This window comes from Vitis riparia, chromosome 13 (assembly GCF_004353265.1).
Source record: "Vitis riparia cultivar Riparia Gloire de Montpellier isolate 1030 chromosome 13, EGFV_Vit.rip_1.0, whole genome shotgun sequence".
Taxonomy (NCBI): Eukaryota; Viridiplantae; Streptophyta; class Magnoliopsida; order Vitales; family Vitaceae; genus Vitis; species Vitis riparia.
The window spans coordinates 13,207,864-13,331,525 of NC_048443.1; the positions used below are offsets into that span (position 1 = coordinate 13,207,864).

Here is a 123,662-nt window from a genome sequence, read left to right on the forward strand (position 1 = left end):
GGCACCATTTTGCAAGCACTTTTAATATATTCTCCTAATTTACCTATAAAAAAAAAATAAAAACTATAATGTTTTGGGGCCAAGTGATGGCCCCTTGGGATTGATCGACCTGCATTGGAGCACCCTTTCCTTGATCTTACCTCTTTGGCATTCTTGAGACATGAAAATGAGTACACTCCTTGGATACACAGTGGACTGTTGACTTCCTGTTTCTCTTTATTATACAAAGAGTTAAATGTGATAGAGTGAAAAAGCAGTGAGTGCATGTATGAGTATGTGAGTGAGTGAAAAAGCAGCGAGTGTCTATGAGTATGCATGAGAGAGAGAGTGAGTGGCATTCTTGAAACATAAAAATGAGTACACTCCTTGGATGCACATTGGACTTTTGACACTGTGTCTGCCTATTATACAAAGAGTTAAATATAAGAGTGAAAAAGCAGTGAGTGTGTGTGTATGAGTATGTGAGGGAGAGAGAGCGTGAATTCTTCCTTTGTGAAATTTGGCAAGGCAAATAAAACAAATTTGTTGTTCCCTTCTTAGAGAGAGAGTTCTGCAAAAAAAGCTTTGATGCTCTTTTTTTTTTTGGATAGGCAAAAGGAGAAAAAAATATATATTAAAGGTACCTAAGCAAATGTCACAACAAAGTAAATGCTATGAATACATTTGATGCCACTTGCAATGCTAATGTATTTGTAGAAGAACAAAAAGATAAAACTATTCACACAAATGTAGATAGGGTTTTTACGTAGTTTGGGTAACCATATCTTCATTCATAGATAAGAGAAAATCATTTTACTTTACCATAAAGAGTATTACAGAGTACCAAAAAAAGGAAAAAAAAAAACACATACAACTATTGAATCATGAAACATTATGTATTTCCTTGCTTTTTGTATCAACATCGGAATCACAAGCTCTTGTTCACTAAGTGTCTCCCACTCTTCTTCACATCTCTACCTACTTGATATAAGCTTTACTTGCCCATTTCCATATAATAACTTTTGCCCCCATGACCTATAATATTAATAGAATCTATCTAACAATTTTGTAATTCTATAAGAAAACTAATTTAAAAGGAAATGCAAATATATAAAATGCTCTATTTCACATCTCTACATACTATTGATGCCTAAAACATCCTTAAGTTTTCCTACTCCTTGTATCTAGACCCTAAACCACGAGCCTTTGCTCCATTGAGTGTTTTTCACTTTTCTTTGCATCTTTGTCTACTCAGTATAGGCTTTACATGCTCTTCTCTATCTCACAATTTTTTTTCCCTCATGATTTATAATATTTATAACGTATTCCAAACAATTTTCCTTATTGTATAAGAAACTTATTTCCATATTGAATTGTAAATATATAAAATATTTTATTCAATATTCTTTTACCAAAAAGAATGTATATTGAATAAAAATTTTGAGATATTTTCTAATAATTTCCACCTTGGATCAAATTCCATCTTTATGTAATATTTGTGCAATGCGCACTTGCCTTTATAGATGCACACAACTAAACTAATATACCACATTGGGGAACTTATTTGAATTAAATTCTTACTCCATACCATGACTTTTTGGTGCACCACAATCTCTTTTGTGCGCGCCTAGACACTCCTTATTCAATGGATTCAAATTGTTCAACCACTTAACTATTCTGCCTTTCAAAATCTAATAAGTGTATGGGAAATACTACGCTTGTTCCAGATAATAAAGTACATACTCTATGTATCACTTTTCATTGGAAGAACAATTGACTCCACCATCAACCAAAATTCCTTTTGCAATCCTCTTGTGTATTCCACTCTCCTTGATTTTTCTAAAGTCTCAATCTTATATTCTTTTAGAAATTTGGACTTGGGCTTTGATACCACTTGTTTTTTTATTGATTTTTTTCCTTTATTTAGGATGTATTCAAGTGTCCATGTATGTTATTGATGTCCTTTTTAAGAGTCCCCGTATTTTTTTTTATAGGTAAATTTTTGTCCTCATTGGGACTTGAACCTAGAACCTCCCGCAAACTCTTCCCATCCCTCTTCCACTTGAGCCAAGCCTCAAGCAGCAGAGTCCTATATTCTAGGACTTGTGAGTGTGAATGATGAACCTAGCTGAGACCCACACCAAATCCATGCAAGAAAGCTCTCTATTATACAAAGAGTTCAAGATGGTCTCTCTCTCTCTCTCTCTCTCTCTCTCATACACACATACTCACTGCTCTCTCTCTCTCGGTCATACACACACATAATGCTCTCTCTCTCTATCATACACACACATAATGCTATCTCTCTTGGTCATACACACTATGCTCTCTCTCTCTCTCTCATACACACACATAATGGTCTTTCTCTTTGTCATACACACATATGGTCTCTCTCTCATACACACATACTCATTGCAATTCTTTAAGAATTTATTCTATTAGTTTGTCTATTAGTTCCTTATTTGTGTGCATGTAATAGATTCCCTCCTAAACAAATTTGAGTATTCTTTAATATCGAATCTTCTGTATCATTGAAATTGGAGGTAATTTTTTTTATTTTAATATATGTAATTCAAGATTTATTAAGAAAGAAACTTCTTTATTTTATTTTTTTCAACGAGGACATGCAACAAAATAAATAGGAGAGAATGGCTACAAGATTGCTATCAAATCTCCTTGATACAAGGAATAAAATGCCATCCCTATAAAGTAGGGATATACATGGAAAAAATGAGATTTGGAATATTTATTCCTTATCTCTTTATTAACTAATCAACTAATCCCTACAAAATAAGGATTTTTATTTTGAAATCCTGGAGGATTTTATTTTGAAATCCTATACTCCCTCTTAAGCTAGGAAATAGATATCAATCATTCCCAGCTTGGATATCAAGTCTTCAAATTTGACATGAGGAAGAGCCTTTGTGACAATATCAGCAACTTGGAGCCTTGTTGGAGTGTGAGTCAACTCAAGTATCCCTTCTTCGACCTTTTCTTTGATGAAGTGATGATCAAGTTCCACGTGTTTGGTTCTATCATGATGAACCAGATTTTTTGTAATACTAATTGCTGCTTGATTATCATGGAAAATACGCATTAACCCTTTAGTTTCAATTTGTAATTCTCCAAGCAACCTTTTTAACCACATTCCTTCACAAATGCCTTGAGCTAGAGCTTTGAACTCTACCTTAGCATTGCTTCTTGCTACTACTAATTGTTTTTTACTTCTCCAAGTTACTAAATTTCCCCAAATATAGGTATAATACCCAGTTGTAGATCTTTAGTCATCTACAGATCTTGCCCAATCTGCATCAGAATAAACTTCAATCCCCCTATTGGATCATTTCTGGAAAAATAAACCTTTTCTTGGTGTCATCTTTAAATACCGAAGAATTTTGTATACAACTATAAAATGCTCTTCATTTGGATTATTCATGTATTGACTTACAACACTCACTGAAAAACCTATGTCAGGTTGTGTATGTGATAGGTAAATACCCACAAGGAGTTAATATCTCCCTTTGTCAACAGGCGGACTATTTGTCATTAGTCCAACTTTAGAGGTTGATTCCATGGGTGTGTCTAAAGGCTTGCACCTTATCATCCTTGTTTCCTTTAGTAAGTCTAGTATGTACTTTCATTGAGACACAACAATATCCCTTTTTGAGCGAGCTACCTCCATATCTAGGAAATATTTGAGATTTCATAGGTCCTTAACCTTAATTTCAAACTCTCTGGCCAACACTTCCTTCAATCTTCGTACTTCATCTATATTGATTCCCAGTCATAATAATATCATCGACATAGACAATGAGAATGGCTATCTTTCCATCATTTGAATGTTTGATGAATAAGGTATGATCAGCCTACCCTTGTGTGTACCCTTCACAACCCTTGTGAACCTGTCAAACCATGCTTTAGGAGACTATTTAAGTCCATATAGAGACTTTTGAAGCTTGCAGACTTTTCCAATATTGGCACTATTTTCAAATCTCTGAGGGATTTCCATGTAGATTTCATCTTCTAGGTCTCCATTGAGAAAGACGTTTTTGACATCCAATTGTTGAAGAGGCCAATCCAGATTGGTTGTAAGTGTGACAACAGTACTTTTACGGTATCAATTTTGGCTACGGGAGCAAATGTCTCCTAATAGTCTATATCATATGTTTGAGTAAATCCCTCAGCAACAAGTTTGGCTTTATACTGTTATATGCTTTCATCTGGTTTGTACTTAACAGTGAAAATCCATTTACAACCAACTGGATGCTTTCCTTTGTGCAAATCTAACAGTTTCCAAGTTCCATTCTTTTTTATAGCCTTGATTTTATCACCAATTGTTTGTTTCCACTCAGGTTTTTGTAGGGCTTCATGGATACTCTTTGGGATCTCTACATTTGACAAATTAGTAACAAAAGCATAATACTGTGGGGATAATCTGTCATAAGAAATGAAAGTTAGGGATTGGGTGCTAAGTACATGACTTCACACCTTTCCCAAGAGCAATGGGTATATCAAGATCATCAGGAGCATCACTACTGTGGGGATAATTTGTCATAAGAAATGAAGTTAGAGATTGGGTGCTGAGTACACAACCTCACACCTTTCCTAAGAGCAATGGGTATATCAAGATCATCAAGAGCATCACTAACTTGAGTATTATGAATTTTACCTAGACTTTCGGATTTAGATCGGATTCTTGGTTTTGCTCAGGTTGAGTGTGGTACTCTAATTCCTCTTGAGGTCATTTCCTCCTTGAGTAAACATGTAACTTAATTTCTCTTGCATGTTGTGTATGAGTGGGTGTGGATGGAGTGCGTAAAGGCTCAGAAGACTCGAGTGGCTCAGATGGCTCAGGTAGAGGTTGATTGATAGGAATACTTGGTTCAAACCTAGGAGATAATTCTTCTTGAACCCAAAAATTCCATTCTTGTAAATTTTCCTCCCCCAAAATGGGATTTTTAGTGTAAAAGGGTTGTTTTTCAAAGAAGGTGACATCCAAGTTAACATTAAATTTCCTAGTGATAGGTGAACAGCACTTATACCCTTTTTGTGTAGGAGGGTAGCCAAGGAATAGACATTTGGTGGCCTTTGGATCGAGCTTACTATGGTGATGATCATATATGTGAACAAAGGCCATACATCCAAAAAATTTGGGTGGTAAGGTGGACATAAAGTGTGCATCGGGATAGTTTTGAAGAAGTTTCTAGAGTGTGTTTGGAGTTGAAGAGTTTTAAAGGGCATTCTATTGATAAGGTATGCAGATGTGAGATTGACTTCACCCCAAAAAATTTTAGGCACATTCATGGTAAACATGATTGATCTCGCAACATCAAGAACGTGTCTATTTTTCTGCTTGGCCACACCATTTTGTTGAGGGGTATCAATACAAGAACTTTGATGAATTATTCCTTGGTTCACAAAGTATCCTCCTAGATTTGAATTAAAATATTCTCAGGCATTATCAAATCTAAAAATTTTGACTTTTGCCTGAAACTCATTTTGGATCATATTATGAAATCTTTAAAAAATGGGACCAACTTCAGATTTTTCTTTCATTAAGCAAACCCATGTAACCCTAGTATGATCATCAATAAAAGATACAAACTATCTAGATCCTGTGACATTATTGATTCCAAAGGGATCCCAAATGTCACTATGGAAAACTGGTTCTTGCATGTTTTGACAGTTGACAAATTTGACATTGAAAAGACTTAGCATTGGAAGTTTTAAATAACTTTGGAAACAAGTTTTTCAGGTACAAAAAATTTGGATGTCCTAATCTATAGTGCCACAACTTGATGACACTATCATTATTTGGAGAATTAAAGGGAATAGAAAAGGACGCACTACATGTAATTTGAGTTTGTTTCTTAGGACTATTAAGAACCTCAAGAAGATAGTCCTGCACATTCCTTAGCATTGCCAATCATCCTCCCCGATTCCAAGCCTTGAAATTCACAATGTGTTGAATAAAAGTTAGTGACAATTTAAGTCTTTGGAAAGCTTGCCAATTGATAGTAGATTGCAGATAATATTTGGAACCAATAAGACTGATTTTAGAATTAAGTCTTTAGTGAGACATATTGATCCTATTCCCACCACCTTGGACATAGAACCATCAGCAATACGAACTATGAAGTTCTCAGAACACAAGTTGTAATTGTGAAGTAAATCAACATTACCAGTCATATGGTTGGAAGCCTCCGAGTCTATTATCCATTGGTTATTCTTCTCCTTTTGAGAGCTCAAGGCAATTGAAAAACTACCTTTTTGAGCAACCGAAGCTGCTGCTGTTGAGTTTGTTTGGGAAGCGTCAATCTGAGAGATTAATTTCTGAATAATCTTTACTTGTTCTTTTCTGAAAAGTGTGGACTTCTCGGTTGTCTGCTACAGTAAGTACTTAATTCTGAAATCCTACAGTAATTAAACTTGGAATCTTGCACCAAACTCTTGCAACCTGAAGACTAGTAAGTACTTAATTCTGCTTATGTAAAAATTGTTTGATTTTCCAGGCCATTTTTTGTTGCCATTAAATTGTTGTTTATCTATTTATTGAGCATGCATTGTTGAATTTATATCTTACAAGATCTTTATATCTAAATTTATTTTGTGCATTTTCATTCTAAATAGCTCTCTGTGAGCAGGCATTACTTAATCGTGTGGGCTACACCCCAGAGATCAGCCATGGGGTGTTGGTTGAAATGGCTGAGCACCGGAAGGATTTGGAGAAGAAAACAAAGCCCATCCTTGATACTTTGAGAAGCTACCAGGACTTGCCTCCTGTAATCAATTCATTACTATGATCAACAAAGCTTCACTTTTACACATCTCTTGCATATTTTTTACAGGAAAATAGTCAGATTAAATTCTTGCCTTTTCTGCAGGATAAAGCCTTGGCTGCTCTAGCCATTGAGGACAAGAAAAGGCAGTATGCTGCTGCAGAGAAGCGCCTTGAAGATGTGTTGCAATCAGCTCTTGCCACTTCTGAGTAACATGCCAGAGCTTGTTCCTCCTGTATCACATGAGTCCCTAACACATACACTCAGGTTGCTGTCTTGGCTTCGTCTGTCTAGCCAAGCTAATGCAGGTAGGTGTTCACTCTTGATCCCCAACTATCTTCTTTGTGGAAGATTTTGTTTCTTTCTTCATCATTTGTTGAAATCTATCATGTAAAAATCCCAACTTCTGGTATAGAAGTTCAAACACAAACACAATGGTTCATCAGTACCAGTTTCTACTTAAATTAGGAACCATGTGATTGGGATGGCATGAAACATAACGATATCGTTGTTTTCCCTTTTTCTGGAAGATTAGCCAATTCTGTCCAATTGAGAATAGTAAAGAATTCTAATTGCATGGCACCCACTTAGAAAGTTGCCTTATGGCGGTTTATATGTGGCAGAGAAGTTCCACACTGTAGAGAAACGGTCAAGAATATTTTTTCCTTAATTAGAGTTTTTGGTTATAATTGTATATTAGATGGTTGATTTGATTTATGTAATGTATTAGTCAAGATATTATAGGAAATTAGGCGTATTACTTGTAAAGATACGTTAGTCTTCATAGCCTAGCTGATAGTCTCTATTTCCTTTTTTATTCTTAGCAATATTGTGTATATATTCAGCCCTACATACCAATTATGAAATCAATGAAAAATTTGGAAATCTTTTCCTAAGAAAACCAAGGATGAAAATTTCGGATAATTTTGATAAAAATTCTCATATCGGGGACCGACAACCGGTGAAACAAAACAAGCGGGCGAAAAATTGACGGGGTGATTTTTAGGAAAAAAATAGGCCGAAATTTTGGCATTTACCAATTAATTGGCGAAGCAAGGAAAATATCTCCAGATTTCGCCAAAAAAAATGCTGCCAGCTCTAACGCAGGCCACCTTCAACATGGGTCGAGCTGCAAATCAAAGCTCAAAATGCCCTTATTTTCTACTTGTAGTTGAGGGAACTCAAACCCCAAACAAAAGATTCAACCCACACCTGGCCCACCACTGGGAAGCTCGACCCTTTTAAACATATTACACCATAATATATATATATATATTAAAAGTTATCATATAAAAAAATATTTTAAATAACAAATTAATTATAATTATTTTATAATTAAATGAAATTTTTTTATTTAATTAATTACCAAAAATATAAAAATTATCATGATAACTTTCTTTATAGTGTGTTTAGTATTATTAATATATTAATTAAATATTAAAAAATTATGCATATATCATCGTTTATTTTATATCATTTAATACAATTGAATTAAATGTATCATTATTTTAATATTAAATATATTTTAAAATTAGACATATATAATCAAATATCATAATATTTTTATCGGATAATATTGGATGTAATTTAATAATGAATATACACTTATAAAATTTATATTTTTTTATCAACGCATACAATATTATTATTAAATATGATAAATTATATCATAAATATATTAAATTATTCAACAAAACAACTTGAAAATGTCTATTATACTTTTAATTACATTTCTATAAGATTTTTCTTACATTGTCACGAGTTTTGATGTTAGGCTTATCAAATTTTTTTTCAAAATATCCGCCAATGTATCTCCGATATATCTGATATATTTGTAAAATTGAAGTACTGATATATTCGTAATTACCTATATTTTCATCCTTGAAGAAAACAACCTGGTGTCAGAGCCGAATATTCGGCCAGAGAGTGAGTGATATCGTCATCTTCCTGATAGAGAGATGGTGGAGAAAGGAGTTGAGACAGGAAAGAAGCTGGCGACCAGTTTAAATCCCTCTCCAACTGAAAACCCAGCGATTCAGAAAACAACCCATAAGTTGAACGGAGAAAATTTTCTCCAATGGGCACAATCAATACGATCCTTCATAAGTGGTGGAGGCAAGATGGGGTATTTGGATGGCACACACAAGCCTGTTTTGCCCAGAGAAGTTGGATATCAAACCTGATTTGTTGAAAACTCAATGGTGATGGCTTACTTTACAAATTTGGGATGCAACTAATCTAATGTACTCAAATTTGGGAAACGACTCTAAACTCTATGAGTTGAGTGAGAAGGCAAGGGCAATTCAGCAAGGAGACTTGTCAGTACAGGCCTATTTCAATTCTTTAAATATTTTGTATCAAGAAATTGATTTGTACCAGGATATTGTGTGGAAAAACCCAGAGGATCATGCCACTTACCGAAAGTTGATTGAAAAGGAAAGAGTCTTTAAATTCCTTTCTGGTTTGCGGTCTGAGTTTGATCAAGAAAGGGGTAGGATTTTGAGTAGCTCGCCCATTCCATCTCTTTGGGAGGTCTTCAACTCGACAAGGGGAGAAGAGAGTCGCATAGGCTTTATGATGAGTGGATCGAAGTCAACCACAGCTAAAACATCTACATTATCAACAGCAAATCAGCCGACTACAGGAAACAAAAATATTAGAGCAAATTCGGTCTATGTTGCAGGGAAAAAGGATGACAAAGATAGTCTATGGTGTGATCATTGCCAGAAACCACAACACACAAGAGATAGCTGCTGGAAAATTCATGGGAGATCAGCGAATTTACCCCAGAATTTTGGAAAAGGTTGTGGTTGGAATAATGGTGGTAGAGGATGAGGTTGGAACCCAGGATCAGATGGGGGCTGAGGCTTCCAAGCAGTAGCAGATTTTTCAAAACTGTCCAAGCAAGGAAATACTGGAGTTCCAAACCCTACCAAGGAGCAACTTGAGCAATTCTATAAGTTTATATTCCAAAATTCCCAAAATATTACGTCTGCAAATTTGGCCTAGTCAGGTAATTTTAGTACAACCCTTTCTACTAAATACTTGAAATCTGACTCCTAGATCATAGATTCAGGAGCAACCGATCATATGACAGGGAATTCAAGTCTGCTTTGTTCTTATACTCCTTGTAATGGGACTCAAACAGTAAAAATTGTTGATGGTTCCTTAACTAAAGTAAAAGGAATAGGCATTGTTCAAATTTCTAAGAACCTGAGTCTTAAATCTATATTACATGTGCCTAACTTGTCTTGCAATCTTGTATCCATTAGCAAATTTGCCAAGACTTGAACTGCATTGCTAATATTCACCCAAAACATTGTCTTTTTCAGGATCTGTGTATGGGGAAGAAGATTGGTAGTGCTAGGGAGGTTGATGGACTATTTCTCTTAGAAGAAAAAATGCAAGGTGGTGAAATGAAAGGGGTGTATCAATCTGAAAGTAGTATAGCAGAGAATAAAGAAATCTGGTTGTGGCATTGTAGACTAGGACACCTTAGTTTCTCTTATCTAAAACCGTTGTTTCCTAGTTTATTCAAGAATAAAGATATTTCTCAATTTAAATGTGAGAATTGTGAGTATGCCAAACACCATAGGGCTTCTTTTCCCATTCAAATTTATGAAAAATCTTGTCTTTTCATGTTAATTCATAGTTATATTAGGGGACCCTCTCGTGTTAAAACTAATACTGGAGTTCGTTGGTTTATAACATTCATTGATGATCACACTAGAGTGTGTTAGGTGTATTTGTTGAACGAAAAGTCTAAAGCTGCTAGTGTGTTTAAACAATTTCACAAGATGATCTTAAATCAATTTGAAACCAGCATTAAGATCCTTCACACAGATAATGGGAGAGAGTATTACTCAAATATTCTAGGAGAGCATCTACAAAAAGAAGGAATCATTCATCATTCATCATGTATTGACACTCCACAACAAAATGGAGTGTTGGAAAGAAAAAATCGTCGCCTTCTTGCAGTTGACCATGCCATGATGTTCCAAATGAACATTCCAAAGTTGTTCCAGGGAGAAGCTATTTTGACAACATCCTATTTGATCAATAGAATGCCAACCCATGTCCTAAGATATGAAACTCCCATAAATACCCTAAAACAATGTTTTCCTGCCTCTCATCATTTGTTTTCATCCCTAACTCCTAAGTTTTTTGGTTGCACAGGTTGTCTCCATATTAATGGCCACGATCGTAGCAAGTTTGATCCTAGGACACATAAATGCATTTTCCTTGGATATCACCCAACTTAGAAAGGCTATAAGTGTTATCACCCACGATCACAAAAGTATTTTACATCTATGGATGTATCTTTCTTTGAGAACCAACCTTACAGCACCCATAATTCTCTTCAAGGGGAGATTAGAGGAGAAGAGAATTTTTGGGAATGTCCCAAGGAAAGGAGTCATGGGGGAGAGATAGGAGAAATTGGAGGAATTCTTGAAAATATTTTAGTTGAAGAAAAAAAGGAAGGAAGAGAACCAAAATGAAGAAGAAAAAAAGAAAGGAAGAGAGCTAGAAAAAAAAAATTGACAAGGAGAAGAAGTGGATTACAAATTCCAGGAGAAGAGGAAGAAATCCATCTCCTCTTGTAGAGGGTCAATCTTCAACTCCGGAAACAAAGCTGAGCACTCAGGTAAATCCATTTCCTAAACCCTTGTTTGATGATCTTGATTTACCTTATTGCTCTCAGAAAATCTAGCCGATCCTACACACAACATCCTCTCGCTCAATTTGTTTCCTATGGTGCTCTAAATGGCTCATTTAGAGCATTTACCACTAATTTGTCTTGTGTTAGTATTCCTCCTGATGTTCATGAAGCACTGCAGCTTCCAGAATGGCTAGAAGCAATTCATGAAGAGATGAAAGCTCTCTTTAAAAATCATACTTGGGAAGTTATTGATCTTCCAATAAGAAAGAAACTAGTGAGGTTCAAGTGGGTGTTCACAGTCAAGTTCAAAGCAGATGGAAGCATAGAAAGATATAAAGCAAAACCGGTGGCTAAAGGCTACACCCAGACATTTGGTAATGATTACCAAGAGACCTTTGCCCTAGTAGCAAAGTTACATACAGTGAGAGTTCTACTGTCTATTGCAGCAAAGATGGATTGGGCTCTACAACAAATTGATGTAAAAAATGCCTTCTTACTTGGTGACTTGGAAGAAGAGGTGTTCATGGAGTTGCTGCTAGGGTTTGAAGATCAATTAGGTAGAGGAAAAGTGTGTAGGCTGAATAAATCTTTGTATGGCTTGAAGCAGTTGCTAAGGGCTTGGTTTGAAAGTACATTCAATCGGTGAAAAGCATGGGATATACTCGACTGGTAGACCGACCACACAATGTTTTACAAACATTCTTGTAATGGTAAAATAACTATTTTGATAGTTTATGTTGATGGCATTATCCTCATAGGAAGTGATGGAGAGATGCTGAGATTGAAGAAAGCTTTGGCAGAGTCATTTGAAATCAAAGACCTGGGAAACTTGCAATTTTTTTCTTAGGTATTAAGGTAGCTCAATCAAGAAAGGGAATTGTCTTGTCTCAAAGGAAGTATGTTCTAAATCTTCTTAAAGAGACAAGCATGTTAGGATGCAAACCTATTGACACCCTAATAGATGTGAACATCAAGATGAGTACTCATACAGGTGGTAAGGAGGTTGATAGAGAAGGTTATCAAAGACTAGTGGGGAAATTAATTTACCTCTCACACACTCGTCCAGACATTGCCTTTGCTGTCAGTTTAGTAAGCCAGTTTATGCACAATCCCAAGGAAGATCATCTACAAGCAGTATTTAGAATCTTTAGATAACTCAAAGGGTCTCCTGGAAGAGGACTGTTATTCTCTAAACAAGACAAGAGTTTAGATGTGGAAGCTTTTACTGATGTTGATTGGGCAAGTTGTATGGATGATAGAAGGTCTACCTCAGGTTATTACATTCTTAGGAGAGAATCTAATAAAGTGGAGAAGTAAGAAGCAAGCGGTTGTTGCAAGGTCTACACGGAAGCTGAATTTAGAACATTGGCTCTTGGAATCTGTGAGCTTATCTAGATAAAGTCATTGATGAGTGAATTGAGAATGCCCCTGATGATACCAATGAGGCTTTATTGTGACAATAAAGTTGTCATTAGTATTGCACATAACCCAATTCAACATGATAGAACCAAGCACGTGGAGATTGATTGACACTTCATGAAAGAGAAGATAGAAGTTGGGCTTATAAACTTGTCTCACGTTTCTTCAAGTAACCAGGTAGCAGTTATATTAACAAAAGGGCTTACTAGACATCAATTCAAGGAGTTCGAAAGCAAGCTGGGAATGGAAGATATCTACCATCCAGCTCCAGGGGAGTGTAGAGAATCAGTCAAGAATCTTTTTTTCCTTAATTAGAGTTTTTGGTTATAATTGTATATTAGCTGGCTGATTTGATTTCTGTAATTTATTAGTCAAGATATTATAGGAAATTAGGTGTATTAGCTGTAGGGATACGTTAGTCTTAATAGCCTAGTTGGTAGTCTCTATTTCCTTTTTTATTCTTAGCTACACTGTGTATATATTCAGCCCTGTATTCCCATTTTGAAATCAATGAAACATCTGGAAATCTTTTCTTAAGAAAACCACACACACCATTGTTGTAGGCCTCTGAAATAAGACATTGATAAGGCTAAAAGCTTTGCCCACTAAGCTCCAACATTTGGAATTACAAATGTCAGAAGTGATTTTAAGTTCTCGGGATATGAAAACACTCAGAAAACTAGTACCTTTTGATGCCCATTTGGAACCTGGTAAATACCTTGAATGGGAAACTCATTCTGCCACACCTCAGGCTTCAACATGCCGTTGGTTTTCCACCTTCAACACTTGCAGATCCTCCAGTCTGTCTCTGTTCCCTTCATTTGGAACTTTTGCAGCCCATTTGGGAGAAGATTGGAATTCTGCTTGTGTTTGGTAAACCACCATAATTTTATTTATTTTTTAGTTATTTGTCACCCATCTTTGTATTCTTGTCAAGTCCCAAGCACAATGACTAGTACCCAATGAGTATTTAGGTGTCAAACCCAAGAGAGTGACTGAAAATTGAGTTTTAGGAGATAGAAAGACCAGTTTTGGTATTTCTGTTCTTAATATAGAAGAGATAAAGCTAGAAAGTAAGAAAATCTAATATTTATGTCTAATCTAAGAGCCTTAGGGGACATATTTTTCTTTTCTTTTCTTTTTGTGAAAGTATGGGTGAGATCTAGCAGTTCACCGATTTTTTTAGACAGACTGATAGCTGATGAGTTATGGTGAAAACCAGTGGCCTACAAGCTTTTGGAAGAAAGCCATAACTAGAAATTCCACAAGTAAACCCAAAAATCTGATATGAATTAATCTTAAGTCTCTGTATGAACACCCGTAAGCCAACAGTGATCCATTTAAACCACTAATAACCAGATTCAACGGCAAGTGGTAATCAACACCAAGAAATAAATAACCTAAATCGAAATAAAGAACTCAACAAGCCCAAGCTGCAAAAGAGCTCCACGAATGAGAGGAATAAACTGAAATTTAATTTGAATATACCTGTATGAATAAATTGTCACCAAACAAAATCCCATTCTTCCCACTTGCTTCAGAGTGGCTTCAGCACTTTCTATGGTAACTATATCATCAGTTGCATCGCGGTTCAGTATTCCTAAATCATAATACTTTCTACATGCGGTACTTTGGTTATTCTGATATCCTTAACTTCCTCTTAAACTAGAGTTCAGATAATCAGCCAATTATATACAGGCAATGATATAGTTCTTTTTTATAACCTCCTTTTGAAGTAAACGACTTTACTTGCACTTTAGATCTTATAATAGCAAGATCAGAGAATGATGAATATAATTTGGTTATATTTGATTGGTCAAAGAATCCATTCACTTGCTGCAGGGGGTGATTCCAAAACTTCGATCTTTGCACAAATCAGTCCTTCAGAACAGGACTTGGGGTGAAACTCCTAAGTTCATTGAACTTTGCAACTGGAGTTCGAGGGGTGGAGTTAGGTCCTGCCAAGAGGCAGATTGATATGGGTGAGCTTCAAAAGATGAAAATGATGGTAAGCTCAAAACTGTTTAATAGGAATGTTCTTTTGGTCAACTATGTCCTACACACATTAGCATGTCCATATGTTGAATTCTTTTAAACTGTAATCTGAATGAATTAATACTTAGCTTCTGATTTTCTGAAGCTTGATAAAGTAAAGCAAGAATCCAACTCAAAAGATGAGGCTTTGGGGAAATTAGAATAGAACTTTCAGAATTTGGAAGGCCAAAAGCAAGGATCGGATTTGCAGGAATCAAAAGGAAAAGGTTTATGAACTAGAACTCCAGCTTGAGTCAAAGACAGAGTTATGTAGACAGCTGTAGAAGCAGTTGTTGCAACTCTCAGAGGGAGTGAAGGAGGAGGAAATTGGCTTGACACTCCAGCAAAAGGTTGCTTCTTAGGTGAGTTATTTTGATTTCAATTTCTTACTTTGTCACGGTTAACCAACAATTGGCCCATCTAACCCTACTATTCTTGCACAAGGTCAAGGAACTAGAGAAAAAAGTGAAAGAGCATGAGCTTGAGGAGTTCAAGACATGATGACGACTCCCTCCATACCATATGCCATTGGTGACTGCAATGGTATTAGAGGTTAATTGAAAAGACATGTTTAACCTCGTGTACAATTGAATATTATGGATGATTGATATGACCTAAGAAGTATAAATGATATAGTAATTTCTCTACATGTATTAAGCAGGTCGAGCAGCTTGAAAACCAGTTGAAAGAGAGGACACAAGATTTTGAACTTAGTACTAGTACAAAAGGTTGCTACAAGCCTACAACTAATGAAATGTTACAAAATTTTCTCCCTTATCATTATGAATCTTTTCAATTTTCAAAATTTCTCCTGAGACTACTCAATCAAAACCCAGAAAATTCCTGCTAATGGGATATTGGTGATACTGTTTTTGTATAGGGTGCTTCTGTATAAGAGGTCAGCCATGTGGGACGATGAGGTGTCAATAGTTTAAGGTGAGAATGGAGCAGAGTGTGAAGCAAGATTGAGTTGGAGAGAGTGATATTGGAATCAAGGAGAGAACCACGAAAGCAGAAAATTTTCCTCTTCATTGGCTCAAAATAGAGCCTTTTGATAGCGTCCCCCGAAATAGTAACTCACATATTAATGCATCAATGATGATGTGGAAGCTTTGAAAAGTGACACGTGTGACAAAGACACTATGGTCTTTCCTCCCTCTCGTTCTAGCCAAGAGAGGTTGATGCATTTTAATAGTACATACTTCAACCCCAACGAGTCTCCAATTTTATCCATTAAACCAAGGCCCTCAATCTCAAAATGCTCAATGGTGGGAAGACCAACTTCACCATGGAGATGCACCAAGTCCATTTTGAACCTTCCAAGTGCTACTTCTAACTTGGGCAGGTATATAAGCATAAGGGTGTCGTGTTAAGAGTCCGTTTAATAGTCATTTTAAGAAGTGATTCTAATATTTCTAATATTTAAATTTTTTTATTTTTCAAGTGTTAGAAGAGGGATAGAAACACTTCTTAAAATCATTGTCAAACATGTTCGACATCTTTAGAAGGGATGAAAAAGATCATCTCATCATACGGAGAAATCATTTTTTTTGTAATAGGAGGGAAACAATCAACCCTCTCAAGTGCACGTAGTGTCACCTTCTCTAAGAGGTATGTCCACTTGAAAAATTAATTTTAAAATACCAATTTTTAATGTTTTAAATTTTTGAAAAATAAATTATTTCAATCAAATAAAATGATAGCATTATTTTTTAAATAGAACAAAAGAAAATAAAAAATAATTATTTTTTATATGATAAAAAATGGTTATAAATTTCACTTATTATTAATTGCCTTATATTATTGTTATTCATAAATGATTTTTATTTTTCAAAATATTACTGAACGCAATTTTTATAAAAATGTCTTGATTTTTTTTAGAGATCAAAATAATAATTAATAATTAAATATATTTATTAATATGGTTAGAGATTTGTAATACAATTAAATTCAGAATTATTATATTTTAAAATATATTAAATAAAATTAAATGTTTTAAATTTTGGTGAATAGGATGTAATTGACCTGTCCTAGGCGAATCTGGTAATTACAAAAATACCCAACCTAAGCACTACATATATCAGGCCCCAGAACGCAGTAACCCTAAGTGATAATGTGATATGCTGGCTGGCGGCCGCCATCAGTCATCGGCGTTGTGGGTTTATCACGTTGCCGCCTGTCGTCATTGTGGGTCGACCTCCTCCTTCCACTAACGGTAATTCATGGCCCCATTTGGTTGCTAAGAAAGTGAAGGATTTTCTTCTTCTTTTTTTTTTTTTTTTTGAATAATTCCTTTCTAAGCTTCCTCGGCAAGGAAATGGATTGGGAATATGCCCTTCATTATACCGAGGATTCTTTATTCTCTAGATGTCCATCGTTTAATTCAGCAGGTTCTTGTATTTCTTACAAAATGTTGTTTCTAGAAATTACATGAAACTTCCTTTAGACCTGAAAAAGGTTTTGGTGGTCATGGCTGTGCATATTGATTTTGTTTTCTAGTCAAGAGGGTATATCATCTTTGCCCTTGATGACTTAATTTCACAGAAAATTTTAATTTTATTGGCTTAGAGTTTGAGCAAGTGTTTGAAATTTAAATGCCAGATGATGTTGGGACATAGCGCAAGGGCTTTGAGTACCATTTTACTATAGTGTTTTAATGGGACAATGAAATCTAATGAATATGGTCTATCCCATCTGATGGCAACTGCATTGATTTATGACCAAGTGTAAAGGGCATACTGTTTTGCTTTTCTTCCTTCATTCATGTCTTCCTACAGGTTATGTAACTGAATCAATTTAATTGCGTTTAGAAAATGCCTGTTCTTTTGTGTCATTACCTACAAATTTCATCATCCATAACTAGACAATGGTGGTGATGGTTGTTATGGGTACAATCTAATCATCTGCTCTGTTATTTTGATTGGCATTACCTATGTGAAACTCTTGTTTCTCAAGGTGACTGGCCACATTCTTTCTCTTTGTGAGTGTGATCATTTTTTGGTGATGGATAACAGTTTTTTCCTCTTGAGAATCAAACTTGGAACCTCCCACATCCTCACTCCAACCCCTTCCCTCTTGACTGAAGCCTCAAGTGCCTATTTTCCCTTTCTATGACATATGACATGCTCCTGAGCAACCTAGTCAACTCCCAAATTTACCTTGTTCACTTTGCTTATGATTTTAGACAACGTTAATTGGTAGGGATCAGAATTAGTTGACTTGAGCTTTATATTTATGACCTTTTTGTTTGCACAATCCATGGAGGAAATGTTTGCAAAGATGATCTTTATTTGATAAGCAACTTGGAAGGCTGGTTTCAAGGTTCCCCGGTTGAAAAATGGAGGATGAAGAAAATATAGCTATTAAACACAAGAAGTTTAAGCACAAAGTCATAACCCAGTAGCCAAAGATGAAGTCAGAATGGGAAATAATTCAACCCTAGAAACAGTCCTCCCATGAATGCTTCAGGAAATTAGTCTCAGAAAATGTCAATCCATGAATCAACTTAAAACCATCTAACCAAAATAAATAAGTAAATAAAAATAAAAAATGGAAAAACTGATGTACCACTTGCATAAGATTACCATCACTCATAGGCCCAATGGTCCATAGGTGAGTGACCCTTTCAGGCTTTGAAGGCGATCTACCATATTGTTTCAGTAGTGTTTGTGGATTTGCTTAACTTCTAGTCTAGTACATAATATGAATATCCAGAAAAACATGGATTATTTTTTCTCATTTTATTCCTAGGGTATGGTTACATGATTTAGAGGAAAGGAAGTTTCTAATGGTCATTGGAGTACATCGTATAGTATGCTGTTTGATTGGTTGCCAAGGTAACTTAGCTTTATATATAGGTTCTTCTCAATGCAAACTGGAGAATGCCTTGAGACTTTATACAACATGCACTAGTTTTATTATGCTTAGACATTCAAGGTTTAGCTGGGGATGCATCTTTTCGTGCCTCAATTTTTCTTGTGTACAAGCCATACATTATATTTCTATAATGATGTTTATCATATTTTTATGTATATCTTACCAAAATTTTTAGATATATGCATGTGCATGCACTAAGTATGCATTTATGCTGACATTACCATGTGTCTTTATGGAATCATGTTCTATTGGTTTTCTATTTCTATGGATCTTATTTTCATATTTTCATCTTTGACTGATTGTTCTCTGTGCAAGAGTGTTTGACTTTGCTAGTGCCCTTCTAATAAGATGTTTAAAAATTGTTTCTAGTCAAGAGGGGATATTTGCTCTTGATGACTTAATTTCACAAGAAAATTTGTTGCCAGATGATGTTGGGACATAGCGCAAGGGCTTTGAGTGCCATTTTACTATAATGTTTCTATGGGACAATGAAATCGAATGAATATGGTATATCCCATCTGATGGCAGCTGCATTGATGTATGACCAAGTGTAAAGAGCTTACTGTTTTACTTTTCTTCCTTCATTCATGTCTTCCTACAGATTATGTAACTGAATCGATTCAATTGTGTTTAGAAAATGCCTTTTCTTTGGTGCCATTACCTACAAACTTCATCCATAACTAGACAATGGCGGTGGTGATTGTTATGGATACAATCTAATCATCTGCTCTGTTATTTTGATTGGCATTACCTATTCTGAAACTCTTGTTTTCTCAAGGTGATAGGCAACATTCTTTCTCTTTGTGAGTGTGATCTTTTTTTGGTGATAGATAACATTTTTTTCCTCTTGAGAATCAAACTTGGGACGTCCCACATCCTCACTCCAACCCCTTCCCTCTTGACCGAAGCCTCAAGGGCCTATTTTCCCTTTCTATGACATATGACATGCTCCTGTGCAACCAAGTCAACTCCCAAATTTACCTTGTTCACTTTGCTTATGATTTTAGACAGTAGGGATTAGAAGTAGTTGAGTTGTGCTTTTATATTTATGACCTTTTTGGTTGCATTATCCAAGGAGGAAATGTTTGCAAAGATGATCTTTATTTGATAAGTAACCTGGAAGGTTGGTTTCAAAGTTCCCCAAATGAAGAATGGAGGAGGAAAAAAAATATAACTATTAAACACAAGAAGTTTAAGCACAAAGTCATAACCCAGCAGCCAAAGATGAAGTCAGAATGGGAAATAATTCAACCTCAGAAACAGTCCTCCATTAATGCTTCAGGAAATCAGTCTCAGAATTTGTTAATCCATGAATGAACTTAAAACCATCTAACCAAAATACACAAGTAAGTAAAAATAAAAAAATGGAAAAACTGATGTACCACTTGCATAAGATTAGCATCATTCATAGGCCCAATGGTCCATAGGTGAGTGACCCTTTCAGGTTTTCAAGGTGATCTACCATAGTGTTTCAGTATTGCTCAAGGTCACCACTAGGAGGGAAATAATATTTGTGTGTCTGCTTAACTTGTATCTAGTACATAATATGAATATCCAGAAAAGCATGGATTATTTTTTCTCATTTTATTCCTAGGGCATAGTTACAATGAATAGAGGAAAGGAAGTTTCTAATAGTCACTGGAGTACACTGTATGGTATGCTGTTTGATTGGTTGCCAAGGTAACTTAGCTTTATACTGAGGTTCTTCTCAATGCAAATTGGAGAATGTTTTGGGACTTTATAAACTATGCACTAGTTTTATTATTCTTAGGCATTCAAGGTTTAGTTGGGGATGCATCTTTTTGTGCCTCAATTTGTCTTGTGTACAAACCATATATAACATTTCTATAATGATGTTTATTATATTTATATATATATCTTACCAAAATTTTTAGATATATGCATGTGCATGCACAAAGTATGCATTTATGCTGACATTACCATGTGTCTTTATGAAAAATCATGTTCTATTGGTTTTCTATTTCTATGGATATTATTTTCATTTTTCATCTTTGACTGATTGTTCTCTGTGTAAGAGTGTTTGACTTTGCTAGTGCCCTTCTAATAAGATGTTTAAAAATTGTTTCAGAATATTTATGTTGTGTTTTTCTTATTTTGTTTCCCTCTTGTTTACTTAATTTTCTCATTATTTAGATTTTTTTTTTTTTTAATACTGAGCAAATTGAAAAGCATATCTAATAGGTCTTTCAATTCTCTTGCAATTCGGCAAGGGTAAAACACATCACCATGCTCCACATGAGCCAGGAAACAAACCATGTTTTCTCTGCTCCCTCCAAGTCATGTCTATCTTCTCAAAGGAATAATTGTAGAGATCTACACCTGATTTGTAATGATCGGGGTATTTTATGACACGTTAGCATTTTTAGTTTGAAAAGTCTTATTTTGTATGATGGTTGAAAAGTAAAAAAGAAAAGTGTTTGGAGAACACGTGTCAATTTCAGATTGGTGAATTTCATTTTATTGTATCGGTCAATTAGACGAGTTGAAATTTTATACCATGTCAGCCTTAGGGTAGAAAATTTCTTAAGATTTTAGAAATTGAAAACTTTCGGAAACGAAAAACGAAAACGAAAAAAAAAAATAATTAAAAACTAATTAGAATTAATTAAGAAAAATTAAATTAAATTGATGAATAATAAAATTGAGAAAATTAGTTTTGGATTGGTGTTAATAAATAAATTTGTGTGTTAAAAAAAATGAATTGGAAATCAAATAAAACAAATAGAATAAATAAAAGAAAAGTAAAATATAAGAAAAGAAATGAAAATATTCAATGGGCTATTAAACTTGGGTCATGTAAAGGTAGTATGGATTGTTAAAATGAAATAAAATGGAATTGGGCCTTTGTTTTGGGCTTAAGTGGCTGGTGAAATTTTAGAAAAAAAAAAGGGGGGGGGGGGAGAAGGGGGAGAATTAGAAACTGGCAGCACGCGGGGAGAGAGAGAGAAGGGCAGTGTGCAGAAATTTGGTCACTCGTCGGATCTTTGACCGGCCATTTGGACGGTCAAATGACCTCCGCTTCAGCCCAAATTCGGAGGAAGTGCTCTATTCGACTAGAGAAACAAGTCTATGGTGGCTGATTTCATTTTTAACGGTCAACTTCTCAGATTTGTGGTAGGGAAAAACTAATCCTAAAACTCAAATTTAATGTATTTTTCATTGGAAAAAAATTCATAAATCACTAGATTTGAATTCTTGCCCTAATTTCGGAATTTTTCTATATTTCTAATAATTTTTAACAACCTAAAACGATTAATTATCAATTACAAAGAATTCCGGAAATTACAAAAAAATCCCAAATCATTCCAAAAAATTCACACAACATCAAAATTATCTATTTAACTCATAATTATCAGATTTATAAATTTATTTCCAATGAAAAATACATTAAATTTGAGTTTTAGGGTTAGTTTTCCCCTACCACAAATCTGAGAAGTTGACCGTTAAAAATGAAATCAGCCACCGTAGACTTGTTCCTCTAGTTGAATAGAGCACTTCCTCCGAATTTGGGCTGAAGCGGAGGTCGTTTGGCCGTCCAAACGGCCAGTCAAAGATCCGGCGAGTGACTAAATTTCTGCACAGTGTCCTCTCTCTCTCCCCGCGTGCTGCCAGTTTCTAATTCTCCCCCTTTTCCTCTTTTTTTTTTTTTTTTTCTAAAATTTCACCAGCCACTTAAGTCTAAAACCAAAGGTCCAATTTCATTTCATTTTAACAATCCATACTACCTTTACATGGTCCAAGTTTAATAGCCCATTGAATATTTTCTTTTATTTTACTTTTCTTTTGTTTATTCTATTTGATTTTCAATTCATTTTTTTTTTTTAACAACCAAATTTATTTATTAACACCAATCCAAAACTAATTTTCTCAATTTTATTATTCATCAATTTAATTTAATTTTTTCTTAATTAATTCTAATTAGTTTTTAATTAATTCTTTTTTTTTTTTCGTTTTCGTTTTTCGTTTCCAGAAGTTTTCAATTTCTAAAATCTTAAGAAATGTTCTACCCTAAGGCTGACATGGCATAAAATTTCAACTCGTCTAATTGACCGACACAATAAAATGAAATTCATCAATTTGAAATTGACACGTGTTCTCCAAACACTTTTCTTTTTTACTTTTCAACCATCACACAAAATAAGACTTTTCAAACTAAAAATGCTAACGTGTCATAAAATACCCGGTCATTACATCTTACCCCCCTAAAAGAAATTTCGTCCCGAAATTTAAACTAGCTTACCTTAAAATTCGTAGAAGAGTTGCGGATAGTGTCGTCTCATTTCTTCCTCAGGTTTCCAAGTGGCTTCTTCTATCCCATGGTGTTGCCACCACACTTTGACTGTAGGAATCACCTTGTTCCTGAATCTATGCTCTCCAACTTCCAGAATTCGTAAAGGTTCCTCCACGTAAGAAGTATTTTCACTAATCTGAACATCTTGCAAGTCCATTACCCAAGTTGGATCTAGAGTACACTTCCTTAGCATCGACACATGGAAAACATCATGCACAAGGGACAGCTGCTGAGGCAAAATTAACTTGTATGCCACTGGGTCAACCCTCTTATCAATCTGAAATGGGCCCACAAACCTAGGGGCTAACTTCCCCTTCTTCCCAAATCGAAATATGCCTCTTCGAGGGGACACTTTTACAAACACTCAATCCCCTTCCTCAAACTCCAAGGGCCTTCTCCTTTTGTCTGCATAACTTTTCTGTCTATCTTGGGCAGTCTTAAGTTTTTCCTTGATGAGTTATATCTTCTCTATAGTCTCTTGGACAATCTCAGGTCCCAACAAACGACTCTCACCCATCTTTATCCAACATAAGGGCGATTTACAAGGTCTCCCATAGAGTGCTTCATAAGGTGCCATGCCAATGCTAGATTGGTAACTGTTGTTATAAGCAAACTCTGCCAAAGGTAAGTAATATGCCCAATTTCCTCCAAAATCCAAAACACAAGCCTTAACATGTCTTCTAAGATCTGGATCACTCTCTCTTATTGACCATCTGTCTGAGGGTGAAAAGCGGTGTTAAAATTCAATTGGGTGCCCAAAGCCCTTTGTAAACTACCTGCCAAAACTAAGAAGTAAACTTAGGGTCCCTATCAGACACTATAGATACAGGTATCCCATGCAATCTCACAATCTCCTGTATATACAACTTAGCCAAAGAGTTCATGGAATCAGTAGTTTTCATGGTTAGAAAATGAGCAGAAAATGAGCTGACTTAGTAAGACGATCCACAATCACCCAAACTCCATTTTTCTTGCTTCTAGTTCTTGGCAACCCTATCACAAAGTCCATAGTGATATTATCTCACTTCCACTCAGGTATAAGTAAAGGTTGTAACAACCCTGCATGCCTCTGGTGTTCAGCCTTCACTTGCTGACAAATCTGGCAGTTGGCTACAAACTGAGCAATATCTCTCTTCATCCCACTCCACCAAAACTGTCTCTTTAAGTCTTGATACATCTTGGTATTCCCAGGGTGGATGGTATACTTCGCCCTATGAGCATCTGCTAGAAGTTCATTTCTCAACTTCACATCTTTTGGCACACACAATCTCCCTTTGAACCTCACACTCCCATCTTCATACATAGACCAATTTTCATCTATTTCACCTGCTACCAATTGGGCTTTAACCTTTTCTAAAAACTCATCATGAACTTGGGCCTCCACTATTCTCTGGATAACCATTGGTCTAGCTGATATACTGTATAAGCATGGACCATGCCCTTCCAAACCAAGACATAATTCAAAATCCTCAATAACTGCATGCATCTCAAACTCTCTCAACTCCAAGCTAGACAATTGGCCAAAACTCTTCCTACTCAAGGCATCTGCTACAACATTCGCCTTTCCTGGATGATAATGAAGAGCAAAATCGTAATGTTCCAATGTCTCCATCCATCTCCTTTGCTTAGAGTTCAGATCATTTTGAGTGAAAATGTATTTCAAACTCTTGTGATCAGAGTACACCTCAAACTTCTCTCCATACAAATAGTGTCTCCAAGTCTTAAGGGCAAACACCACTGCTGCAAGCTCCAAATCATGCGTTGGATAAGTCCGCTCATGCTGCTTTAACTGTCTTGAGGCATAAGCTACCACCTTGCCTTGCTGCATTAGCACACACCCTAGCCCCACTGTGGAAGCATCACAATAAATTGTAAACAACTCTCCACTAATAGGAGCAGTTAACACTGGAGCAGTGGTCAATTTCCGCTTCAACTCCTGGAAAGCATTCTCACACTCCTCATTCCAATCAAACTTCACCCCTTTTCTAGTCAATTGAGTCATTGGTGCTGCAATTCTAGAGAAGTCTTCTACAAACCTCCTATAATATCCAACCAACCTCAAGAAACTTCTAACCTCAAATACATTAGTAGGCCTTTGCCACTCCTGTACAGCTTCCACCTTGGAATGGTCTACTGCTCTTCCTGCCTCAGAAACCACATGACCTAAGAAATTCACTTCAGTAAGCCAAAACTTACTTTTGACCAACTTCCCATACAACTGATGCCTTCTCAAAGTTTTAAGGGTGGTCACCAAATGCTGCTTATGCTCCTCCAAACCCCTAGAGTAGATCAAGATGTCATCCACAAACACAATCACAAACTGATCCAAGTAAGCACGAAATACTCTGTTCATTAAATCCATGAAAGCAGCGGGGGCATTAGTTAACTCAAAAGGCATGACTAAGAACTCATAATGTCCATATCTCGTTCTAAAAGCGGTTTTAGGAACATCTTCTTCCCTAACCCTCAATTGATGATACCTAGTTCTCAAGTCAATCTTACTAAAATACTTTGCACCCTTCAACTGATCAAACAAGTCATCTATCCTTGGAAGAGGATACTTGTTCTTCACAGTAACTCTATTCAACTTCCTATAGTCAATACATAACCTTAGTGTGTCATCCTTCTTCTTCACAAACAACACTGGGGCTCCCCATGGCGACGTACTTGGACGAATAAAACCCTTACCCAACAATTCATCTAACTGAGTTTTCAATTCCTTCAACTCAAGAGGGGCCATCCTATAAGGGGATACTGAAATAGGATCAGTTCCTGGGTATACTTCAATAGAGAAATCAAACTCTCTATGCGGTGGTAAACCTGGTAACTCATCTGGGAATACATCCTGAAACTTCCTCACTACTGGAATTTCTGTAATGTCCTTCTGGGCTTTCTCCTTACCACGAAAGCAAGCTAGGAAATTTATTGATCCTTTCCTCAACACATACTGATAACACGGATCAGACTGCAAAAAAGGCAAACTAACACACTTCCCTCCAACAAAGCAAACCTCAAATCCCTCTGGCAGACAAAATATTATCCTGCGGCGATGACAATCAATAATCGCTCTATACACTGTCAACCAATCCATTCCCAAGATAACATCATATCCAGTCATATCCAAAATCCTCAAATCCACATTTAGTGCTCTATCTGCCAAGGTAATAACACACCCCTTGCATATTCTATCAACTCTAGAATTCGTACCCATAAGGGACTCAATAAGTAACAAATTTTCTACCCTTTCTGTTTTCAACCCCAATGCATTAGCACAAGATGCAAAAATGAAAGAATGAGTTGCACCAGTATCAAACAAAACACGCACCCAAGTTCTATATACCAAAATCATACCTTCCACCAAAAGGGCGTCCTCCTCTGGCTCTGTTGGGGTCAAGGCAAAAACTCTTCCCACTGCCTGCCTTCCCCTACTTTTAGCATTCGACCCTTGAGAAGAACGGGTCTGACTACTCATAGTAGTTGTCCTGGTTCCCTACGCTGCTGGGGGTAATTGTGGCATCTGGTAGTAAGGCAATTGAAACTGAGGGGGCTGGAAAGACACTACTAGTTATTGCTAAGAACTTCCCTAAGACTGAGGTCGAGCCTACTGTACACCTCGCAATGGGCAAGCCCTCCATAAGTGGTCTCCCGCTCCAGAACCATAACATACTCTATTAGCAGTCACCCTCTAAGCACTCTGCTCACCTCCTACATAGAATGAGGAATGCCTCTCAGACTGCTGAGTCCTCTGTCTCTACTGCGGGCCCTGAGATCTCCCTTGGGAACTTTCCCCCATTCTTTGTTTCCCTTTTCTGTCCCCCCCCCCCCCCCCTTTGCTCCCGAATTTGGTTGGTCTCCTCAATATCCTGCTCCACCAACAAAGCCCTCTTAACCAACTCAAAATAATCCCTTATTGCCAGTGGGACTAATCTGTTCTTAATAGCGGGCCTCAACCCCTGCTGGAACCTCCTAGCCTTTTCTCCCTCCTCACTTATCATCCCCAAAGCAAAACGAGAAAACTCTGAGAAACGTGACTCATACTCCAGCACCGACATGGTTCCTTGGATGAGGTGCTCAAACTCCATCCTCTTGGCATGCTTAGCCACCTCCCCAAAATACTTGCCTAGGAAGTTTCTCTCAAATTCCTCCCAGGTCATAACCTCAGTGTCATACACCCTTTTCATTTATTCCCACCAGAAATCAGCTTTATCAACAAGCATATATGCTGCCAGACCTACCCTTCTTTCCTCAAGTATGTCCAGTCCCACCAGAATTCTTCTCATCCTCCTCAACCAATGCTCAGCTGCTTCAGCACTGGGCTCTCCATTAAAAGATGGAGGTTGCATCACCATGAACCTCTTCATTGCTTCCATTTGGCTCATTGTTGGCCTTTCAGTGCAGCTCCTCCTATGTGAGTGGCCCGAATCCTCATGGCCCTGGGTACCTCCTGATCTCCTAGAGTCCTGACCTCTCATCGACTGAACAGTCTCTCTCAACTCCCTTCTTACTTCTCGAAGTAGTTCTTCTCTTAGTTCTTCTCTTACCGACTCCAACTCCTCATTCTCTCAGATCTTCCTCTTCTGGTCCTTCCCGCCATTTCAAATTTAACAATCCCTAATTCAACCACATTACCAAGGTGAGCAAAATAAATTCACATGTACCCATTTAACAACCTCAACAACTATCAAAACTTTCACTTTCCTACAATCACAATACGTAACTCAACATAATTAACATCATCATGTTCTTATTATCATCTACTAGAACCATCACAAGGCTTTTCAAACATCAAGAATCAACAATTAACTAATTTATTTAATAATAAACTCATTAACTAACACATACAGAAAATCATAACATTACATAACATTACAATACACACAACACCCACAAACATTGACCCCAAAGTATTATTGCAACCTTGGCTCTGATACCATGCTGTCACGACCCAAATTTCGGGCGACCCAAAATTTGGCCCGTGACCCCAGGTCAAAGGTTTGACCCTAAGGGTTTCTCTTATTCCACGTTAGCAGTCAACTAAAACACTCTGAAATTTTTTATTTTTATTTTTATTTTTATTTTTTTAGAGATCTACACCTGATTCTTGGCTGAACAAGGAATTTAACCTCCTCAAGGATCTCCATTTATGCTCAGTTTTACCATTCTGTGTCATTACAAGTGCAAGTTTTCCTTTGTTCTTTCTTGGTTGTTTTATCATATTTTTATCATCTATACTACTTTATAATTTTTTTATAGGTAATTTTCTTTTGTCCTTATTGGGACTTGAACTTTGAACCTCCCATAAACCTACCCATTTTACCATTTGAGTCAAACTTCATGGGCTCTATACTATTATATATAAGCATGGACACAAATTTCAAACCTATTTCACCTCAATCTAAAAGTAGCAAAAATAAGTGGAAAAAATGGTTACAATATAAAGTCCGTGAAAAAAACACGGAAGGTTGAAAAACTTGCTTAGGAAGAATTGTGATGGAGTATCTCTATTGTAGAAGAAGATTTGAAGGAGATGGTGCAATAGTGTACCAGAGTAGGGTGAATCATAGCAAAGTGGTGGTGGACACCAAGACTTTTGGGTTTTGGGTTGATGAGGTGGATTGAGATTTGAATAACAGAAAGAGGGAAAGGGTATTCTCGTTGGATTAAATTAAACAAGAGTATCTTAGCTTGATTGTTGGACTTTGTTGTCAATTGCTGCAAGTGGAAAGAGGACTTGTTCTCTAGAGAACTAAGGGACAATGGAAGATGGTTAAGGGAAGAAATGAGACAAGCAAGTGTGAAGGTATCTATTGTGCTTTGTTTTTTCAAAGAATACTAGGAGATTCTTTTTGTTATTCCTCGAGGGCTTTGATCTCTTGCTTTGAAAATCAGGGATTGGGATGTTCTTTCTCTAGCACCTCTCATTACCTTTTCTAAGCGCATGGTCAGGACACCTATCTTGAAGGTCTAAAAGTAGCTTTTAGAGGTTTTGGAATATGTTAGTACTGTAGCAACAGTGAAGTAAGCATATGGGTATGGGAAGGCTTAAGGAATTAGTGCAGGTAGAAATGGAGGAAGTGGATTTTACTGAGAAGGTGAGCGAGTTGAGGTTCTACGTGGTTGGGGATGGGTGAAGATGGATGGTGCAAAAGTTTCATGCATAGGCAGCTAACTTTTTTGTTTTCAAGTCTCATTCCTGAGAGGTTGCATATCTCATCTTAAAAGAAGGAAGCTGTCTCAGGGGAAGACTTTCATCTTTAGACAAGTGGGTGCCAACAGTAGGCTGTTTTCAAGCTATAAATTTGGCAGTGGGTCAGGTGGAAATTTTGAGCTCAGCAAATCATAAAATTGATTTCTAAATGAGAATGATGATCTCGGGAATACTGCGAAATTGAAAAACTGAATTCAAGTGTTTTCTAAACCGAGATGAAATCAACTTCAATGGGACCAAATCAGCAAATTAGCAGTGGGTGAAATTGGAATTCCGATTTCTCACGGCACATAAACTGATTTCAGAAGCCATTATTAACTAGAAGCAAGAGTTATTCAATTCGGTCCCAAATAATCATAGCCATTCGTGACCCTTAGACACATGGGTAACTCACTCTATGGCCGGGATGCATAAGACCCTGAATCGTAGGGGAGTCCCCTGAACCTCTAGTCCTTTAAAGTGTGTTTGACAGTAATTCTTGAAAGTATTTTTAACAAGATAAAATTTTAAAAAGTTAAAAAAGTTATGCATACTTTCTAAAATATTTTAAATTGAATTTATATAATATTAATTAAATTAATACAAGCCTTATTAAAAATGAAAATAGTTTTATAATTATAATTAATTAAAAAAATAAAGAGATTTTAGTAAAAACATGAATAATGATATTATAATGAATCATAAATTATATTTTTGTTTATAAAAAATGTTATTTTAATATATGTTAGAAAAATATGGATATTAATAATAATTTAAAATAATAATTTTTAGTAATATTTTATGCAAAATGAATAATGAATAAAGTTTAAATTTTTTAATATGTAAATGAGTCAAATTTTTATTTTTTTTTATTACATGTGCATATTTACTATTCAATTTGGAACATAGTATTTTGGAATATTTTGACTTAAGATGCAATTAATTGAATTGGTTTTTTGAATTTTAAATTATTTTAAAAAATAAAAATATTTATTAAAGAATTGTGCATATAGAATAAATAGTAAAGCCATGATTTATGATTTATAATATCTCAATTTTGATCTATTATTTTTTGTAGTGGTTGGATATGTTTTTTTAATTTTAAATTATTTTTAAGAAATTTTAAATTCATTAATAAATTTGATACAAAATGTCATTCATCCATAATAAGAAAATTTATAAAAATATAATTATATGCATAAAAAAAAAAATAACAGTTAGTATGAACCAATTGTTATCTATAAATTTCTAGTAATAATCGTTTCACTATTTGAGTTGCAAATTATTTGAAAAAGTATTAAACTTGTTAATGAATTTAAGGAATTAAGTCTTATTCAATTTAGAGTTTATTTGTCTAATGATAAAAAATCAATAAAATATGATTCTACATAGAAGAGAAACAATAGATTCGTTTCAAACCATTTTTTGTTCATAAATTTCTAGTATTATTACATCACTATATGAATTTTATTTTATTTTTAAAATTTCCTGTACTTGTTAATGAATATGACACTTTAAGTCTTATTTGATTTGAAATTTATTTGCTTAGTGAAAAAATTTGTAAAAATATAATATATGTAAATAAGAAATTAATCAAATCATTTAAAGTAAATTTTGGTATGTAACTTTTTAATATTATTGAATTTCATGACTTTATAATATTAATTAAATCAATTTTTGAGTTTCAAATTATTTTTGAAAAATAAAAAATTTTATGTACCAAATATAGTTTGGTTTGTAATTTTGTTGTTTAATAAAAAATTTTAAAGAAGTTCAAAGAAATTTTGATAAATAAGATCATATTTGAAGATTTTTTATATCAATAATGGATCGTGGAGAGGGAAGAGGAGTGATATCATTTTAATTTTACTTGTTTTTACCATTTTTTTTTTTAAAAAAAAAATGGTAAAAACAAGTTACTTGTTCTTTAAAAACCGTTTTATATTTCACTTTGTTTTTAAAATTTTGAAACAAAGAATAACAGTTAGACATTGTAATAACGGTTAGACAGTGTTAGTAATTTTTAAAAGTAGTAGAAAATCGTAATAACGGTTAGACAGTGATATTAATTTTTAAAAGTAGTAGAAAACCGTTTTTTAATCACACAGCCGTACATGCTCCTATAGTTTTTCCTAGAAAAGTTTTTTGTCAAAAACAATTATGCATTAAGATGTTTAGAAAGCATTTTTCATCTTTTATAAGAAAAATCATACGCCCAATATTGAGATGTACCAAATTAATCAAGATTATAATTTTGTCCATATTTTTTTGGAAATTTGTGTATGCACTTTATTTTGTGAATAGTAAAATATGAAACTAAAATAAAAAGATAAAAAAATTGAACCAGAATAATAGAAAAATATTGGTTTATTATTCTTCTCAATAATAAAATATGAAAATAAAATAATATTAGGATTTCATCTATAACAAAATAAGGTAATCATCCAAGAGGGGGAAGGGGAAAGGGGGAAGGGGGAAGGAGGGGGTGAATAGGTTGATGGTCACTTTTTAAAAATTTAAAAATTATATGAATGCAAGTAATAATTTATGCAATTATGTAAATACAATGAAAAACAATTGCATACAAAATAAAGAGAACAAGGAAGAGGAATTGTAAACACTAGTTATTATAGTGATTTTGGTGCAACTCGGCGCACCGGACACCACGCGACGTGCGGTGCTCTTCCAGCCGCTGGACCCTACCTCCGGCTGAGCCGTTTCCAGGGTGGGCGGGCTGTTAAACAGAAAAGATAACTCATCCCGACCTTCATCCAGTCTCCTCAAGTTTTAACCGTATTGAGGATTTCATTATTTTGAAACTTCCAACCAAATCCTTCAAGCTTAAGATTGGATTACAGTCCCAATCAACTCTTTTGGACTTATGGTTCCAAAAATTCCATTGGATTATGGTTTCAAACACCCTTTTTAATAAGACTTTTCAAGACAAAGTCTTTAAAATCTTTTCATTTGATTATGGTTCCAAAACACCCTCAAAAGATATAAAAAGAAGAAAAGATTCCTAGTTTATCAAATTTGCTCAAGTGGAATTCAAAGAAACTACGGTTGAATGATGCCTAAGATGAAATGCAAGTTTGAAAACAATTGGACCCTAAAAAATCCCCTTTAAAACTCAAATAATATTTAAAAAATGATGTGAAACTCTTCCCTCATCAATAAAAAAGTTTGAAGCATTTAGATAAGGGTTTGGAGCCCAAAAACTAATTGTTAGACATAATTTAGGTTCAATCGATTGACGGTCAAATCGGGTACTAAAATATTAGAAAAATCTTGAAGTTAAGAAGGCCTTGCTAGTAAAGAAAATTAACAAACAAAATGTTATTATTGGAATTGTAGAAGCCAAAATTTAAAAGAAAAAATCTAAAAATAATATAAAATTAAATTAAACAATAAAAATTCTTTAAGAGTGAGGATCAAGATTAAAATAATGATTTTATGAAAAGTTGAAAAAAAAAATGGAAATATGAGAAACTAAAAACAACCTTAATAGCCTGATTTAGTTAAAAGAATGCAATTTTGGAAAAGAAAAGAAAAAATTATATTTTACTTTTGTGGAAATAAGCAACAAATCAAAAGAAAAAAATTATGAGATTCTCTATTTTTTATTTCACTCGGATTTTTTTTTTTTTTTTTTGGTGTTTTGTTTTCACAAATTAACTGTAGTCTTTTATATTTATTCATTGTTCCTACGTTTTAGTCTTTAATTTGCCAAAATCTCTTTATCAAAAGCATTTATTCCTTTGTTGTATCAAAGAGTTGTCTCATTTTGTTTTTATTTTTGATGGACGATTGGATTTGATTGGATTTTAGGGTTTATTTATTTATTTTTTGCGTTTTGTTTGGAGAAAATTATACTTATATCTACCAGAACTCTTTTAACATCCATCATATTTGCACATCCACCTAAAAATTAAAAACTTATTAATACATCCACCTTACAATTTAAAAATTCCCAAAACACCCTTTTCATTTATCCCTCCCTAAATCTATCTTCTTCTTCCTTTTTCTCGCAATCTATTTCTTCTCAACCACAAATCCTAACTTCAAATTATCTTGTTTGAAGATTATTCTATACCATAAAACTATTGTAAATATATTCATAACTAATTAGAATTTTTTTTAAATACATTTTGTTTAAATCCATATAACTTATAACATGGATATCTTTTAAGGCTTATTTATATATAATTTTTCTATTAAAAAAAAAAAAACTTTCTTGTTAAAATGGTTGAAAAGCAATTAAGAAGAATTTAGAAGATCCAACATCATAGCTATGTTTGGTAGATGTAAATATAATTTTCCTTATTAATATATCCACCTTACAAATTAAAAAATATCCAAAACACCCTTCCGATTGTCACTCCCTAAACCCATCTTCTTCTTCCTTTGTCTCTCAATCTATTTCCTTTCAACCATAAATCCTAACTTCATATTACCTTGTTTGAAGCTAATATGATATCAAAAAGCTATTGTAAGTATATTCATAGCTAATTTTAAATTTTTTTTTTTTTTTATATTTTGTTTGAGCCCATATAAGATACAACACAAATATCTTTTAAGGCTTATTCATATATAACTTTTGACAAAAAGAAAAAAAATTATTAAAATGATTGAAAAGCGATTAGGAAGAATTTAGAAGCGATTTAGAAGTGAGAAATCATGAAAAGATACAGTGTAAATAGAGAAACAAAAAAATATACAACCTATGGTGTCTAGACCTGAAAGGCCGAACATCGTTGCTATGTTTGATCCTTGAAGGCTGACATGCCTACAACGTTGAGTTCTTGATGTCCAAACAAATCTAAAACTTCGGATCAAGGATAAATGTCCGATATTAGAAGACTGAACATTTTTGTGTTTAAGGGTGCTTTCAAGATTTCAACAAGGGGTATTTATATTTTTTTTAAAAAAATCATTAAAAGGGCCAATGGAAAAAGGGTTTTGATGGATGCAAATATAATTTTCCTTTATTTGAATTTTTTTGGTTTGAGAAATAGGAAACCACTTTTGTAACCCTAATTCACTGTTTAATGGTGGACTTGATTTTTCTCTTCCTTCCCTGGAGAACCACTTCATTATTGTGATACCTTTTCATGGGAAATATCTGCAGTCTCCAGGAATATTTCTTCAATCCTGTGGGAGGTTGATGCCCAAAGCTTTTTGGGAACTGGGAAACAAATAGTTGGAAAACATTGGATTAAGCTAAAGATAAGACGCAGTATTGGCAAAGTCAAATTAAAATGAATGATTTGCTACTTTTCAGGATATTATTCTCATTGTTTATACACAGAAAATGAATGCATTATTTGGTACTCTTAATATATCCGAGCATCTCTTCAATGTTTGAGGCCTGTTGCCGTCACTGATTGGTAGCATTCCAACCTAGACCGGATGCCCATGAAGTCCCAGTTAGAGTGGAGACATCTTTTTGAGAATGAGGCCTATATAAAGAGGGATTGCAACCTGATAACCATCTTTCTGCTTTTAAGGCCAGAAATTTGACAAAGACAACAATCCAACCACTTACTATCTACCAAGACTCAACCATCAGATGAAAATCTTGTGCATTTTATAAGGTGCAACATGCAAGAGGGACAGGCCTATTTTTCTGGACAACGAGATTTATTCATCCACCATTTGTTGATAAAAGTTTGTATCTTAAAGATTCAAGGAAGATTATCAATGATAGGGCTACTTTCACCCAAAGAGATAATCTCTTTCTTGGACTTGGAATTAAAATTAATTATCAATAAGATATGTGTTGCCACTAGAACCCCTGCAGATGTAGATTGGCCAGGAAAACAAAAACACCATGTAATGAATGCCTTTGGTAGAAAGCATGTATGGCATAGCAGATGGCTTAATCACCTTCAGTCGAACATAGCTGAGAGACGAGCTTAACTACACCCCACATGGGTCCATCATTCTGCAAGAAACGATAACCAGAAGCTGTGAATCATCAGGCTAAGAAAAATGAGCTCTCCCTCATAACAGTGTGTACAAGCATTCTCGGGACATGCTCAAACAATTGAGATGATGAACCAGGTATTTTTGCACATTTAGTTGCAATGAACCTAAATGAGGAAATAGGTAAACCACAAGAAAAATTTTAAGGGCATTTAACTAACCAAGTAAACAAGATCAAAGGCTTTGCGGTAGCTATCAAGAGACTTCTCTACGTTGTCATTCCTGAAAAAGCATTATATCATATAGTTCAGTCACTAAATCAATTTATCAAGTACCCTGCTTAGCATTTTCTGAGCATGAGAGGTGGAATCAAAACCAAATGAGAGAAGCATACCCACTAGGAAGGAATCCAACGAACTATAATGATCAAGTAACAATGTAATGATTATAAATACTAGGATAGTAAGCAAAGGAGTGACCCGGAGTCTCTACCTCCTACATATATCTATAGAAGAGACATCTTTTGATGGAATTCTACAACTTCTACCATTCTATAACTTTTTATGCTTATATGAGAGATTTTTCCCTATATTATTTCTATTTTATCTGATTTATACTTCTATCATTGTTGGGATATTTTTTTAGCTCCTACAATTTGGTGTCATCTGTGGGAACAAAAGTCATCTTCATCATAGCGCACAACCAGGGTCTTCTTCCATATTGAAAGTTGAACAAAGTAAAATACACCATCAGTGCTAGAACTCAAAACCTAGCTTAGAATTCAAAACTCTTATTAGAGAATGATACTTACAGGGAAGAATTTTCCTTGTTTTTAATCTTCATTTATATAGGTAATATTTGGTTCCTAAAAGTACCAAAGAAAAAAAAATGCCAAGGAAAATGATTTTCTCACATTTGGTTGTCCTATGGAAACTACCAAAGAAAATCAAATATAATTAAAATTAGTTAAAAACTTATGCATTTTCAAATTATTTAATCTTTATATCATTAAATTAAAATAAGTTAAATGAGTTTGAACTAACAAATAAAAATAATTTATTACTTCAAATTGATTTTGTTTTTCTTTTTCTTTTTCTTCCTTTTAGTTTCTTTTCCTTACATTTTCCCTCAAATTTTCCGAGAGCCAAACAAAGCAAATTACAATTATTATTTAAATGTTTCATTTGTGGGTAAGGTTAGAATCTATAGCAAGTACAAGTTGTAGGCCTAGGGAAAAAGTGATGAAATAAAGGTCCCATTGGTTATGCCACTTGCGAGAAGTCAAGGCAACCACTCTCCATGTGGCTATTTTTCAGGAATGAAATTAGGAAATTGCACCATTAAACAACTTGTGACTGTGGATGGCAATTTCTGAAATTAGGAATGATCAATGTATCTAGATTAATTACAAAGATTATTCTAATTCAGAATATTTATTGCATAAAAAAATTTATTCGTGATAATTTATTATCGTCATTAAAGCCTTATGTATAGAGGCCACTGAACACATTTCAAGACAGAAAGAAATACTGAAAAATAAAAATAATATAGTGAGAACTCTTGAAATTCATTACAAGTTCATTGTGCAAGTCTTTCTTTTTATTTTATTAAGTCGTTCAAGAAGAGGTTGAAAGTACTTAGTTTCTATCATTTAGTGCATGAGCATTGAGGTTTTGGTCTAAGCTAGGTTCAATCATAAAGACAGAATTGTCATATCCCATATAAGAGTGGGAGGTTTAAACTATCTTCAAGTCATATCACCCCTTGTAACTAAATTGGAAATTTACATTTGTGCAAGTGCTTGTGCAAGGTAACTAATTGATTGTTATTTCTAACACCTACTTCCTAGCTTGTATGTGAGCCTTGTTCATGACTACCATGCCTTCATATAGGACATTTTTCGTGCTAATTTTTATTCTCAACTGTGACCACAACAATAAGTTTTAAATTTACAAGATTTTCCACTGCAGGCTGCAGCTGACCTTAATTAAACATTAGGATTTTCAACATGCAGCATGGCAAAAACACAACTATTATAAAGCTCAGGGAGACAAGCCCAGCAAGGATTGTACAAAAGATTTACTGTGCAGTGCTGGTTGGATATACCAGGTTTGAACATGCCAAACTGTTCATTGCTTCTAACAAGGATCTAGGAAGGGGCCAAAGAATAGGACTTTTTACTTTCAGCAATGATTTGAGATTGAAAAGGGCGATCTAGGGATTTCCTTTTGGATGAATTAAGAGTGAAAAAGGCTGGTAAATGAAGGTTACGTAAGAAGTTCCAATGTTTCTTATAGAAATTTTACATCTGCATGTGCACGCTTGTGTTTGTGCATGTGTGTGTGTGTGTGTGAGAGAGAGAGAGAGAGAGGGAGGAGAGAGAGATATTCCATATACAGGGACTGAAAAGGGTCTGAACTAGTCCTGGTTATGACAGCCTTTTCTATGAATTCAAGTTGTTATAACATAAGGATATATTTTAGGAGGAGAAATATTAAAATCAGCAATAATAAGATTAGATATGGAGATCGAGCAAAGTCTAACTAACTTACAGGAATCCCACAGATATTCGAGTTTCATAGTCCAAACCATCTGACATTCCCAAGTCTCCAATGTGATCACCAAGAAGCAGCACATTGGTTCTCTTCTTCACCGAGGCACTGTCTTCATTAGGCCCATCACTGTCACCCAATTCGTCATGAAGAGGTCCAGCCATATCAAGGGCATGCTCATTTTTGTTCAACACATGGATGGTCTTCCCTGGGGTCAAAATAACCCATGAAGCAACAAGAGAATAGAACTAAGATATAGAAAACTGTAGAATGTCATCTTCATGATGTCAATATCATTTTCTGGTGCCACCAAGAAGGGTCTTGGCAAGTTGAGTAGGGCCTAATCCTAACCTTGGGCATGTTTGGATGGGGCCACTCTCAAAACTTGAACCTGAGCATTCACACTTGACAGTTTGAGACTTTTACCATCACTTTAGACAATGGTCTCTAGATGAATTTCATATTAAGGATGCCATCCTGATCAACTTTCAAATAAGGAGCATTTAAAGCATCTATGTAGGAGGAAGCATATGATAAAAGTTCTAGCATCAATTTGATATGATGGAGTCTAGCTCTCCTGCCTCAAGTCTTGACCTGGACTCAGATCCAACCACTCAAACGATCCCACGAAAGAATTTGGATACATAAATACTTAGTATGGATGGTTGAAGTAGAATAATTCTTTCCCCCTCCCTCCCATGTGCAAACACAAACGCACAAGAAACATTGCAATCAGAAGGATACCTTTAAAAGAAACTAGGTGACCATCCCCATCAAATATCATCCTGTTTGATACAATCTTAATGTTCTTAAAAGATCTATGAAGTTTCTGCCTCAGTACCTGGTAAAGAAAGAAAGAGGAACTAAGGGCACAGTGGATTGCAAATTCAAGCATACAATTACTGAGTAGTAGCTATACATTTAGAAAATAAGAATTAAACGAACCTCCTCTATGACATCTGCAAGCCCTGCTGAGAAAATAAGAACTGGAATGTCTCTTGCCTGTCATATACAGAGTAAATTCAAGAAAGAACTCCATCAGAGAGTTCCTTAGTCATCAAATTGCTTCATGATTCATCACAAATTATACTACTAGTTTAAGAAATTTTCTAATCCCATTGCCATAATTTGGTTAAGTCACCACCAAGTAAATCAGCAAAGCCAGCAGAAAGGTGTGGTACAAGTGAGAAAAGTATTGAAACTAGTCTTGGCAAATGCCATGTTCCAGGTAAAAGAGATTTTAACTTATGAAGAGCCTAGTAAGAATATCAGAGGTAGTACCAAGAAGAATGTATTGAATTTGTCTCACAAAACACTTTCTCTGGAATAAGCAATATCAAGGGCCCACTAAAAGCATTGAATCCTGGATGGTGTCCAGGTACAAGGACTTCTCATGAGTAACAGACATATAGAATTTGTCTGATTCTGTTACATGGCTAAAACTCTAATTGCAAACGTAAATTGGAAATGTTAAATCAACTCAATATCGTGACATGCATAATATTAAAAGAAAAAATCATGAAGGAGGTGTATTTGCCTCTGAAATTATTAGTTATGTCAACTTGCTCTTGATGATCTACATGGGAACATAAAAAAAGTAGTCCCATTGAATTTGCTCAGCTTGTGAATTAAGAGTCTGCCAAGTTAATTCTTAAAAAAATGCTGAAGAAAGAAGAGGTCTACCTCCAGAAACTCAAAAAGTTCCACAACTCCCTCTCTGAAGGTAATCATGGAATTAGCCACGGACTTCGTTATCGCATCATATGTAAGGCCTCCCTCAATAAGAAGAGCATGGGTTTTCCCCCACCTGATAATTGATGAAACTAGCAGCTTCAATAATATCTTAAAACCCAATCTTGGAGAAACTTAGGAGGGGAAAAACTCTCAGATTGCATACAAAATAAACAAGTCATTCCAGTGAACATGAAAGTTATAGTAGCCGATGATCAAAGATTGCATCATATACCACTCTTCCATGAGCTTTGCTTTCTCTTCAATTGGAATACTTGGGGAGATTTCTAATGGATGATAATAGTCATATAGTTCCCGCCTCTTGACATCATATTCAGGATTCCCCTGTTGCAAAAGGCCATGACTGCCTACACATGTTGTTAGATGAAACTGAAAGCCAACCCCAAAGGGCAAACTTGAAGGAAAACCATTAATTCTAATGATAATAATGATAATAGGATAAACACCAAACACTTACTTTGCCCTCGACAGCCATTGACCCAGTACTTTGTTAGTGTGGCATCAAAATCTGCAATTATCTGACAATGAAAACATGGGAATACATTATAAAGCAGGGCCACTTGTTACTTGGGATTGAAGGGTATACAAAACCCATTAATTATAGAATTATGAGATATTAATTTTTCACTTTGGCATGCAGTAACACAAAAAGGGGGATATTGCATACATCATTCCATATTAATGTGTAATTTTAGGCATAAAAGGCTCCAGCATTGTACTGAATTGTAGAAGCTTGACCTTGCTACTTGTTCCTGAATCTACCTTGCAACTCCAAATGCAAATATAAACAGAGAGCAACAGCTAGCACTCGAAATTGGAGCGCATGAAGCATAAGAAGGAAAAAGAAAGAAGACAATAAAACAAGCTGAAGAGATTGCAGGCACTTCAAAAAGCCCCAAAACCACCCCTCGTCCAACCCATATGCAATTATTTTGCCTTTTAAATGGCAAAAAAAAAAAAAAAACCCACAAAAATCACATAAATGAATGAGTGAAGAATTGGGGGGCGTAATGACATGAAGGGAACAAAACCCAAAAAAAAAAAAAAAAGGAAAAGAAAAACCTGGAGTTTAGAGTGACCAGCCATGCGAATTGAAGAGATTTTGGCATGAAGAAGGTGGGGATGAGGCACCACAACTTGAGAGGACTTTGATGGGTCAAGTTGCTCCATTGCAGTTTGCGTTTGGTTTATGGGAGTGTGAGTGCAGCACCAAACCCTAGACAAGGGAAAAATACTAAGGGCGTAGGAGTGAGAATGAGATTCATATAGATTTGTATGTGTAACACAGTTAGAGTGAAGACCTTGGAAAGCGAACAGGCTTGATGATGCTGCTGATGACGACGCTGCTGCCGCTGCTGCTCCTTGGTAGATAACTCATCAGGTTATGTAATGTTAAAAAGGTTAAAACTATTTATTTGAACGTGCCACGCTACTTTTTTCTGTTATCAATGGTGCCATCCCAAAACCCCCATTTTTAGTTAAATGGTATTATTTTTAAAAACCAACAAATTATAAAGGCCCGTTTGGGTTTGTTTTTTAAAACTTATTTTTAATATCGAAAAAAAAAAAGTGTTTTTTATTATTTTTTGAAAACAAAAATGTTTGATTTCACATATAAATAAGTATAAAATTCTCTTAATCTTATAAACACGTTTTAAAAGTCATGAAAAAGCTCATTAACTTAGAGCGGACGATACTTACACAATTGGGTATGGGTCATTACAAATAATATCATTGACCCTCTATGTGAGGGTTTATTGGATTTCATAAGGGATGTTTATTTGTCTGGTCTAGTAATAAATGTGTTTTAAAATCCATGAGGGCCCCTTGACTCGAAACAAATAATATATAATATCATAACATATCCTCGACCCTCTGTGTAAGGGTTTGTTGGATTTCATAAGAGATGTTTATATGTCTCGTCTAGTAATAAATGTGTTTTAAAATTCGTGAGGGCCCTTGACCCAACATATTCTCAACCCTACGTATGAGGGTTTGTTGGATTTCATAAGGGATGTTTATTTGTCTGGTCTAATAATAAATGTGTTTTAAAATCCGTGAGGGCGGCCCCTTGACCCATAACAAATAATATCTACACGATTGGGTATGAATCGTTACATATGACCAATTGTTTTAAAAAAACAAAAAAATTGTTTGAATAAAATAATTGACTCTATTTTAAAAAAAAAAAATCTATTTTCATGTTATAAAATTTTTTAAATTTAGTTTATATTAATATAAAATCACATTCAAGTTTACTATTACGGGTTGTTGACAATGAGAAGCCAATATAGAGATAATATGAAAAATCAAATCATTTGCAAATTTATATATTGTCCTTAGGAGTTTGGTGCACTGAAATGAAGAATGTGAATGAATAATTTGTTTCCACTATTATTCCCTTTGAATATGAATAAATTTAGTAATTTTATTATTGTATTTGGATGCATATAGGAATATAAGATTGGAATTATAATTTGTTACCATTTTAATATTAAATAAAAATGGGAATAAATAAATTGTCAATAATATATGTAGTTTAAAATAATTTTTTATTTTCATTTAAAAAAATCTTTGTTATTTTTTTTATGGTAAATAATAAAAACCTATTTGGACGCTTGATTTAAAAACAAAATTGTCTTTAGAAATGTATACTATTATTTGGTTCTTATAGTTTAGAAAAAAAAAATTAAAAACAAAGTAAAATAGAAAACCGTTCTTTCAAAAAAAAAATTTCATTAGAGAAAATGAATTTCAAATCAAGTAAAACTTTGTATTAAATTTATTAATAAATTTAATAATTTAAAAAAATTAAACTCAAATATATATAATAGACATAATTAATGCTTTAAATTCTTCAACAAATCATATAAGTTTTAAGAATAATTTGAAATTCAATAAAATGATTAGTTACTTATATATTAAATAAAATAATTAAGAATGACATCTTCATAATTGAGTCATACATATAATAAAAAAAAAATTGACTTATTTATATCTTAAAAAATTAAATTTTATTTGTTTTTATATTCATTTAGAATAGAATAGTATTAGCAATTATTAATTTTGAACAATTATTCTTTGTTTTTAACAATATAAATTAATTATGCTTTTATAAGATGTTAAAGCCCGTATTTTTATAATAAGAAATTATTAATTTTGAATCATTATTATTTATTTTAAACAAAATAAATCAATTAATATTAATATCTATGTTTTTATAATATTTATAAAAAATATATATAATTTATGATTTATAATATTATTAATATTCATATTTTATTAAAAACTATTTATATTTAATTTACTTGTAAAAATTGTTTTTATTTTTAATAAGACATGAATTATATTTAGTTCGCATTATATAAATTGAATTTATAATTTGTGTTTCTTACAAAATCAAAATAAAAAATTATTTTTTAAAAACAACTTATCCAAAAAAGTCTTTAATTTTAAAATTTTTAAAAATAACTTGCACTGGAATCAAAATACCTTCCAATTGGGATGAATTGAAATCCCACTTATATTGGATTTCATTTCAATTTGAATCACTTTTAATTCTATTCTATTCATTATTTAAATTAATCTAAACATAGGAATGAAGGAGAAAATGAATGAGATATTCATTCTCGTTCTTCATTCTAGTCTACCAAACACGCCCTCAAAGTTAAAATGAAATGTCTATCCACAATCTTAAAGAAGTATCGAGAATGATAAGTTATAACTCTCATTCTCACATTATGACAAACAATTATATGAAATATAGCAAGTGTTTCTTCAATAATGACTTTTCTAATTTCTTTTAAGTATCGGTTTTCTTTTATAGAAGTATAGAGGAGAAAAAATGTGGTTAATACTTTTGAAGTAGCAACAAAAGTCATTTGGCTTAAAAAGTTTCATATGGAATTAGGTAGTTTCCTTAATTGTACCACCCATGATCATATTTTGTGATAATAGTAAGACAATGGCATAGTCTAAGAAACAAAGAAACCATTGGAAGGATAAATACATAAAAAGGAAGTACCTCCTTATTAGTAAGACTGTATAAAGAGGTAATGTTGTTATAGAGAAGATACATTCTTTTAATCCTTTCACCAATACTTTATTGAAAAACTGAAGTCCAATAGGGTAACACCCAAAGGGGGTGAATGGGTGTAATTAAAAATTTTAAATAAATAATTATATATCGTAACTAAATTTTCCCTACGAGTAGTTAGGGATCATCAAATCTTTCCATAGTAAGCAATGCAAACAAGATAATCAAAATATGTAAAGAGGTACAAGGATTTTTAAGTGAAAAACCCCCACATTAATTATGGAGATAAAAAACCAAAAAGTCTAAGATTACTAATCTAAATCCATTGTATAAGATCAAGTTACACATATTTACTTAACCGTTTTACCCTGACTTGCTCTCCAGTACCTATAACTTGATATACGTTCACCATGCAACAACCTCCAATTGCTCCAACAAATATGCTTCAACGTCGATGTAGGGATGAAGGTCTTCAACCCAAAATTCAAAACTTGAATCCTTCAAATGAAAGATTAAAAACGGTGTGGCACATTAAGCTTTCTCTTAATGAGACTCCTTTTAAATCTCTTCAATCTCTAACTCTATAAGGATTATAATTAGGCATTTATGGGCAAATGTCCCAAAATTTGGTATCATAATGTGTCTAAATAAGATTTGCATGAAATTCCCAAAAATATCTTCCAAATCTCAATAGAAAAGGCGTTAGCGCTCAAGTGCACTTAACCACCGCTTGAGCATCTTGTGCGCTTAAGCAGTCCCAATGCTTGAATTATGTTACCCGCTCAAGTGTCCTCTATTTTTTTTTTTAATAATTATAAAAAGATCAATTTAGACATACCTGTGATTTCTTGATTGAACAAATAATAACCATTGATTTTCAATGGATAGTAAGTCACTATCTAAAAAGACTTTTGCGGCCAAACATTAATTTTAATAAAATTGTCAACATACAAACAAGACTCAATGTCTTAATAATCTCTCCATTTGGCAATTTTGTAACAAAATATCATTACATAAACCCACTTGAACTCTCATAAAGGAGTTTACATAACACATTAAAGCTAAATTAAAAATAACTTAAGGGAATGCATTACATCATCTTGTAGTACTTATCTTCAAATCTTATAACCTACGCATATAAAGAAAACTCTACCTGAAGTAAAGCAATGCGTGGAATAAAATAATGTTAAGACAACAAAATAGGATAGTTGGAGATTTTGTTTGATGCATTGTGAAAATATGAAAAAGCAATAGATTCTTGTAGCGACAAAAATGCACAAAACAAAACTCGAGAGGAATATAGATGCATGAAAATCAACTAAACATAATAAAAACTTGGTAAGACACAATAGATCAATAGTAAAGCTCAAAGATCTTTCACCAAACATGATATATGCAATGAAGAACATGAAAAAAAGCTTCTATGACTTAACATGGTTTTAAAGAGAGAGACAATTAAAAAATATATATTTTTCAAGAAACATTCTAGTCGATTATCACTTTTAAACTTCTAAGGTAAATATGTTGTTATTAGTTGATTTGGTTTCCTTCAATGTATCAAGACTAGTTTCCTCCAATATTTCAAATTATTTCCCTTAAGAATTAAGTCTATATTAATCTATATAAAGAATGAATTAAAAATTAAAAAATAAATAAAATCTCACCCTAAAGAATATCTTATCTCTCTTTAAAGAATATTTCTTCTTTCTTTTTGTTAAGAAATATCTCAATTATCTCTTACTAATTAGCTTAATATTCTCTCATTTTTTAAGTTAATCAAGTGTCAATGATCTCCTAATTTTTGTCACAAATGGGCAAAGTGTGAACATGATTGCACACGAGATGGATAAAACATCATATATATATATATACATCAAAAAATATGATTCTAGATACAAGAAATATACAATAATATAACAATCCAAATTTAAAATATAAAAAAACTAAAACTAAGTATTAGGAGGAGGCGGAAGAGGAGTAGAACTCAAGATGCCGAGAGAGTGGATCGTAATACTTTTATGATAATTATGAAAGTTGTATGAATATCTAAAAAGTTTGTTACGATAAATGGTAACATCACAAAATTTTGCACCTATTTGTTTGTTTATGTAATATTTTATTTATATTAAATATTAAAAAAGTAAAAAAAACCAATATATTATTTTTTTTTAATTTAGAAAAAATAAAATATTTGGACATTTTCGATTCAATTAAAAGTTTATAAGTTATAAAAAAAAATAGAAAAACAAATAATTTAAAGTTTGAAAATAAATTAATTTTAATAAAAAGTTAAAAAAATAAATGCACATTTGATTATTATTTGAGTGCATCTTTATTGAGGAAAAAAAATAAAATGATAATAAATTTGTTTGATTCATATGATTTTTAAAATTTATTATAATGTGGGATGGATGGTGCTTAGTGCATTGCATCCTTCTGTCACGCCTCTAAAAAGAGTTTGCGCAATTTATTATTGTTATGGGCGTGAGGTGCACAATAAAACCCTACTTCATTTCCCACAACTTTCTCTCTCTCCAAACACCTTTCCTCTCCGCGCAGAATTGGTGCCCTAGCTTTGATGGCGACGGCGGGCGAAGGCTCTTATGAAGTAGGAGGAGGAGGCAAGTTTCGAAAGAGGCCCTTTCGAAGGCCTCAAACAACGCCGTACGATCGACCTCCCAACTCTCTGAGGAACACTAGAAATGGATGGCTCTCCAAGGTCGTCGATCCAGCCTCCAGACTCATTACTGCCAGCGCTCATAGATTCTTCGATTCTGTTTTCCGGAGGCGCCTCCCTCCGCCTCCCCTTCCCCGTCCCCTTCCCCCTCCGCCAGGTTCGATTCACTTTACAAATTATTATTGTTGTTATTCTTATTTATGTTTTCTTTGGTTATTTTTTGTTTGCTTGTTTGTTTCCTTTTTTTCCCTGAAAAATGGAATTGGTTTGGTTTCTGAGCCCCACCTTGAATGGAGGACTTTAGGGTTTCTTAGCTCTAAGTTTTCTTGTTCTGTTTCTAGGGTTTGGAAATTCGGATGTCCTTATGGATTGGGATTGTTCGGATACACAATTGTACTTTTAAAGGAGTTGAATATGTGAACCTTGATTTCTTCTTTTCTCGTTGGGGCGTGTGTATGGAGATCTGCTTTATTGTAATAAAGTTTTTCAGTGCATTGTTCTGGTGCAAACTTGTGATTATAAATAAAAGGTCGCATATTTCAAGCATTTATATCTCCCAATATATTTTTTTTTAATTTGGATTAACATCCAAACCCTATGTATCTGTGTAGGTGAAATTTGATCGTGCTTAATAATGAACATTTAAATTACGAGTGACATGATGCAGGATTGTGATGCTGATTACGCTACTGTAGCTTGAACTCTTAACCAACATAAAGACCAAAATTTTAAACAAGGTCTAGCAATGATAAGCTTTAATGTTAATCACCTAATATATTACATTTAGATCTTCTAAATCATCCAAGTGGTTAGTGAACTTCCCATTTCCTACACTATCTTGGAGCATTGTAACATGTGTATGATTTATTGTCCTTATTAGTTTCTAGAGAGTTAGGAAACCACATTGAGATCTAGCATCCTTCCAAACAGTAGCATTATCACCTATATTAGGAAAAAATATGCATTTATTCAAGCATGAATGGAACCAAATATGATAGTCATTAATGCATGTGTTAAAATTTAAAATTGAAGTCATAATAAAATGTCTTAACAAAATTTCAGATGTTAATGTACAGCCCCATTATAAAATTCAGAACTGAGTTATTGATAATACTTCAAGCATTTAAAAATTCATTCCCTAAATCTGAACTTTTGAACTCAAATCTGAGGAAGATCCAAATGGAAAAGGCTAAATTCGGATCAGTGTCTCAAATTTCAAACACAATTTTAAACTCCAAATTCGGAATTTATATTAAGATTGAAGAGAATCAAATAAATGTGAAATCTTATTTTTTAAAACAAAAAGAAAATGAGTGTTTAAGAAAAAAAGATGATGGTATATACTAGGATATCATCATTTTAAGGAGGAGAATCAAAGTCTCCAAAAGTGTCTTTCTGAGGAAATTAGATATTGTAGTCTTGATCTCCTCTTGAGGTCAGACGGCTATTTTGGGTAGGAGGGTCTGGTGGAGGAAGATGTGATCCATTGGTGGGCAAGCTCTGGGGATCAACTGCCTTTGGTTTGAGGATGAGGGGCTGAGATGAGGGTGTTCGTCCACTGTCCAAGGATGGTTCCTTGCAGGTGTGTCCACAGAACATTGCGAAAGGCTCCTTTTTTTAAACATGTGGATTTGAGGATTTGGAATCGTCCAAGTGAAGTCAGGCAGCTGCTCCAAGGGGGAGGTGAGTCCTTTGGATGGTTTCTTTAATAAGTTGACTAGTTTCAGTAACTATGTGGGGATGCCAGTGGTGGTTTTGAAAAGGAGATTATCATGGATGCGAGGGAAGGACTTTGTGTCAAACACGTTGGGGGAGAAGAGGAAGCCAAACACGTCTTCCTGTTTTGACAGGGAGACCCAAAAGTTGGAGTGCTCCGTTAACTACAACAGGTCTCCCAATCTAGCGAGGGGCTATTGTTCAGTGAGGATTTCAAGACGAGTCATCTTGTGGGGTGGTAAGCAGGGGGGCTTGAGAGATGACTGGGTAAATCCGTGTTGCTAGGAAGTTAAGGGGTGGGTGGGGATGGTTTTCCTTGCTGTTCTCTCTGCTTTTCTACAATGGCGCATTTTGTATCTACGTGTGTGCGCAGTTGCACCCTTTCTTAGGGCTTTTAATACATTCTTGCAATTTACCTATAAGGAAAAAACAAAACTGCCTTTGGTTTGTGAATTCACTGAGATCAAGTGAATTGTTAGTTCTTGGATAACATGTAACATGCATGTCTCTTACTGATGTGTTTCAACGTGTAAGTCTGAAATGATCTTAATGTTCACTTCTTAAAAACAATGTAAGACCTAATTATTGTTCCAGCTTGCTCTCTGTTATGTCAACATGGGTCTCTTGTAATGTGTTTGTGATTTATATCATCAATTGATTTTACTCTTTTATCTTCTACTAAGTTGGTATTTGAAGAAGTTTTTATTGTAGCTTGTAATTGTCATTTGTGTGCTTCATTTAGGGTTTATCCTGTGAGTCATATAAACTCTTTTGATTCAAATGCAAAGTCTGATGTGCATGATCTTAATTATATCTCATATCAAACTTTTATTTGTCCAGAGGTAAACCAGGAACCAAGAGACAAGCTCCAGGCAGCAGTTTTCACTGTAAGTTTGAACTCTTAGTTGATTTTTCAATTATTGTGCATTTGAAGAAACCATTTTATTGGCGTCCTGTGCTTCTGGTTCAATCCTTGTTGTTGATTAGTTTCATTGATTAGCTAAATTAGTTTTTTTTTTCTTTTCATTCTTCTATTATTTATTACATATAATTTCTCAGTTCTTTGATGAGTTTTGAATTTAGATTTACACAACTGCATAGACATCTTATATTCACTTTATGTTTCAAAATCATAAGCAAGGTTGTTTCTCACTGTTCATTGGATATAATGCATAGTTATTTTGGAAAAATGAAATTTAGGAAAGAGGGTTTTGAGTAAGAAGAGATTTGAAATAAAAATTTAGAGAACAGGAATTCCTAAATTCTAGGCTTTTCTATATTCAACACCAATCTTGTATAGGAGTTCTACTCCTTATGGGGCCAGTGGAAAGGAGTTTCCAGGAGTAAGAGTAACCATTGTTCCCTGGCTTATGGTATTTAATGAGTCTCTTTAGACTGTCAAATGATATGAATATATCCTTGTCTATAGTAGGGGGCCTATATCTCTTCTTTACATGGGTGTGGTAGTTAAAGGGATGTGAAATTTTGTGATTTCTGGCATTTTGTTTCACTTGATTAGTATTTTGAGGCTAATAAAGCCCCTTTTTGTATTATCATCAAGCCGTTTGAAGTAGTTAGCAGCTAAAGATAATTTTGACACAAGGAATTTTCTAATTTTCCCCTTGAGTCTTACCTTTGTGAAGTAATATAGAAATGTGGGCAACTCCTGTACATGATTATTGCTTATGTTCATAAAGTGGAAAGAGGCATCTAAAAAATTTGATTTTTTCATATTTGTGATTGCTTCAATGACAAATTTTAATTGTTTTTTAGATAAAGAATGTAAATAAAAAAATGCCTAGGGGGCTGTAACTCATATGAATAGGGGGAGTTTACTAGGACTATGGCCAAATAAAACTCGACCTAAAAAAGAAAGAAAAAACGATTCATTATTCATTATCTGGTAATTGCTTCAACAACTATTGTTATCCATGTGTATGTGTGCGTGTCTATCTCAGAAAATTAAAGCGAATGATGTGTAAAGTAAGGAGGAAGAAATTTGTGCACGCAGAACTGTGTTATGAAGTGAAGCCACAGATGTGTGTTAGATGCCTATGTGTATCTTGTTGAAGAACTTGCTTTTTGATGCATGATTATTTCTTGATCAAAGTATAAGTAGAATATGATGGTAACTTCTAACTTTATAAGGTTCCAAGTTGAGCTGATTTGCAGTGGGATGTGGAAGAAATATTTGAATTTAGTGGGGAGAATGGTTTAATATATTTTGGTAGATAAATATATTTCATGGACAAATAATGATGCCTTGTTGTGAATAAGTTTTCTTGGTTGACTATTTCTGTTGCAAGATCCAAAATAAGGACCGATTTTTCTGAACTTCAGAACATGGAATCAACCATAACTGTGCTGAAGAATTCTTGAAATTTGTGTTAATAAAAGTTAGAATTAATAATTTCATGTCAATAATTTCATAACTGTGCTGAAGAATTCTTAAAAAAAATTATTATTATTATTTTCCAGAATGAAGAAAAATTGATTTAATCTTGGAAACATTGCATGTGCACATGAGCATTGTGGTTCTTATATAATTCACCAGTTTCCTGTTTAGGGGGTGGGTCCACATGACGACCAGGGGCCCATCATTTCCCCATCGCTCATATGCAACAATAATGATAAAAAGGAAGTTTTTACATGGCTCTCAAAATGGGACTTTTGAGGTTGACAAAGCCTTGGCAGTAGACAGGTTTAACTTCAATGAAAGGTTTTAGAGCATTGATGGCAGGTTAAATTGTCTACTTGCAATGGTTAAAAATTGTTTTCTAGGGTTAAAAATTCTTAAAAGATTCCCATTAGCTGACATTTGACCTTGTCTTGTCTTCTGCAACATTGTGTGTGAAAATTCTTAAAAAAATTTCTTAATTAGCTGACTTTTGGCATTTTCTTTTGCAACATTTGTCTGTATGTGTGCATTTCATGATCTGTTCAAAAAATGTTACTACTGGAGGCTATTATAAGTGGTTAAATTGTCTGCTAAAAGCAGAAAAATTATGTCAAATCCTTCAAAAGTCAAAATTCTTAAAAGCTTCCCAATAATTTGACATTTGGCCTTCTATCATGCAACAGGGGTGTGTGTGTGTTCTGTTCTAAATTATGTCACAACTACCAGTTTGGACCTGCAAGTGAAAGTTCCTGCATCATGTTATATGTGGGAAAGTTTTGTAGTCATTTTATTTCTTTATCATGAAGTTTTGTTCTTCTTTGTTACGATGTTATTGTACTGTGGCCATTAGCTAATAAGTTTTGTTGTGTGCAAATTTGACCATAAAGAATTCTGCTGAAGCACAAGAACACGACATTTTTGATGGAAGCAATCCAAGAAATAGTTCTGATGGTAGCAGTTTTACCCAGCTTGAGCAAATTTTAAAGCAGAAGACTTTTACCAGGCAAGTTTTTGCAAGAAGAATTTATCATTGATTTGATGTATAAGGTACTTCAATGGTTGTGAATGGTGCAGCATATGCAATGAGAACTTATTCTAATCATGTCTTCTTCTTCTTTTTATTCTCTCTCTCTCTCTCTTTTTCCTGGCCTTAACCCATGTCTGAAAACTTAAAAAGATTGTCATAAAGCAGTAAATTAGTTGAACTCTAAGTAAGGCGAGGGTGTTGTTTTTGTGTTTCCTTTTTCCAGGTTTGGCTTTTGGTGTCTTGTATACACCATGTATACTTTTGCATGCCCTTTTAGATGGCGCTTCTAATCCAATTGAACTTTACCTATCAAAAGAAAAAAAAAAATCAAAAAGTAGTAAATTGATGCCATATAGGCCCACAAATGATCAAGAGTGGATAGCATAATTCTTTTTAACAAATTCATTATTCATATGAAACTAGACGATACTCTTGGTGGTTGTCACAAGTTTCCTGTGTATGATTTGAAATTTTTTCTTCATGGCAAGGCCAAAAGTTTGATAGCTAACCTGCCTATCATAAAAATTAAAAAAAAAATAAAGTTTGATAGCTAACCTGTACATTGTATGGACAAAACAATAGAAGAAACTCTTTGCCTACAGATTGCTTAAAAATATTCCCTACAGAAACTCTACACCAAGTCTTTAGCATGATTCCAAGATCATTTTGGCCTAAGCAAACCCTGGAACTTCTTACATGATTTAATGTGACCCAACTATGTGTATATATGAATGATCTGTTGTTTCGCTGTGCAGGTAGCCTGTGTCACTTTTTATTCAGCTCTCCATGATTCTAATTTCCATTATAATTTATGTTGTGACCATTTAGCCTTTAGTAACCACCTTTTTTAGAAATTGAATTATTAAGACACTGAATACCAGCTATATCTATATGAACAACAACATCTCATTTTTCTGAGCAGGTAGCCTGCGTGACTTTTTATTGAGCTCTCCATAGTTCTAATTTCCATTATAATTTTATGTTGTATTGATATAGCCTTTAATATCCACCTTTTGTGGACTTGAATTATTACAACACTGAACATAATGATTTTTAATGACTCTTCAGGTATGAAATTGATCATTTGACAGCCCTATTGCACTCAAGAACTGTTGATCTTCCAGTTGAAGATGAAGAGAAAAGAAGTGAAGCGAAATTTTCAAAACCACCAGATAGTTGTGACACACGGGGAGAAATTTCTAATAATCCAGTGCAAGAAAATGAGACGGAGAGCCATAGGTTTCTGGAAGCTGTCTCAACCCCTATAAGGGTAGGAAAACATGCCCATTCTTTCATCTGTTTCTGGTTGATATGTGGGCATCTTGAAAAATTGTTTTGCTTGTATTGCGGTAGAACTTGTTTATTGCACAATGTTGCTCTCTTCACATGAATTTGCAAAAAAATGTTCTCAGGTCCTTGAAGAAGATGTTGCTTCTCCCGCAGAGCTTGCAAAAGCTTACATGGGCAGTAGGCCTTCAAAAGTGTCCCCATCAATGCTAAGTTTGCGCGGTCAAGCATTCAGAGAAGATTCAACTTTGCCGAGCAATATATCACTTCATCCAAAATTGCCCATCATGTCAATTGTACCAAAATCTCCTGCCCCTGTTGGGGTTTCTGAAAATGGTTTTATGATTCCAAGATCTCGAGGCAGATCAGCATTATACAGTATGGCTCGTACACCATATTCCAGAGTTAATCCAACTACTACCATCAAGGTATGCTGAGGGTAAAATATAACCTTTTCATTTTTTCCCCTCTTATTAGTGTTTCAATGTTCTTTATTTTGTTTATCTGTTAGGGTGTTACATCAACACTTGATGTTTATGGTGGGCCATCATCATCTCAGTCTGCATCGGAGCAAAATAGATTTTCTGGGTCTAAACAAGGGGTATGCTTTTTGGAGATATTAAATGCTATTCTCTATTTTTTGAAGTTATCCACTTTTTAATCACATGTATGGATTTATTGCTTTTATTTGCAGCTTCTAAAGCGCAGGAGTTCAGTCCTGGACAGTGATATTGGATCTGTTGGTCCCATACGGCGAATTCGCCAGAAGCCTAATCTTTTATCTCCAAAAAGTTTAGGCACAGCAGTTGGTGGAAGTCCTCTTTCTGCCACTGGAACTGGAGTTCGCTCTGATGTTGCTCAGCTCCCTTTGTCTTTGATAGAGAAGCCACGTTTATTGGGCGAATCCAAGCATAGATTTTCGAAAACACTGATAGAAAATGGGGATAACAGTGTTCCTGGAATAAGTTTTGCCCATGTTCCTTCCCAGTCCAGTGAAATGGCTGAAAAAATATTGGAGCAACTTGATAAGTTGGCCCCTTCGCCGAAAGAGAAATCATCTGAACTCAAGCTAGCTGCTGCAAGGGAGAAATCACCTGCTAAGTTGACACCAACAATGTTACGTGGACAGGCTCTTAAAAGCTTGGAGAATGTGGATTCATCAAAGATTCTGGAGAATGTGCCAAATAATAATAAGTTGAGTGATATGCTTACTGCCTGTGTGCCTGATGCTCGAGACTCTACTTTCCAAAAGCCAGACAAGGTTCAAAATGGGCCAACAAAGTTTTTTGATGGATCAATATCTGTTGTGAATAATGTTGATACTACAACCTCTAGTAAGGGCACCATGCCTAGCGTTAAAACTGCAGATTCTGCCATGATGAACTCTGCCATTCATCCTCCTACACAGAAGAAACGGGCTTTTCAGATGAGTGCCCATGAGGTATGTTTGTTTCTTCCTTGGTCTATTCTGAGGAACAAGTGTTGACCATAATTTTCCCTTCTTATAGTTTATTGCAATATTCTGATGATCAAGCGCTGATCAGTATTTTACCCCCACCTATAGTTATACCTTATTCTTGTACTCCATGTGGACTTAGGTTGCATCCTTGTACTTCTTAGTCATAAAAATATATTCCAATAAAGTGACTGGTTCATCATGTGTCTATTAATCTAGTAAGTTCTCATATTTGTAGAAACTGTTTCTAATGGTGGTTTTGCACATTGAAGTCTGCTCCCCTACATTTGATGGCTTGGGCTGATGGATGCACCTTTTAAAAATGCCTTGTTTTTTTTCATAACTTTCTCTGATTGTTCCATTTATATATATGTTGCCTTTAGTATGAATTTTTAATACAATCTGATATTATGATTCTCATTTGAAGGTTTATCTTGAACTGGATGATGATTTCTATCCAAATGGACTTGCATCTAATCCATTGGTAGAAAGCAGAGAAAAGCTGGATAAGTCGCTGGTGGATGGTAAGATGGAGACTGTTGCTGTTGAATCAGTTAAAGCAGAGAAGCCCTCAATTTCTTCTGAAAAGTCCCCTTCCAGCTCTGTATTAAACAAAAGTAGTTATGCAGAAACTTCTGAAACTCATGTTGTTGCTGAAAAGAATCCCTCCTTTACCTTCCCAGTTGCACCGGTATCCAGCATGACTGTGCCACCAGTTGTGCTTGCTCCTCAGCCTTCTTCAACATTGGATAAAGTTGTTCCACCAAAGGAACTGTATTCTGCTCCTCCTGTGTTTAGTTTTGACTCAAAAAATGTCAATAAGTTTCCACCCATAACATTTTCTTCCTCGTCTCCGGTTGCTAGTGAACCCTCGGGTCCAAAATTTGGTGCTTTCTCAGACCCAAAACTAGACGGTTCAAGCAGGTCAGTATCCACTTTTTAATATTTTATCGATTGTTTAGGAAATATTTGTTGTTTGATAATTCCATTCCTTTTGCTTTGTTTTTTGAATTTGAACATTACTTAAATGCCCTTTTTTTGGATAATAGATGGAATTATGGTAGTTGAAAGAAAGGAGGGGTAATAAGAGGAAGGGAAGGATTCCTTGATAATAAGATAGAAAGACAGTAATTGGAGGGAAAAAAATTAGGAACTGAAAAGTAGCTTAAGTTGGTAAAATTATCATAGAAATCCTCCAAGGTGTTTTAAACTCTCATATAGCAGAAGTAGGTAAAATCCAATGAAACTAGCAAACCCAATATACTAGCAATTGATTAGAAAGTCAGGAAAACAATTAGAGCATCTCTATGGGCCTTAAGGATTAGTTTTGTTTTAATTTATGGCATTAACAGGGTTTTCCTGATCTAGATTGTTGTTGAACATGACACTGCCCATATGGTCCAACTGCATCTCCAAAATCATGAAGCTTTATAGAAAGGGATGAAGATTGTTTCATTATGGTGTTCTTAAACATGCTCCTTTTTCAATTTTCTCATTTGAGTGTGAAGATGTACTTTCGCTATACTCTTATGAGTAGTAGTGGGACAGAAATACCCTTATTTATGGTTAACATTTTTTTTCTCCCCTTTCCTCCCTTTTGGGACACACTACTACAATCCTGAAGCTCTAAGTTTTCTCATACCTAGATTAGAGTCAAATAAAAATACTCAAGACTTCTTCCAATTTATTGTGAATCTAATTCTGAATGTGATAGGTGTATTGTAGGTTCGGTAGAGGACAATGTTATTAAAAGCAAAAGGTGATGCCAAGGCAATAGGACTCCTTTTAACATAAGGTGAAAGGAGAAAAGCAAGGCAATAGCCTAACTATAGTAAAGTGAGAGAGAGTATACATATGTTACCCATTCAATACTGAATGTAAACACTGTTGTTAATAATCAACACCATTAATAGCCCGTTTGGCACTAGTTCTAGTGGAAGTGTTTTCATTGAAAGTGTTTTCTTCTACAACACTTTTGTGAAAAATGCTTTTATGAGAATCTAAAAAAGTAATTCTAATAGTGTTTTTGATGATATATTGCATAAGTACAAAAACGCTTTTAATAATAATAAATTATTGAAAAGGACATTTATTAAAAAAAAGAAAATATTATAATAAACCGAAAACTTTTATTAAAAAAATATATAAACATTTATATTGTTGAAAAAACTTAAAAAATTATTTTTATGAAAGGGAAGAGGAGAGTGACAAGGAAGCAGAGAGTGAAAGGAAAACGGAGGATAGTGGAAAATGGTATCTTAGAAATATATGAAATTTTTTGAAGTGTTTTTTCAAAGAAACACCTCCCAAGTGCTTCTATGAAACACTTGAAGTGTTTTTCTAAATTTTTAAAAGTGTTTTTCGAAATATTGCCAAACACCTATTTTTTACCTTAAAAAAGTTTAAGTGTTTTTAGGACGAGAAACACTTTTAAAAAACATTGCCAAACGGGCTCTAAATTTTCATCCCTCATGGTGTCTTCTTTTGCTTTAAATCATGGTTTGCTAGCTTCTTAAATGTATTAACTAATGAATTTAATGGTCATCCCCTTCATGCTTCCTTGGTACAGGGTTTCCATTGTAGGCCTGGTCCATTCTCTTTGATTGTGGTTTTGAAACTCTATTCTAGTCCTAAATCATCATGTCTTCCCTTCCTACCTTATTTCATTTTAGACAGTGCGACTAAAAATTCATACAATAAATTTTATTTTATGAAATATGCTTACAGAATTAAGCAAATATTTAACATAACAATAATTTGTATATTGAAATATTAATATGTAATGAAAGTTTTCTATTATTCAAAAGTGATATCAGAACATAAAATATTTATGTACAAAATGAAATTGTGAATCTGTTTGACCATTAATAGGTTGATGACCCTTTGTTTTAGTAGACCTTCTCCCCCCCCCCCCCCCCCCCCCCCATCCCCTTTTTATTGAGGGTGGGGGAAAGTATTTTTAAAAATATCTGCATCCTGAAGAGAAACATTCTTAGAGAACATGATAAATAGACTTCTAGATCACTATAGCGTGTACATCACCATCAATTTAGAATCAACTCTTGATTTAAACTATATCTTATGAATTTTGAAAATATTAATGCCTTATTGATGTCTATTAATAGGTTGCTAACCCTTTGTTGTAACAGACTTCTCTCTCTCTCTCTCTCTCTCTCTCTCTCCCTCTTTCTCTTTCTTAAAAAACTCTATTCTAGTCCTAAATCATCATGTCTTCCCTTCCTACCTTAGTTCATTTTAGACAGTGCTACTAAAAAATTCATACAATAAAATTTATTTTATGAAATATGCTTACAGAATTAAGCAAATATTTAACATAACAATAATTTGTATATTGAAATATTAATATGTAATGAAAGTTTTCTATTATTCAAAAGTGATATCAGAACAGAAAATATTTATGTACAAAATGAAATTGTGAATCTGTTTGACCATTCATAGGTTGATGACCCTTTGTTTTAGTAGACCTTTTTTTTTCCCCTTTTTTATTGAGGGGGTGGGGGAAAGTATTTTTAAAAATATCTGCATCCTGAGGAGAAACATTCTTAGAGAACATGATAAATAGACTTCTAGATCGCTATAGCTTGTACATCACCATCAATTTAGAATCAACTCTTGATTTAAACTAAATCTTATGAATTTTGAAAATATTAATGCCTTATTGATGTCTATTAATAGGTTGCTAACCCTTTGTTGTAACAGATTTCTCTCTCTCTCTCTCTCTCTCTCTCTCTCTCTCTCTCTTTCTTAAAAGGGGGGGTGTTTGGGGGGTGGGGGAAGTATTTCTAAACTGTCTACATAAGTAGAAACATTCTTAGAAAACATGATGAATGGACTTCTAGATCACTATATTGCCCATCACCATCAATTTTGAATCAACTCTTGATTTAAACTATATCTTGTGACTTTTGAAAATATTAATACCTTACTGATGTCCAAATACGAATTATAATAATTACATTATTGTCATTATGTTTTTAGCCCAGGCAAAACATGAAGAAAATATACAATGTATGCAACATAATTATGAAGAAAAAGTTGTGTTTAACATAAAAATAAATGTTAAAATGAGGAGCAGCCTGGCCAAATGCTAAAAAACACTTTCTTACTAATCTTTTCTTGTGTGTTAAGTTGTACATAAAAGAAGGTTCTATGCCATTAATTTATTGTGTAGATTGTTTTGTTCTTGGTGAGAGAGGCAATAGGTTTTTTGTTCTCTCTTTTTTGTGCCTCTTAGCTCCTGTTGTATATGTCCCGTGGACTTTGGTTTTTTTTCAGAGTTTTTTACGTTATATACTCACTTTATTTGCCCCTCGAAAATAGAAAGCCAAATGTTGATAGTTCCGAGTTACGTGTCCTAGAGAATTGAGTTTCTTAGAAAATGGAGGGAAAAAATGCGAAGACAGTGTGCACACATACTTGGGGGAATGATTTCTCATCCTTGTTTGTGCTTATTTAATCCATGATATATACATATATGTACGCACAACGGCCAATCATAAAACCTATCCTTTGTCTTAAACAATTGTTTTATGTTCATCCACGGGCCTCTCTTAAATTGGTGATAACCAGTCTTCCAGTAAATCTTTGAAAATATGTGGAATTCACTATAGAATGATCTTGTTTATTGCATGACTATTAACAAACATCCGCAAAGTATACCTTGAGTCGCTCTTTTGGCACCTCTTCTTATTATACATAATTCTTTATCTATAAAAAGAATTAACATATTTCTACCTAAATCACCATCCTTTCCAGGCGGGATCAAAGTTGGTGGAAGACATGGCCTATGATTTTCATGAATACACTGTTTAGAAAGCGATTCTTAAACTTTCCTGCATGCTCTATTGTTCTAATGAATTCATGTGATATGTTGGAGGATAAAGTAATTGAGAACTTGATAGCAAATCAAAGGCATGTTCAAGCTTAGTATTGGTGTGGCAATTCATTTGGTAAATCTTTTGCAGCAACGTTGGAAAAATTAAATAGCTATTTAGACATTCCAAAGGCATTTCTCAGGGTGATACAACATCTTGGACTTAGCTTTCTTGGACTAGGACAACATACACAATTTTAATTCGCAATCTCTCTTTTGAACTTTTTCTTGGAAAAATAAACGAAGACTTTGTTTCAGTTTCAGTAGCATTCTCTGGCCTCTCTTGGTGTTTTTTCACTTTCTCCATGATCATTAATCATAGACTTCAAAGCAATGTTTTGTTTATTGAACATGTGCTAAGTTTGTTTGCTCTTCCACAGTGATAATTGATCCACATGTCTCAATCATGTAACCAAGTTAGGGTAAGTATATGTAATAGTAGTGGGGATGACATCTCACCATATGGAATCATTATAATGACTGTAAGAGCTAGAAACCAAATGTCATTTTGTTATCAAAATAGAAGTACTATGAATTGATGCTACCTTGTATGGCTCTGGATGCGCTGTCGGCAACATCAATCTTAAAATGGTTGTTTCAGAAACTACATTCAAGTTGTTGCCTTTATAAATTACTAACTTTTGAGCTTCATTCCCACAATCTACTATTGTCCGAAATATAGAAGTACTCTTGCCATCTTTAATTTTCTTCCTTAGGTGCATCAAGAAGTTGTTGCCTTTACTAACTTTTGAATCATCAACAGTATTTTACTTGTCTTGTGGTCCTAGAAATTGTTCCATTCTCTTCATGCTGTTTGTTGATACACTCTATGGCATGGGGAAAAAACCTTCGGGTTAGGGGCTTTCTTCTCTTCATTTCAAGGCCAACTGAAATGCCTCATCAAAGACGATGTGGGGCCATTTTGATGTTTGGTTGCAAATTTCATCCCTCATATAAGTCAAGTAGCTTGTTTGGGATTGGCAACTGAAGTTTTAGCTTGATAAACTTGTTCATATATTCAAGTACTATCGAGTCTTATCTAAGATTGGTCAATTGATCATACAAACCATCAAAATATCAAGGGGTGGGTATTTTTGCTTCTACCTTTTACTTCAGCTTTTCTCAATTATCAATCAGTGGCCGTTGAACAATTCTTAATCATTATCTAAACCATCGACTAAATATGAGGATCTCCTACAAACTCGTGTTTCATTGGACATGTCATACCAAGTAAACTCTATTTCAAGGGTTTAAACTTTCTTTCCTTTGTAACCTTTGGGCATGGGCTAAGGTGTATTTAGTTTCCAACCCTTCTTCCATTGTTGATTTTGTGGATTGGTTAGGCTCTATTTGAGGGGGTGTTGGTTTTTTTGTTGATCCCCTTTTTCTCTTTGGAGGCACTCTTCGGTGTCCTTTATATACTTCCTATGTACTATGGGGCACTTTTCTAGAATGCCTTGTTTTAATATATTGCCTTTTACCCATTAAAAAAAATAAAAATAAAAAGCCAACCAATCAGAAAAAGATCTTAGGCCAAAAATTTCAAGCAAAATTTCATACTTTGTGTGCGTTCTTCATTATATCATCCTCTACACCATCCATGAGGTTATCCAACAAGTTCCATGATGGCAAAACAAGCTTGTCTTTCGTCAGACATGTCATGCCAATTAAACTCTCTTTTTGATAGCCAAACAACCAGAAAAAGCTTTTGAATCAATTTTTCGAAGCAAAATCTCGTACTTTACATGTACTTTCTTCATTATAGCATCAGCCATATCATATTGATCATGCAACTTGTATTGATTTAACTCCATTATATCATTCACCATGTTTAAGACAGTATTTTGAGGTCTTTCAAAGTGATGTGTTGCCCTAGGAAGCTAATTTGAACCTACTCCTTGTTTCCTTGTCCTTAGCACTGCTATTTAAATACTATTTGGAGACATTAGTGGTTCAATCCATGGTATTGTCTGGAATTGCAATTTGTAGTTTTTGAATTTGTGCTTTGAAAGCACCAACCTTCTTCATAATAAAAAAAAGAAAGTCATTGTGTTATCAGTCCATCAACCTTCTAAAATTTTGACCACTCTTGTTATAGCTCTATTTTGGGCTCTAATTCCAAATCTGATGCAGAATCTTTAGATTTACAATACCATAGAAATTTCTTGAGTTATGCGATGAGGTGAAAGGGTCAAAGATGACTTAAAAAATGAATGGAATGCAATCAGACCTGGGATTTTTAAAGAAATCATTCTTGGGAATAGGACAATCACATCCTCAGGGAAAGGATAAAATATGTTGGAAGCTTTAATTAAACTTTTAGTTCTCCATTTTGAAAGACTATACAGGTGTATTATAGATATCTATAACTATCTTCCCTGGGAGGATAAATTTCCTAATTTCTTACTTTCTTATGGAGGGAGAGGGAAGGAGGGAGGGGTGGAAGGACTATGACTATCTTCCTTGGAAGGACATTGCAATCTAGTCCGCTTGATGATCCTATTTTAGTGAACATATTTGCCCAAGGGAAGTGGCCACTCTTTGATTGTCGTATGAACTTACAATTGTTATTATATCCCTTTTTTTATCCTCAGTTAAATCTTTTCCAATTTGATAAATGGATCAAATATTCCAAAATTGTTTCAGTACTAATGTGATCTAATTTTTGTGGACGTATTTAGTCTGGTGTAATGGGGGAAATTTTACTGATTTTAACTTTTCTTTCATGTACTTGTGCAGTTTTGCTTCAGTTTCTGCTGGTGCAACGGAAACTGTCCTGAAAATACCAGAATCATCTCAAGGTGATACTAACAACATACAGAAGGCTGGAGATTCATTGAAAAAACCAGAAACTGCATTTTCATCTGCTGTATCAGCCTCAACATCAACGACAGGCATTTTCTCCTTTGGTGCTCCTGCCAACGATTCTAATCTAAATAATGGATTACTTGCTTCAGGCTGCTCTATGTTTACTTCCCCAAGTCAACTTCTAGGTTCCAATATTTCAAATCAAAGTGTTTCCAACAGCTTTACCCCCAGTGCTGCAACTGCAGCAAATGCTTCCACTTCTGCCACTGCCGCCACAACTAGCCCCAATAGCAGTCTCTCTATATCAGCCGCTGTACCTTCATTTTCTGCAGCACCCATTTTTACATTTGGCACCTCTGTGGCTCCATCAACTTCAGTTTCTCCAGTTCTGACAACTTCAGGTGTAGAATTTACAGACAAAGAAGCCAACACCAAGCAGGAAACAACCTTTGGCAATCCAACCAATGCTCCTTTTGGTGGCACATCTCCTGCAACTGCAAACACAGGAAATAGCATTTTCGGGTTTAATGGTTCAACCTCCTCAAATGCTAACAACCAGTCTCTTGGTGGCACATCTTCCAAAATTGCAAGCACAGGAAGTGGCATTTTTGGGTTTAGTGGTTCATCCTCCTCTTCAACTGCTAATAACCAGTCTCTTGGTCCTACTCCTTTTGGTGCTGGCAGTGGATCTTTGCTTTCTGCCCAGACATCATCATCTCCTGCTGGGACAGGGATTGCATCCTCTACTCAGAGCATGCCCACTCAGTTTGGTTTGTCCACCTCATCTCCATTTGGGATGACTGGTGCTGCACCTCTCAACTCTCTATTTGGTTCTTCAACTCCTGCCAAACTGTTTGGATCGAGCAGTAGTGGACTGAGCTCTTCAGTTTCCTTGTCTGAGGCCAGCACCTCTCTTAGCTCCACCAGTGGCATTACCTCCAATGTGTTTAGTTCCAATTGGCCAACCACTAAATCTCCCATATTTGGTTCAACATCAACTGGGTTTCCTTTTGGAGGATCCTCAGCTTCAGTTGCTGGTAGCAACAGTGCACCTATGGTTTTTGGTTCCTCTACCAGTGCCTCATCAGCTAACATGTTCTCATTCAATCCATCTGCTGGCACTGCCTCCTTGTCATCGTTCCCCTCATCACAGCCTGTTTTCGGTAATGCTAATTCTGTCTTCCCATTTGGTTCAGCTACAGGTAATCATGATCAGATGAACATGGAGGATAGTATGGCTGAGGACACTGTACAAGCATCCACGCCTGCAGTTTCGGTACTTGGTCAACAAGCTATCTCCCCTTCACCATCACCTGCCTTCATGTTTAATTCAACAGCCTCTTCAGGAGCTAATCCCTTCCAATTTGGAAGCCAGCAGAATCCGGCCACGCCACAGAGCCCATCCCCCTTTCAGGCTTCCAGTAGTTTAGATTTTAATGCTGGTGGGAGCTTCTCACTGGGCACTGGCGGTGGTGATAAGGCTAATCGGAGAATGGTGAAAGTTAAACACCCCCGGCGGAAGAAGTAAAGACATCAAATGTTGTAGTAGTTGGTTTCCTTTTCAGAGGCCTTAGTTATATATTGGGGTTTGATGGGCAAATTATTTTATGGTGAGAGTTTCGCTGCAGGGGCTTGCTTTTATATTTGGTGAATCGGAATTTCTTGGTGCTGGCAGAGGTAAATCAGCCACTTCAGGCCTGGGAAATCTGAGATATTCTGTCCTTCTTGGCTACTTTCACAAATTTTCATTTCTTCTCTTTGGGTAAATTTTCTATGGTCACAATGCAGCCATAAACTGTCACAATTTTGAATGTCATTGTAGCTGAGTCCATGAACATATCATATGTCTTGTATTAGTACCAGTAGCGGGTCATAGGATTTTAGGTTGGGCAACTGTGCCATCCACCATGCTTTGTGTACTCTGTTGTGTAACATATAAAGAAACGGGTATGGATCTGTTTTAAGAATGCATATCTGTTTGATTGCCCTCACTTGTGATTCCTCCAATTGGGGAACATTTTTGCTGCCCATGGTTTTTGGCTTCACTGACGATTCCAACCGTCTTTGTGTTATAATAAAGTATGGCTTTTCCTCTTAGCTTTTTTTCACAATTTATTGTCCAAGACTCTGTTGTGGTGGTATATATGGCTTTTTGATGAAGAATGAAAGAAATAATTTTCAAAGCTAGCTGGTGTCTATGAAGTTGGTGGGTTAAGACAATTCTTAAATCTGCCTTCTTTTTGTTTATTTATTTCCTTTTTACTCCGGCTATTTGATGTGGTGAGATGAGTACAAGCCGTACGGGTGCTGCTTACAAGTTCAGGTCATGATACAGCTGATCTCTCAATAATTTGTGAGGTTTGGTTTCGAGTTAAAGAAAAGGGAACCAGGCGGTTCTATGTAAGGACCACCCTTTTTTCTTCACCCAAAGAGCCCAATTCAAAAGCCCAAGTGTTGGATGTGGGATTGGATAAGAAAAAAAAATTAATTGAAAGAAAATCTAGGTGAGGCACTTGAAATTTGGACTATAGGAACCATTCAGCCATATACATTTTCATGCTTAATGTAGCAAACAAAAAATTTACACTTCTAAGAAAATTAATAATATTAAAAATATATATATATATATATATATATATATATATATTAGAATTATAAAATTAGTTAAAATTAAATAATTAAATTTTCTTTCATTTTTAATATATTCACATTTAAATATTATACATATTTTAGTTAATAAATTTAAGATATTAATATGTTCATGCTTATATATGATTTAATCTGATAGTATCAAAGATAAAAAATGCATATTATTGAGTGTTAATTATGTTGAGAATAGAGTTGTGGTTGAACTTGTGGTTGTGCTTTTTGGGAAAACATGTTCATAGGCTTAGGCAACCCCATTAGAGGTTGTAGTGTATTACTTCCTAATTGAGAATGATTAAGGCACAATTTATACTTTTAGTGGCTACCATTCAGACAAATGTTGTAGAAAAATATAGGTATCAGATGCTATACTCCAAGGCTTCCAAAGGCAATATTAAAGCAATGACTAACTTATTTGGTGATTTTTATGAGTCATACGCAATGGTGCAACATTTTTTTTTGGTGCCTTAGAGTAAAAAATTCTAGGAGGTGTTATTATATTTAAACTTTCCCAAGGAATGTGTGAAACGAGGTATGGACTTCAAGCATTGTCACCCTGTTACAACTATTGGTGGTATGTAGTTGTATAGGAAGTATAAAGACTCTTTAATGATTTCCGTTGGATGTGATGTAAAGAATTAATTGTTCCCTTGCCTTTTGCATTAAGGTTAAAAATGTTGATAGTTGGGGATATTTTTTAGCATGTATCATAAATTGAGTAATTTAAAGGAAGAGTCATTATGTTATCTCTACCATCTATGCATTATGGTTGTATTTGTTGAAGTTCATATTGTAAGGAAACTTGGATCTCCTTGTTCCCTATACTAGGCTTAGGTTAGGTGTATGAAAACTCCTTCAAACACTAGATCCTACGTAAAGGAAGCAAAAAAAAAAAAAAAAACCACAACAACAACAACATTGTTAACATTAAAGGATCTAGATTAAAAATGCTTTAGAAAACGTTACCTTCAATTTGGATGTTCTTAAATCAATTCTCCGTGGTGAAGATGAAACTTGAAGTCTTCAGAGGTCTCGAACAACCAAGATCTTTTACCCAATGACTCTAACTCAATCTTCAAATTTCAAAGATGGGTCTTTAGAAGAGAGAAAACTATGACTCTCATGATCGCATGCCCTTTGAATCATTCAAGGGGACACACTGTGTCAATCCCATGAGATATCATGGTACTTTTATTGAGAATACTTGTTGTTAGTAGCTTCCATCAACAATTACCTAGTCCATAGGGGTATATGGCTACTTTAAGGTCTCACCCATAGGTTAAAGTCTCATATTGATTTCAGCACATGTTCAATATCCTCTCAAGGTTGAGAGTCCATGGTATAGTAGCTTAGTGAATCATGACAACTAATAGCTTTACGTCATAATCCACCATAGGTCCTGTCCAGTGTGCATCACATATACTAATGCACTTACCATGGGAAACCTATCTCGATGATCAAGATAAGTCATCCCTCTAATTAGGAGGTAGTACACTACAATTTCTACTGGATTGCCCAAATTCATAAATTGGTTGTGGACAACTTATTTATTTACAAGGAACCTATGACTTGTATCGTCTGTATTATTCATAATGCACCCAAATCATGTACAATGTAAGAAATATAAGTTGAATGCTCAAATCAATGTTAATGCATAAAAGGGATAACACGAGGATAGTTAAGTTTAACTTTGTTACATCATGTTTTTTTTAGGGGCTTAATCCTAACAAACTCCCATTAGCCTCTAAAACAAACTGGACATTGTAGAAAGAATATGCTCCACATCTCTATACTATCTCACTAAATCCGGTAGTAGTTCTTCTCTATTAATTTTATTTTCTAGTTGTACTTTAGTTCTTTTGATTGTGCCACCATTTTATTGTTATAAAAAATAGGATCTTAGATGATATAGCCTAGAGAACTACCCTTCGTTCCTATAAGGAACATCTTAAGCTAAATGACTTTTTTTGTTGCTTTGAAAACAACAAAAACCATGTAGAGTATACACATACCTAGAGCTAAACTTGCGGGAGTCCTCATTAAACTGAAAGTCTAATTCCCACTACCTAAGAGTACCAACTCAAGGCAAAGACTCACAAATATAGAATCACTCGTTCTCCTAAGATGCTTGAGTATATTCTTGACATTTTCCTAAAACTCTAATCATGAAATTGACTAATATCTACTCACTATTCCTACAACAAAGCAAATATCTGGTCTGGCACATTGTATTGCATACTTAAGGCTATCCATTGTAGAGGCATAAGATACTGCCTTAATGCAATCTCTCTCCTTAGATGTCTAAGGACATTGATCCTGAGAAAGACAACTCTAAACCTAAGGGTAAAAAGCCTTCTTGGAGTCCTGTATCATGCACTTGACCAAATGTTTTTTCAATGTTGGAGACATAGTGCAATTTTCCTATTCTTTTAGTCCAAAAGGACCTTAAATCTAAGAATATATTGTGCTCCTTGTAGATTTTCATCTAAAATAAAGTAGACAACTAGATCTTTACTAATGACAATATCCTTACATCATTTCCAATACATATTTTATCATCTACTATAAGATCTAAGATCATTATCATGCTTCCCTACACCTTCTTATACATACAAGGCCTTTTGTTATGAAAATGTCTAGTTGTTGTATCTCATAAATAAGATGCACCGCAATGGATATGAGTACTCTGATGGATTTGAGTATGACTACTTTTAAAAGGGTTTTCTATAGTTGAAACAAAGTTTCAAATTATAATCTTTAGCTACAACCTAGCCACATAAAACTTAAACTTTCCATCTACTCTTTTGTTCCTTTTGTATACTAACTTATACCTATATGTTTTATCTATTCAGGTGCTCTAATAAGAATCCAAACTATGATAGAATACAAAGATTCTAACTATCCTTTCATAGCTCCTTCACAAGAATGAACATGAAAACCACTCACTACTTCATCACAATCCGTGGAATTTAAACCTCCCATTATGATGAGGTATTGGTGTACTTGATATCATAGGAATAGTATGTCTTTATCCCTCTGGATCCATAGTGTCATGTGCAAAATCGGACTATTTTCTAGCGTATTCCAATCTATATCACTACTTGCCTTATTCCTTATCACATAATCTTTATAAAAATCTGGCATTTGTATTGACAAACACCTTTTGATGATCCTGACTATAAAGGCAACGACCCTTGAAATTCTCTTGGATATCTCTTAAACTGATATACTTTTTAGGTAAAAAAAGAATTACACAGTCTTAAAGAAGTATCTTTAAAAGAATATGAAAACTGACGAGAAACCAATCATTGATCTCACTATGTTTATGACAATTTGATATCTTCTTTCTATCTCTCCATTTTACAATGAAGTCCCTGGTTCACATGACTGGGATATAATCCCATGTTACCAAAGTTACTAGGCATACCATCTCGATTTAATCGAAGTGACTTGGTACACCCAATAAGTTATCTGATTCCACCTTAAGTTTAAAGAATTTATTCAAGGCATCAGATTTTCTATATGCATATCCAAACCTAAAGTATTTATCAGTAAAATGATGAAATACTCACACTTTCCATGCAAAAACACAAAAAGGTCCATACATGTTAGTATGCACTAACTCCAAACATTCCTTGAATTTAGTCTTCTTGGTCATTTTTCCATTTATATAGGATTCGTAGATTAGAAGATCTTTTGGAATCAAAGAGTTCAAAATTGACTAGTCTTTGGATCCTATTTAGATTAATATGACCTAGGTTTATATACCAAATGTTTAATTAATGCTAGGTTCAATCCTGACTGTTCTCATCACTTAGCAAAGTGATAATGGAATACATAAGCTATTACCTCCCACTAACTTGCACACTTAGCCTTGCAATTGAATCAAAGGTAAGTATTATGTTATATGCATGGACATTTTCTTTGTCACAGATATCATGTTGGTTATATTTATTTATTCTCACCCTTTCTCACTTTAGACCAAACCCAACTAATCATTTGGACTTAATATTATTTTGGATATAGTACCTAATTGCATAAAAACTAGTTTAGATAGAGATAGCTATTCCTTATGGACTAACCTAGCAAAAGGAAAATCTAGTATATCAAAGGTGGCATTAGATGGATTAGAAGACCGAGTATCTAATACTTGGATCTTTGGATAATTTGTTGCAATATCAACACATGTCTGTTACCAAAGACTTTAATATTCTCTTTCTAGTTTGCAAGGGTTATTTGATGATAAGGACATGTCATCTAATAAGTTGCTCTTAGGACTATTATGAATATCGAGTTTTATATGATCTTAGAGACCTTGCCAGTTTCTTTCAGGATGGTTTAGGGGATTCTCAAATAACATAGGGGTGTTCATATGGGAGTCAAGGTTTCTTCAGGTTCTTCTACCAAGAAGAAGAATAATAATAACGAATAAGGAAATTTCAGAAAATGAATAAGAAAGCAAACCCAAGAGTAAGTGATTCATTTGTGACTTTTTAGGACACTAGAAAAGAAATGCCCAGTTTTCCTAAAGGAAAAAGGAAAACATACATCATTTTCTCGTTGTTGAATATTTGTGGTGGATTTCACCATTTTATGATGGATATATTCCAAGGCCATCGTCTTTAAGTCATTACAGGGTATTCAACAAGTGTGAAGGTTAGATGGGATTGTACTTACCTTAACTTCAATTGCAATGATAGTTATGTAGGTTAGTGGGAAGTAATATTTTTATTTTTTTTATTTTTTATATGTATTCCATTATCACTTTTCTAAGTGATGAAAACAGTCAAATATCATGATTAAACCTAGCATTAATTAAACATTTGGTATTATGACCTAGATCATATTAATATTAATAGGATCTAAAGGCTAGTCAGGTCTGACCTTTTTGACTCTAGAAGATCTTCTAGTTTGTGAATCCTATATAGATGGTAAAATGACTAAGAGGTCATAGAACCATGGAATGTTTGTAGTTAGTGTATATTGAAGTTTATGGAAGTTTTAGTGTCATGCATGGGAATGGAATAAGAATTTCATCACTTTTAATGATGATTACTCTAGTTTTGGATATGTATAGAGGAAATCCAATGCCTTGGATACATTCATTGAATTTAAGGTGGGATCAAATAACCCATTGGGTAAACATATCAAGCACTTCAATTGGATCGAAGTGGTGTGTAAAGTTAGATTCTTTCCATGAGGAGCATGAGATTATATCCCAGTTATTTGCATTAGGGTCTCCTTTGCAAAATGGAGAGGTGGAAAGAAGATAAAAAAATTGGATAGACATAGTGAGATCGATGATTGGTTTTTCATCAGTTCCCATATTCTTTTGAAGATATGTCTTAGAGATTGTGCAATGACTTTTTTCCTAAGAGGTATATTAATTTATAAGACATCTAAGAGGATTGTTGGGTGATTACTTTTATGGTCAAGGTTATCAGAAGATATTCGTTAGCACAAATATTAGATTTTGGATGATATCTATATGATAAGGAATAAGACAAAGAGTGGTAGATTGAAGTATACATTAGAAGACGGTCCCACTTTTGCACAAGATACTATGGATCCAAAGGACTAGAGACATACCATTCCTACAATTTCTAGTACACCAGTAACTCATCATAGTAAGAGGTTTATATCCCATAGATTATGATAAAGTAGTGAGCAATTTTTGGGCTTATTATTGGCAAATAACTATGAAGGATAGTTAAAATTTTATTCTAACATAGTTTAGGTTTTTGTAGTAGTACTTGAAGGGATAAAATCCATAGGTGTAAGCTAGCCTACAAGAGAAACAAATGAGTAAATGGAAAACTTGAGTTTTATGTGGCTAGTTCATAGCTAAAGGTTATAGTTTGTAACTTTGTTTCAATTATGGAAAACCTTTTCAATAGTAGCCATACTCAAATCCATAAAAATACTCATCCATTGTGGTGTATCTCTTTTATTAGATGCAACAACCAAGAATTTTCATAGCAAAGGGCCTTGTGTGTACAAGAAAGCGCAAGAAAGCATGGTAATACTCTTAGATCTTGTAGGTGGATGATAGTCCACTAATTGGGAGTGATCTAGGGATATTATCATCAATCGAGATTTGTTTATCTATTCAATTTTAGATGAAAATCTAGAAATGATACAATATATTTTTTAGGATAAAAATCTTAAAAGCATGACATGATGTAATAAATTTGAAAATCATTATTTATTTTATGATGTTTCAATTCCACTTTTATCTATCCTTATTCTATGTATTATACTTTATGAGCATTTTTTCCTGCATCTTTTGCATTATATGTGACTTAGGTTCATTAAGAGTTGCACAGAAGATCTAAGTCATGGGTTCCTTACAAATAAATGACTTGTTCATAGACATTAGAGGTTGTAATGCACCACTTCCTAATTGGATGGATGACTAGTTTTGGCTATTGGGATGAGTTTCCCATGGTGAGTACACTACTGTGTATGGTTGCATATTGGACAAGACTAATGGTGAGTTATGACTTAAGGCTATCAAGTATTCATGACTCCATCAAGCTGTTTCATTTTATTGTTTCTCAACCTTAAGAGGATATTGAGATTGTACTGAAATTAGCAATGGCTTTGACCTACGAGTGAAATCGTAAGCTGATCATAGATTCCCTATGGATTAGGTCATTGTTGATGGAAACCGGTAGCAATAGGTATTCTCAATAAAGGCACCATGATATCTCTTGAGATTGAGACAGTGTGTCCCATTGGGTGATCCAAAGGAGGTGTGTTCATGGAAACTATAGTCATAGTAGTTCCTTAAGTGGAACTTGACATAAGCTCTTTGAGAGCTAAGATATGTTAATTGAACACACAATAGGGGGATCTATAACTCAAGGATGGTAGATGTAGTCTTGAAAGGATGATAGCTTTTACCTTGTTAGACTACAGACACCAATTCATGGGGAGACTAAACATAATGGATAGCAGGTCACAAACCTGAGCACTTGGTGTCTTGTTATTATTTACATAAGATACTGGGGTTTAGTTGATTCTCTGTAGTGGGATGTTGAATCAACTTTAGAATTGGATTATGAGGGAGCCAGTATTCCTATAGGTTCTAGTGGTTTCCACTTTGAGCTTATAAACCTCGTTGGCATGGGTTATGAGGGTCAGATTAGCTCTAAGTTCACTTTTATGCATAAGGGCGTTTTCATAATTACGCAAGGTTGCATAAGGGTAAGTGAACAAGGTCTCTGGATTGGGCTACTTGATTAATTAGTAGGCCTTATTGGGTTAATTAATAAATTATAACCCATTTTGGGCTAGCTTAAGTGAACCAAGCCCATGTGGGCTCAAGTCACTTAATCCCACTTAGGAACCCTATAAATACCCCATAGGGGTTAAGGTTTCTATAGCTTTTGTTTTCTACCATCCAAAAAGATAGAGAGCCATAGCCTCCACCATCTTTTCCTCCCCATCGGAAGTGTGCCAAGATCAAGGTTCGAGTCATCGGACGGAAGACTTTGGGTTTATAAGACTTTTGCGATTTCGATCTTCATCTTCACCATGTGGATTTGATTTGGGAACATCTGAATATGAGGTATGGTTTTCGTTAACACTTTCAAAATCCTTTTAAAGTATAAAAAATGTTATTTTTCCATTGTGCATAGGATTTAGAAAAAACCTAGGATAGTTATGCATGTTTTTAACCTGATCTGAACTTAGGAAAGAGAGAGATTCGAGTTTTCTTTCCATCAAATGATATCAAATCCATATGTTAGTAATCGTGCTAGAACCATTCTAGGGTGTGCTAACTTGTTTTTGTAGGTTTTTTGTCCATGGCCCCAGGGATAATTAATGTGTGTTCTTTATTATGATCTTGTTATAATATGATTGCTTTTTATTGGGGATGAAATAATTACTTGGCTTGTTATTTACTTTTCCTAGATGGGTTGTAATCCTCATAAGAGGCATATGATTTTTGTTCGTAAACTCCAAATCTTTGGAGTATAGGATTTTGTTGTATTTTTTTTTTTTTAATCTTTCTTTGTAACCTATGGAGAGTATGGAAGCAATCCGAAGTATCAAAAAGTATTTGTGCACATTCCCTTGTTGGAAAAGAGAAAATAAGGCTTCTTGAAGTTTCTTTCATGAGTTCCTATGGTGTTTTAAGGGAAAAAAAAGATTCTTGGAAATTCTTGATTTGAGATCCTTGGTAGCCCAGTTTTTTTTTTATCTTTAACTTAAAATAGGGATGACTTCTCATGATATTTTTAGGTCAAACCACACATGGTTTTGAAACTTAGGAAGTTAAGAATCCAGTGTTTCAAACAGATTGCAATTCGGAGTTGAAACGAGGGAGATATGGCTGATTGAAGCAAGACACACAATTATTGGATTGAGTTCAGGCTAAATTGTTTTTGGTTGTTTATGGTCAATTTTTTTGGGTTCTTTTTGTGCCAATTGGACCAGTAGGGTTTTCCTTTTTTCACTAACCCTCTATTTGGTTGTAGGGCTTTTTGGCAATTTGGATTTTATCCAAGTTTTAGTTACAAAATTTGCAATAGGATCCCTAAGGCCATGGAAATTATTTATTTAATTTCCTTTTATGTCTTTTATACTATTTTATTTTTGGCATAGAATATATTTTGGTATTCTTAAGTTACTGAATTTTCATATTTTTTTTCCTTATTTTAGATAATTTATTAAATTAGAATGTGCTAGGAATTAGGAAAATTTTATTTTAGGTAAAGACAAGTTGGAAAAAAAGAAAAAGAATTTACTTCATTTCCGAAATTAAACTCTTAGATATATATTTTTTTTCAAAACAAATCTTTTTAGATTTTAGATCTCTAAGAGTTTTTATTTTTATTTTAAGGAAGGAGTTTTATTTTTCCAAGTGTTTATGAAATAAAATCTTTCCTATTTCGTACAAGATTCTAATTTAAAGAAATAAATTATTTTCAAAAAAATATATGATAAATAATTCATGATTAAGATAACTTGTTAAGATATTGTTTCACATAAAATAAATTAAAATGGTAATTTTGGATTTTCTTAAAAAAATAAATTTTCATGAGTTTTATTTTCATTATTATTTATTTAAGGAATTGGTTGTTGTCATTTGGAATTTTAAATTCCTTTTAGGACTTTCCTTTATTAGGGTTAGGAGGTTCTTCGAGCTCTCTCCCCTAGAGAGAAGGAGAATGACACCTAAATTAGTTCTCCAGGCTCTCTTCCCCAAAAGAATGAGGAATCCATTTAGTTTGAAAAGGAAAGTTCAAGGATAAGGAATATGAAAGATATCTATATTTAGCACAGGAGTCCCAATTAAAGTAATAAATAAAAGTTTTGGAAATTTTCTTGATGGATAATTTATTTTAAGATAATTACCAAAATTATCTTAAAGTCTCTCTTCCAAAATATTAAGTGGGAGCAGGCCATAGGCAAGTCCATAACCTCTAAGATCGAGCTCATCTTGATTTTGGGCCCATCATCATCCTAAAGATGAAATAACCCAATGAATAAAAGGATATGAACTATTCTTTATGGGCAAGACTATACATGTTTGTAGTGGGAGTGGCCAATTCTAAAGATGGAACTCTTCACTTGGTAACATTGATGTCAAGGATCTTGGTTACACACTTAACTTAGACATGAAATGGTAGAATCAATTAAAGTGGTTCCACTTGCATGGGCTAAGGGCTAAACATAAAGGTATGTTGATCAATGCCTTAGGATAACCTTTGGAGATTTAAGGTAGGTTGATTAATTAGAGGGGGTTTCTACCTAGTAATAAGAGTCATAACCTGCCTAAAGTAGGTTTGATTCTTATGATACTAGGATACCTTGTATGGATATATGTAGTTTGAGAGCACTACATTTTTGTTAAATTAATTACCAACTTGCCTTAATGCTCAGTTATTTATTTATTTATTAATGCATGGAATTATTATATTTATTACAGATATCATGTTTTTAACATGTTACCTATTATCTTTTGTTTAAATTAGACCTAATTATGTATTGAAAATAATATGGATATAGTAATTAATTGCATAGAAGCTTATTTTAGTATAGTTTGTTATTTCATTTGAACAAACCTATCATAAAGTAAAATAAACATATTAAAGGTGCCATAAGATGAATGAAAAGACTAAGTCTTTCATACTTGGGGTCTTTAGATAATGTGTTGTAAAAGCAACACATGTCTATTGCCATAGTCTATGATATTCTCTTTAAGTTGCAATGGTTATTTAGTGATAAGAGCAAGTCAACTAGACAAGTTGACCTTAAGACTATTATGAACACTAGGATTCAAGTTATCTTAGAGATCTTAACAAATTCCTTTAGGATGGGTAAGAAGATTCTCAAATAGTAAAATGGTGTACATATGGAAGTCAAGGTTCTTCAAGCTTTTCTACTAAGAAGAACAACAACTCTAAATAAGGGAAGTTTAAGAAAAGGAATGAGAGAACAAACTCATGGGCAATGATTCCTTCGTGACCTTTTAGGACACTTAAAAAATGAATAAGGATAGACAAGTACACATCATGTTCTTGTTGTTGAATACATAGTGGTGGATTTCACCAATTATGGTAGATGGATTCCAGGCCTACTATCTATAGTTCTTTACAGGGTTTTCAACAAGTGAGAAGGCCACGATGGGATTGTACTTACCTTAGCTTCAGTTACAAGATTAGTTGTGCAAGTTAGTGAGAGGTATTACCTTTTTTGTATGAGACTCTATTATCACTTTGCTAAGTAATGAGAATAGTCAAATCTCATTGAAAGAAAGAACCTAGTACTAATCAAACATTTTACTTCTAATGCCTAGGTTGTATTAATCTATATAGGATCTAAAGACTAATCAAGTCCGGAGCTTTTTAATCTAGAAGGTTTTTTAGTCTATGAATCCTATATTGATGGTAAAATAACCAAGAGGCCACTTTATTTTTAAAGGACTTGGAACTAAGGAATGTTTGGAGTTAGCGCTACTCTTGTGTATGAACATATTTGTCTTTATATATGGAAAGTATGGGTATTTGATCATTTTATTGATAAATACTCTAGGATTGGATATGTAGATAGGAAATATGATGCCTTTGATAAATTCATTGAATTTAAGGCGGAATCGAATAACCTATTGGGTAAACATATCAAAACGCTTTGATTAGATTGAGGTAGTGTGTTTAGTAGGTTCAATCCTTTTCATATGGAGCATGAGATGATATCCTTGTTGTGTGCACTAAGGACTTCATTGCAAAATGGAGTAATGGAAATAAGATATTGAACTTTGATAGACATAGTGAGATTAGTGATTAGTTTCTCATTACTTCCCATTTTCTTTAGGGATATATCTTAAAGGCTGTATAACTCCTCTTTTTCTATAAAGGTGTATTAGTTTTTAGGATATCCAGAGGATTTAGGGATTATTACTTTATAGTCAGGATTATCAAAAGGTGTTTGTTGCTACAAATACTAGATTTTTGATGAAAACTATATGATATGTAATAAGACAAACAATGATATGGATTGGAGAATACTAGAAAATAGTCCCACTATACACATGATACTATGGATCCAGTACCAACCATTCCCATTTCTAGTACATTGATGCCTTGTCATAGTGGGAAGGTTGTTAAACAACTATACTGATTCATGTTTATAGGAAAGTCTTTTGAGACAATTCTAAAGGAGTATGAGATTGATCCAATAGATTACAATAAATCAATGAGCGATGTGCATGCACATATTTGGTAAAAAGCTATGGAGGTAGAGTTAGAATCCTTCTGATTCTAATGTAGTCTGGGTTCTTATAGAAGCACCTGAAGGGGTAAAACCTATAGGTGTAAGTTGGTCTACAAGAGGAACAAATGAGTAGATGTAAAAGTTGATATTTATGTGGCTAAAGGTTATAGTTTGAAACAGTGTTTCGAATATAGGAAACCTTTTCACTAGTAGCCATATTAAGATCCATTAGAGTACTTTTACCCATTGCGGTGTATCTCATTTATGAGATATTGTAATAGGATGCCAAGATAGTGTTCTTAAATGATTATCTTGATATTAACATCTATATGATGTAACTATATGTTTTCATAGTAAAGGGCCTTGTGAGTATGAGAAATTGTAGGGAAGCATGGTGGTGTTCTAGGATCTTGTAGGTAGATAACAATCTACTCATTGGTAATGATGTAGGGTTATTGTCATTAGTCAATATCTGGTTTTCTATTAAGTTATAGATGAAGGATTTGGGAGAAACATAGTATATTCTTGGGATTAAGTTTTTAGGGATTGCAATAATAGGAAACTAGTGCTATCTCAAGCTACTTACATAGATAAGCTTTTGGTCAAGTATGTGATACAGGATTTCAAGAAAGGTTTGTTACCTTTTAAGCATGGAATTCCTCTTTCTTAGGATCATTGGCCTAAAACACCTGAGGAGAAAGAGCGCATGCAATCAGTACCCTATGCCTCTTTAATGGGCAGCCTTATGTATGCGATGCTATGTACTAGGTCAAATATTTGCTTTGTAGTGGGTATGGTGAGTAGATATCAATCTAATCCAGGTCTAGACCACTAGATTGTTGTCAAACATATACTCAAGTATCTTAGGAGAACGAGAGATTATGTGCTTGTGCTCCAAAGTGTTGAGATAGTTTAGAAGGTAGCATGATGGTTAACAAGATACCTTCTATGGACAACCTGGTGGATTTTTTCACCAAGACATTGACATGGAGAGTCTTTGTTGGTCACAGGGATAACATAGGTTTAAGATAAGTATCTAGCATGCTTTATAAGCATGATGCTTTGAGGGTTAGTGAGAGATTGTAAGAATAGAGCCCTTAAAAGCATGACATGATGTAATAAATTTGAAATTCATTATTTATTTAATAATGTTTCAGTTTCACTTTTATCTATCCTTATTCCATGTATTATACTTTATGAGTATTCTTGCCTGCATATTTTGCATTGTACGTGACTTAGGTGCATTATGAGTTGCACAGAAGATCTAAGTCATGGGTTTCTTGTAAATAAATGACTTGTTCATAGTCAGTTCATGGGCCTAGGCAACCTATTAGAGGTTGTAGTGCACCACCTCCTAATTGGAGGGATGACTGATCTTGGTGTGGACCCTCCCCCGATCCATCGATCGGCGCGACTTGCGATTAAAATAATAATATGTGTGGAGAAAAAGCGGTTTTTGAGTTTTGAAAAATCTGTCCCCGATGAGGAACAGTTTTGTTTGGAGTCGTCACTTACTTTTTATTTTTATTTTTTAAATGGGGAAAATCAAGTAAGAACAAAAACCCCTTGATGACTCTAGTTAGGAAAAAGCGGTTTGCGAAACTCGATTTGTGGATCCGGGGATTAGGTTACCTTTTTAAATAAAATAAAATAAAAGAATAAAAATAAAATAAAGATAAACAAACATAAAAAAAAAAAAAAACAAATTAAGAAAAACCTTTAAGGTCTTCTTTTCCCTCCCTAAGAATCGTCAACTCATCTCTCCTCCTAAAAAAAATCAAGAAGTCCCTAGAAAACATAAAAAATGAGTTTTTATAGTTTCCACCTACTAAAAAAAAATGATGATTTCTTGTCATGTAGGGCCCACTTAAAGTGGATGGAGTGCCCAAGATGCAATTCCCTAGACGGAGGAGGTGAAACATCAAAGTGACAGTGGATGAATTCAAAATTAGGGTCATTTCAAAATGGATTTCGAATTCATAACTTGAATTTCAAAATCATTTTGAAATGGTCCTTTAACTCTATGCAGTTGTCTTCAAATGACTATAAATTCTTTGTTTAAGCTCCAATTTGTACATTGTTTGAAGCGTTAGACTCATGACTTCCCGAACTTCAAAACAATATATTGTATGCCTAAAATGGACTTCAAAAGATGCCTCAAATTTCACCTCAAAGTTAGAGTGCATTTTGCCACCAGATTTTAAGTTCCAAATTTCCATGCTAACTTTGATGAATTTGCTTCATGCCTCATTATCCATGTTCACATGCCTTCCTTCTTACTTCATAATGATCAGTCTTCATCTTCCAAAATCATAACATCATTGTCTTGCATTTTCTCAAATTCTATGAGTCTTGACTCGCTTAATTTCCCATTTAACCTTTTAATCTTTCAAAATCTAAATTGGTTTCAACTTGCGCCATTTTCTTCCATTAAATCTGAGATGAATCTTCAAAATAAAAGTTAAACTCACATTTAGGGCCTTAGTATCAATTTAGGTCAAGTTGGGTGATTTGAGTGTCCTTTGGTACGCAAATCATATCGAATATGTGTCATTAGAGCACATATTTTGGCTCCAATCATTCTTCAAACTCTTTCCCCCTGAAAAAAAGAAGAGAAAACCATTTTATATATAGATATTCTAAGGATAAAGGAATAAGAAAGCCATTATTTTAGCATTGGAGTCCCAGTTTAAGAAATAAATAATGGATTGGGAAATTCTCTTGATAGAGAATTTATTTTAATAAATGTACCAAGATTACTAAAAGTCTTTCTTTTCAAAAGGTTAAATGGAGAGGGCCTTAGCAAAGCCCATGGCCTCCATTGTTGAGCTTATCTTGATTTAGGTTCATCACCACCCCACGGTGGGTTAGGTCTTAGGAATCAGGGGACATGGATTCTCCTTATGGATAAGCCTTGACATGTTTGTAGTAGGAGCAACCACCCCCACAATGGGGTTCCTTACTTGGTGACATTAATAGTTCAAAGACAATGATTATACACTTAATATTGGACATGAGGTGGTCGAATCGTCCCACGTTGTCCTATTTGCATAGTTCATTGGCCAAATTGAAAGATATGTTGATTCTACCTTTAGACACCATTCATGGTTAAGGTAGGGATATCAATATGAGATGGTCTCTAACTAGTAATAAGGTCATGACCTACCCTACATAGGATTGATTTTTATGATACTTAAATACTTTACAAAAGGACATAGTTTGAGAGCACTACATTTTTGCTAAATTGATTACAAACTCGTTGTGCATGCTTAATTAATTAATTTAAGTTTTTATTTCTATTATAGATATCATGTCGTATAACCAATTAAACTCATTCTCACTACTAATAAGTTGACTGAACCAAACTATGTGGATTGGAAAAGGAATATGGAAATAATGCTCACTTCAGAGGAGTTAAAGTGGGTAACTTAGGAAATTGCTCTTTCTACCCCTAATGAACATTCAACCCAAGAAGAAAAGAACAATTATCATTGTTAGCAAAGAGCAGATCAGAAGACTAAGTGTATTATACTTAGGTCTTTGGATAATGTGCTGCAACATCAACACGTGTCTATTCCAACAACTTATGATATTCTTATTAGTCTCTATGAGATGTTTGGTGGCAAGGGTAGGCTAGCTAGGCAAGCTATTCTTAAGGCTATAATAGATACTAAGATGTTAAAAGGAACTCTCATTAGAGATCATAAGATTCATGTGATCGAACTCTTTAACGAGATGGAGATCCTTAGAGTTGAGATCAAAGGGGAAACCCAGGTTGACATGGTTCCAGAGACCTTATCGGATTCTTTATTGTAATTTTAGCTCAACTATAATATGAGTAAGATGGTGATAAGGTTACCGAACTAATAAGGGAACACTAGATGGTTGAGAGGATTCTCAGGAACTAAAAAGGTATTCATTTGACAATGAAGGGTTCTTCAGGTTCTTTAGGTTCTTTTAGCCAGAAGAAGAAGAACACTATAGAGTCCACAAAGAAAAAGGAAAAGTTTAAGGGAAAGGGGAAGAAGAAAATGAGCAAGGGTCAAGTAGTGTTCTTTTTTGTAGTCAGAAAGACCATTAGAAGAAAGAATGCCCTAAATTCCTGAAGAGATAGTTAGGTATGTATCATTTTCTTCTAGTTGAATCTTGTTTAGTGTTAGATTCCACTAATTCTTGGTGGATAAATTCTAAAGCCACTAATCATGTTTGTAATTCATTACAAAGGTTTCACCTAAGAAGAAGGTTGAATGATGGGGACATGTACTTGACATTAGCTTTTTAAGCTAAAGTTGTTGTGTAAGCAGTAAGAGATGTTACCTTTATATTTTATGATAGTAGTTTTCTAGTATTAAAAAAATTTCTTTTGGTTCCTAAGTCAAGGAAGAATTTGATTTCGATTTCTAGTTTGTATAATCTAAATTATTCATTTTTTTTTCTTTTGTAATAAACAAGGTTTTATTAAATTAAATGATTCATTTATATGCTCAGAGTCATTGATGCATAGTCTTTATCATGTTTCTCCATTATCTATTTTGCCAAGTAATGAGAGTTATCATATCTCAAATAAAAGAAAGGAACTTAGAACTAATCAAACACGGTTTTCTCACTTACACTTAGGTCATATTAATCTAAATAGGATCCAAAGATTAGTTAAGTTTGGAATTTTACCATCCTTGATTCAAAATGATATTTTAATTTGCGAATCCTATATAGAAGGTAAAATGACCAAGATGTCCTTTATTAATTTGCGTGGACATTAAACTTGTCGTTTGTGCATATTGACATGTGTGAGCCTTTTAATGTCCACGCATGAGAAGGGTATGAGTATTTCATCAAGTTTATAGATGATTACTTCAGGTTTGGATATGTTACCCGAATGCATAGGAAGTTTGATGCCTTCGATAAATTCATTAAATTTAAGGTGGAATTGAAAAAACAATTGGGCTAACATATCAAGGCACTTCAATCTAATCAAGGTAGAGAGTACATGTGTACTTAGTTTGATTCTTTCCTTAAGGAGCATGAGATTATATCCTAGTTGAGTGCACCTTGAACTCTATAGCAAAATGGAGTAGCAGAAAGAAAAAATCAAACATTGATGGACATGGTGAGATCAATGATGAGTTTCTCTTCACTTTTTGTATCTTTTTAGAGATGTGCCTTAGATACTGCAACATACATTCTCAACCTAGTGCTTTCTAAGTCAATACCTTTAACTCCCACAAATATGTGGAAAGATTGCAAGCTTAGTTTGCAACACATTCACATTTAGGGGTGCTCAACACATGTGTTGAAACCAAAGGTGGACAAGTTGGAAGCAAGGTTTGAGGTATGCTTGTTTGTAGGGTATCCAAAAGAAATGAGGGTGGATTATTTTTATAGTTTGCTCGATTAGAAGGTATTTGTTAGTAAAAAGGTCAGATTTTTAGAAAAGGATTATGTGATGAGTAATAGAGCAAAACATGTTATAGATTGGAAAGCACTTGAAGACACTCCTACATTAGCACATAGGACTATGGGTTTAAAGGTTCCTACACCTACCATTCCAGTCAATTCTAGTACACTAGTGCCTCGTCATAGTGGGAGGGTTGTTATATAACTAGATAGGTTCATGTATTTAAGAGAGTCTTTTGAGGCGATTTAAGAGGAACATAAGACCGATCCCATAGATTACGATGAAGAAATAAGCAATGATGATGTTATTTTAAGGCAAAGAACTATAGAGGCAGAGTTAGAATCTATGTATTATAACGGAGTCTGGGCTCTTATAGAAGCACCTAAATGGATAAAACTATAAGGTGCAAGTGGGTCTACAAGAAGAAGAGAGTGGTATGTGGAAATATTGTGACGCATATGTTAGGATGTAGCCCTTAAAAGCATGACATAATGCAATAAACTCTTAGATTTTATTATTTGTTTAATAAAGTTCCAATTCACTTTTATCTATCTTATTTTCCATCCATTATATCTTATAAGTACTTTGTCCTGCATATTTTGCATTGTATGTGACTGAGGTGCATTAAGAGTTGCATGGAAGATCAAAGTCACGAGTTTCTTGAAAACAGATGACTTATCATAATTGTTTCATGGGTTTAGGCAACCCATTAGAAGTTGTAGTGCACCACTTCCTAATTGGATGGATGAATGGTTTTGACTATCATGACAAGTTTTCTCATGGTAAATGAACTAATGTGTATGACTATACATTGGACAAGACCTATGGTGAGTCATGACTTAAGGCTATCAAGTAGTCATGACCTTACTCTGTTACTTCTTTGTTTTGTCTCTCAACTTTGAGAAAATATTAAGTTTGTGTTAAAGTTAGCAGTGGCTTTGACCAACAGGTGAGATCGTAAGTTGATCATATATTCCTTTTGGATTAGACCGATCAATGTTGATGGAAGTCAATAACAATAGGTATTTGAATAAACAATTTATTATAATTTAAGTTCAATGTTATATTAATTGTTAAATACTTAAATTAAATCATTAATTTAATTCACTTAAATATATTGAAAATGAATTAATTAAGTGATTAAAATAAATAAAATTGAGTATATAATATACTATAATTTAACTTGAATATAAAACTAATATTAAATTCAATTGCAATAAAAAGTGAACTATGCAAAACATCAAATTTAATAGACAATTAATTATAATTTAAGTTCAATGTTATATCAATAGTAAAAATACTAAAATTAAATCATTAAATTAATTCACTTAAAATATATTTAAAATGAACTAATTAGGTGATTAAAATAAATAAAATTAGGTATACAATAGAATATAATTTAACTTGAATATAAAACTAATACTAAATTAAATTGCAATTGAAAGTGAAGCATACATAACATAAAATTGAATAAACAATTGACTACAATTTAAGTTCAATGCTATATTAATTGTAAAAATACTAAAATTAATACATAAATTTAATTAACTAAAATATTTTGAAAATTAACTAATTAGGTTATTAAAATAAATAAATTTGGGTATACAAATACAATAGACTATAATTACATTTTAATATAAAACTAATATTAAATTTAATTTCATACACTTATTGCAAATATACTAATTATGTAACTCAAATATAGAGCTATATTAAGTTAATTTACTCAAATCTATTGAAAATATATTAATTAGTTACTTTAACTATAATAAACATTTAAACTTGGTAATATAATTAAAAATTATATTAAACTATTATTAAAATAAAACTAATAATTTAAATTCTATTGATTAAATAATTTAAATTGAATACAAACATACCCTAGAATAATTGAGCAACCTTGGTTTGTAGTTAATCCACAACTTGAGCACTAAATTCCCAAATTTATAAGATTTTGAGAATAATCACAAAAAAAAAAAAAAAACAAACAAACAATAAGATATCAAGAGATTTTTAATTGAATTGTGGATGAAATGGATTGAGAATCAAGTATTTATAGAAAAATTTTGAGCCAAAATAGTGATTGGAAAGTGATTTTAAGGTTAGAAATCATATATGGTCATTAGATTGAAATCTAGATGAAATCTGACCATTAGATTTTCAAATAGTTGTTGTGATCATTTCCTAACCATTGGATCATCTTTCAAATTGAATTTGGGCCCTTACATCACTTATTTTACTATTGAATGACCTTTAAAAAACATAAGCGTTATTGTAGCCATTGAATCGCGCGACCATGTTCTGGACTATTGGATGAAAGACAAATCTCCACAGATACATCCCCAAAAAAATCGTTGATTTATCTTCGATATATTGTTGATATTTCAAAGAGTTTTTTCAACATGGGGCAATTTTTAGAGCATTTCATTGATTAATCGACATTTACCAATATATCAACCATTTTTACCCAAAAAAAAAAAATTGGAAATTTCGGGAGGTCGATGTCTCTTACCTATATATCACTTTAATGTCTCCTGATATTCAATATTTCTCCAATTTTTCAACAAACTATCGTAACATTTTCATCCTTGACTATGTATTTTGCATGTTGTAGTGTATTATAGGGAGAATGGTGATCCTAAGGGTGACCAACAATGGGACATTGAACAATTGCATGATGTTTCTCAACAAGAATAGGAGTAAGTAAACAAATATCTAAATATCCATCTTATCATTTTACCTTTATGTTTTATACAATAATTTTTTTATAATAATCTTGAATTTGATTATTTGTGTTTCTTGCAATGGTGATTATGGATTGTTCTTAATAAAACATGCAAAATAATTTATGCATAATCATCTATTTAGCTCACTAATTGGTGCCCATATGGATTGGTTTAGAGAGAAAATTGCAACTGAATTGTTTAACTTCAAAATTTTGTTTAAGTAGTGGGTTTGCATTTGACTATGTAGTGGGCTTATATGTTAAGGGTTGATTGTTAGTTTGGATGAATTTTATTTGGTGCTCAAAGTTATAATTTTTTTAATGTAATTTGCTATGTTAAAAGCATATTTTGAACCAAAGCGAACATTTTGATTATAATATTATACATTTTGTTATTAACATTTTATGTGTTATTGAGAAATACATAATCAAATGTTATGTGAATAGTTTGATTTACAAAACTTTATTTAGGAGTTTTTTTTATAAATAAATCTTAATTATAGTTAAGTCCATGTGAAATTTTAGACCCCAATACTTAACTATAGTTCAGTTTAGGTGAACATCTTAATTTTGGGGGAGAACTTAATTATGTAATTTTTTGAAAATGAAAATCATGAGTCAAAGTAAAGATTTTTAATTCACAATTTAACACAAGTAAAGTTATCACAATCAAATACAAGTAAAGATTTTTAAGTGACAATTTAAACATATAAGTAAACATTCTAATTTTAGAGAACTTACCTAATAGTTCTTTGCAAATGGGAACCCATTCCTCATCTGAACTGACAAATTTAACCAACTAAAGTGTAAGCTCTTTCTAAATGAAAATCAATCATAAGGTCACATGAACATTTTGATTGACAGCTTAACTAGAGTTTAAGTACTTAGTTAATGCAACTCAACCATAATTAAGTTTAGGTGAAAATTGTAATTGACAATTGAACCCTAGGTAAGTTCTCAATTAATGCAACTTAACCATAGTTAAGTTCAAATGAAAAATGTGACTGTGAACTTAACCCTATGTAAGTTCTTAGTTTATGCAACTTAACCATAGTTAAGTTCAGATGAAAATTGTGAACTTAATCCTAGTTAAGTTCTTTGTTAATACAACTCAACCATAGTTAAATTTGAGTGAAAATTATGACTATTAACTTAACCTTAGTTAAGTTCTTTATAAATGCAAGTTCTAGTGAAAATTATGATAGTGAACTTAACCATAATTAAGTCCTTTGTAAATGCAAGTGAACCATAGTTAAGTTTGAATGAAAATTGTGACAATGAACTTAACCATAGTTAAGTCCTTTGTAGATACAACTCAACCATATTCATGATGCTATGAATTTTCATTATTTGAGCTACTTTGTTACTTGAATCCCTTGCCATATTGATAAAGCTTTTCAACTTCTTTTGGACTAACTTCACTTTTCAACTTTCTAAACTCTTTTTTCATGGTTAATAGTGCAGTCTCCATTTTTTTTTTTTTTTTTTTTTTTACGTATAATGGTGAAGTGAGGTTCTACATTTCCTTATTATGAAGGAAATAGAAAAAAATAAAATAATAATATAAAAGCAATAATGTTGGTTGCTTACATCTCATAATATATTTTTGTGGCCAACAAGATGAAAAAATAGTGAAAACTCAAGTTTTTTCTCTGCAATGTAACAAATAAAAGGATCTAAAAGATAATCTATAAAATAGAGGGAAAGTTGTGTTGGAGGGAACAAAAAGAAAGGGCATTTTTGTCCTAATTGAATCATTTTTTATGTTTTTTGAAAGGTGAGGTTACTTTTGCAAATATAAGTGTTATTTTAACTCCTTTAATCCAATAACCCTCTATGTAATTTATTTTTAAAACAACACTAAAAAAAAAAAAAAGTAAAAATAACTTAAAATAACTAAAAAATGTTATTTGAAAGCATACTATTTTATGTTTTTAATAACATAAAACCTTTTTCTGCTTTTGGGTTGTCAAACGTATTTTCCTATTTTTTTGTTTTGAAGAATAGTAAACTCTTTTCGAAAACAATTATCAAACGTGACTTATGCTCCCATAAACCAATTTCTATAAATAAAGCAATGAGAAATAATATAAGACTTACTGACTCAAACAATAATAATATTTGTAATCATAATTATTGAAAACTAAAAACCACGGACTTGATAGTATTTATCAAGTGTTGCTATCAAAATTTAAGATTACATTATTAGTTAAAAAAAAGTATTTATTATTATGTATTATAAAATATACTATTACAAAATTATCGTAAATTTAATTTGCATGATAAATTATTAAAATTGTGTTCAAAATAAATCTATTTTTAAAAATTATCAATTATACAATTAAGATGAAAAATAAAAGATAAAAAGAGTTTAACAAAAATATTAAAAGTTACACTTAATTAAAGAAATAGTTAATAAAAAATATAGATAAAACCTAGAAGAGAGAGATAGATAAAAAAAAATGATGTATAAAATCAATGTTTTCAGAACTGGACTGGTAATTGAATTGAAAAAGTTATTGGTTCATAGTTTACTGATCAAATCGGCAATCGAACCGTGGTAGAACTAGTGACGTTATAAATACATATTTTATATATTCTTAAAATTTTAAAAAATAATAAATGCTATCTAATTTATAAATATTAAATATTAAATATAACATTAAAATTAATAAATTACAATAAAAAATTAAGATATTGAATATAAAACATAAAAATTAAATTTAAAAATGGAAGTATAAGATTTGAGATTTCTCTTGCTTCTCAACGCTTGGCAAGACTACTACTGGGCTCAAAACAATGTCATTTTGATATTGTTAAAAATAAATAAATAAATAAATAATAAACAATAAAAATTAAAATTGGTTGAACAATCTGGTTCACCGGTCGGATCATCGGTTGGCCTGGTTTGATTCAGGTTCAACCATTTTTCGGCCCAATTCACAGGATCGGACCAAACCGTGGCCGGCCAACAATAGGATTGATGGTGAAAACCATGGATAAAACCTAGGATTTTGCTAAAAACAAACGCAACCGCTAGGGTTTTTTTTCTTTTTCTTTTTCCTTAAAATAATATTATTTTGGTGTGGAACTCAGAAACTCTATTTGAGTGATAAAAATGAGAAGCATGGCAAGGGCGTACTAGCTGCAGGGGTTTGAAAAATGTGGAGTAGAGCGAGGCGGGGATGCGGAGGATGGAGGGTTTTGCAGGCAAGGCGTATGATATCAAGTCGGCCGCCTCCAGTAAGCGTCTCATCGGCCGTGAATTCTATGTTACTCCGCTCCCTCAGAGACCACTATCTCGAAGTTTCCAAAATGACTCCTCCTCCGGTAAACCATTTTTCCAATCTTCCGATTTCCATCTATTTATATTCCCATGCTCTCTCATTTTTATTTATTTATTATTTAAAAAAAAAAATCTATTTTCCCTGCAACCAACCGACGGTTAGGGTTTTCAGTCTTTAACTCTATTTACATTCTCTGCATCACAGAAGGTGAGCCCTCCATCTCCATTCTCCATTATCAAAGGTGCGCTCGACTCCGACGGTCCTGTGCTCAAGCGCAGCTATGGCAATGAAGAAATTAGCATTTATGTGATGCGATTGGCTAACATTATACCTGGCGGCGACGATGAGGATGATAACATTAATCAGCTCTTCCTTCATGTCCAGGTCTCCAAGCCTGGCCAGAAGGATTCCTTGCACTTCCTTTGTGGGCTGTATCCGGATGCCTTGGGGATTCACTCCGTTTCCATGAGGCCCAAGCTCCAGTCTTCTGGCTTTCTTGTGCTACCCTCCCAATACAATGGTCCAGTGTTTCAGTAAGTCTCGTTATTTTCTCTCTTAAATGATTCTGAATATCTTCAGTGAAGAATGGTGCATGGAAAGATGGTTGCAGGTCTTTAGTAGAATCTGAATAGAGAATAAAAATATGCAAAAACTAATAGCAATGTTGCTGGAGTAAGATGGTGATAAATGGATGGATTCTATGAATGTGTCCCTTTTTTTTGGCTTGATGGCCGCACTGGGATTTAAGAAAAAGTTGAGGGCTGAGAGTATTGGATTGGAATAACTAAAGCTTTGGGCTTTAAAATAGCCAGGATTTATTAGAACTGATTATAGTCAGAATAGTAGGAGAAATTATTGAGATATCGCAGAAAATATGAAATAGAGACCTGAGGTATGGAATTTTGATTGTTAAAGAAGAATTTTGTTTGTTACAGCAACAGGCTACTAGGAGGCAATCATAGCAAGAAGAACAGTTCATACTTCATTAGGATTTGGAAAAGAACGTTATAAAATAGTAAATTTATAAAGATGACATAGAAGTCCCTCAATTTGGTCCTACTAAAAAGTCAATCTCCACCTTTCCACCATTTTACAAGGACAATTTGGACTGTAGTTGTATCCAGATTCTACCTCAACTAATTGAGCCATCATTTCAGTAGTCACCTTCACATCTACAATAACCTCAAGATTCCTCTTCCCATTCTTTTCTGCTGTGTCACAAGGAGACCACACTCTCTTTATAAACAGAACTTTTCAGAAGACAATTGTCGTAATTGTTTATGTCAACAACATTATTGTCACAGAGACTGATTTCTAAGTGATTGATGGATTGAAGAGGCATCTATTCAATACATTTGAAACCTAGGATTTGTGAAGACTTAAATATTTCCTCGATGTTGTGTTTGTTGATTCTAAAAAGGGAATTGCCATATCTCAACAAAAATATTCTTGTGATCTGCTTAAGGAAATTGGGATGCATACTTGTTCCATACCAAACCATGCATTGCTTCTGGTGTACTTAGAGAATTCACAGATGCCCCTCAAAAAGGATATTTGGAAGTTGTTTACCAAAATTTTGAAATAATTGAAAGCCATTACAGGGAAAGAGCTTCTCTCCAAGAAAGGGGAAAAACTTGAGTTAGAAGTTTATGCTAATGCTAATTGTGCTGGTTTTGTGTTGGGTGGCTACCTATAGATATTGTACATTCCTTGGAGGGATATAGGGGACATGGTGAAGTAAGAAACAGAATGTGATGGCAAGGTGTGGTGCTGAGATTGAATTTAGAGCAATGATATAAGTTATTTGTGAACCCTTAATCATTCTTTTAGATTTGAAGCACCTTGTCTAGCTTGCCCACTTATTTTATGTCCTTGTTGTGCATCCTAAGGCCAGTTAGATTGAGATTGGAGCAGATCCAAAGGGACTTTCTTTCGGGTAGTGGGGCTCTTGAGCGGAAAACATATCTAGTGCAGTGGGATACAGTTTGCCTTGACAAGAGGAAAGGGGGCTTGGGTGTGAAGCGACTTTCCACTCTCAATAAGGCTCTTTTGAGCAAGTGGAATTGGCATTTTTCTATTGAAAAGGGGCCCTCTAGAATCGTGTTATCAGTGGGAAATATGGGGAAAAAGAAAGGGGGTGGTGTTCCAGGGAGATGAGGGAGGGGCTGGTGTTGGTGTTTGGAAAGCCATAAAGGAGTGGGGTCTTGTGAGTAATAGGATCTACTTCTTGGTGGGTAATGGGTGGAGGATCAAGTTCTGAAAGGATAAGTGGTGTGAGGATGTTTCGTTGTGTAGCTCTTTCCGTCCTTATTTACCTTGCAAGTTCTAAGGATGTGTGGGTGGAGGATGTGTGAGATTTTTCTTTCCTTAGGGAGGGGGGTTGGTGCCCGTGTTTCTCTAGACCCCTTAATGATTGGGAAATGGGAAGTGTGGAGAGGTTTCTTTCATGGTTGGATGGGTTGAGGGTGCATAGGGATGAGGAAGATAAGGTGCCTTGGATAGAGACAAAGAACGGGAAGTTCACTATGAAGTCACTCTATACTGCTTTGGAGTCAGGGACATCGATCTCTTTTCCTTGGAGCAACATATGGAAGGCGCGGGTGCAACATAGAGTCAATTTCTTTGCTTGGGAGGCGACTTGGGGAAAAATCTTAACATTGGATCAAGTCCAGAAAAGGGGGTGGTCTTTGGCGAATAGATGCCTTTTGTGTCATGTTGAGGAAGAATCCATAGGCCATCTCCTTGTTCGTTGTGCAAAGACAAGAATCTTGTGGGAGCTGCTCTTTACCCTTTTTGGGGTGTATAGGGTGCTACCATTGCTAGTTAGAGAGACTCTGTTAGGGTGGCATGGTTCGTTTGTGAACAAGAAGTGCAGGAAGGTGTGGAGAGCAGGTCCATTATGCTTATTTTAGATAGTTGGGAAGGCAAGCAATAGGATGGCCTTTGAGGGGGAAGAGCTTTCAATCCAAAGTCTAAAAAGTTCTTTTGTTTTTTTCTTTGGTCGGATGCAAAGGGGTGTATAGATGATATTCCTTTAACACTTTTTAGTTTTCTAGATTAGTTGGGCTTATTCTTATTTTGTAACTTTGGCTTATCGCGGTGTTCATCGGTGGTAGTTGTATACGTTTTGTATACCATGGATTGCTCTGTTGGCAGCCCTTATTAATATCTCTTTCTTTTTATCTATAAAAAAAAAAAATAAATAACTCTTAGATTTGGGGGTGAGTTACAAAAGACTAGTGAAATTGTATTGTGATAACAAATCACCAATCAACATAACCTATAATCCAATTTAGCATGACTAGACTAAACATGGGGAAATTGACCAGCACTTCATCAAAGGGAAATTTGGACATTGGGACATATGCATTCCATATGTTTCTTTCTCTTAGTGACTCTCCACCATCGTTACCAAAAAGGCCTTCCTATTAGTTTGTTTCATTCTGTTCTTGGCAAGCTGGGAATGCAAGTCACATTTGTGCTAGTTTGAGGGGGAGCATTGGAAAATTTAGAGGATAATACAAAGTTGACTTACCTGATTCTCTCCTATTGTATTTTTTCCCTGTTTTATATGGTTTTTTTTTCCCCCTGTTTTTTTGGTTTTCTGATTTTATATAGTTTCCTTTGTAAATCATTGACAATGTTGTGCCCTAGAAATCAACATACCATTGTAAACTTAATTTTTTTCCTTGCAACATCATCTAATATCTGATCAGAAACGCCATCATCTTTAGATACAATCTTGACCTAGCGTTCTGAGCACTGCAAGATATGCCACTTAAAGGTGCAAGATTATTGTGAAAATCGCTATTATTAGACCATTCATTTTTAGTGCTCTATTTTTTAAAGTTTCCACCTGTATGCCATCCTCTAGTTCTGCTTCAGATTCTGCATTGGGTTTATGATCACTAGTGAGAATTTCCTGGTCCAAAGACATCTTTCCTTGGTGCCTCTAAACATGTGTCCACATTCTTTACATGATTTTTTCTCCAGATCATTCCTCTCAAGATTTCCATCCATTTGTCCAAATTCTACCTCTTCAAAATTTTCATATGCTAGATTGGTATCTTCTTCCTTACCATGCTGGTTCTTAGTAGACCTATGCTTTTCAGGTTGTGCTTCCTCCTTGGGATCTGCACTTTCTTGTTGATCTCTGCCCAAATCTTTCCCCTGTTTTTTTTGCAGCTGTTGTATACATCTGGTGTACCTTGGTGCACCCTTTTTTGGCGCTTTTCAATACAATTTCTTCTTATCTATAAAAAATAAATAAATAGGAAGAGTGTCCCTTTTCTCCACAAGTGAAACAATGAGTTTGTGATACATTGATTGGTTTTGAAGTTCTTGTAACAGTGCAGCTTTGCATTTTGAACTAATCTCCCTAGACCCTTGGGAACAGTTTTTTTTTTCAATTGCCCCTGAAATGAAGGACAACATTATCCTTAATTTTTCATTTTTACGATTTATCATGCATTACTGCTTTTCAAAACTACATTGTCAATTCATGTCTCATTTTTTTTCTTTATATTTGGATGAAAAATAAAATATTTCTAAGGAGGGCAAGCTATCCTTTTAAGCTATTAAACACAAAAAAATAAAAAGTACTAGTGGAAGCCAGGACAATACCAGGCCAAGATGAGGTCAGGAAGGATAAAAATGTTCATAGAACTATTCAGCAGTTATAGCCACTTCTTAGCTAAAAGGTCTGTGTTTTTATTAATGGCCCTAGCAACCCAAGAGTGGATATGTTCATCCTATAAACAAGATTTGCAATCTCTCTAATGTGATGGATCCTTGGAGAGCTGGCAAATTTTAGCCTAGCCCACTGAAAATACCCTTCTGCTTTTAATCTAGTCACTTTTTATACTGCATTCTGTTGTATTGTGGAAATACTTCATTTGTATAGCAAGCTGTCATGGTTGAATCAAATAATAGCCAATCGTGGAAAGTCCAGTGTATGCCTATTTCCTGAAATTTAACTAGATACATGCATCTAAGGATGGGTCAATACATTGCTCTTAAAATTCTGTAGTAACTAAATGTAAAACTCATGTTTAATTTCTTGATTTTGCTGATACCACATTGTTAGCTTCCCCAGTTGAATGATTGGTGGATTTTGCATTTAAAGTTGTGAAAAGTTGTTATTCTCCATTCAAACAATGAATAACTGAGTCTACCATTTTGGTTCTCGCTACTGCATGCATGTGATAATAGAAAAATGGTAGTTAATGTTCCATTCAAATTTACTCCTAAGGTGGTCTTTTATTTTATTTTTACTATGTATTAGATATTGTGTTGGAACTGTTCTTGGGGGTTACAATCCAATAGTGCTTCCTAATTTGTTTAGTACCCACACCAGTTATGCACTCCTTGTATTTCTTGTTTTGCTGCAAACCTAGGAAATGTCATTCTGAATTTCTAATTAAATCTGGAATAAAATGGTTTGGCAATTTGCAGAGATCTCAATGAGAGGATGAGAGATGCACTTCACAGTTACATAGAAGAGCGAGGTGTGAATGAAAGTCTCTTTCCATTTCTTCAAGCATGGCTTTATGTGAAGGATCATCGGAATCTCATGCATTGGTTTCAAAGAGTGGGCACATTTATTAATGAACAGAAGCCATCTAAAGATGCTTCATCTTCTATGTGATTGTTCTGTAGATGATTTATTATTTATATAAGTAAAGTTGAACTGCTTTTGACTAATTTGTTGTGAATTTGCAATGAGGTTAGCTGGTGATTTTGCTGCTTAAGTAATTTAGCCATTTTTTCAGGTGTGCAAGGCCCGTACAATATATATATCTATTTTGTTGGTTTGATTCTGCCAGAATTTTAGCTGTCACTCATGTTTATATTCTGTTTCAAATTTTCAGGGTTTTTTTTTTAATTTTTTTATTTGTTGTTGATCTCCCCTGCCCTATTGCAGTGTCTGTGTAGCCTGTACTGTATTGATTGAAACAGGTATAATCATAAGGAGTTTATTATCAATTTAGATGTCTCTTCATTGCACTTGTTTCTGGTGAACATGCAGTTGCCAAGTGAGAATTGTGCAGGATCACATGAAATTTGATGGCACACCCCCTTTGGCATTTCTTTATATATTTTAACACCATGAGGAGAGATTCCAAAGTGATTAAGAAAACCGGCATCTTCAGTTCAAGACCCAGTTTTTGTTTTAGCATTATCCGTTCTCCCCATTGCATTTTTTTCCCCATTTTTCTCTAACTTGCACCATTCAGTATTTCTTTTAATTTCATCCTGAAATTATGATAAATGAATCACCATGAACTGTTCAGCCTTGTCTCCCTTGGGGTTATTTGATCATCTGGGGTGCCAATCCTTCCCCTTGGATTGGCTTGACATGGGGCCTGTTTTTGGTCATATGGGTATATCTTTGCAGGTGTGTTTTTTTGTTCTTTCCATTTCCCAATATTTATGAAAAAGGATTTTTCCATAAATCTTCTCCTTTTCTGGCTTAATTTAACTATAATAGTCAATCTCTAAGCTTCGACTCAATTAAAGCATTTAAACTTTTACCTTTGGATTACTGGCTCTGGGTGTTTTGATTCTTCTCTTTTTCCTGGCTTAATTTAACTATACAATGCAATCTCCTGGCTTCAACTAGTTTAAAGCATTTAAATTTTTGGCCTTGAGTGATTGGCTCCAATGTTTTCAAGAATTTAAGGCCTTGTCTGCTAATTATTTTTTGAAATGGTTAAAAAAAATAGTTTTTGAAAATTGTTTTATGTTGTTTTGTAGAATAGAAGTCTATTTCGAAACTTGAAATATTTGTAACTTGTTTTTAATGTTTTTAGATATGTTTTAAAAATAATTTTAATATTTAGTACTTTATTTTTAATCATTCTATATGTTTGTATAATTATTTTTTAAAATAACCCTAAAAAAAGTGAAAATAACTAAAAGACGTTCTTTGAAAACACTATGACCTTATTTGGCAATTGTTTTCAAGAATAGTTTTCTGGTTTTTAGAACAAAAAAATTGAAAAACACGTTTGACAATTAAAAACTATTTTTTATTTATTTTTTCTAATTTTTATTCTCAGAAAAGAGAAAATAGGGTGTTTTCAGAGAATTTTTAGTTGTTTTTTGAAAGTTGTTTTAAAGAATAATTATATAAATATATATAATGATTAAAAATAAAGTTATGGACATAAAAATTATTTTTAAAAATATTAAAAAAAAGGTTAAAAACAATTTTAAGTTCTCAAACAAACTTTTGTTATACAAAACATTAGAGAACAGTTTTAAAAAAGAATTGTCAAATGGGGCCTAAATTTGCTGGTTTTGAGTGAATGGTGTGGATATAAAAAGTTTGGTGGATTAAATTACCACTAAACTAAAATTGTAACTCCTTATCTCAATGAATTTGGTTTTGACTTTGCAAGTGATAGGTCATATGGTCATATTATACATTTAAGCACATGACATGCAATTCAAAAACTGTTGTGTTAAAATTTTGGATGACTACAAAATTAAGTCTTAAAGAGGAAAAAAATCAAATTAATTAAAGTCAAAAGGGAATTAAAAAGGGAATATTCTTTTGTTAGCAAATTTTTTAAATGTTCCCTCAAAGGGAACATTTTTTTTGTTGACACATAGATCTTAAGCCTAAATGCATTAACGGTTAGGAACATATGGAGCGTGAATTCCTCAATTACTTTTATAGTATATGATTAACGACAAGTTGTTTGGATAGAGCCCTTAAAAGCATGACAAATGTGGATTTAATATTTAATAATATTCCAATTTCACTTTTATTTATCAGTTTTCTATGTATTATACCTTATAAGCATTATAGTATAATGTCTCTTGTATTGTATATGACTTAGGCGCATTAAGAGTTGCACTGAAAATTTAAGTAATGGGTTCTTTGCAAGTAGATGATTCATTTACTATTGATTTATGGACTTACACAATCCATTTGAGGTTATAGTGCACTACCTCCTAATTAGAGGGGTGGTTGGACTTGGTCATCAAGATGAGGTTCTCATGGTGAGTACACTAGTGTGTATGATTACACATTGAATAGGACCTATGATGAGTCATGATGTAAGGTTATCGGGTAGTCATAACTTCACCAAACTGCTATACTATATTATCTCTCAATCTTGAAAGAATATTAAGTTTATGTTGAAGTTAGTAGTGACTGTGACCTATGTGTGAGATCATAAAGTGATTATATATTCCCTATAGATTAGGTCATTGTTGATGGAAGTCAGTAGCAACATGTATTTTCAAAAAATGCACCATGATATCTCATGGATTTTAAGATAGTGTGTCCACTTGGGTGATCCTAAGGACATGTGATAATGAAATCTATGGTCATAGTAATTCATTAAGTAGAATTTGATATATGCTCTTATGAGCTAGAACATATCAGTTGATCATATAATAGGAGGATTTATAACCCAAGGATGGTAAAGGTAATCTTGAGAGGTTGATAGTTTTCACCTTGTTAAATTACAAACACTAGTTTATGGAGAGACTATATACAGTGGTTAGCAGCTCACAAATCCATGCACTTTTTGTCTTGTTATAATATACATAGGGTGTTGGAGTGTAGTTGACTTTATGTAGTGGGGTGTTGATATCAAATTCCAAGGGAGTCAATGTTATCTTACGAGTCCAATGATCCTTGCTCAAACTCATATACTTTGAAGTCATGGTTTATAAGGATTGGATAGGTTCTTAGTTATGTGCATAAGGGTGTTTTGGTAAAACTCTTATGAATGATATCTTTGAACTAGGTTAATTGACTAGGAACCCTATTAGTTTAATTACTTAATTAAGACCTTTTTGGACTAAATTAAGTGACCCAAACCCAAAGTGGGTTTAAGTTACTTAAACCCATAGGAAGCCTATAAATATATCTCTTTAGGGGTAAGGGCATCATATTTTTAGGCTTTTGCTTCTCCCATTGTCTCTCACATGTCTAGTGAGAGAACCTTAACCTCAAACCTTTAGAGATTTCTACCATCTCAGTGCCAAGACTTAAGGACAAGTCATAGGGTGGAAGATTAGTTGGTTCATGAGATCTCCACCGACTACTATTACATTTGACAATGTTCTTTACAATAAGGAATCGATCTAGAAACATTCAAATCTTGGTAAGCACTTTTAATTATAGATTTGGATCCTAAAATTGTTTTGTATTCATTGCTAGGATCTAGATAGCCATAGGAAGCTTTTGCATGTATGTAACAGATCTAGGGCCTAAGAACAAAGTGATATAGGATTCCCATCAACTGTTATTAGAGCCCTAGGTTAGATTTAGATTTAATCATGTTAAAACCTTTATAGGTTATGCTTACCTTTGTTTTACGGGGTTAGGTATTCATCCCATGGCCTTAAGGATGAACGAATAGACAATTATTAATGGTTCATATATTGAATATGACCTTTACAATTATGATTGATTATTGTTTTGTTCTCATTGATGGGTTGTAAACCCCATAAGGGGTATAGGACTTTTGTTACAACGTAAAAATTTTGATTTCTTAGATTGGTTGTAAGCTTTAGTTTAGAAAAACCATCAAAAGTCCAATAGAGAACACCTAGAGGGGGATGAATGGGTTATTTTAAAAGTATTTAAAATATTATGCCCAATTCTTTATACGCAAGAAATTTCAAGGATGTCTTAGATTTTCAAACTTATAAAAAAAAAAAATGATTTTCACTGTTTAGAAATATCCTATGATTAGTTACGGATAAAATAATATAATCATTAATATCCAAAATATATCCTGAGAGAAGTTAGGAAAAACAATAATTGGTTATAGGTATAACTACCATAATCTCCAAGATAACCAACCCAACAACCTCAATAACAAACTAACCAATCAATCAATAGGATATCAATATTATCAAACAAAATATAAGTAGGAAAATAAAGGTATGCAATGAGGCACAAGATTTTTACGTGGAAAACCCCAAAAAATTGTGAAGATAAAAACCACAAGGTCTTAGACCTACCAATCTAAATCTACTATTCAAAATCAAGTTACATAGATTTATTTAGCCGCTTTACCCTAAATACTTATCCTCTAATACTTATAACTTGATTCACGTCCACGACGCAACAACTCCCTATTACTCTCTAGTAGAATCTTTGGTCACTTTAAAGGGATTAGGGCTTCAACCAAATATTCAAATAATTGAATCCTTGAATGAGAGATCAGGAATGGTGTGACAAATTAGGTTTTCTCTCTAGATATTCCTCTCTAAAGAATGAGAGGTTTCTCAAACAATATATCTCTAATCTCCAAGATCTCTAACTCTCAAGGGGTTATTAAGGAAGCATTTATAGGCAAAAACCCAAAAAAATTTAATATCTTAAGTTTTCAATTTAGAGTTTGAGTGAAATTCATCCAAAATCTGTTTCTAAACTCGATAGGACTGTCATGACCGCTTGAGCAGGCCTTACCACTTAAGTGGGCTGACCACTTGAGTGGGACTAACTACTTGAATGGGATTGATCGCTTGAGTGAACCTTGCTTTTTTTGAAAAATTATTTTAAATCATTTTAAATACAAAAATGATACCTAATCTTTTTATACCTCAAAAAGGGCTTATATGCCACAAGACAAACCTCTTTAGATGTACCTATGACTTCTTGGTTGGATGAATAACAACCCTTGATCTTCAATGGAGAGCAAGTCACTATCTAAAAAGACTTCTATGACCAAACATGAAAATGAACAAAATAATAAACATATAAACAAGACTCAATATCCAAATAGGTTTGAAGAAATAAAGGTATTTGCTTTTTAAATATAAAAAGTTTACAACTTTATTGATCTTTGTAACATGGAAGCATTCAAATCAATCATAAGATCATCCATGGTGGTTCCCTAACCGAAAAACAATAAGATGTCCAATTTGAGTCTTTCTTGAATTTAGAAATGTAGCGACAACAGTCAAGCGGTCAAATTGGTACTTAAGCGATCACCCATCCAGCATTGCATCTAGAGCTAAAGGCCTTTCTAGTGCCCTATAGTTGTTTCTAACATCACTTCAAGCACTTGAGAGCATCCAACAATAGTTTTAGGGTTTATATGGTATATTTTAGGGTTCTTCATAATTTTTTCTAACCTTAATTTTTGTTGTAAGATTAATTTGGTAATGTTTTGATTTTGAAAATCCATATATTTGGGCTTACCAAAAATGTAACTAGATCTCTAAGGCCATGAGAATCTTTATTTCTTTTTATTATTTTATTATTTACTTTTTTATGCATATTTGTTTTATAAATTGCGTTTGGAAATTTTTGGGTAAAATAATAAAAAGAAGTAATTTTGGATTTTATTACTAAAATAAATTTTTGTGAGAAGTTACTTTCCAAAAAATATTTATTGAAAATTAGAAGTTGTTATTTTATATTATTATTCCTTTTTAATAGTCCTTATAATTTAGATAGGTGGTTCTCCAAGCTTTTCTCCCTAAGAGAAGGAGAATAACACCTATGGTAGTTCTCTTGGCTCTTCCCTCTAAAAGGAGGATGTTAGGAATTTGAGGCTAATCCAATCTATGGTAATCACCCTAGAGGGGGGGTGAATAGGGTGATGGTTTTTTTTCGCAAATTTAAACAAGTGAATGCAAGAGACAATTATATGCAAGTATATAATAATCAATATATAGACAATTGCATATAAATTAAAGAGTAGGAAAGAGAGAATGCAAACACAAGAGTTTATAGTGGTTCGGCGCAACCCGATCTGCATCCACTCTCCTCTAGCTTCAATCCCGAACTTGAGGTTTCACTAATCCAAGGCTTCCAAACCAAGCCTTCAAGCAATACAATTGGATTATGGTTCCAAATCACCCTCTTGGACTTTTGGCTCTAAGCACCCTTTACACTTCTTAAGAGATATCCCACTACCCCACACTTGAGAAACTTCCTCTCAAAGATTTACAAATGAATGATCTCTCAAAAATCCTAGCACGAGAACTTTAAACTCAAATGATACAAGAAAAACTAGGATTGAATGGTGCACTAAAAATATGCAAGTTTTGAAATAATGGTGCACTAAAAAATACTCTTCCAAGGCTCAAATATAATCAAGAAAGATTTGGGAAGGTTAAACTCTTGAAACAATGAAGATTGGAGCCTTTTTATAGAAGAGAAAAGCCAAACTAGCCGTTTGGGATTCGACCGGTCGAGTTAGGGGTCGACCGGTTGACTAGCCGTTAGCATTTAATGCTTGGCAGGTGACCATTGGGCCTCAACCGGACCTCGACCGGACCTCAACCGGTTGAGGTTCAACCTTGACCGGGAAGAGAAGGCCACTGGGAGAAAGAGAAACTTTTTGGCCTCCCTCAACAGGTCTTCGACCAGACGAGCATAACCGGTCGACCGATTGAACCGGCTGAGCCATTTTTTGGCTTCAAATTAAAACCTTTTAACACAAGTTTGAAAATCATTTAACATAAAGTTTTAGTTGAAAACATGAAATCATCCAATTCTTAAGATATTTAAAACAATATTACTCTTGGATGATTTTGGTGCATAAATAAATAATGAAATGCATGAAAGTCCTAGTGCACCAACAACCTTACAAAGAGATCTTATGAAGCTTTGGTCTTGAAAAACTCTTCTCTTTGAGGTGGTCTTCTTCTTCATGATTTCTCCTTGGCTTGATTTGTCTTTGTGATTGCCATTTTGGAAATCGTCTTACCTAATCACACTTGAAATATGATCATTAGTTCTAAACCTTATTTTGTTATCATCAAAATCAAGATTAACCAAACCTTGGTTTCACAGAGGATAACACCAAATGTTTTTTAGACACTTCTCCCTAAAAGAAGAAAAACTATGTTCGATAAGGAAAGTTCATGGATAAGAAATGAGAAAGCAATTCCTACTTAGAATAAGTTTTCCAACTTAGGAAATAAATAAAGGATTTGGAAAGTCTCAAGATAGAAAGTTTATTTTAAGAAAGGTTACCAAAATTACTTGAAGTCTCTTATTCCAAAATAATAAGTGGGAGTGGACCATAGGCAAACTCATAGCCTCTAAAATCACGTTCATCTTTATTTTAGGTGCAACACCATCCTGAAAATGCGATGACAAGACTACATTGAGAATTTCTAAAAATATATACTTCCTAATTGGAAACCTAATGTAAAAGGAGAATGTCCACATGAAAAATTTTAAAATTTCCATAAGAGTATTTTAAACTTTTTTCCAACTTATCTTCTTCATAAAATAAAATTTCTTGATCATGCACATTCCAATTTAAATAAGTTTCCCATTTTGAAAAATACACAAAATTTATTTCCAATTAAGAATACCAAAATATCCAACTTTATGCCTCGTATGTAATTAATAAAAAATAGTATAAATAATAAATAAGGAAATAATTGAATAAATATTTCTCATGTCCTTTAGGGATCCAATTTCATATTTGATAACCCAAGAACTTGGATTTCCAATATCCAATGTTACAAAATCAAATATGCGACAAAAATTAGGGTTGATATCAAATTAGACACCCTAAAACACCCTTATAACCTTAAAATAGCCATTAGAGCTGCCTAAAGTGTTGGATGGAGCATTAAGGCGCTAGATGTAGTTTTGGGCACTTGAAGTAGCTTTGGGCACTTGAAGGAGCACTCATGAAGAACACTTGAGTACTCATGTAATGCTGGATAGACACCTTCTTGTACCTGCTGCTTCAATTGGTTTTATCTCCCTCATTTCAACTTTGATTGACAAACTATATGAAGCGTTGGATTTCTAACTTCTCAAGCTTCAAAACCATGGAAGACAACCCAATTTTGAGTCAAAGTGGGACTTAATGTATATCCATTCCATCAAAAAGCTTATTTTTTTTCCAATTGGGGAATCTTCACTATGGATGCGATTGATGTTGTGGATTGCTTATTCTCTTTCTTTTGGGTTACAAAGATGGAAACAAAACAAATTTTTTTACACATGAAAAATAAACATATGCTTTTTTAAATTGAATATTACAACCCATGTATGGAAAAAAAACTTTTAAAAGAGATTTCTATGCTCCTAACCATGGAGCTTACAAATCAATCTAAAAACAAGAAAAACATTTAACCACAATCACATATATTTAATATATGAATTATTAATAATTCAAACATCCATACATCCTTATAAAGTTGAAATTTTCAAAGAATCATCTTTATAAACATGACTATTTAAAAGAGTTATTGTCTCTAGAAAATAGATATTTAGTTTAAGAGCAAGTTTTCGAGGGAAATAAAATTAGTAGCAATTCTTTTTCTTTTAATATATATATATATATATATATATATATATATATATATATATATATATATATATATGAAATGATAGGATGACCTTTTCCAAGAATCATTTTCACTTTGTAAACATGACTATTTTAACAAGTTAGTTTAAATTACAAAGTCATTATTTATCATATTAATTAAAGATAATGACAGTTTTTTTTTTAAAAAGTCATCAAAACAACGGTCATTATCTCCTCTTTTTGTAGTAGTGCTAGTTTAAGAAAATAATTGTCATCAAGAAATGAAGAAATCAAGAATTGTCTTTATGTACCTAAGTCTAGAAAGAACCTTCTTTCAATTTCTAGTTTAAATAAATGTGATTATTTAGTTTATTTCAATAAAGGTGTTTTTATTGGAAAGAATAATTCTTCTATTTGCTCAAGGCCGTTATTTAACAATCTCTATTGTTTACTCCTAGTTATATCATGTCATGCGTTAAAAACAATTATATCTCATTATGGAGAAAAATACTTAGCATTAATTAAACGTGCTTATGGTATTTGTGCCTAGGTTATATAAATCTAAATAAGATCAAAAGACTAGTTAAATCTAGAACATTGCACTCATTAGTTCCAAAAAACCTTCCAGTATGTGATTCTTGTATAAAAGGTAAAATGACTAAGAGGCCCTTTACTATTAAAGGGGTTAGAGCTAAAAATGTTTAAAGTTAGTGTATACTAATGTATGTGAGCCTTTTAATCTCCATGCACATGGAGGGTATGAGTATTTCACATTACTACAGATATTGTTATGTTTATCTTGTGCATTGGAAATTCAATATTTTGGATAAATTCAAGGAATTTAAAGCAAAATAAATCATTAATATCATATTTTACATAAAAATAGGATCAAATATCACGTCTTAAGTTTGAGTAAATCATTAAAAGTACCCTTCAACTAACCAATTGTATACCATCTCATGTATGTTTGGTTTTCTTATGTTTTCTTTGAATTTTTTTTTGTTAATAGCCATAGTTCATGGATAATGATGATCAAGATATCCTTATGGGACATCCCGATGTGAGGATGGGGTGTGAATTGAATTGAAAATCGAAATTGCATGGAGTTCTTAAGTGTTGACCTTATCCAACCAATAAAAAGTTTTGTAGTTGTTGAAGGGGTTAAACATGTCCAACCTAGCTAAAATTAATTTTTTTTGGATCCCTTACTTTCTTAACTTAAATTTAACTAAACTTCAAAAAATTTGAATGTCGTTTTCCTAAGGAATAAATTGGACAAATATGAGTGATGTTCTAGCTCAAGAGGGTGCCACCAAGGGCTCTATAAGGGTGCTATTCCCTAGTTACCACCCTCTTATTTTAAGGAGCAAGTGAATGCAACCCAAAAGTGATTTTTTCTTATGTTTAAACCTAAAAAAATGGGCTAGCCCAATGGCTTAAATTCCAAGTAATCCTTGAGCATTTTTCACATGAAGGGAAGATATTCTCATGGTTGAACTTAGGCCATACTTGGGAAGGATATTGAAGGAGGACTGGTAGCTATCAAGGGGGATTCGAATCTTCTTCCTTGGAGAGGACTTTGTCTACTGCATTAAGCAACAATCTTGAGAATTTTGAATCTTGATTTCTTTGTTGGTTTTTAGGATTTTGAAATCGCTTTCTTATTTAGTTCATTCACTTTTGACAATTATCTCGATTTGATTTTCATTCAAGACATATTTGGATTGTTTTTATTAAATTTGCATTCATGAACTTTCAAATTTGTTTCAAGTTCTTGATTTTTTTTTTATTATTGTGTTTCAATTTAGTCTTTCAATTTAATTTTTTTTTAATGAATTGTGAGTAAACATCTAGGTTGAGAAAATGAGGCCTTAAGGCTTCCTATTCTTCCGTTAACATGCATCCTTACTTTGATAATTGTTTTTAATTTAAAGTAAACTATCAAGAGAATCTCATTTATTCTATATAAAACATTGTATTTCAATATTTGACACTTAGGGATTATAGGTCTCAATAGAGTATCCTAAATACTTAATAGTAAAGTCATTTTGATGTGAGAGGACCTTGATTAAGCTCTAAATACCATAAATGAGCAAATGGTTGGGATATCGAGCTCAAGAAACCACCACATTTTTATGCCTAATTACAGATTGGAGCCTAGGGTCCCAATAGAGTATTCCAAGCACTTAATAGGGAAGCCATTTTGACTTGAAACAGTGTTATACAAGCCTAAGACAATAATTTTCAAATCTCTAATATTCTTTAATAAAAGTAAGGTGATGTAAAGGGGATTCAATTGATAGGCGAACATTTTTAGATGATATATTAGTAATAAGGATCACTCCATGGTAAAGAAGGAGCTCTAGGGATTCCCTTTTCCTTAACTGTTAGTTACAAATTAGTCAAGTCTTTTGAAACAATTCTTGTTTTTCACAAAACAACTTTCCAACCATATTTATGCTCATAGTAAGATTCAAGAAAGAATTTTCAATCACTATTTCTTTTCATTTTCTTAATTTTTTCACTTCACCTACATTCCAAAATCACTTCCCTTGAAGTTTGACACCCGACTCATTAGGTTCTTTTTAGAGCTACAATTGCACCACTATATTTGGAAAATCGTCATTTCATAACTACACAGTTTGGTGTGGTCAACAGCTCAAGGCACTTCAATCTGATTGAGGTGGAGAGTACATGTTAGTTGAGTTTGATTCTTTCTTAAAAGAGCATGAGATTATATCCCAATTAAGTACCCCTTGGAACTCCACAACAAATTAGAGTGGCAAAAAGAAGAAACCGAACTCTAATATACATGGTGAGATCTATGATGAGTTTTTACACACTCCCTACATCCTTTTAGGGATATGCCTTGAAAATTGCGAGATACCTTCTTAACCTAATTCCATCCAAATCGATACCTTTAACTTTTATGGAGATGTGAATAGGTAACAAACCTAGTTTACACCCATGTTTGTATATAAGTTGGAATCAAGGTCAAAAGTTTGCCAATTGCTAGGTTATCCAAAAAGAATAAAGAGTCATTACTTTATTATCCAGGTCAACCTTAAGGTGTTTGTTAGTACAAAGTTAGATTTTTAGAACATTACTATATGATAAGTAATAATTCTAAGAATGAGGTTAACCAACTAGCACTCATAACCCAGAATTCATTACCTCTAAAACCATTTATCTAAAGTTTCTTGTGGAGATGACCTAATCACTATATAGTAGTTAGTTTTTTTTTTTTTTAATTGTGGTTCAAGGACTAAAAGTTTCAATGATCACTCTAGTCTAATTCTTTTTGGTAAACCTTCATTGCAAATATTATTTTTATTTTTTTAAACTAGAAATGGATGTTGAACCATATACCTATTACCACTAGCCTTTATCAATAATGACCCAATCCTTGGGAAATATATGACCACCTTATGGTCTCACCTATAGGTTAAAGTCACTAAAGACTTTACCGCTTGCTCAATATCATCTCAAGGATATAGTATAGTAGCTTGGTGAGATCATGACAACCCGATAGCTAATGTCATGTCTCATCATAGGTCTAATCCAATATGTAACCATACAAGCTGTCTAGTAACCATAAGAAAACCATTCCAATGACCAAGACAAATGGTTCCTCTTGGGGGTTATATCTCTAGTTTCAGACAAAATTTGGGAATATATCTATCAATGAAGTTTTCAAAAATAAATCTTAAATGAGATTAGTCATTGAAACCCTTAGTTCTTAAACCAAAAAAAAAACTAACAATTGTATAACGGTTAGGTCATTTCCATGAGTCTTTAGATTGATCATACTAAAATTATGAGTTTTGAGGGGTGTGAATACTAGTTGAACCAAAAATAAAAATAAAAAATAAATATTTTTTTATTTTTGGAGAGGAAAATGGTCCTAAAAATTGAAAGCTAAAAAAACCGATTAACTTTAAGAGCAAAAGTTTATTGTATTTCCTTCTTTCTTACTCAACTCACCAACAAGGCTTTGACCTTATGCTTATGGCTTTAGGATCAGGCCAAGGGTTTACACCAACCATAGGGTTTCAATTAACATGAACATTACTTGGATCTTCTAAAGCTTAACTCGTTCTTATTACTCTTTTTTGGTTCTTTGCAATTAGATGATGTAAATGGGTTTGTGCTCATGTCAAAAGGGTTGTGTTTGCTCTATGGGCCCACCAAGAATTCTTCCTTGTGATCCTCATAATCTTTAGACTGAGTTAGCAAAAACTCTTTTAGTCCTTATAACCATTAACCCAAGAAAGGTCCTTTTTAACAAGCGATAACTAAACCAATGGTGAACTGAACTGAGATATGAAGACCTCAGCTTGTTTCCCCTTAGATCAAAAAAGACATAAAAAGAAAAACACACAACAGATAAACACAAACAAAAAATTGAAAAGAATAAAAATTATAAAAATTGAAAAAAAAATTACAAAATGAAAGGAAACACAAAGACTAAAACAATCTAACATATTTCCCTATCAAATTCCTCTCTCTTTTGTTTATTTACAGATCTCGTATACATAATTAAAAATTTCCTTTTTCCCCAAGTTAGCTACACCTCTTACCATGCTAAGGACCTAAGTGTGTCAATGCATCTATCAATCATGTGTGAAGTGAATAACTACACTTCCTATTTTTTTAGTATAATACAATGGTGGTAAGGATGGATTATTCAAGACTTCAAGGGTGTCATTTGTTGCACAACCTTGAGTACACAATGACCATCTGTGCAAGGTGGATTTATCAAGGCAATGCATTAGTATAGGAGCTATATAGGATTCACTTCCTTAGTGAAGGAAAAAAAAACACTTTATAAACTAGGGAGGTACGCTAATTTCTTGAAGAAAATTGTACTCTTAGGGTTGCTAATGTGCGTTAAGCTTATTAATGCACAATAACGCACTTAAGGTTGGTGTGGTGCACTTTATGAGTTTTGTGTAGGATGGGTTGGTGTGGTGTGTTCCCATCTTTCCGTACTTAGGAAGTATGCGACTATTGAAGTTTTGAAGGCAAATACACTATTCATTTGAGCATGTTCAAAAGGTGCGCAATCTGAGTGGAGTCCCTTAAGTGCATTTATCTATAGTGAATAATGTAGATTAGGCTCCCTAAGTGCACAATCCATACTACAACTCAAAGATGTGCAATCTAAGTGCATTTCTCTAAGTACACAATTTGGATTGGTGATCCTAGGGTGCACCATCTACAAAAGGTTCTCCCTAGTACACTATTAGGGTATTGCCACATCAAAGTGCACTCTCAATGATTGTGTACCCAACAAAGGTGCTCATTTCTCATGAAGTGTTGAAAACGTGTCAAATTTTTCTTAATTTTACAAAAATCTCACAAAACACAACAAAAGAAATCTTCTAAAGGCATTAGCATCAAACTAAAGAATTAAGCTTGTTATGAGTACCTCAAGCACACTAAAATAGGCTCTTTTAGAGCCATCCTAATGCTTAATTTGAGTTATCATCAACAAGTCATCCATTTCATTAGAAGGTAGTACATTACAACCTCAAATGGATTGCTCAAGTCTATGAACCAATTGTGAACAACTCATCTATTTGCAAGGAACCCATGACTTGAATCTTCTATGCAATTCTTAATGCATCTAATTTATGTGCAATACAAAAGATGTTAGGCCTTAATTCTAAAAGAGTGTAATGCATGAATAGGATAGATAAATTTGGGAAATTGGAACCATATTATAGGTAATAAATTCATCTATGATTATATCATGTCATACTTTTAAGTCTTTATCCTAACAATAGATGTACTCGATCAAGTAAAACTATGTACTCTTTTCTCATGGTTAGTGAATAGTCTAACGATCAAGTGACTACTCATGATTTTTTAAACACAATAAGTTGCTAGTTGGTTTTCCACACTATACTTGAATTAATAAAAAGGGACAAACCTAAAGTAGGTAATAAAAGTTTTCATTTAAGGATTGATTTAGGGACTACCTATTCACCTTTGTATAGGTAATTTCATCATATCAAAACTAGACGTTAAATTTCTTTCAACTTGAATTGCTCTATCTCAATTTCCAATGTAGGATGCATTTTCTATAAAATAAAATAAAAACACACACACAAAAAAAATACAAATATAGAAGAATGAAAGAGGGCCTAAACCCATGACCTCAATGTTATTTTTGTTATTTATAAAAGAATGGAAGAGGGATTGAGGCCATAACCTCAAGACTTGAGAAATGCACATTGCAGTACTAAGGATATATATCTATATATATATATATATATATATATATATATAGAGAGAGAGAGAGAGAGAGAGAGAGAGAGAGAGAAAGAGAGTAAATAAATTTTAACAATCTTATTCTTTCTATAATAATTAAATACAAGTACAAACTTATAAATAAAATTATCAATATTTTTAAATTAAAAAATAATTATAAATGTATAACCATTTTCTTTTATATCCTTGAATTCAAATTAAATATACCTTCATTTAATATTAATATGTTTCAAATGTTATGTCACAAATTATGTCATACACATGTTAATTTCTTTAACCAAAAAAAAAAAAATCTAATATGTGTATTATCATTTCCTTTGTCATTTTTTAAGATTTTTCTCCAACTTTTTAAATTTATATTTTTTGTCAAAATTTTAGTCGATATTTCCTAATATCTCCTAATATATCTATAAAATTCAATTTCTTCAAAAAATAAAAATTAAAAATTAATATGTGAATTATTGTTTCTTTTATTATTTTTTGAAGTTTTCTCCATTTTTTTTTTGATAAATTTATGTTCCATTTTTTTGTCAAAATGTTCATTGAAATTCTTAGATATATCCTAATATATTTGTAAAATCCAAACTATTGATATATTCATGAAAACTAACATTTTTATCCTTAGTAAAAGGAAGTTACTTAACCCCTAAATTCATTCAAGTTCATTACTTTGTTTTTTCTTTTATGGAGTCATAGTGTAGACCCCAAAAATTGTCCCAAACCCATTTGTAATTTTTGTTTTAGACTCATTTCTTTTTCCACATTTTTTAAGATTCATTTTAGAGGTTCTTTGTGAGCCTAAACTTGTGTTAAGGGTCTCTTTAATTTGGTTTTACTCTTGAAGTAGGATTTGAGCCTTGGTGGAGATTATGACATTGTTGGGATTGAACCCCCTAAAAGTAAGACATAATGTAACAAAGCTAGACTTTGTTCTCTTGCTATTCCTTTTATGCATTAATACCAATTTGGGCTTAAGTCACTTAAACCCATAGGAAAGTCTATATAATCTCCCTTAGGATTAGGGTTTCAATCTTCCTATTCATTTTTCTAAAATTCTAGAGAGAGGAATCCTAGCCACCCTCATGGAAGAGAAAAGTCCACCCTTCTTTTGTGTCGGAAGCCATGAAAGGAGATATCAAGTGGAAAAACACTAGGTAGACAAGTTTTATGGCATTTTCGACATCTCCATTGGCTTGGATTTGACCTAGGAACATCCAGATCATAGGTTTGAGTTTTCATCTCTATATCTTTAGTTTTTTTTTTTTAAATACCATGTTTCCATTGTGATTACATATAGAGAAACTTAGGATAGGATTACATACACCTTTTCGATCTAAGGCCTGGGAACGGAGCAATCTAGGGTTCTTAATAGACATGTTTCAAAATCTTCACCCTCCTTTAACCTATAAATAAGGGTCTTAGGCCTATTTTTCAAGGGACTTCTGTCTTGCATTTTGAAGGGAAACTCTATCTAATTATTAGGAGAAAGAAAAAGGAAAAAAAGCTTTAGGATATTTTGAAGAAGACATGGCTTGAAGAGGAAACTTTTACATACTAGAAGCCAAGTGTTTCACTTGAGAGGAGATTCTTGGTTAAGTTCATCTTCATTTCATTTTCTAATGATTATTTTAATTTTTTTTTCATCTATTTATTGATTCTTGAGATGATGAATGTCTTGGTTGTGTATGTTGAAAAGTCACATGCTTATTTGATGAGATGTTTATTCTCATGTTTAGTTTTTTATTTAGATGTCTTTCAAAACTTGTTTGATTTTATTTTGTTCATTTATTTGGTTCTCTTCCATTTTTTTAAGCTCATTGACTTAATAATATGATATAGGGCTCCTTTAGACTTGAGATCCTTGATTTTTCTTTTGATCTTCTTTTGGGGCTTTTGTTTTTCTCTTTGTTTTGATGTTTTTTGGAAGCATTTATGATTGATTTTAAAATAAAGATTGAGTCACACGTTTGATATTTTTCGAAAACCAGTTTCCTCAAGAAAATTCTCTTTAGGACCTTTTTTTTTTTTTTTTGCACTTCAAGAATTATAAACTATACCCACATAATTTTAGTGGGGGTAAAAAAAAGTCTTCTACTAAAGATGATATATAAAGGTGAGAACAATTTATTTGTGTTTGCAAGTCTTGAAAGAGGGAAATTCTGGAGTGAAAATTTCCTGGTAACTCTATGATCATGACAATAAGAGGAACCAACTCTACATATAGCTTTTTGGTGCACTGATATTTGTAATGAAACCATATATTGAGTGCTCTAGTAGCAAGCTTACTTACACTGCTACCAAAGGCCTATTGTAGTAGAAGCCTTTACCACTATTGTAAGTACCGTGTATAAGCCCTAATTGGCCCTTTATTTCAAATTACTTTCCAAACCCTTTTCAAACCCACGATGAACAAACCTTCAGCACTAAGACTCGAAGATGAACATCTCTTCTTTCAGACGAACATCTCTTCTTTCCTTTACTTGGAGATCTACATATTCAGATTTAGATCTTCAACGTCTTCGTTTGGAAAAGGTTCGCTTGCGCCTGATAAGGTGGAATCAAGGAGTCAAATGAGAAATAAGAAGAACAAATGGGTTGGCCATGATACCCTAAATGAAACTAGGATTTGAAAATTAATCTTGCGAATCAATCTCTACAACTGTTATAATTTCTACCGCTAAAAATTCTAGAACAATTGATGCTTTAATGGCAATGTCTAGGTATTTATTTTATGTTACTATATGTGTGTGTTTAAACTTTATTTCTTTAGATTTTGAGAGATCTTAGGTTATTGATAATCTATTTTTATATATTAGGTTACAAAAATAGGAATAGGGAAAAAACTTATTCAAATGATAATTAGGGGATGTTCGTTGGCAATAGATTTCAAAAAAATTATATCTTTTTCTTGACTATTCTTCAAATATAATAATGTCGTTTCTTTTGAAAAAGAATTACTTCTTGTTATATTTTCTTTTTAAAGAATAATTATGAACATAGATAGTTTCTAGCTAGTTGTTTTGAATTTTTAAATTTTGGCATGTTCTTTCAATATGATTTATTAAAATATATCCTTTATTTTCCTATCCAAGAAAACAAAGGAAAAAAAAAATTGTCCATATTGTGGAACTCTAGCACATTTTTGAATTTGCTATTGAAATTTCAAAATTTTGACAAAGTTTTCCACTGAATTATTCTTTGGTTGTGAAAATATGTGTTATGTTTAATTTAGTATCCTATTTTGTTCATGGGCCAATGGTTTATTCAATTTTCACTTAATTTTAACTGTATGGATCCTACTCTAGAACAAAATGTTGAGGCTAAGCTTTGATATGAAAATAAAAAAACCTTCATGTTTTTTGTGTGGAAGAGATGCTAAGATGTTCTTAGATTTCTTTAACGCTTTTTTGTTGGAGAATGGCCAAGATTTTTGTGAGAGTTGTCCTTTGGGTTGATTCTACAAATATATGGGTGCTCTCTACTCTCATGTCAGTGGGTAAACCCCACAAGAAAATTCAATTTTAAAAATTGTGGTTACCAGAATGTTGAGTGGAGTGTTATCTCTAAGCACTACAACACCCACATTAGTTACTAGATTGTGCTCTATCATTTTTTTTACCAAAAATTGTTTCAAACCTTTTTTCTTCTTGCTATGAATTATGAAAGCTTACGATCTATTTAGCAGTAAAGATTTGGTAAATTCAAGATAAATATTGTTGTAATAGAATTTTCATAAAGAGGTTTTGGAAATAAATAAAAATAGGAAATGTGTTGCAAGATTTATAGGGGATATGTGTAGTGCATTGGATTTGCCACAATGTTTAATATGCTTTTAGCAATAAAGTTTATGAGAATTTATTTCCTAGTAGCCCTAGTGCATCAAATGCAGCAGTATTATCAACTTGGCGTTTTGTGAATTAATTTAGTCTTTGTAGTCTTGTTTTTTAGCTATGAAAGGTTTATTGAAATTTGTATTGTATGGTGCTTGTTTAGACTCTTTAAGATTTTAAAATGTAATCTAAACATCTTATATATACTATAGAATTTTTATTTGATTTCTATCTCATCTATGTGCTTCTAAAATAATTTAATCTTTGCATGCTTATTATGTAGTCTTATTTTTTAGCTATGAAATGTTTATATATATATATCATATAATGCATGTTTAGGCTTTTTTGGCTTTTGAAATGTTTTCAGATATCTTATATATGTTTTAGGTTTTTTTGCTTTGATTTTTATCTCGTCTCTAACTTGTTGAATTGACCTATTTTGGTATATTTTTAGCCTTCTCTGGCTCTTAGTTTATACCTTAGACACCTTGTGCATGTTAGACAAACCCTCTCTTGTAGCATAACTCCCATTTAACTTTTTATTTTGATTTATTTTGTAATTGCATATGTATTGCCTTATTCTACATTTCTTTGCATGTTTGTGTAATTTACTCCATTTTGATGATTAGTTTAGCTATCTTTGACCTTTGATTGGAGTTGTATTGTACATACTATTTTATGTTTGCTTTAGTGTTAAATCACTTTTTATACTTGTGCACTATACTAACATGTTGTAGTATTTTGGTTTTAGAGGTGCGTTATCTTCTTCCCTTAATTTGTTTGATTTTGCATGCGATGCTCTTGTCTCCATTATCATGCCTTGTGTTATTTCAGCTTTTGTATCATGATATCTATAATCTATTAAACAACTGTCTTTACTCTCTCTATTAGGAATCTTAGATTGCTTCGTTCCCTAGCCCTGGCTCTGGCTCTCGTAGGGTGCATACATCTACCTTAGGCTTCTTTAAAACTAAATCAAAGCATAATCATGCCATTCAAAACACCAATACGATATCAAATTTAGAGAATAATTAAAATATACCTGGATTTGGATGTTCTCGAATCAATTACAAACCATAAAGATGTTGTTGAAGAATTCAAAACCGTAGAAAATGTTGTAGATCTCGTCTACCCAATAGTTTTCCACTTGATCTCTCCAAAAAGGGTCTAGACACAAGAAAAATGTAGGTTTATCTCTCTAAAGGGTGGCTAGGGTTTCCCTCTTTGGAGACTCTCTAGAAGATGACAAGTATAATTGAAACCATAACCCCTAACAAGGGTATTTATAGGGCTCCTTATAGGCTTAAGTGATTTGAACCCGAATTGGGTTTAGGTCATCTAATCCAGCCCACTTGGGTCCTAATTAATTAATTAACCCTGTTGAGCTCCAATTAATTAATTAGCTCATTTTAGAAAGCCAATTTATAAGATCTAGTGCAACTTTGCATTTTAGTCAAAACACCTTTATACACACTAATGAACTAGAAACCCAAATCTCTCAAAACAAACATGTTACCATGAACTAGGAGCTTGCTTAGGGACCACTAAGACCCATAGGAAAAATACTTGATCTCTCATAATCTAATTCTAAAGTTGATTTAATATTCTACTAAAGAGAATCAATCGCACTCTAATATCCTATGTAATTACAACAAGGTGTAGCTCGGGTCTGTGCCCTACTATCTACTACATGCAAAGTCTTCATAAACTTGTATCTGTAATCTAACAAGGTAGTATTATCACCTACCAAGATTACTTCTTCAATTCTTAAGTTACAGATCCTCCTTATTATGTGATCAATTGACATACTCTAACTTCAAGGAGAATATGTAAAATTCCATTGAGTAAAATGTTACAACCACGGTCTTCCTAATAATATGCCCTTTGGAATACCCAAGGGAACACATTGTCTTAATACCATATACATATCACGGTGCCAATATTAAGAATATATGTGACCACTAGCCTTCATCAATAATGACCTAATTTATAGGGATATATGACCACTTTAAGGCTCTCATTGATTTTGGCATAAGCTTAATGTCGTCTCAAGGTTAAGAGTTCATGTAGTATAGTAGTTTGTGAATCATGACAACTAACAACCTTATGTCATGATTCACCATAGGTCTTGTCTAATATGAAACCATAGACATTAGTACACTCACCATTGGAAACTCATCTAGACTACCAAGACAAGTTATCATTCCAATTATGAGGTAGTGCACTACAATCTCTATTAGATTGCAAAATCCATGAATTAATTGTGAACAATTTATCACTTTGCAAATGACCTATGACTTGTATCCTTAGTCCAACTCCTAATGCCTCTAATTCATATACAATGCAAGTGATATGAGTGTGTATGCTTAGATAAACAATTAATGCAAATAGGATAATAAAAGGGAACCAAGAAACATAATAAATGAATGAATCTAAAACTATTACGTCATGTCATACTTTCTAGAGCTCAATCCCAATACCCTTTACTTGCTTAGGAGGGTGCTACACTATAATACCTTCTTAATAAGTAACTTGACCTCTGGAGTTAGACTCGATTTTCACGGACTTCACTTTTTCTTCAAAAAGGAGTTATTTTATGGTTTTATTTCTTATTGTTTTGCCTCTAAAAATAAACCAAAACAAGCGATAACTACAACTTTTTTTTAAAATCATTTTTTCACAATAAAAAAGCGAGTTGCATTATCGAGAGATGATGCACATGAAAAATAAGGGTCCACACTTAGAGTTTTCCTTTTTATTTTGTTTCCCTTAAAAAAAACTAAAATAATTGTTTTGCCTTTATTTTATGGAGTCACATAGGATTTTTCTTTCTTATTTTGTTTCCTTTAGAAAATAACTCAAATAAGCATATAAAGTTTTCTTTCTTATTTTATTTATTTAAAAAATATAATAACTAAAATTTCGATATTCAATCACCATGAATAGAATTTTAGAATTTTATGTGTTGATAAAAACTTAAATTAGTATAAGGGCTTGCACACCCTTAAGTTTGAGCCCAATTTCACTAGCTAAATGTCTTGTTATTAATATTTCTTTCTTTCTCTCTCTCTTTCCCTCTATAAATACCCCTTTAAAGGTTAGGATTTCATAATGATTTTCTAGAGAGTCATCATTAGGCTACTTCTTCATTACGTGGAATCAATTTGGAAATGTCCAAATTGGAGGTAAAGTTCTCTATAGCCTTTAATCTAGATCTTTGAATGTTAAAAATTCTATTTTTTGCTTCTATTGCATAAGATATAGAGGCCTAGGTAGATTGCATGTACCTATACGATTCGAGGCATATGATCGAAGAAATCCAAAGTTCCCATCAATTTTTTCTAACATTTTTATAAGTTTTGATCAATATAGACCGCACCAAAATATGTGTGAATACTTTAGTAGTTCTCTAAGGGTAAAGATGTAGTTGTAGCTTTAAAAAAAACCTAGTAAGTCAGGTGTTGAATCTCAAAGAAGGGATCTTGGAGTGCAGGTAAGGTGGACAAATTAAGAAAATGAATAAAATTGGTGCTGAAAAATAACTCTTATTTGAATTCTTGTTTTAAACAAGAAAATAGTTGGAAAGTGGTTTTATGTAAAACAAGAATTTGTTAAAACTTTGTAACTAACTGTTAAGGAGAATGTATACCCTATGGGTTCCCTTTTCTCACCATGGAATGTCCTTTGGTATTAATATTTCAACTAAAAGTGTTTATCTATCAATTGAATTCCACCATACAACCCTAAGTTTTTCCCAAAATATTAGTGATTTGATAATTGTTGTCTTGGGCTTACATAAAACTGTTGCAAGTCAAAATGGCTTTCATATTAAGTGCTTAGAATGCCCTATGGAACCCTAGGCTCCAACTTCTAATTTGGTATAAAAAATTGGTCATTTTATTTAACCCAATATCTCATCTATTTGTTGAATCACAACATTAAGTGCTTAATAGTGATCATTACAAGTCAAAACGACTTCACCATTAAGCATTTCAAATACCTTAGAGAGACACCTTAAGTTCAATTTCCAAATATAGAAAAGTTTAGTGATTTAAAAAAGTCCTATATTATTCTATTTGTTAAATTGCATAATTAAGGGCTCAATAATAGCCATTCCAAGTCTATCAATTGAATTCCACCATACAACCCTAAGTTTTTCCCAAAATATTAGTGATTTGATAATTGTTGTCTTGGGCTTACATAAAACTGTTGCAAGTCAAAATGGCTTTCATATTAAGTGCTTAGAATGCCCTATGGAACCCTAGGCTCCAACTTCTAATTTGGTATAAAAAATTGGTCATTTTATTTAACTCAATATCTCATCTATTTGTTGAATCACAACATTAAGTGCTTAATAGTGATCATTACAAGTCAAAACGACTTCACCATTAAGCATTTCAAATAACTTAGAGAGACACCTTAAGTTCAATTTCCAAATATAGAAAAGTTTAGTGATTTAAAAAAGTCCTATATTATTCTATTTGTTAAATTGCATAATTAAGGGCTCAATAATAGCCATTCCAAGTCAAAAGGGTGAAACCATTAATCACTTGGAATACCCTAAAGCGACCCCTAAACTCCAGTTCTCAAATATTAAGAAATGTGTTAGGATGGAACCCTTAAAAGCATGGCATGATGCAATAGATTTGGAGTTCATTATTTATTTCATGATATTCCAGTTTCACTTATATCTATCCTTATTCCATGCATTATACTTTATGAGCATTCTCACCTTGTATTTCTTGCATTATATGACTTTGGTGCATTAAGAGTTGCATAGAAGATCCAAGTCATGGATTCCTTGCAAGTAGATGACTTGTTCACAATCAATTTATAGACTTAGGCAATCCATTAGAGGTTGTAGTATACTACCTCCTAATTTGAGAGGTAGTTAGTCTTGGCCATTGAGATAGGTTTCCCATGGTGAGTGTACTAATATGTATGATTACACATTGGATAGAACCTATGAAGAGTCATGACCTAAGGCTATCAAGTAGTCATGAATTCACTAAGTTGCTTCATTGTGTTATCTCTTAACCTTAAGAGAATATTGAGTTTGTGCTAAAGTTAGCAATGACTTTAACCTATAAGTGAGATCATCAGCTGATCATATATTCCCTATGGATTGGGTTACTATTGATGGAAGTTGGTAGCAATAAGTATTCTTAATAGAGGCACCATGATATCTCATGGGATTGAGATATATTGTCATCTTGGGCAATCCTAAGGAGATGTGTTCATGTAAACTATGGTCATAACAGTTCCTTATGTGAAACTTAACATAGGCTTTTAGAGAGCTAAGATATGGCAGTTGATCACATAATAAAAAGATCTATAACTCAAGGATACTAGGGGTAGTCATAAAAGGTCGATAGTTTTCATCTTATTGGACTACAGATATTAGTTTATGAGGAGATTGAATAGAATGTAAAGTCACAGACCTGAGCACTTAGTGTCTCATTGTTATTTATATTAGGTACCATAGTACAATTGATTCTCTATAGTAGGATGTTGAATCAACTTCATAATTGGATTCTAAGGGAGCCAATACTGTCCTATGGGTCCCAATGGTTCCCGCTATAGCTCATATACCTTGTTAACATGATTTATGAGGGTTAGATTGACTCTAGGTTCACTTTTGTGCATAAGAGTGTTTTGGTAATTACGTAAGGTTGCACAAGGGTAAGTGAACAAGTTCTTTGGATTGGGCTAATTGATTAAATAGTAGACCTTATTGGGTCAATTAATCAATTAAGACTCATTTTAGGTTAGATTAAGTGACCAAGTCCTTAGTGGGTTCAAGTCACTTAAGCCCAATGGAAACCCTATAAATACTTCCTTAAGGTTTAGGGTTTCCATAGAGTTGTCTTCCACCTCCAAAGAGAAAGAGAGTCATAGCCTTTACATTCTCTTCTCCACATTGGAAGTGTGCCAAAATCAAGGAAGAGTCATTAGGCGGAAGATTTTAGGTCTACGAGACTTTTGATGACATCGATTTGATTCTTCAACACTTGGATTCGAGATTTGGGAACATCGAAACCTAAAGGTTAGGATTGTAACCCTAAAGATCAATTAAAAAAAATAGTACTGCTTTCATCTCTTAGATCTAAGATACCAACGAAATGTTGCATTCATTTAGATAATAGGGATTCAACTAATGGGTAAATTAAAACTATAGACACCTCATAAGCAAAGCCATTCCAATGGTGGAAGGGGATGCCCTAGAGTTTCCTTTCCTCAACCTAGATGACTACTCACAAACATTAAAGGAAATTTAAATTGAATGAATAAAACAAATATTATACAACTAAACATAGGAATCTTAAAACTTGAAATTGAACTTACAAGAATTCAATAATAATATAAAAACTCAATAAACCTTTTAAGAAAACAAATTCATGATAAGAAAATAATCTTAACAAAAGCAATAATGTAAAGAAAAACCTAAAACACAAAAAGAAGTTCCAAGATCTCCTTTCTCTCTAATGTAGACTCCAAAAACTGAGTAAGAATGTTCAAAACTCCACCCAAGGGAGAAGATCTTAACACCTCCAATGGCTGCCCATTCATTCTTTTATATCCTTTCCAAGCAAGCCTTAAGTTATCTCATGTGAAAGTATCTCTCCTCCATATGAAAGAGGCTCAAGGATGATTTGGAATTAGTAAGCTATTGGATCTAGCCCATTTTTTTAGGTTTATACAAATAAAAAAAATATATATATATATAAAAAGGTCACTCATGGGCTACAATTACGTGCTCCTTAAAAGAAGGGGGTGGCACCACTCCCCTTATGGAGCCCTTGGTGGCACTCTCTTGAATTGGAATATCACTCGTGTTTCATCAAACAAACGACTTACAAAAATTCTAAAATTTGGTCAAACTTAAGTTCAGAAAGTTAGGAATCCAAAAAAAATTTGTTTTAACTTGATCGGGCATGTCTAGCATCTTCAACCACCTCAAAACATTTTATTGGTCGGACAAAGTCAACACTTGATAGCTCCTTGCAAATTCAATCTTTTGGTTCAATTCACCCTCCATTCTTACATCCAAGATGTCCCAAAAGGATTTGAAGGTCATCATTATTCATGAATATGCTTGTAAATATAAAAAAAATTAAAGAAAACATGAGAAAACTAGTTATATTCAAGATGACATAAAATTACTTAGTTGAAGAGTGTTTTTAATGGTGAAATCAAGCTAAAGAAGTGATCATCACTCCTACTTTTATATAGAATATTACATTATTCACATACCCATCTTATCGATATATTTTTTAAAAATTTCTTCCAATATTTTTTTTATTTCTCTATATTTTTTGTGAAATTCAATAACCGATATTTTCTTAATTTCTATACTTTAATCCTTGGTTTCCAACAATTGTTGCCACATTCATTAGTATACATGAAATAAAATCAATTTCTCCTAGTGTTTCTTTACTACCAAGTAATTGTATTTCTAAAGTATCAAAGCACCAACCTTTTGAATTGAAATTCCATCACTTTTTTTTATATATAAATTAAATAAAGTTTGATTATTTGATAAAAAATTACACGAGAGAAAGTGTTTGATGGTGTTAGTAAATATAGAAAAAATTAGCGTTAACCTTAGATGAAGGTGTTTTTTTTTTTTTTTTTTGAAAGCAATTTGCTTTTAAATTTTATATTGTTTGCTTGTTTTTTGCTTTTACTTTTTATTAACTTATTATTTAATTTTTTTTAATTGAATAAGAAAAACTAAAATATTTGGCTTTTTCTAATAACTTAGAGTAACCTATTGGTTTTTCTTTACTTTTTAATACTTAATAGAAAAAAATTATTAAAAAAACAAACTATTTAATATTTAACATTATTAATAAATATTTAGTTTTAAGTTTTATTTGGAATTAAATAAAAAAAAAACACCACCAAAGTCTTTGTTGATACTTTGAAAGAATCAAATCCCAATTAGGGTTCTACAAATGAGTTTCTTTTAGCTTATGTTTGGTTCCCAAAAATTACTAAGGAAAGAAAAAAAATACTAAGAACAATAATTTTCTCACCTTTGGTTTATCAATGAAAAGGATGAAAGAAAAACAAATATAATCAAAATTAGTTACATATTTTTAAATTATTTGATCTTTACATAAATAATATAAAAATAAATGAATTTGAAGTAACCTATAAAAATGATTTATTGATTTTAAATTTAATTTTTATTTTTCTTCTTATTTTCTCTCTCTTTTTTTTCTTTACATTTTCCCTCAAAATTTTTGGAACCAAACATAGCCCTAAAGAGAAATACGTGACCAAATCCAAATTTAATTGATTTGGGGAATGAGATACAATCTTTATTTGGTCTTTTTATTCTTCTAGGGTGGAATTTGTCATCGGCCTTGGTTTGGATTGGACCTTAACAATCTTGGGCTTGGGTTTAGGTTTTAGGCTTGAACTTTGGCTTGTTTTGGGCTTGGGTTTAGGTCCAGGCTTGAACTTTAGCTTGTTTTGGGCTTGAGGTCTAAATTTAGCTAGGCTCATGTTCCTTGAGGACATCAATATGTGATAGGACATTAAAGACATCTTGAACTTGATATTCAATCCTCAAACTTGAGCTTTTTGAATCATTAAAGCTTGAGCTTTGTTCAATTCTTCTCAAGCATACCTATGCGATTTTGGAAACTAAGGAGAGCCTTATTTCATTGAAGGTTATTGAAGTTTTCCTTATTTCTTGTAGATATTGTTTCTTAATTAGTTTATATTTGGGAAGATTATGAAATATATTCGGAATTAAAAATCAATAATTTGGAAACTTGGCAAAACATATTTGAAAATTTATCTTTTCACTTGTCAAACTTTTTATTTTTTATTTATTTTGATAATTACATTTTAATTATTAAAATTTTTATTTTTATTTTTATTTAATTTGAAGACAATTTATCTTGGCGGAAATTATGTTTTAGGGGCAAATAAAACTGATAATTGGCCTAAGGTCCACAAAACATGTAAAATTCAACCTAAAGGTTAATAATTGTTTATACTTAAGTTAAATGATATGACTTTCTTTTATTGTCAAAAATATCCAAAGGAAATGGAAATGGTATAAAATGAATATATGATATGTGACTATATTGTATCATTTAGGATACACCCTACTTGTTATATGTTTTTTTAAAGTTTATTTCAGTCATATCTTTTTTTCTAGTCTTATCCCAATTTTCTGGTTCTCCTCCAACTTTTCCTACAAAGTTCATTTGGAATTCTCAAGTCTCTTTCAAAGTCAAGTCATTTGTCCTCATTGCAATTTATTTTTTAAAAGGATAAAAATAAATAAATAAAACCATGTAAAATTTTGATTTGAAAAGTTTATTTCAATATGTAACTTTAAATTATTTTTCAAAATATAATTTAAAATAAAAATATTAAAATTATTTTACAAATAATTTTAACATGATTTTTTATTTTATATAATAACAATATATATCATATGAAAATTCTAAAATATATGCAAAAAAATGTTATAGATTTCTTTCATTTCAAATATATGAAAATTAAAATTTAAAAATGCTATTATTTATAATAGGAAGATAAAAATAAAACTAAAAATAAATTTAAATTATAAAAAATATTTTTTTTTACTAAAATTTAACTTATTCAATTATAAAATATAAAAATTAAATTAAATTAAAAAGATATAACTAAATCTATTTTTTTTCTTTTTAAAATTTTTAAATAAAGAATAAATGAAAAATATTAAAATGTTTTTAGAAAAAAAATTAAAAAGTGAAATAAATATGACACTCAAAGATCAAAAGAGGAGTTGAGTAGAAACAAAAGGAAAGCATCTATAAAAGTCAATAATAAAAAGAATGAAATATATAAGCACATTTAATTTCCTAATTTTCTTTTATGTATTTTTGTCTTTTGTATTTTATATTATAACATCAATTATGTTAAATATATAGATTTTTTATTTAATCAATCCTAACTTTTATTTTAATTATGTTGATTGATAATAATATGTTACTTTTACTGAATAGAAAAAGTTAAATATTTTAATTTTTTAATTCAATCATCTAAAACTCCTTTGCATTTTCTTTCAAGTATATGAAAATTACATTTTAAAAATGCTATTATTTACAATAGGAAAGTAAAAAATAAAAATAAAAATAAATTTAAATTATAAAAAATATTTGTTTTTGCTTAAAATTTAACTTATTCAATTATAAAATATAAAAATTAAATTAAATTAGAAAAATTAAAACTTAAAAAGATATAACTAAAAGTCTATTTTTTTCCTTTCTAATTTTTTTAAATAAAAAATAAATGAAAAACATTAAAATATTTTTAAAATTTTGTTTATTGAAAATATACCTTGATTACAGAGAGTTGATGAATACAAACTGATTGACAGTAGAGGGATGACTCACGTTGATGAACACAACAGGAAAATTACAAGAGAAAATTTTTTAATTCACCATCTCACTATCATTTTTACACTTTTTAAGCTCTCTCTTGAACTCCGTTCTGAACTCTTCCTGATGAAGAAAGTTGAGGCTCTATTTATAGGCGAGGCTTCAGATTTGAGATTTTCTTCATTCTGAAAATTTTGAAATCCGTCACATGTATAAACAGCTGGAGCCTTGGTGAATTATCTCTGCAGAAAAAGGTAAGAAAACTTTGCTCTTGTCAGATTACTTTGGAAGAAAAATTATTCTCTTTCAAAAGGATAAAAATAAATAAATTAAACCATGTAAAATTTTGATTTGAAAAGTTTATTTCAATATGTAACTTTAAATTATTTTTCAAAATATAATTTAAAATAAAAATATTAAAATTACTTTTTAAATAATTTTAACATGATTTTTTATTTTATATAATAACAATATATATCATATGAAAATTCTAAAATATATGCAAAAAAATCTTTAAAAAACTGTTATAGATTTCTTTCATTTCAAATATATGAAAATTAAAATTTAAAAATGCTATTATTTATAATAGGAAAATAAAAATAAAACTAAAAATATATTTAAATTATAAAAAATATTTGTTTTTACTAAAATTTAACTTATTCAATTATAAAATATAAAAATTAGATTAAATTAAAAAATTAAAAAGATATAACTAAAAGTCTATTTTTTTGCTTTTTAAAATTTTTAAATAAAGAATAAATGAAAAATATTAAAATGTTTTTAGAAAAAAAAATAAAAAGTGAAATAAATATAACACTCAAGATCAAAAGAGGAGAGTAGAAACAAAAGGAAAGCATCTATAAAAGTCAATAATAAAAAGAATGAAATGTATAAGCACATTTAATTTCCTAATTTTCTTTTACGTATTTTTGTCTTTTGTATTTTATATCATAACATCAATTATGTTAAATATGTAGATTTTTTATTTAATCGATCCTAAATTTTATTTTAATGATATTGATTGATAATAATATGTTACTTTTACTGAATAAAAAAAGTTAAATATTTTGATTTTTTAATTCTGTTATCTAAAACTCCTTTGCATTTTCTTTCAAATATATGAAAATTACATTTTAAAAATGCTATTATTTACAATAGGAAAGTAAAAAATAAAATTAAAAACAAATTTAAATTATAAAAAACATTTGTTTTTGCTTAAAATTTAACTTATTCAATTATAAATATATAAAAGTTAAATTAAATTAGAAAAATAAAAAATTAAAAAGATATAACTAAAAGTCTATTTTTTTCCTTTCTAATTTTTTTAAATAAAAAATAAATGAAAAACATTAAAATATT

General features: G+C 33.0%; 4 protein-coding genes and 1 long non-coding RNA gene across 11 annotated transcripts in view; 4 read left to right on the top strand and 1 right to left on the bottom strand.

The window, feature by feature from the left end:
- The window catches only part of LOC117927966 (AUGMIN subunit 1-like), a 17,437-nt gene extending 2,202 nt beyond the window's left edge, over positions 1 to 15,235 (top strand). The window contains exons 5-8 of one of the 3 annotated variants that reach the window (XR_004653458.1): positions 6,624 to 6,761; positions 6,864 to 7,066; positions 14,680 to 14,845; positions 14,978 to 15,235. Coding sequence is in view for 1 of the 3 variants with exons in the window: in XM_034847703.1 (XP_034703594.1) it covers positions 6,624 to 6,761; positions 6,864 to 6,971 (246 nt within the window). In the remaining 2 variants the exon portion in view is untranslated. Of the gene's footprint in view, positions 1 to 6,623; positions 6,762 to 6,863; positions 7,453 to 10,090; positions 11,096 to 14,679; positions 14,846 to 14,977 lie in introns of those variants that run through there. The other 2 variants (XR_004653459.1, XM_034847703.1) reach the window with 2 other exon arrangements.
- A 1,743-nt stretch (positions 15,236 to 16,978) lies between these two features.
- LOC117927814 lies at positions 16,979 to 19,606 on the top strand. Of its 2 annotated transcripts, none has more exons than XR_004653407.1 (2): positions 16,979 to 17,086; positions 19,117 to 19,606. It is a non-coding gene; the product is annotated as an uncharacterized LOC117927814 (long non-coding RNA). The 2 variants fall into 2 exon arrangements; XR_004653406.1 differs by having other exon boundaries at positions 19,173 to 19,606.
- Positions 19,607 to 34,811: 15,205 nt separating this feature from the next.
- Positions 34,812 to 40,869, bottom strand: LOC117929310 (7-methylguanosine phosphate-specific 5'-nucleotidase A). Of its 3 annotated transcripts, none has more exons than XM_034849592.1 (10): positions 40,777 to 40,869; positions 40,538 to 40,691; positions 39,933 to 39,993; positions 39,690 to 39,822; positions 39,407 to 39,530; positions 38,669 to 38,725; positions 38,468 to 38,564; positions 37,724 to 37,931; positions 35,393 to 35,453; positions 34,812 to 35,190 (listed from the first exon to the last, which is right to left on the bottom strand). In XM_034849592.1, the coding sequence occupies exons 1-10, from the start codon at positions 40,851 to 40,853 to the stop codon at positions 35,125 to 35,127; spliced, it is 1,038 nt and encodes a 345-aa protein (XP_034705483.1). In that variant the 5' UTR covers positions 40,854 to 40,869; the 3' UTR covers positions 34,812 to 35,124. The 3 variants fall into 3 exon arrangements, with proteins under 3 accessions (XP_034705483.1, XP_034705482.1, XP_034705484.1); XM_034849591.1 differs by having other exon boundaries at positions 40,538 to 40,709; XM_034849593.1 differs by lacking the exon at positions 38,468 to 38,564 and having other exon boundaries at positions 37,724 to 37,926; positions 40,538 to 40,709.
- A 5,134-nt stretch (positions 40,870 to 46,003) lies between these two features.
- On the top strand, positions 46,004 to 63,765 carry LOC117927885 (nuclear pore complex protein NUP1). The gene is made up of 9 exons (XM_034847608.1): positions 46,004 to 46,345; positions 48,745 to 48,791; positions 51,190 to 51,305; positions 52,398 to 52,599; positions 52,742 to 53,044; positions 53,128 to 53,217; positions 53,311 to 54,057; positions 54,500 to 54,996; positions 61,706 to 63,765. Exons 1-9 carry the CDS (start codon positions 46,090 to 46,092, stop codon positions 63,300 to 63,302), a joined length of 3,855 nt encoding a protein of 1,284 aa, XP_034703499.1. The 5' UTR covers positions 46,004 to 46,089; the 3' UTR covers positions 63,303 to 63,765.
- A 23,412-nt stretch (positions 63,766 to 87,177) lies between these two features.
- LOC117927569 (mitochondrial acidic protein MAM33) lies at positions 87,178 to 93,327 on the top strand. Of its 2 annotated transcripts, XM_034847155.1 has the most exons (4): positions 87,178 to 87,594; positions 87,756 to 87,758; positions 87,936 to 88,084; positions 93,006 to 93,327. In XM_034847155.1, the coding sequence occupies exons 1-4, from the start codon at positions 87,427 to 87,429 to the stop codon at positions 93,196 to 93,198; spliced, it is 513 nt and encodes a 170-aa protein (XP_034703046.1). In that variant the 5' UTR covers positions 87,178 to 87,426; the 3' UTR covers positions 93,199 to 93,327. The 2 variants fall into 2 exon arrangements, with proteins under 2 accessions (XP_034703046.1, XP_034703045.1); XM_034847154.1 differs by having other exon boundaries at positions 87,183 to 87,594; positions 87,756 to 88,084.
- The last annotated feature ends 30,335 nt before the right edge of the window (positions 93,328 to 123,662 follow it).

Bases quoted from the DNA above. Each gene is read 5' to 3' on its own strand.
- LOC117929310 (XM_034849591.1), bottom strand. From the start codon at position 40,853: ATGAGTTATCTACCAAGGAGCAGCAGCGGCAGCAGCGTCGTCATCAGC. The intron at 39,994-40,537 runs GTTTTTCTTTTC...TTTCATTGTCAG, and splicing joins CTGGTCACTCTAAACTCCAG to ATAATTGCAGATTTTGATGC. The intron at 39,531-39,689 runs GTATATGATGCA...ATCAATTATCAG, and splicing joins GCAAAGCTCATGGAAGAGTG to GTGGGGGAAAACCCATGCTC.
- LOC117927885 (XM_034847608.1), top strand. From the start codon at position 46,090: ATGGCGACGGCGGGCGAAGGCTCTTATGAAGTAGGAGGAGGAGGCAAG. The intron at 52,600-52,741 runs GTAGGAAAACAT...AAATGTTCTCAG, and splicing joins CTGTCTCAACCCCTATAAGG to GTCCTTGAAGAAGATGTTGC. The intron at 53,045-53,127 runs GTATGCTGAGGG...TTTATCTGTTAG, and splicing joins ATCCAACTACTACCATCAAG to GGTGTTACATCAACACTTGA.
- LOC117927569 (XM_034847154.1), top strand. From the start codon at position 87,427: ATGTGGAGTAGAGCGAGGCGGGGATGCGGAGGATGGAGGGTTTTGCAG. The intron at 87,595-87,755 runs GTAAACCATTTT...TCTGCATCACAG, and splicing joins CCAAAATGACTCCTCCTCCG to AAGGTGAGCCCTCCATCTCC. The intron at 88,085-93,005 runs GTAAGTCTCGTT...GGCAATTTGCAG, and splicing joins TACAATGGTCCAGTGTTTCA to AGATCTCAATGAGAGGATGA.